Genomic DNA, 128,892 nt, shown 5'->3' with positions numbered 1-128,892 from the left:
TAAAAGTTTTCAGCCTCATTCTCAGTCTCAGGGCGGTTTGAAACATATATGTACTGAATATAAATGAATTGCTTATTCGTGCAAACGTGCATTAATAAACAATGCAAACTATTTTAATTTTTACAACAATAAGAAGAGCAGCACAGTGACTTGACCCTTTACTGTATTACCTCCACAGCTCTTAGGTCCCGAGTCTGACGCTGGGCGGGGCACCTTGTGTGTGGAGTTTGCATGTTTCCTTGTGTTTTCTCTAGGTGCTCTGGTTTCTTCTCACCTCCCCTAGAAATGCTGGTCAGGCTAGGTGGCGTCTCTTAATTGTCGATGCTTGTGCATGTTGCACAGCTTTTTGATAGTGGGTAGAATATGAAGATTCAATTTATTTTTTAGTTTTATATAACTACGTTTATATATAACGGTATATCTGTATGCATACAGTGTTTGTACATATACCGTATAAACGTAAGGATAAATGGCTCTTCATGTTTAATTGTATGTCATTTTAGTTTTATAGTGTCACATTGAAAGATAAAGAATTTAAAAGGCTGCATTTTTTGCACCCTGGCCAAGGATCTCCATCCCTGAAGGTCTGGCTATTCTTTTTCAAATAAAGCCGTGTATTGAGAGTATGAAAAATATTGCACTGTAGGAATTTAAATAGTTGCCATCAATAAACATCACCGGTTTAGATTAAATTTATCTTCTTCACTTAATGCGTTTCACAGATGCCTGTCCCTCGGCTGGTGACCTTTCCAGTGAAGCTCCTGAAACAGCAGATATTGCAAAATACTTTGTTTTGTAGGCAATTTATTTACAAACTGCAGACTGTAAAAGAGTTTATTAAAAGAGCTACTGAAATGTCAGATTACTCCTAACCATGAGAGCCTTCTGTTCCACTGCATGGGGTGACAAGCCAACAACGGCTCCCAATATAAAAATCTTTGCATATCAAATTCTGACTTTGATTCCATAACGCGTATTGAAGGGGTTTTGTCTGTTTGGATTAAAGGTCATTACCATGAGAACATTTACAAACGACAATCAGTCCTTCTAGCCTGTTTGGTGTCAGTAGCTAATTGATATGAAGATCTCATCCAGATGTTTCTTGAAAGAAGCCTGGGCATGGGTTCCAACAACATGGCTGAGCTTCTTGTTCCAGCCTCCCACCACTCTCTGTGTATTAGGCTGGTTATTGAAGTCTACGTTTTACTCCATGTGAGTGATATGCCTCTGCTGTGTATTGTACTGAGCTGTAGGTAAGTTTCACATGATTTTCTGTCCAGCAGTAAAGTCAGTTAGTGGCAGGATATGTCAACTCCACTTCGTGTATACAAAAGGAATTTTATAGTTTTTTTATGATCTGATTTTCTGCATTGCATGAAAGTGGTCAATGTACCATCAAAAAGTATAGTAAAATTTTGAGAAAACAAGTTTCCTGCCTGCCAGATATTAAAATTTGGATTATGAAACAAATAAATATTTTACTATATTAAATTCTGTAATAATGGCAAGGAGAAAAGATGCATCTGCAAAGGGTTTTAAAACACACACGTAACACTTTTCATCGTCTCCTACAAGCACAGGAAATTCCTTTGATATCAACACGACGGCATTCCCATGCAATTATAGTTGATCATGTTTCAGCTGTGTCACTCCCACGATCCCTGTCGTGTTCGTGTCCCTTCACTCCTTTGCACAGTTGGAAACCATTCTTAATCCCAGAGTTGTTTTTTTTTTAGTTCAAAAAGGACCTAGATTGGTAGAACTGAAACAGAAATCCTTCCTCATTTATCTGCGGGAGAGAGATAAGTGAGCTTCCTCACATCCCCGGGTGAGTGCGCATAAATCTTGCCTTGGAGGGACCAGAATCTTTAAGGCTGAGGGAGGGACTCCTCGCCCTTGCCAGTCCCGACTTCTCTTTGGAGAACGGACAGAAAAGGCATCCCGTGCTCTCGGTATTAAAACACAAAGCGTTAATTGCTGGAATGCCTGCTGGGTAAAATCCTCACGTCCCTTCATCCCCTCCTCACGCTCATAGCTCAGCGCAACTCCTCAATTTTTTCAAGAATTACTGCACTCAAATTCCACTAAATTTCTCTTTCACAGACCCAGGATTTTCAGTTTGCAGGATGTCACAAGATAGCCTTTGATCCGCATTGAAAGAATATCATCATCATTCCATCTATGCATTCTTGTTTTTAGGAAAATAAAGTATATGGATTTTGAACACATTTTGAACAATCTTGATATTGTTAAAATGTTTTTGGCATCATTCTGATTACTTGATGCAGCCGAGTGGCTCAGACTGCTGGGTTGTATGGACACCCAGTCACCTCATCAGCGAGAGAGCTGACAGGTCACGTGATGAGGGTATTTAGACTGCTGAATGTCAGGCCTGGTGAAAATCCAAAAAGAAACATATAGAAGGGAACTTGATATGCGCTGCTTGTCCTGAGAACAGTGCCTTTGTGCCATAATGTTGGAGGCCAGGCTGTCAGCACACAGCCACTCTCTGTCTGTGGGTGCTCACAGCCTGACAAGACCAATCAAACAGTTCATCAATATCAGGTCATGATCTGGGAGACCACAAGTTAAGACTCCACGCCAAGATCAATGGAGAGGTCCAAGTGCGATGGTCTGGGCAGGAGTGTTTAGTGGGTACAGGACACTACTTGCAGTGATTAATGGCAGCCTGACTGCCTAGCAATACATTGATCGAGTCATGACCGAGACCTGCTGGCTCATCCGAACAGGACAGTGGCCCGTGTAACAGTGGCTGTCCTGCATGGTGAGGACGTGACTGTTGTGCCATGTGTTTCCTGCTCACCAGACTTGAGCCTCGTTGATCATTCATGGGATGTGCTGGAATGATAAGTGCAGCCTAGGCCTGAGAGACCAGCAGGTGCAGAAAACATCTGCAACCTGGTACGAAGCCTGCGACAGATCTAAAACTTGTATTGCTTTGATGGGTGGCTGCACGCACCACCAGCCTTTCACACTTCTTGTGACTTTCACATCAAAACACCCTAGTGAGTCATAGTGATGACAAATGCTGACCAGCATAATGACTTTACCTGCATTATGTCCGTCTGGAAATGACACTGCATCCTTCACAGTTCTTTGAACGAAGGCAGTTATTCCAGTGCTCTGTGAGCTACAGTATATGATCCTTCCTTCAGCTTGAAGCAGGGTGGAGACCTCTCTGCCATCTCTCCAAGCCCTGGGCTCTGAGATGGCCGCTGCAGCCAAGAGCCTCTTTAGACATTTGCAACCCTGTGCACAGGGAGCTCAGCTGTTTTTTTTTAAGCGCAATGTTGGCCGTCTAAGGCGCAGTAGAATTAAGAGCTGTCTGTCACTCTCTGCCATGGACCTATCCGTTCCTATTCAGAGGTTTTCCGTCTTCTTCAAAAGTGGGTAGTAAAATAAAAAATGGGTCGACGTGTGATTTTCGATCAAGGCAGCTTCAAGAAAGCACTCCCCTGGCCAGCTCAGTTATCTCAATTGAATCATCTCGACCTCGCTTGCAAAAATAAAACGCAGCTCTCTGTGAACTGTTAATTATAAATACCAGTGACCACCTTTATCATTGGCAGCTTCAAAATCTCCATTAACCAAGAACCTGATCATGCTTAAACTGGCTTTTCCCCTCATGACTCAAGCATGCAAGGTCTTCAGAGCTGAGTCTCCTCATATAGGCACTGGCTCAAAGGGTTGATGGCCTATAGCTGTTCTTCCTTGTGATGTAAAACACATTGTGTAAATAATCAATAGGAAGATTCCTAAAAATTAGGAGGGAGCGCCACTAATGTCAACAATAAACACCAATACGCAATGTGTGCAACAAAAGAAACTATTTATTTGGAATATGCATTACCAGTACAAATTAAAAGACCATAAAACCTACACCTTGTTAGTTTTTTTTCCACAGAACACAAGATTTTTAAGTTGGAATCAAAAAGACACTAGTTTTGTGTTTTCATTTTTATATCTTTTTACATATGCAGAGATCTTAAAAGTTAAAACTGCGCCAGAGAAGGGCTCAGTGATTTCACACTCTGAAGTCGTTATAAAAAAGAAGGAACATTCAAAAAAACACTGCAGTATTTTTTTTAAAGAACAAAAGACATGCAACAAAGAAAACATTTGATGTTTTACAAATTGCTCAGCTTTTTTTTCTTTTTTCTTTTTCTTTTTTTGCAAAAACTAAAAGCATCATTACATGAAGCTTTTAATTATACTGTGGTAGAGGACAGGCAATGTGAAAAGTCCAGTTAAAAATGGGAATAACCAAGAGCCCTCTGTGTTTAAGCAGGCTCCTCATGCAAACTGAATGGTTAAAAATATACTGTAGTTTCACAACAGTGTGGCAGGGAACGGGAGTTTAATCTTCTACTGAGCAACACAAGATCGTCTTCATATCATAATTAGCTGCAACGAACTATCCCTTAACACACAGGATATAAACATGAAGGAACGCCAGGGAACAAGATGTATAACCTTATGTCTAATAATGCAGCTCAAATAAGCGTATTGGCATCCTATCTGTATCAAGTCCAATGTTTTAAATAACTGAAATATGGCTATTCTGAGCAAAAAAGCTTAAAAGTTAGAATTTGTGAGTTCATTGTAACATAACATTACACTCTAGGCCTACATAGAATGTTTTTTGAATACGTTTGTATTATGTTCTAAGGATATTGAGTGGCAGGTTAGGTTACTCTTAAACACATTATTGAAATCTCTTATCTATCTAAAGGTTTCCTGGAATTTTTAGCTGTACTTTTGCGACTCCATTCCAGCCAATCTAACTTGCCGCTAGTTTAGTGTTTTTTTTTCACGGGAGTTGCTGTTTTTTTTTTGCATGACATTGTTAAACAGGATTTGGTCTCGTTAACTACATCTTAAAAGGAATCTAAGTGTTAAAACTAACTTTTCACATCACCTTCACAAGACAGTATCCACTTTAAAAACAGGTTAATGTTTATTCTCTAGAATGTACAATGAAAATCTGCTGGATTACACCCCACATGTGCAAGGAATTACCCCATCCCACCCCCCCATCTTTATATAAAGGTTTTAGCTGCACTGGATTTGCAAAATGGATACTGTCCCTTTCAAAAGAGTGAAACAGAAACACAGGTGCACGTCTAGATATATAGAGCATTCTTGAGCTAATTCACAGATGAAGAACAAGAAAACAAATTATAGGTAGTCCTGTGCTGTAACAAATAAAAAAGGAGAAATAAATGTGCTCTCTCTCTGCAACATAAAGACACACAAAAATATACCTAAACAATTTCTGTACTTCTGTGTAATTAGGGTCTCCCTTTCCTTTTTACAAACATTTCTGAATTCTGACTGCGTTTTTGGTTTGGAGTATACAAGAACATTCACATCAAATGTTCAGCAGTACTACAAATAACAAGACACAATTTGCAAGAAACCATGAAACAATTGTTAATAAAGCTGACGGTGTCTAGAATTTAAACTTCTGCAGTTTTTGGTATCAAAGTCGTGATCTGGGCCGATATGTAAGATTGAGAAAGAGAAGGCAACCAGTAGAAAATTGTGTAAACTCGATAATATGTAAACGTAAATTAATAAGAATTAAAGTACTATATTTTCACATTTTGGATTAGTTTGCTAAAATGAGAGGGATTACTCCTGGTGGGTTTATTGCAGCGTGGAGTTAGCAGTATCTAATGTCATATTCTGCAGTCTCGGATTCCTCCCATAAACCAATAAGAACGCAGGTGCTTTCTGGTTCAATTTCAGTAAAGAAATCTCATGACCACTATGTTCTGTGGTCATGCCCTGATATTACCTGAATTAAAAACAGAGCTGTGACTGACTGGAGAAATGCTTAAATCCTATTAGCTTAATGACTTCCACATTTAAGTAGATTCTGCCTAGATGTGATTCAATGTGCTGAAAAAAACAAACTTAGTTACTGAAACCCTTGACAGACATAAATGTATTTCCAACAGAGATTAGTACTCTATTGCATTTTTAAAAAAACATTATTTTCAATTACCTATCACTGTGTGCCTGATATGCAGTTAGAAGATTGTAGCACCAGAAATAACAGCAGGAAAAAATGCAAAGTATAAGTGAAGCAAATTTTGAACAACGATGAAAAAGTCAGACAAGTTATGTATTTCATTTACCCTAACTGTGTAGGTTGTGATAAAAAAAAGAAAAACATGACTTTTTACAGGTCAGAATACTTGTAAATGTAATAAATGTATTCTTATGTACTTATTACATAAGTGTTTTGGTTAACCAGCAGCATTTGGCTATAGTGAGATCTCTTATGCAAAGATGTAATTTTCCCCTACACACAACTCAAATCAGATACTGTGCGATGATAATATGAAAATGTACTAAATTACAAAGTGAAGAAGATAGGTTTCTCATTACTCATATGACCGTAATTAAACACTGTTTATATGAGCCAAACTGATTTGAAACTGTAAACAAGTACTAATTGACTGAATTGGATCTTTCATACAGATGGATATATGTCTGCACTTATTACTGGGCAAAGTGTTGACGAACCATGTTGGAAATGTGGTAAGAAGATAAAGCCATCCTTTTACAAGGAACAAAGCACAATTGCAAGAAGACGCAAAGTGTTTTCTTTAGAGTAATAGCTTGGCAACAAGAGCACATGTTCTGCTGTAGACGTCACATTACAGGGAACAGTTTGCACATGCTTCGAGAGTAAAAGAAAATAAATTTAAGGACTTTTAGAATACACTGAGAGTATATGAATATATGCCTTTAAAAAAGGCAACCTTTGCAAATATATGCCAATTGCCAAATACCGTGTTTTCTGCCATGCAGTGGAATGGTAACAACTTCCATCCCTTTCTCAGACTGTAATTGATAGGCTGCCACAGTTAAGTACACCAAAATCAGAAGCACATCAGGACAGAAAATGAAAAGGCAATGCTGAACTGAAACCTCACACACAGTAAGGACTAAGGACAGAGAAGAGGGAAACAAGCATGTGTGCTTCAAACTGCTTCTCGTCGGACTTCAAGAGCACACAGATCAAACCACATAGTGCAGCACAGCCACATGCCCATTAAATTCATTTTCTGAACTGGGGAGCTGTGCCGAACTATTCCAGTACAGCTTTTCGCTTCCTGGTAACTAATTCCCTCTTGGAGAAAAAAAAAGTAAGTCTTGTGCTATTCAAAAACAAGAATTGAAATGTCCCTTGCATCTACACTATAGTAGTTTTAGAATTATATTATTAAGCCCGGGGGTTCAAACATTCAGAACAATAATCAGAATATTTGCCTAACAATGATATACACTGTATGCAGGATAACTTCTTTACTGTGAGCAGAAGCCTAAGAATGCCCTGTGTTCAGCTGCCTCTGCGTTAAAAGCCTATCACTGGAGAGGTGCGAACTGTATGACCTAGTAGTCACCAGCAGCACGGTTTAATTTTCTTACATCTCTCGTCCTCCTGGTGTCACTATGGACTTGCGCGGATATTTATCACTTTCAGTCTGGCCTTAGCAAACGCAGGCAGTGCCGACCTTAAACCAGACGGAAAAAAGCCAACGCTATTTTATTTTATTCATTTCCAACTTCAGGAGTGATAAAGGTAAATACTTTGACACCAAGGTTGCATTTGCAGTTCAAGAAAAAACACAGTCACAGATAAATACTGAATGAAGACATACAGTAAAAGTGTCCTTTAAAGTCTAACTTTCTGGACAGCAGAGGGTGATCTGGTGCTTTCTGCTAGTAGTAACAAAGTTTTAGAAAAAAAGTAGCTTTTTGTATGATTATTTTCTTTTTTTTTTGGCTGAGAGGTAGTGTGAAAGCATATAAACCTAAAGATAACGGTTGCCTGTAGGTATTTTACTAAGAGTGTAACCTGGGTCCTCTGGCTCCACTAAGAAAACTGTACAAACACAATTCTTTGCGTGTGAAATTTCTATACTGGTTTCTGAATGTTCTTCGGTGATACAGGTTTTCTACCCAGAGACAAAAGAAGGGGTATAAAGAACTGTCAGTATTGGTGTTAATTTTTAAAGCACTCCAAGCAGAAGGAAACCCTATGTTGTTATTGGTTGGTTGACCTCCGCTCTGATTGGTGGATGCTGTAAAGAAACCCATCTTCCGGCAGAGGGCCGTGGCGAAGAGATCAGTTGGAGGTATCGGAGTGAACACTTCCGGGTCCTTCTGTTGGCGACGTCACTGATGAGGGGGTAGTAGCATCCTGCCAGCCTCCGTTTGCCTGCAGAGAAGAGCAACAAAATGCCAAGTCTGGGAACATGTTCCGCGCACAACGGAGGTCCCTTCTGAATACTAGAAATACAAAAACAGAAGAATGTTTGTGCTTGTCCTGTGGGCATAATGGGCACTAGTCAAACAAGCAGAGACAGCCACACATTAGCAAAAGCCAAAGCCGAGACTCGTTTCTTAAGACACAGCAGCAGGGTGCTGTGATTTTCAGGGGAAAAAAAATCAGTTTTGTTCTCTCTTTGTATATTCCCATGGTTGGCAAAGGATATCATGTGATTTATTCTTATTAGAAATCCACTGCTGAAGCTGTTATGAAACACCTGCTGTTCAACTTTTTAAAATGCAGAGCATTTTTAGTCATGTCCAAATTAACATCATATTGATTTTTTCTAAATATTTTTTTCTTTAACGACAACGACTACCATTGTCTTGGATACTGTTCTATTGAACTCAACCATCCTTGCAGATTAAAACATTGGAACCAGCCCTGTCCCAAATTCTACACCTTCAACCACAGCCTGAGCACAGCAGAATTAAATATAGCATTTAGCCATCTTGACAGGGTGATTTACATGAAAGACAACAAACACAAATTACAATATTGAGAATGTATCAAGTCCCTTCCGAAACAAAACTCAAAAGACAAGCAATGGAAGAATCAATTATCGCAAATTATCATGTTCGAGATTGGAATGAGAATATAATGGGAAATGTGGAACCTATTTCAAATCCCTCAGACAGGCCTGCTAAAGAGCATTTGGGACATTAATAGCAATTTTCATGCCATCAGAAAAGCCTGAAAATGGTCTCTGGCAGCCCCTTATTTCAAAGCCTGTTATTTAAGGTAGAAGCAGTCTGTAATCAAAAAAACTTTCAAAATCTTCAGCTTTAGTGACACTCTACATCTATTTCAAAGCCATAATTACTGTTTCAAGATAGAGGAAGAAAGTCTACCACATAAATGCATTGTGTGTTAGCTTGGTCATTACCAGCAACTGAAAGGAGAAGGAATAATTTAGCAAAAAAGGACTCACTCTGCCACACTCAAAACCTTGCTCTCTCTCTGTAAATCGTTGTACGCAAATGAAGGTCATGCCAAACCATTTAAATGTGAGCAGTTTCATCATTGCCATGAATATTCTGTTTGGCATTACAAAAAAACAAGAATAAAGGCAATATGGTGTTGCTTTGTAAAGAGCCTGAAATGTTACACATGTGCACAATACTGTGCCAGGAATTGTATTACTGCATAGACCATCAAAGTGCTCTCTGAATTTGCAGAACAAAATGAAGAGACATCAAACAGAAAGATTTCTTCTATTTGGTGGCCAACATTTATTTCTTAAAACTGATATGAATAATTATTGCCAAAATAAATAATGCAATGCTATTTTTATGTTTGAAGTCTTGAGCACTTCAGATTGTGCACAGTTAAAATTTTAAGATTTGTTCAAATATTCTCTTCCTGAAACGGACCTCTGTGAACAGTGGGCAGATGTTTGAACTGTTTGCATCTATGGCCTGCACAAGCCCACGAATCGACTGTAGATAACATTCCCAACTGGAGCTCCCAATGACTAAAACCATGCCTTTTCTTTATGAGACCTCGGTCAATGGGAATTAGAGGTCTCCCTGTCTCTGTGGAGCAAATGCAACAAAGCTCTACAGACAAAACAGAAATTTCTTCCAGAAAAGCAAATCGTCTGTAATATTGTCGGAATGACTTTGACTCAACATTTTTGCAAAGACCTGTCTGTGTTTATAATTAATTTTACTGTTGCTACACAGACGTGCTTTTGGTCCATGCGGGGTTTTTTTTTTTTAAAGAAAAATGAATCGCAATTTCAATTGCAATCGTCCATTAGGAGATTCCCGAGTCGGCAAATGAGAACGACAATTTGAACGCTTTTTAAACACGTCTTAAATCGGCATCATTTTAAAAATGTGAAAGACAGAAAAGCGACTGCCTACACAAAGAAACTGCATATCCTGAGGTTCTTTATAGTTTGCCAAAGCTAGCCCCGCTCTTTGGAAAAGCACGTTCATTAAAAGACTGGGGGAGGATTCAAAATTATTCTATCTGGGAGCGAAAAAAACAGCTACCAAGCAGCCAGTGGAGGAGGCTGAAAATCCGCTAAGAACACGTCTATGTTTGCGACTGTCCTCCTATCCCAGCTTGCTGTCAGCGCCATTAAGATGGCAGACGCGTGATCCGAGCAATGCACTTGGATTGCTGTCCCAAATCTACACTCAGCTTTCCTTGTGTCTGTCTTATCGATTTTCCTCTCTCCGACACAGCTTGTCGCTGTGAATTTTCATGCTAGTCACAGCCGCCAGCGTACCCAAAAAAACAAGTGGAAGACGCTGTTCCCCCTTGTTCTCTTTCCACTGGCTAGCAGATTTATTTTTAGAGGGACCCGAAGCTCGTCCCGGCGGTTTTCAGCCATTGGCCCTCGGACGGGGAGCCGTGGTCCGGTCCTCGGTGACATTTGAAACTAGTGTCGCAGTAGGTGTCACCTGTTTCCCAGCTCCTCTCGGCTGAGCGCATGAGGCCGCAGGTGCCGTGCTTACACTGATTGCATTTGACAGGCTTAGACGCCAGCTGCCTGCGTGAAGCCTGCCCGATCACCACTTTTCGTGGGCAGCGCGCTGCCGATGGCGTGACCGATACAGAAGCAATCAACTAGGTGACCGTGAAGCTCAGACAAGTCCTACTAAGTGGCATTCTGAGCCCTATGGCTTTGAAATAATTGGTAGAGGGAACAAAACAAAAAACAAGCCTATTTTTCTTACATTGATGCCCTGCGGACTGTACATCTGGTTTGCTGTGAGCCCATCACTGTATCCGCCTGTCTGACTGATAACATGGCGAAGGGTATCCACCTGAAACAGGAAAAAAAAAACAAAAAAAACACAGGGTCATGCACCCCATCCAGGTTCGGCGCGGTCTTGTTTCCGGTACAGGTACAGGTCAGCGTGATTGCAAAAGGTCACCGGCGGTCAATGGCAGATCAGACAACTAAGTCACTGGAGGACACAAGCGGCTGTGCGGCTTCCAGCTCCAGGAGTGTTCTGCGAGTGTACAGATGGCCGGCATGGAATTACAGTTCCATACACATTCCACTCCGTACACCACAATGGTTTATTATACATTACTACAGTCCAGGCACAAAATAATTAAAACGCTCCCAATGCAGAAGCTTAGAGTTTATTCACTCTAGGAAATGCATCTTTTTTTTTTTTTACCACAACAGGCAAGACAACTACTCCTAATTTTCTCCGCTGCTTGATGTTTTTCAGAGGCGACAGTCGAAGGACACCCCTCGTCCGGTGCTGTTTGAACAGTGAATGCACCCCACCCACCCTTGGACGCACAGTGAGCTTCTCATGCTACAGTACTCTCTAGAGTCACAGTGACCTCAGCACGCAGGAGAGCACTGGGCCTACCAAGCCACGCTCCCAAAAGACCTTTCTGCTTCACCTCGGGTCCTCCGCGGGCAAGCCCTTTACCACTCAAAGCTTTTGGAACTGAAGCTTTTTGTTGACGGGGGGGGGGGATAAACAAGACAACAAGAGAAGCGTCGCTGTCGGGAGGGATTTAACTACCATCTTCTGAAGAGCAACTTGGAAGAATATCTTCCCCAACACGAAGGAGAGCAGCGTGCTTCCCCAGACCGTGCCCGTGGCATCGCCAACCGCACAGCACAATGCAGTCAATGCAGCAGGAGGAGTGTTGCTCCGGTTCCAGAAATGTCTGTGATCATTTATATTCCAAAGGTGACAAGACATACGGCAGAGATGCCAACAACACAATACGCTGAGAGCTAACAATGGACCCTGCTGGCCGACATTGCGAAAATGAAATTCCTGGAGCGAATACTGTTGAAAGAGGAAACCTGGAGGGCTACACGGGGACTCTTGGCATTCGGATGTTTCATGCCGATTTGGAAACAAATCCCGAGCTTCTTTTATCCTTAAATAATTTTGGGACTCTGATGGACTCTAATGTCATGTCATCATAGGAGGTTGTTTGTCCACAAGCTCAATAGCTTTATTTGTAATGGAAATCACACAAGGTGGAATTCAGAAACAGAAACTAAGAAACCCAATTTCCTTTACGGTCAATCAGTAGCATCAATCCCTGTGGGTGAGTGTATTTATATGTACAATAGCTATGAACAGAGCAAACTGTATCTCCTGCATTTTCCTATTAGCGCTGTTAGTGAGCCGAGTGCCAAACACTTCAATCAGGTGGACTTTTACTTCCTTTGCTTCTCCTTCAAGGCAGCTCTGTGGGTGAAGTGGACGATCCAAGTGCACACAAGCGTCAAAATGAGTGACGAGAGCAAGAAAAAAAAAGCTGTAAAAAAAATCAGTCCTTGGAACGGTCCTCCATAATCCTTTAAGGATTTTTTATCTTAACTTGTACGAAAAGTTGGGATTGTGTGGTACAACCTCCCGTGTCATCTTACAACACTAAAAGTTTAGCGAATTCAATTTAAAACATCCTAAAAGGCAGAAAATCCACCACATTTACCGTAACGCCGATGCAGTCAGCGACTGCTGCTGACGTTGCTTTCTGTAATTCTTTTGGCCAAAATCTTTTAATTGTGCTGCCAGACTTTGCCTCAGAAGCTGCAAGAAAGCTTTACAGATTCAGAAACTGGAACAAACAGTCAAGCCTTCTAAAACCCACATTCCTCTTCTGTTACATGTGAAGTGAAATTCTCCCTTGTTTATCATCCAGGACCCAAGAGAACTGCAATTTTGGAAGGGCCTTTCCTGGTGAAAGGCTTTGTTTATTGTAGAAATCTAAACCAGAAGAGAGGAGGAATTAGGAGGGTGTGTATGGTGGTGGGTGTGGGCAGGGAAGGGGGAGGCTTGAACTCTGAGAGACCTGCTTTGCTGTGAGGGTCCCTACCTGCGATTGCACGTTGGCTCCAACCTGGGCCCCTTGGTAAGAGTCCCCATTGAGTGACTGCACGTTCATGAACAAGTCTCCGGAATTTGACATGTTAAAAGAACCAGAAGAACCTGAAAGGAAAGAGTGAGCACCTGAATCACAGAGAGAAGGAGGAACGGCCCTGTGTTGGCCACAAGACCAGGTAGCCACCATGCAAAGCAGATGGTTTGTGGTGTTAGTCGGCTGTGAGTTTTGCAGAGCAGAGCAAAGCAAAGGGGGGAGAGTCAGGTCAGGAGCAGGCAAGGGGTGGGAGGGACTGAGAAGGCAGTGTCTGAGAGTAGGGAGACAAGTCCATGGTAAGTGGAACACATGGGATCTAGTCCTCTTGCAGCTCATAGAGTCAACACTGCAGCTGCAAGGCAGGATGTTCAAAGGCCACTCAGAGGGATGCTCACTTCTCGTTAAGCACAGAAGAGATCTCTGGGCAGGTCAGTGTCTCATTAGACAACTTTAGGAGTAAGGGACAATGCCATAGAAGGCTACAAGACAAGCTGGCGTTTCTGTCTTCTAAAACAGCCTTACCAACCACCTGTCAATCTTTAGTTTGCAGGGTTGTAATCAAACAAACCGGAAAATATATCTTTACACGCTAGCACTTTTGTAAACACGCTCATGTAATTAGGTGCTAATTCCACAGATTCAGCTATTTGCCTGCAATAATTTCCCCACACTGGAAAACCACAGCAAAGCTGTGGAGCGCTCCACATGTGTCAGAGGCACAGGCTTAGAGCAGGAGGATCTGAACTGAATAAATGAGTCTTGTTGCAACACAGTGGCTACAAGGGCTAAACTTTGTTTTAACAGTAAGTGATGCTTAATTAAGGAACAAGTTAAGGTAGAAAGATAAAATGAAGAAATGATTTGAGTGTCGTGCCTTCTTTAGGTGTCTAATTTCTAAGCAAGTTGTACGTGACTCAAGTGCCCTGTAATCATCTTGATCACATACTGAAGGCCTTATGGAAAACACGCTAAGAGACTCACGACCTAGTGGCCAAAACTAGATTTACCTTGCAGTTAGGTGCACGTTGATGCAGGGAAAGCATAATTTAAATCATGGAAGCTCAGCTAAGGTTAGAAAAGGGCAGTATTAGTGAACAGAGAGGATGGGGGTTTGATTAGTTAAGAGGTAAAGCAATGAAGGCCAGAGACTTGCTTTTTGGAATGGGGCCCAGGTTAGCTAATCTTTGGTCACTATAGGCTTTTTTCTTTAATACAAATATGCCATTAAGACATAAAGCACACGCATATTCCAGAGGCGGTGTATAACGGTGTAGGTTTTGCTGTGAAACGTGATCCCCTTTTATAAACTTCACTCTCAGCTTCAGATGACTTCGCACTGGTTTAACGAGAACCACATGTAGCGTGTTAATAAGGACACAATATATGCAGCCTCCACACAACCACGGCGAAGTGGCTGGTGCCCGGCAGTGCTCATGCTCTTGTCTAAACGGGAACGATTCCGAAACACACGTGCCATCCCTGAGGAACACCTATCCCTGCATTCCTGTCCTACGTGGACGAGATAATTACAATGTTCCTCGTCTGAAGTAGCAGTGACATCGGCGCGCCGGCGAAGATGTCAAAACAGGCGGCGGTGTTAACGCAGTGTGGGTGCGACTGGACTACCGCTGTGCAGGGCCGACCGCGAGCGGCTCAGAGCGGCCCTCGGCTACAAGGAGAGAGGCCGTGGCTCAGCCCTGCTCCCGCCAGGGGGTGCCGAAGAGGAGAGCTGCGCCGGGTTCGGGAGGCGGGTCGCACCGACCTGCCGAGTTCGGGGTGGACGGAGAGTTCGCTTGGCTCCCGTGTGCGGAGGCGTTGGTGGCGCTGACGGCGGTTTTGGCGGCGTACATGTTGGCTTCCTCTTGGAATTTACCGATGTTCTTCTTGTACCGGATCCGCTTGTTTCCAAACCAGTTTGACACCTTCGGATAGGGGGAAACAGAAAAACAAAGAAACGCACGCGAGCCGTTTAGCAGGTCAACGGGCCTTTGGTTCTGGTGCTCCTTTGAATCTTTGGTTCACTCACTGTGACCTATCTGTGACCTCCTGTCACCCAGCGAAAACTGCTTGCTATTAAATTGCAATCTAAATCAATTTAAAAACAAAACCAAAATATTTTCTCATTTTATTTAAAAAGAAAATAACGCGAGCCCCAGCCTTCTGGGTGCTGCGTTTGAATTACATCAAGGTTAACATCTGTACCCAGTGCCTCGTGAGCTGAGCTCGTCTTTAAGGGCACTGCGGGGAGATAGAAGCGCAGTCTCTCTCCTTTATCAACGGGCTGCCTAATATACACGCCTGAGGCTGGTCTTCCTTAGAGGCGGAGGCAAAACTGTACACTCACTCAGTGCAAGGCTTGGATGTCGTTTATCACATCTTAGGAAGCCTACACATGGATAAGCCTTCCGAACAAAACTGGGCATACTGAACACAACTCGCATGCAAGGAAACATGTTGCTCCTGCTTAAAAGAACCCTTATGCTGACAGATTTATTGGTATATTTGGGACAGTAACAAACATAATACACTAGGAAATATATAAGTGCTTAAACCATATATAAGCTCAACAGCAAAGAATAATAACTATAGTCTGTTTCTTCATTTTTTTAATACCCCATGAGACTCACTGTGCAAAATATAATCTTATTTATATTTATTATTGAGATCTACATCCTGATCTCGATGTTAATTTTCCAAGAGAAATAATAATACAAAATAAATCTACCGGGGCTTCAGCACATCCTCCTTTGGAAACGGAATCCAAATGAGAAACTTTCTTTCCACTCGATACAAATCTAATCTCACCCTGTGCATGAACCAGACGGAGCTGTACTTCAGGTCAGAATTTAATATAAGTGACAGGGGATGGTGTGAAATCGAGAACGAGGCCGTAGTCCACGAAGGGGGTCTCGTGACGTCACAGGGCCAGAGGGAAGGAGGCCGCAGGGGCCCCGCAAGATTGGCACAATGCGCGAGCCGACACAGCCCCAAAGTCCATTTCACGCGCCCGGCGTTATTAACGCACTCCCTGATGAGGCACGAGCCCCGTGCCGGAGGGGCTCTCCCTACGCGCAAGAGTAAAGGCGACTGGGTAAAAAAAAAAAAACACAACCAAGGATTGAAGCCTGAATAGACTGAAACAACAAAGGCTATTGTTTTTTGTTGCTTCTGGGGATGAAAACATGAACCAATTTGATTTAGAAATTTTCCCCCCTTGGCATATTTTTAAAAAATCCATCCCCCTTTTTTTTTTTATTTACCCACGCAGACACGTCCTGCAGTTAACGGATTGTTTCCGCGGGAACGGCCCGTTTCCGGGACACGGGGAGGCGGTGCGCCGGCGTGGGGTACCTGCGAAACGGTGATGGCACACTTCTTCGCCAGCTCCTCTTTGGCCTCCTCGCTGGGGTACGGGTTGCTGAGGTGCGAATAGAAGTACTCGTTGAGGATCTCCGTCGCCTGCTTGTTGAAGTTCCGCCTCTTCCGCCTGGGGAGAGCGCACGCACAGAAAGCAGGAGAACGCGGCAGGTGTGAGCACACGCTGGTTTGTGGGAGGAGCAGCCTGTGGCCTGACGAAATCACAGCCAGTCCAATAACACACCTGCCTCATCAACACATACAAATCTCTGCCACGGGGGCGCCCAACTCCAGTCCTCTAGGGCAGCTGTCCGGTAAGACTCAAAGGTCTCTCTTAATCTCCAGCTTCTTGGCAGCAAGGAAAGAATCCAACCTGTCCAGTTCAGCAAGTGCTGAGTTCAACTGACTACTGATTTAAGGGCTCAGACAGAAAGAAAACCCGAAACCTTCTGGCCCTCCAGGACTGGAGTTGTGCAGCTCTAACATCACAAATTTGGAGGCGTATCTTTAAACGGAGCCGTGCAGTGAGCTAAGCTTCGAAGAACCCCATTTCTATTTAATAAAACGACAGGAAAAAGGCTACATGTGATGGACACTGCACAGGTAATTTCTGAAGGGAAACTGATGCATCAGTGTTTTTTTTTTTACAACAATTTAATCCAAACAAATAATTTGGTTAAATAAAATTGTATAAATAAAAACAAAAAATACAGACACATTATTTTTTATGACAAAATCATCCAGAAGGCATTCTTGTTTATAATTCTTAAGCCATTTTATATTAAAGGAGTATATCTTATATCTACCCGGGCAGCAGAAACCATTTAGGCACAAAACATCTAGTAAGGGCCTTTTTTAAAAGCCAAAACACTGCCACGGGGATAAAAAAAATCTGGGAAATCATCCTCCCTGACCTGTAACACACACATCAAAAATGTAAATGTGCACAGCATGGGGTTTTAAAGATGAAAGATTAATTAGTCCACCTAAATGTGCTCTCATTAGGTAAGGCACACTGAGCCTCTTGGAAGCCATCTAGAACTGGAACAATAGAGATTGAACACGATGCCACTCCCTCTGGCTCAGGTTTTTTTTTCACAAAATACTTTCAAAATAGAGCAAAAAATAACAAAGCAAACCCAAAATGCCAGGCACAGTGCAGAAGGCTGGAGATTTTTGCACAGGCAGCAGTTTTGGGGCTCTCGTGATTGTTTAAATTGTCGTGGGGCCTTGCCTGTGCTAATTCACACAACTGGCAGGACGGAATAAAAAAAAGGATATTGGGAATTTAATTCTCCATATTGTGCCTGACACAAAAAAATGTGCACGTCACAAAACCCCAAACCATGTTAATCAAAAATCAAGGCACCAGACAGAACAAAACCCTACGATTTATTGAGCAGTACACTCTGCTTCTGGGGCCCATCCAGCTGAATCACATCCGAGCTTCTCTCTTCCACCTCTGCACACTTGCCTTGCATCAAGGAACCGGGAGCGCAGGATCATCACGGCCTCGCAGGTGCTCTGCTTCAGCTGCATCTGGATGGAGCTGAACTTGCGGTGGATGATGCTGACCATGCGCTCGATCTCTTTCGGGGAGATGGGGCGTGTCCTGCTCTGCTCGCGCAACAGGTTCATCACGTGGGTGGTGAATTCGTTGCAGGCCTGGAAGAAAAAAAAACAACAGCAAAGGAAGGCCATAAGCGAGGGGTGGGGGTCTGGAAGTCCTAGCACCCTGGAGGAGAAAGAAACTCTTTCACAGTCAACGCTGGGAAGAAACCACGTGCGGTATTCGCCAGCCGAGCGTGCAGATGTGCTGGACGGAACCGCTGGGCGTGACTGCAGCCGCCGATTCTAACGGCTCTCGTCACTTCGGACACTGTCGGGCGACAACATGTGAGACGCAGCAGCATTGGAGCGTGCGGGAAATAAAACGGTCAACGCATGCACAGAACTCAACCCACAACCAAACCAGGGCTACGCGTCACAAACAGACGAACTGCGGGGGAAATGCCCTCTTTCTCTTACTTGACTTGCGGAAAAGAAGCAAATACTAAAGACACTTAATCTCTGAAAGCGTCTGTGTAACCACAGACCCCCAGGAACTAGGGATTGTTTCTCTCCTGACAATTTGAGCTCAGTGTGGGCTCAGAGAGCTGATGTCTGAACCTGCCCTGATCTCACTGTCATTTCGTTTTTGCAGAAGGAGGGTCAGATGCTTTCAGACTGTAGGAGAGGGACTCCTGTTCAGCGTCACTGAGGAGGTTGGACTGTCTAACGCAGGATGGAGCGCAGTGACTGTGATGAGAATGCCAACTGAAATAAGTCTTAGCCTAAGAAGGTACAGTATAAATGCCTGTCTCCTACTGTCTCCTATTTTTAAATGAAAATAGGTGCACACTGAATTTGTGAAACACTCACATCCAGCACAGCACCAATATTAATAACCAGGGAAGGATAAACAGAAGTAAAATATAGCCAAGTCAAAGGCCTCATACACATTACTGTGAACAATTTTTCTTTTATTCTGTAAATACAATGAAGCAACACCACCTCAGATCAGAGGCAAAAGGCATTAATATGCAATAATCACAATGATCAGTCAGCAGCCAATGAATAAGTGACCACCGGTGAGCTGTTTTTTTTAAATATATTACATCAAACAAACCTGATTAATGCTTTTTTAAAGCAGCTGTTAATCGGAAGAAGCTAAAAACACTCAGGAGTATTTCTGATAAGGCAGATAATGTTCTTCTCAGCTGTGATCAGCTTAACGATCAGACACGGGAGAAGGTAATATTTCATTCTGCTGTGCTAAATGCCAATGGTGCAGGTGCCACCAGGAGAGAGGGAAAAAAACCTCTCGTGACATTTTAGGTGGAGAAGACAGGTCACGCGTGTCTATGCTTTACCATGCAGAGCTACTGAAAGAGTGCAGATCAGAGTCAGGGTTGCCATCTTCTGTCCCTTTACTTCTACCGACAGCGTGACAGTTCGCGAACATCGTCAAAGCCTCGCTACCGGACTGCGTACAGAAGAAATGTGGACTAAGAATTGTACCTGATTTCCGCTGGCAGCATTTCCTGAGAAACTCGGATTGCCACTCCTTCCGCACAGGGATACCATCTTAAACATACAAATTGTGAACATGTGATGGCGGGACCTTCATTCCATTGGATTATTCTTTCTTTCAAACTGGCCGTAGATGAACCAGTCGATGGCAACCCTGTTATCCGATGGGCCACCTCCTTCTGTGGGACCGCGATCTCAAACGCTCTCTCCACAGAACAAACAAATCCAGGGGACACTACACAAGAGTTACCATTGCAAACACCAGCACAGCCTGAGCTCCAGAACCCACATTTCCCGATTATACTGTTACAGCATCACAGACAGACAAAGCGATAGAAGTACAGGTACTCCCCGACTTATTTAAGGTTGCCACACAACCTTAATTAAGTTGAATTTTTTAAATTTAAAAAGCCCTTGTATATACAGTAACACATTCGCAATTACAACTGTTAACCATCCATTATCAAACCGCTTTATCCAATACAGGGCCACAGGGGAGCTGGAGCCTATCCCAGCAAGCAGTGGGCACAAGGCAGGGTACACCCTGGACAGGACACCAGTCCATCACAGGACACACAGACACACACACACACTCACACACCCTGGACAGGACACCAGTCCATCACAGGACACACAGACACACACACACACACACACACACACTCACACACCCTGGACAGGACACCAGTCCATCACAGGACACACAGACACACACACACACTCACACCAGGACCAGTTATCCCAGAAGCCAATTAACCCACCAGTATGTCTTTGGACTGTGGCAGGAAACCCATGTGAACAAGGGGTGAACACACAAACTCCACGCAGACAGCACCCCAGCAATCGAACCCAGGGCCCCTGTGCTGTGAGGCAGCAATGCTAACCACTGCGCCACTGTGCGGCTCACAACTGTTATCATCATCCTTATTATTATACTAAGGATGTACTAGGACTGTACTAATGCAAATTTACTTTAATACTAAGAGTGCACGCTTGTGGACTAACTGAATGGCTCTTTTTCATTGAGTTAGCACCCTTCACATCACTGGAATGACGTTCAGTCAAGCCTAAGAAGGTAAAACTGCAAACACGGGGAAGAGCAGAAACACAGACTGATTGATGCAAGTCCGGGAGTACCTGTATATCCAGACATCACGTGCTGCGAAATCCAGCTAATCACACAGATTTTTTCAAATCAAATGTTCTACCCATGCTGAGCAACCAAGGTGCACAGAATCTGCAGAGGAGTTAATTCAGTTTGCATTCATCAATTCAGTACTACAGCAGTGCTGAGGGAAAGTGGAAATGGCAGTGTGATCACCTGCAGTCGGACAGCTCTAGATGAGTGGTGATGAGGATCCACGCCTGTCGACCGATGCTGGGTCTGAGCTGCTACAGGCCCACCGCCACGGGTGACCGGGCGGGGCTCGGCAGGGAGAAATCAAGACGACGCTACCGGGAAGCCCTTGCGGACGAAGCATCATGCGAAAGCGCGAGACTACGGAGACGGAGGCGGTGGGGGCCCTCACCCTCCTACTGAAGAAGCTCCGCCCCGCCTGCACGCGATACAGCGTTTTTAAAAAACTATAATAATGACCACAGAGAGTCAGGACTTCGGTTTTACGTCTCATCCGAAGGACGGCACCTCTTTCTAGTCTAGTGTCCCCGTCACTATACTGGGGCATTAGGACCCACACAGACTGTAGGGTGAGCGCCCCCTACTGGGCCCACTACCACCTCTTCCAGCAGCAGCCTCGGCTTTCCCAGGAGGTCCCCCTCCAGGTACTGGCCGGGCTCGCACCTGCTGGGCTCCAGTGGCGAGTGGCAGAGTGATAGAGGTGCGTCAGTAGAACAGGGGATCCTCTATAACAGAGACTTACGGTAAAACTCATGTAAACCAGAGGAAGGACAGCGGAAAACAAACCAGGGAGCTTTACGGGAGTTCAGTGTCTCGAGAGCCCCTGGTCTGGCTAGAGCCGGCGGGGGGCGGGGCGATGCGGACAAGCGGACAGCGGTGCTGAAATGCGAACATGCCGTGATCGGATGGAAGCTCCAGGAGGGACGCGGTCCCGGGCGCGGGCAGGGAGGACCGGGGCGCTTACCTGCTCGTACTTCTCCAGCTCGGTGTGGTAGATCTGCCGGATCTGGGACAGCTTGGCCCTGTAGTCGGAGTGCTCGGCGGAGTTGTCGGACCCGGCCCCACCGGACGCGGCCGCCGCCGCCGCCGCCGCCGCCGAGCCGCCGCCCTTCTCCGGCCCCGACACGCCCTCGGCCAGCAGCATGTTGTCCAGGCGCATGAGCTGGGCGTCCGGGGGCTCCTCCTCCTGGGCGCCCCGAATGCTGAGCACTGCAAGACAAGAGATTGGGGGGGGGGGGGGGGGGGGGCGTGAGCAGGTGAGCCAGAGCCCCCGCAGACTCCTGAGAGAGGACTCGGGACAGGGCCTCTGGAAAAGCGAGAGGCGTGCAAGCGAAGGAGCGGTGCTGCTTCCTCACACAGAGGCAGGCCCGCTGCCAGAGGGGGGCAGGTACAGGGAGAGATCACTCTCCCCCCAGCACACACATGTGCCGGCTAATTAGGTGGTTCATTATATCTGGTTTCTCACCGGTACTGGAACTTGCTTTTGTTGAGTTCACTACAGCAGCTCTGCCTTCAGCCGCCTCACTTAGCACAGCTCCTCCGCTTGATAAATCACGAGCATTTTTACCGTGGCACGTTTCTGTGTCACACAGTAAGAGCCAGAGAGATGCATGCGGTACTGGGCGACGTACAAGGCAGTCTAATCATAATCTCGCAGCATCAGTTAAAAAAATTTCCAGAGACTTTGAAGGTTTATTTTGTGACGCAGACAGCCACAATCCCAAAGACTCGGAACGTTTGCAGGAACAAACACACACACATCAGTGCTTTCAGGGCCTGAAATTGAAATGCAATTCCAGTATTTTCAGGGAGAGCAGAAGAGAATGTGGGCCCAACAGTCCTGGTGGGCAAAATGTCCACCTAATTCATTATGCAGGAATGTGTGCAATTTGCCCACAGGGCAACTGAAAGACCTTAGTATGTGCAGCTTAGGAATTTCTTCCTGGCACCTAGAAGGTAGTATTAAAGTGCAGTAACACCTGAAAAAAAGGATTAAAATTTAAAAAGGCTGAACAATTATAAATGCCCAACAGAAATAACATTGGTAATTGCAAACCTAGAATAAACACATTAGATTCCAAAAGTGGTCGAATGTCAAGTACTTGAACGTTTCATGGGGCAACAATAATTAAGCAAATGGGAGTCTCTGCTACATTTAATACAGTGAGGAGGAGTTCATGTTTACTGTTTCTCTCCCGTATAAAGCCAGACGTTTTTTTTTTAAACCGGTGATTCATTTTTAAAGCCATTATCTGTACGTCCATGACCAGAGCCTCAGTTGTGGATGTTCACCTACACTAACAGCACAAGGACACAGTTACAGGCAAGAGGGCTGTCTGTTTTATATGCACTCGCTGAGTATTGAAATGCTTTCCCGCTGAACGTTACTGCCCTGTAACTGTAAATCTATCCCAAGCAGCCCACAGCAAAGTGTGCAGAGGGTTTGCTGCTGCCCTTGATTCCCACTAGAGGTCGCTCTTTCGCACTCAATCACAGAGAAAGGAAAGGCTGTCTTGGTTTCAGAGGTTACCTGCAACAAGCGGTGTTTTTTTGGTCATTAAAATTCTGAACTCCAGCAAAAGGGCTCTCAGAGTTAGGGCAACACCTCATTTTGGTCAGTCATAGGACTCATGTTGCAAAACATTTGGTCAGTCACACAAAGGTATGGTGAAAATGTACCCTGCCAGCCATCCCTCACCCACTAACCCACCCAGCATGTCTCTGGGAAACCAGACCGCACGCAGGAAGGACATGCAATCTCCACCAGAAGGTGTCCCAGGCCAGAATCCAGGCCAAGACAAAAGAGCTGTCAAGCACCCCACATTATGCTCCACTGTAGATTACTTTAGAATGATTTGCAATAACTGCAATTAAAAAATTATTCCCTTAACATTCTTGTGTGTAACAGCGCATAGTTTCAGAGGATTAAAAATTTAGATGTCTATATTAACACATCAAACTAAATTCTTCACACTATATAATCTGGAGCCTTCGTATGTTAAATGCTCAGCTTTTCATCTTTCATTAATTTTTTTTTCTCTAAAATCACAGAGAATGACTGAAGCTGCTTTATGAAGATGAAAAGAGCTCTAAGATCTCCCTTTATGTTTGTCGAAAGGAGTGAGAAAGCTGTTATGCACCCTGAGCTCTTGTATAACAGTCATATATTAATATATGATATTAATAATAATTGTATCAACAAATAGTCAGTCTCGCGGTCTTTCTTTTACTTTTTGTATGCGACCATAAATGTCAAGACTTCTTCTAACAGGGAGAGGTCAGGAGTTCAGGCAGCAGGCTCTTAGCTGGGAGAAGAAGTAGGAGGGGCCTGATTACTCCTGGGATCTGCAGACCGTACAAACATCCTGTTTCATTAGCACAAGTCCTTCAAACCATCTGACAAGGTAAAAAAAAAACCTTCAACTACCTACAGTAGGACAGCCACAAAACCCAAGTCCTCTACACACTGACCCCATCATCATCTGTTTCCAATAGGTCTGTGATACCACCAATTAAGTTTTAAACACAGAACGCTTGTCACTATAAACATTATTGGAACGTGATTTATGAAGAATCCGAAGATCCTGTTTTCTCTCGCTGAGCCTTCAGACCCAAAGGAACAACTCGATGGACAGGGCTCTGCCTCCAGGAAAAACAACAATGTGTCGTTTCACCTCTCTGAACCCGCCAGTACGTTTTGATGGGGGAAAACCATTTCAACCCCAGTGATGCACAGTCTGGAAGAAAAGCTCGAAAAACATGCCAGCACCCACGAACGCAGAAAACAAGCTCGTCGTTCAAAGCTTCACAACGTAATATGATAAGCATACTAACAGGAACATGCCGGATCTAAAAAAAAAATAAACATATCCTCGACTTTATTCTTGGATAAATAAACCCTTCACTTCAACAGACCGGGTAAAGATCCAGTCAGGCCCCTGACCCTAAAAGGTGAGCCCGGTCTAATGAGCCAGTACTTGAAGCTAATCTCCGCAGAAAACACAAGATTCTTATCTGCAGATTTTGGGTATATTCTCATAAGCCACCAAAACCATCTATTCAAACAATAAACAACAATGGGTAAATCAAGCTTCGGAATTTAAACTACTTATCTGAGCTGCAGAAAAACTCTACCTGCAACTTCAAGTAACGGAGAAAAATTAGTATTTGGGAAAAATACTTTCAGAGGTAACTTTTAACTTTCCTGCACATGAAGAACGGGATTTTTTCCCCCACACGTCTAGACTGTCATATGAAAACTGAACAGAAAAATTCACTCTGCTCATGCAACACTTCAATTTGTATCTGCCAGCCCTCGACTTTGCATTTAGAAATGTTTATTTTACTTGGTGTAGCGACTCCCACAATCAGTCTTTCACAGACTTGCTGCCTGCCATGTATGGCTGAGCAGTAGGCTCTACAAAAGGGTTTGTTCTCAGATAGCTGAGAGCACAGACTACAGGCATCAGCAATGCCTGACCTGGACTTTTTTTCCATTACACATGAAATCTGCGGTTCATATGCACTGCTCTTAAGGGACTTAAAAGGAAAGCAAAGAAATTACAAAATTAATTTATCCGTCGACGCTGTAGTACTGTATGTGCAACCAAACCACTGTAACCGAAACCTGGAAAAATTCCCAAAAAAGGCAAAGTATCCAATCCTGCTTATGGCTTTCGTGTTCCGCATGCAAATCCTTGTAAAACAAGAAAAAGAAAAAAATTGTCGAGAACACAGAAGTGCATGGGCCTAAATGAGAAAATAAAAACTGCAAAGTTAAAAACTGAAATTCCTGGTGATCCGAGTTTCAGTCACGAAGAAGCATCGGACAGGGGCAGGGGCAGCAGGAGACAGTGTGTCTCCACTCCAGCTCATCCACCTAAAGCGTGAGGTGACTCCTGCCTCCTCTCATATTACCAGCTGAAGGATTCAAGCCAGAGGAGCCTCTGTCAGCCTGCGGGGCTACCCTGGAGACCCTTAGCAGCTGAACTGAAACACTACATTTTTTTAGTGTGCTCTGATCTCTTTTTAAAAAAAAACCTTTCAAATTCACCCTTTGAAATACCTTAAAAAACCTAAAAGGAGACTCAGACTCAAGGTGCCAAGTGTTTTGCGGCAGCGTTTTGCTCTGCTGCTTCACTCTGATGCACACTTTGTCCTGCGTGTGTCTACAGCAGTGCTGGGCTGGACTCGTCCTCCAGGGACACAGAACTGAACCGAGCGAGCACGGCAACACTCAAGCGTCTCCCACCAGGTGATTCAGAGAGACCCCATGGGCCATCGGGACCACAGCACTTGGAGCCAGGACTGCACACCTCTTCATGCCTGCCCGAGGAACATGCCAGGGCTCCTGGGAAGGCTCTGCGCTGACAGGCTGAAGGAACTGAATCTCTTTAGCCTTGAACTGAGAAGACAGCAAGGGGAAAGGGGACTCAACTGACTCAAGTGTTCGTGATCCTTCAGGGGAATGACAAAATCAACCCGGTGGACTTCCTCAGGATCGACAGTGCAACACAGACCAGAGGTCACAAGTCGAAACTACATGGAAGCGCACTTAAATTGGAGAACAGGAAGCAGTTCCTGTTCCCTCAAAGGGTTGTAACATGCTACCCAGTGATGTGGTTGCACTCAACACCACCCACAGCCCTGCCAAGCCGTTCCATTACCCATTCTGCTACAACCAGCTCCTTCACTGTCAAACTGATGATAAGCAGAGCAGATCAATGAATAATAAAGGGTGTGAACCCTAAGATTAAAGCCTCATTATTTCAACTCCTTTACTGCTGCTTGATTACTACTACTACTAATAATAATATAGCTCGCCATTTAATACATCTCAACAAGCTGAAAACATGAATTAATTGCATGCATGTTTTAGAAAGACACAAATGCTAGCTAAACAGGCTAGTTGTTTATTTCATAATAATATTCTTCACCAATCCATGTTTCATGACCCGTGGAAGCCAGCGCTAAGACCTGTGTCTGATATGGAGGCTCTCTACTATTATATTACCATCTTCATAAACAGCTAGATTCACGTGTGACGTTTGCCAAAACTGCCACCAGCCACCAGGGTTTGGAAATAAATAAAACTGGTTGAGTACGAGATATCGTGAATGATCTGAAGTGTGACCAGTTCAACTGGAAACAAAGTTTAATGAAGCTAAATGATGATTTATTTATTCCAGTCTTATCCTACAGCACACCATTAAAAGCATGAAATGGATTATCTTAAATAAATACAATTAATAAAAACCCTGCTTCCTCAAAATTTACTTTGCTGTAGGTCATAATTACACTAACCATTTCAAGCCACTTTATTTCAATTCTTTAACACAAAGCTAATTGATTTGTCCTAATGCTGGCAGCCTTAGGTCTGTTGAGTTTTCCCAACTGGAGTGCTGTTGAACTTACTTAACCACCCGCAGACGCACATAAACATTCCTCCCAGGGATAAACAATTATCTCCTTTTTTTACTGTCCCTAATTCTGTGAAAATAGCACTTCTTGGAAATATTGAAGTCTCTAATGGATGTGTTTTCCCACTTGGAATGATTTCAAAGATGACTTGTTAGACAAGCCTTAATTCTACTCCCCGACCGCTGATGTGCGAATCCCACTTGGTATCTGTTGAGCCAACCTCTTCTCCCGACACTTGGATTCAGGGGGTCTGGTTACGATACCGGCAGGACCCAGTAGTTCCTTTCCAGTCAGCTGCATTGTGGATGAGAATTAAACTTGAAAGCCAACATCAGCCTCATAGACTGCTCTGTTGATTTTTTTTTTTGGTTGGTTTGCCATGTCTGCGCATAGACCAGTTTGTCCCCAAACCCCCCGCCGCCCCAGGCCATGCTACAGGGAGCATAACACCTCCCTGCCCTGGCAGCCAGCCCCCAGGACAGGAGCAGGAAGCTGCGAAAGGTCACCGCAGGTCAGCAAGGACACCCCCACACCCAGCTTCGCCCCACTTCCACAATCCCGGCTCGGACCACGGCTCTTCCTCCTACACAAAAGGCCGGGAGACCACAATCGCACAATATGATTTCACGCTTCTGGCGTCTGGCCTTTTATGGATCGAATCAATATTTAATAAAAGCCAGGGTGTAGGACTCTGAGAGTCACGTCAGATCACACTTTCAATTCAAGCCTGTTTGTTTAGATGGGGAAGGGGAGCTCAGGAAACACCTGTTTTTATTGTCATACGAAAAGGCATTACGCTCCAAAGAGGATTTTATTTACCCCCATGGAACAGCCCCCTCCTCACCCTGTTTGGATACAAAGTGTGACTTTCACTACTGTCCTTGTCTCCATTAACAAGCTGCTCTGGAGAGGCTGCCGACTCCAGCTAGGGGACCCTGATGTTAAAATATTTATCGTGCCGCGATAAACAGAGACCCGTGTCAGTGCAACTTAACCCCTCGTCTCTGCTGCCTTAATTGCACAGCGACAAAAGAAATCTGGGTTCTCTTTATTCATCTGTAATTGAACCCTGTCCAGCAGGATCAGGCAAGCACCATCTGCAGAGCACTGTGCATCCACAGCCGGCAGAATGAAATATTTAAATTACTTTAGGCCACCCTGCATTTTAATGACTAATTGAGAAAATAAGGGAATTCTGCTGCATTTGTGTATAAAGCAACAAGGATCTTTACAATCCACACGGCAAACCAGGTCATTATTTTCCAACAGTGCAATATCAAATCTTTAAGAAACTATATCATATTAATAGACAAACAAAAAATAAAAAAAACTGTAACCTCATGGAAGACATATCAGCCACTCCTTCTCTCTTGCTAAGCTGTTAAATTAAACCATGTTTAATTAATAATGTTGGAGTCTTCTGTCACAATTAGGAAGATGTATGGTCAAACAAGCAAGTTGTGATGTTTCTGACAGAAATGATAAAAGTTCTCCCATCTCAGACTGGCAGGTACTTGGCTGTTGGAACAGCTCCATTTCACATCAATACTGTAACGTGATCCACTCCTTACTAAGAAAAAAAAATCAAGAACGCACTAGCAGCACAGCACTGACGCCAGCCACTGGCCTGAGCAGGGCAGGCTGGGAACAGACAGACAGTAGGACAAGCCAGCGCTGAAATAACACTGCGTCCAAACCTATTTTAATCATTCCTGAACTTCCACATCCGCGATACCCACACAGACGGACAATTACATCCGGCCACTGCATTTTCCTTTGCAGTTCTGGGTTCCTGTAAAGACTTTTATTAAAGCAAAATACAAAAAACAATAAGCCACAAACAAGGAGTATACAGCTCATCTCTCTCTCTCTATTCTCACTCTGTTGGTCTGGTCTTTCACTCATGTTAAAATTAACAGGACTCTACTCCTCAAATACAGGTCTCAGGTCTACAGACGAAGGAACACAGGACAAAATAACTAAATCAATATCAAACTTGCAGGGACAGAACACGATGCTTGAACCGATGGCTAGTACAGTCCACAGGACCATGTCAGACCCGAACTCTTCCCTCCGACAGACCCATGTCGCACTGTAAATATCTAAGAGGACGCCATGCCCAGCAGCTGCACAGCCAAAACTCAAAACAGGCGGCTGTAGTTTCCCATTTGTGCAGATCTGGTGGGGGCACATGAAACCCACACTTTCTGTTTTTGAGGAACGGCAGCGCATTTTGATATTTAGGAGGTTTTGCTGGGGTGTAGAGTGGCTTATCCTGCTCCTTATGTTCCTCTGTGGTGTGCCCGTTTGCATTCATTAGCTCTGTGAGGTTCTTTCCAGTGCTCAGTACCTGCCAGGAGAGATTAAAGCTGCTTTTATTTCAGTACCATATTATTTATTATTAATTTGCTTAGCTGGGGCCCTTATCCGGGGCGACGTACAATACATACATGAAATTTAACCAGAGTTAACACACTGAAATTTATTTAAATTTAGGGCTGGCATTTTTCTTCAGCACTCATAGACCCTGAAAGGCATTAAAATGAAACAAATCAGTATTCGACCCTGTTTTTTATTAATCCCTCACACTATTTATTTAAAATAGCTGCCCGCCACACAGGCAGAAGACAAAAAACATGCATTTCTTTATTGTTAAGGTATGTTCCATAGGCAGATCTTCATATGACCAAAGATTTTTCCCTTAAACAGCACACATTGATACAAAAAAAAAGAAAAATTGAGCACAAATTTAAATGCACCTCAATTTTACTTTTTACTTTAAGGAGCCCGCTCCTGAAAAATTTACAAATATGACTAAATTAATTTATAAATGAATTTAAAATGATTAACAGTAGACTCCCAATCAAAACAGTTACTCAATACAGTAGATATTCAACACACTTAAATGACTATTTTTGAAGCTCAAATGATTTCTTAGGTACGCATTTCAGAAATGAGAGCATTGCAAGGGGCAGAACTCGTACTGCAGTAGGTGTGTCAATGACTTGCTGATTTTCAGCAAGTTCAATCAGAAGAGGAAGGCTGATAATCTATTAACCCTTGTGTGTGAGCGCTATAGCCTGCAATGCTTGTAGAATTTATGGTGACGAAGGAGTACAGCTTGTTTGCTTTGGGGATTCAGGAGGAGCACTTCATTGTGGCTTTAGCAGTTAATAAATCACTTTATGGCCTGTCACATACCAGAGACCAGAACAAAAGTGACAGCTACATGCTAATTCACCATCAGCATCATTCATTATAGTAATGCAATGTACTGGAAATACAGGATCCAAAAGACACACAGCATAAGATGACAGCCATCAGACTGCTAAAATCAGACACTTTCTTCTTTCTGCAGAACACATTCCAACTTTCCAAACTCAGTCTGCCTTTGAATTTTAATCTAAGCACTACATGTCTACTTGCGACGTGCACACACTGCTTACAGTCTATGAAAATGTTAGAATGTACAGTGCACATTGTACCCCAGTACACGCCAATATATTTAAGGTGCACACATCACACATGGGGAACCTAAACTATTTCAGCATGACAATAGTTTAAAGGAAGTCAGTTATTCAAAAATGCAAGGTTTTTTTTTCAGAAAAAAAGGGACACATTAATTTGGGAAGAAATATTTTCCAAATTTAACAAAATGGAAAGTATCCAGCGCCTAACGCAACGGCAATATTAATTCGTGGAAACAGATATTAAGCTTATAACTCAGTCTTGTGCAATTCGACGTACAAGTCTTCCCGATGAAACAAGTTAACGAAACACAATGACGCTGAATAAAAAAAAACGGGGGTATTTTATTTAAAAGGCTGATTTAGGCAGCTCTGACAGAAGCGAACGTTGAAGCGGATGATGAATTTGCGCACTAACTCCACGTTTCAATAAATGTCACAGACCGGGCTAATTTGTTAAGTTGTTTTTGAAAGCAGGGAAAATTGGTAGCAATTATAAACACAATATACCCACTGCAATTAAGCGGACTGCTTCCATCTTTTATTTCTTTAGCTCCTTCAGTATCTGTCCCAATGATGCCGTGACCTAAAATTCCATCTTGGAACACAGCACGACGGGGGGGGGGGGGACATTTTCTTGAAAAAAAGGATGATTATTAATGCATTAGCAGCTACGAAAACAATATAGCACGAAGGTAGTACGTAACGCGCCGGAGGACTGATAGCAGCCGAGCAAGACCGCCACGGCCAGATCACACGATGGAGCAAACGAAGTGAAGAGTAAAACGGTTAGGCCAACAACTTGGGCTGCTCTTTCGAAGCCACCGCGCCTCCTCGGGGGTGAGGCAGCCTCCTTCCTGCCCCGCTTGCAGCTTCAGACCCCGAGCAGCAAAGGGAGGCAGAGAGAACAATAGAGGAGCAGGGGGGAAGGAGGAGGAGGAGGAAGAGGAGGAGGAGGAGGAGGGGGAAGGGGCTGAAACGGAATAAGAAAGTAAGGTGTCAATTAAAAAAATGAACCCTGGCGAATTCTCCATCTGACAGCTGGCGTGAGTGGACCTGACAGCCATCACATTAGCCAGCTTTGGTGGCTTCTTGTCCTCGGCGGTCCCGAGAGCTTCCAACCAGTACTTCCAAGGCGAGCGGACAGGCACACACCCTGCTTGGTGTTCCAACACCTCCCCTGCAGCTATCTCTAATAATGGTAATTACAATCATCGGGAGTTTAAGCAGGGCAAACCTGGCCTAGGGGCAGGCTGTAATGAAGCAGTCAGCGCTACAGGAAAGAGATTTTTTACCCCATATTTTAAGTGAAAGGGGTTCATTAAAAGAATGGTATTCTTTATTCAAAATAGGCAATAGATTAGCCCTGGAGACATTTAAGGTTTTTTTTCCCCCTGTGAGTGTGTCTTAAAATATATAATGTATCCACTTGATCTAATCAGACTAATGTTCTACACATTCAGTAAATGGAGTCTGAATGTCCTAAGGCTTCAAATAAAATCTAAGTGCGCGAGTAGGCTTCTTTTAAAATTAACCAAGAAATGCATAATGGTGACGTAAAAAGATTTTTTGTATTCAAATCCAAACGACCTCAACAATGTTGTTAAACGATAGTAACTTATTGCACTGCAAGCATTCAACAACAAAAAAGCTGCAGAGCCATGTTTACGATTATGCAAATACCAAGCACATCAACATGTTCAAAAAGCTGTTTGTATACAGTAGCTTAAATGCGTTGCATTAGTGAGTGTTTGTGCATGAGATGCAAAGAGGTATTTTATAGAACCTGAAAGGGAGCTCTGGAAAGAATAACCCTCTACTCATTAACAGCACAGAGCACAATCAGACTGTGCACTCCTCCTATCTCAGCCTGTCTGCACTTGGAGCAGAGCTCTGTATCCCAGACTGGGATTCTGTGTCCTGAGGGGAAGTGCTGATGGGTCTGTCAAGTCCACAGTGCTCCCTCACCTCGAGTCCCTCTCCTTATTAAAGCCATTCATTCAAAAGGTCAAACGACTATGTCACAGTCTGAAACAGCAGTACACAGGAAAAGTGCTGTACTAATTCCTAATACCGAGGTGCTGCGCTCGTGTCTTTAGTCGGTTCTCCGGGCTTCGGTTCCAATCTCACGCGAGATGGTCTCGCACACGGTTGGGTCACATTTCCCAGCCACGCTGTCACAGGAGACACTGTACCTTGGTTTCTTCCAAGAAATGGCTGCATAAGATGTGGGGATCAGTCAGCTACCAGCTACCGAAAGGCCCCCTTGGGTCTGTAGCCCCTCTCTTATGTCCTTAATAAATAGCAGTGTTGGGCCTCTTACAGATACACTTCATTTCAATTCGAAAGCTCAGTTGTAATTTTAATTGTGATCTTTTTCCTCCCTCATCATAAATCCCAAACAGCTTCTGGGGATTCCTGAGGAGTATCGATTTGTCCTGAGACCTCCCCTGTGCGGGGCCGGTCGAGATCCCGTGAATTTAAGGGCCTTGCCGGTTGTTTTCCTGTCGTCTTCGGGATCCCCCTGTTCACAGCCTGTCACGTGCCGATGGGAGGATCTCTCACTGAACTCATCAACTATAAATGAAAGATTATCCCTTTTAGAGGCCGCAACGCTGATCCAAGTCAGAATTAATTATGCGTGTTTTTTGCCAAGTCTATTTTCCAAATCTAATATTGCCAGCCCAAAGTATATTTTTGTCATTTATCCCACATTTCTGGGGGATGTTTACCAAGGGAGGGGTCATTTCCACTTAATCTCTGCTCCTAAGGGTAATTAGCTAGGCTTTATTAATTATGTTCACAACAGTATGGCACTGCCTGTAGTATAGCCATCCTAAAATAATTTAAACAGACACTTATCGTTACTAGTTAAACCATTCTTTTTTTTTTTTTTGAGGTGATGACATACCGTCAGACAAACACACACATGACCACACTGGCACAGCTAGGTACCGCTGTGTGCAACTCATTTTCATTTAATTAGTCCCTGTTTTTCCTTTAACGACATGATCAATGTGACTCCCTCCTCCTGCATTGTTTATGCCAGGCGTGAGGTGCGATTTGGGATTTTATTTCTCGCCTTTAGGACTGCTTTGCGCGAAACCGTTTTTCCTTCTTTAATATTCTGGAAGCAGTGCATTGTGACCTGCACCACCAACATGCTCCACCTGTGTTTTTGTTTTGTTGTGGTACAGCACTTTATACGCAGTAAGCGACCGTGAGAGAAAACGCACAGCTTAATTGGCCGGGCTCGTCACCAGCAGCTCCCGCGTGAGACGCGGGCGAACGAGGCCGAGCGCCGCGGTTTATTGGCGTGCAAATCGCGGAGCCGCGCGACGCCGCTCAAGGCGACCGGGGAGCTGCCCCCTCGCTCCGACACGAGGCCAGGCCCTTCCGCGACCCTCCGCGCGGATAACGGGGGGCCGCCGCCGCCTCGCAGGCCGCCCCTGTTTGTGTTCCCTCGCGTGGCAGCTTTCATAAGGCGCCGCTCTTTGACTGGCGATGAGTTTATGTGAAAGTAATTAACAGTAATTAATCCTTAATTACTGTAATTAGCCAAGTCGCAGTAAATTAAACCACATCTGGAGCAGATGAGGGTTTCCGAACGCAGGCAGGCAGCAGTGACAATGAGAGACACTGAATTCATCTGACAGCATTTGTTTAAGTCTACCTGTTACACGCGCTCTGATCTGCATGAGCCTTATTTATCGGGGGGGGGGGGGTTAACCCCCAAAGAAAGCCCCCACACAAGCACACAAACACGTGGCAACCATGTGGCCTCCAAACGCCTGAACTACTGTGTGCTGATCCTGTCAGCACACACACACACACATTTTACCATCTTTTCACACCACACACATGCTATTGGACCAAACAAAACAAACGGGAGTCTTTTATTGTATTGTTTCTCTGTCATAAAAAAGGTGCTCCTCTATTCCTGCGCCACACTTCTTCGAGGCTATTCACTGATTCCGAAAAGGAACCTGAAAAACATTTTAATTGATTTTTTATTGTGATGAATAACAGAAGTGCCGAGACTTTTATTAACATGCTCCCTTGATGTTTCTACTGCGCACCTTTGAAACTCTGAAGTCCTGTCAATCCGTCGCAACTGGGGGGGAAAACATTTCATCGTCTGGTTTGCAAAATCACAAACACCCCACCAGGCTTCGGTTTGGTTATACCCTGAAGAGCAAAAGAAACCTTTTCTATTTTTAACACGGGTATTTTTCAGAGAAATCAACGGCTGAATACAGAATTTGGATGTTGGTTAAATGTTTTTGGTGTTGTTTTGACTCATTGTGTGCCGAGTCAGTCACCACACTGATAGACCTAAGTCACTGTTGCTTTTTCACAAAATCACCCCGCTAGTGGAAAAAAAATTAGGCCCACCCAGTGGCAAGCTGATTGAACCCACTCAAGGAGCCAAAATGCTCTGCTTATGAAGGACAATACACCTCTGTGCCACTGGCATGATGGTGGCCCAGCTCTGACCTGGATGAAGCTGGCGCACTGTCAATGTCTAACCTGGCAAGACGTCACAAACACCGGCCGCCGCCGATGGCCGAGACCTGGGAGACCGCAGCTCGCAACGCGCCGCCGGGAACACGAGACGGACTGGCGCCGGGGAAACCCGACTGCTAGGCGGATCGAGCAGGGGCTCTCTGTGGGGCCTCGCTGGCTGCTCCTCCTGCAAGCTCATCCCAACACAGCGACTTCCCAGAGAAGTGCGAGAGGGAGGGACGCTCAGCTCACCGGACCTGAGCCCCACTGAACACTGCAGGAGGAAGAGGGATGACGTGCAGCACCCAGGGAGCAGAGACTGTAAACAGACACATGCCTGTCCAGGCTCTGAGAGAGTAACATTGCACAATCCCCTAGGATGCTGTACTGCTTCCAGTGGTGGCCACACATGCTACAAGCCTATGACTTTCACAGCAGGTCCCCTGATGATCATCCCTGCAAATGACAACTGTTAATCCGCATAATGAATTTGCCTGTGTCATGCCTGTTCAATAAAATGGCAGTGCAACTGCTACAGAAAAGACGATCATTTTTCTGATCATTTCTTTGTGACTCTGCAGCGGATATAAGTGATAGGATTCGTCGGATGCTCAGTATATATACAAAAGAGATGTCTGTTCTCTGTAAGTTCAGCCTAAAATTGCTCATGCAGTGAAATAACTATTTTCTCTATACCAGTGAAGAAAGCTTGATCTTTTACCAAGAATTAAAGAGGCTCTTCCACATATGGAATTTAGGAATTTTGACAAAGATAAGACAAGGACACAATCACCGGTTGTACCTGTTGTATCAGGATTTCCAGAAAAAAAACCTGCCCTTGAATTTTGGTGTCCCAAGGAGTGCTTGAGTGTATGGATCATAAAGTTTGATAAGAGAAGCAATTAAAACCATTACACCTTTAAAATGTAAGCAAAAAAACTAGCAGACGTGTAGTTTCATAACATGGCGACCACTTGCTTTCTGATTTGTTTAAGTCCTGCACGATGTCCATCTGCTCTTTTTAAAGCAGGCTTATATTCCAACCTAAGAACTTATTTTCTAAGTTAAGCATATTGGATTTTTCTTAAGGTCTGTACTGTTCGTTGCAGGAGATATTTACTTTATTAGAGGCACAGTTACCTATAAATCACCCCCAGAGCCAGGTTAGAAGTATTACAATTTTGCAGCTAATTAAATAATGAGAACAGGTATGTAACTGAGAATGTAGTTAGAACAGGAATTGAGCCCAAGATCCCTGCTCAAAAATGCACAGTACAACTGGTCATTTAAAACCATTTTACTTCACGCTAAATGACAAAAGCTCCTTTTACAGACAGTAACAAATTCACAGCATCCCGTAATTATGTTTATATTCCAGCTGTTCCCCGTTCCAAATCTAATTGGTTTAACAACCTCGTTTTCACTAAAAGACCTTTTACAGTAGCACCAGACAGCAGAGTTCCCTGCGTTAGGTGTACATTATTAAATATACAGAGGTTTCAGGAATACGGCAGTGAACTATACGTTGTTACTGTATTAGCAGTAGGTGTTCAGCTGAGGTACCTCAGATGTAACTGTGTGTGCCAGCAGTCCTGCCCCCATTATTACAGCTTTTTACATTTTTACTGTAATAAATAATGGATTAGAAAAGATTAGAACCGCACTGTACTACCCTATAAGCGCTGATGCCATCACAGCTGGGCTCAAAGGTGTCTTCATAACACTCTCTGACGATTCCTGCAACAGCCTTCTGCTCAGGTCCCTCCCTATTATGCATCTCTGGATTAATTACACACTTTAATGAGATGAATTATTAATGTTACTCTTACTTGGCAGTTTAAGGAAATTCAGTGGAGCAGTCAATGGAGAGCAATGTCTTTCTCGTCCTCATTATAACATCACAAGCTGCCTGTGGGACTGATATTATATAGTGATAGAAATAATAGGATTTTGCATTTTACATAATGCATGTACAGTAAGTCTTTATGATTATAATATATTCCAAGTGAAGCACAGCACGTAGCACAGAAACGATTTTTCATGAAATTATGTCATCTTAATTGCAGTCCACAGGGAATTAGGAAGGAACTCTTGAGCACACAGAGCTGGATCATCCGCCGTTGTAACGGGGCTCAAGACCATTCCTCTCCAGCAGCCCAACACAGAGTCCGCGATCAAAGATTTTCAGACCGATCTGATCTACAGTAAACAAATTTAGAAGAAGAACCGGCAATGGGTCCTGCCCCTTTGAAGCTGATACATAGAAGAAAAGTACCGTCCTGCTTGTTTCAAAGACACAAAAGACTAAGCTCCATCACAGTCACCCTTCTGCCCTTCAGGGTCTCTTCCACTTAAATGGGGCCACAGAAGTAAGACTCTTTCACCGAGACCTTGAGATCTCCATTTTACCCATGAACCTGTTATTGGCATTAATTAGGCAGGTAAATTAGACTCTTTAGAAGGTTCCACTCTTACTACAGTCGTTAGTGAATCTCGAACTACCAAGAGGAAAGCCTCTGCTCACACAAAACGATCACCCCTATGCCCTTCCACACACATTATGTCCAAGGTCCCTGAAGGGTCACCATAAAGCAGCCTTTCCACACCAAAAACCACACCAACAACCTTCTAAGGAACTTACACTAATCCTCCCGGAAGAACTCGGCACATGGACGGGGCACGTTTTAAAAGTACTTCTACCATGCTGCCGACAAAAAAGTTTGAAAAGCTGTTACAGAGAGTTCCATGTTGTTGTAATGTGTTCTGACACTCCAATAATGCTTTAACGAAGGCATCCTGATGCTACACTGAATCACTTTCATAAAAAGTGTCATCTCGCCATTATTTATTCTTCTGCGTCTCGTTGTTCACAAGGAGAGCATAATAATTGTTTTCCATACTTATAAGATAACTTTCATGTGAAGACAGCAGTGCCGAAACACACCTCAAGTTTACTGTGTTGCATCTCGGATAAGTTTCATAACTGCCATTGTAGTCTACAGAGGGCTCTCATGGGAGCCTCCATTTGTGTTTCTGTGTATATAAAACGCTGCCAGTACTAACTTTGCTCTTGGCGTGCTTGAAAAACAATGGAAGCTATCAAAAAATATCAAACCTGATTATAGCTCCCTTACACATGACACCAGCTCAGAGAAGTCCAATACTCTGCGATACCTGTGAGAACACAGCACATCTGAAGAGCCAACAGTTCGTTAACTTTAAAAAAGTATTCCAAAGAACATCTTCACTTGTCTGCTGCATAAGGAATGCAACTATTAAAACACCTACCGGATCTCTGCATTAACACAAGCATGTGTTAATCTTAAAGGCATTATCACATACCAAATCAATTACCCTTCCAAAAGCTATAATCATTTATCAGTACCATCACTTGGAAGTCAAAGTGCAACAAAAAAGCTTTGAGCAGATTCTCTGCTTTATCCAAAAAGCAAAGCCCCTAGGGCCCTTCACCGAACTGTGCTCGAATGTACTGCCTTTTCTTTTTAGACTTGCTGTTTTAAAAACCGGATGGAAAAGCCTGGGCTATAATGACAGGCATCGGATGGTCCTGCAGATACAGCTCACATTCACACGTGTCATTTCCACTCCACACAGTTTCTCCCAAGTCATCAGCGAGACGGTGAGATTTTCACAGCTAATGGGGGGACTCCAGGAATTGGGTAGAGCGTGCCTACAGCGTCCATGTTTGCCAGTGAAATTCCGCTCTTTTTTACTTTGAAACTTCTCCCGGATGTTGAGAGGCTTTTTCCTCCTGCCTGTCCGGGCAACGAGAGCACCCAGCAGTGGAGCCCTCAGGACGGAGGGTCACGTGGGTGGAGAGAACTCCTCTGCTAGTGGGTGTCGCAGGCCCTGGGGATGCAGGTGATACTTGAGTGGCGATGGCGCTGTGTTCTGATTGATGAAAAGGACAGAGGAACTCGGGTTCCTTCAGGCTTTCCTGGCTCATGATTAGACCCCTATGTGGGTCAGAGAACAAATGCAAATGTAGGTCACCAGGATCCCCTTGTGTGGCAGTCGTGGGATGAAATAAAAAGCTGTATTTGGCTTGGAAACACTGCAAGAGTATCAGGCCTTCAGTGCCACAAGAAAGGGACAAAAGGTTCTTTTTACTGAAAGCCAACAAGACAAAGCGAGAGATTCTGGCAGAAGGTGTCGCAGATGAGAAAACAGGTCCAGAGGCAGTCAGCACCAGGACAGCGAGCGAGGGAGACAAAGCATGGATTTTCATCCTCTCCGGGCTGAATCTAGCTGCCTTACAATGTGCAGCTGTTTAGCATGAGTGTCGGGAATAAAATCATCCTCATGTCTGGGCTTACGGCAGACATTCCTGTAAATCTAGGCCCACATCAAACCAGCTCGACCCTTCTACCCCTTTGCAGGCTGGAAAAACGAGGGAAACTGAAATAACTTCTGTCCGAATGGATATGCAAATCCAGGTTTTATTTTTCCAATCCGGGGCTCGGCACTGCGATACTTCAACGTGTTTTGTGTTTGAATAAGAAAGGCTGATTTGAATGCTGCTTACGACAACCAGTTTGTGAGGTTCGCACTCGTAATCTTCTACACCTGCCACTAACACTGGGATCCAGCAGGCCCCCTGTCCCACTGCTCTGAATAACTCCCAGCTGCTGGACGTATTTTTAGCTTCTGTTTTAAACTGAACACCTGCTGGGAGTGGAGTGTTTTCACAGAGAAGTTTGGACACTTTCCACTGGAATATTCTAGTAAATAAAAACAAGGTGTAACTGACTCGCTAACTCTCTCACAGCTGCCCGTCTTGCTCGGGTTCTGATTTTTTTCAGAATTAACGCACTCCCCCTGCCCATTTCTTGAAGTCCATGGCCCTGAATAATTTATCATGCAAAAAGTCATTAGTCAACTACAGGCAGCGAAGAAGATCAGGGGTTTTTGCTCAACGACAGACGCCCTTAGCTGGTCTTTTATTTTTGGATTTTTGCCATTTTCTCTGAAGAAAGTTTGACATCGTTACAACACGCGCCGATCTCGTCTATGTTTTTGTCTGGGAGTAATGACCTTCGTTGCCACACAGTGTACACCACACACTGGGTCTGGAAGCACAGAAGAGCTCCTGTGGGGAAAAAAAAAACAAACCAACTCTTTTCCCCTTTTATCTGTCTGTGTAAGTTGTGGTTCTTGGTAACTCCTGGTCAATACATACGAACTGTATCCGCTAAACTGCATAAAATTTCAAATTAATATAAAGACGCAATACACGCTATACAACGGAACCCGACTTTAAACAAATCTTTTATTATTGCAATTTTATTTACTCATTGCTTGAGCTCTAGGTACTCTAGGTACTTGTAGACCCCTAATATTTAAATTAAAAACTCTATATGGTTTTTATATTTAGACACACTATACATTTCTTACAACCTATGAAGCTCTCAGATCGCTCTCTTGCAGAGCACTGTATAAATCATGAGAATATGGCCTTTCTTGTTCTAGTGAGATGAGGTATAAGGCTTTATTTTTTTTCCAGAATGTAGCTTCACAAGCTTTGCAACTGACGATCACTAAAGAAGCTTTTTTTTTTTGGCTTCTTGAGATAGTCATCGGATTACAATATCTGTCTGACCTACTTGCTTGCTACCTCCAGAGACTCCCGATTCAAGTTTCTCTATGGAACCCCCTGTGCCAGAACTTGCAGTCAGCATGTAACTTTAATTTATCGAGTCTCCTTGCAAAAAAAAAAGAAAAAAAAGTGATTGCTTGACAGTTTTCCTGACACTCTTACAATCTCCATGGTGAAGCAGCAATGTGGCTTGCTTAATGGCTTATTGTGGGCATGTGTCAAAATTGCTACTGCTAAGCATGACTGTCTGTACCTGAAGGCAAATGCAGCCAAATCAGCTATTTGGAGAGGATGCTTTACAAATGAAATTGCTACTCCCTTGTTACAAATTTAATTCACCTTAATCGGAATCACACATGTACAGCCTCACTAGGGTGGATAACATGGACGCGCCAGGTCTGTAAATTCACCGAGCACCATTACAACAAAATAAATAAAAAACAATTAACGCAACAAAACTGTCGTTAACACGGTAAGGCTGCAAGTCACCACATACGAACCATCGGCAGCAGATTCTCTGCCCTAGCTGTTTATCAAGACGCAGGACAACAAAAGCATTCTCATGCACAAATCACTGCGTGATATCTTTGCTGCAGCTGCACAGCTCAACGAACAAAAATCACAAGCAGAAAACCGAACCACATTTTCCTCCCATTTTACTATACAAGCTTTGTGCACCTGGCACGCTTTGTAGAAAAGGGTTAAAATGTTAGCTACCGAGAGGCTGACAGTCTTTGTGAGCAATCTCATACTAATGCTGTAGTCTACCTGTATTTACCCTTAAGTGCACACAGCACTCTATTGATTTCTGGGGAGCGATTTTAAAGAGAGGGATGCACAGGAGGTGGTGAATGGATGATCTTTTTTTTTTTTGCTGCAAGAAAAGTACAGGCAATTTGGAGAGCAATTGACAATTTTGTCATTCCCTTTTGAAAACAGCACTTTATAATTGGGCCAAGGAACGGGAACCATTAGGAAAGCGTATAAGCGTCTGTGAGATTCCGCCAGCCCGATCCCCACTCCCAATTTGTCATGATTCTGTTTGGGAACAAAAGAGTACATTCACAAAGGGCGAAGTGTCACACTGTCAAGTTCTCTTCTGAACTGTGGGTGTAGGGCAAGGCAAAAAACAAACAAAGACTTTGCAGAACGGGGGCTCAGCGTGGGTATCAGGAAGAACAAATGGACAAGTACCCCACCCTTCACACCAGCTGCTTATTTCAGCCCACTTGACCATTCAACCGATACATTTCTGTCTCGATTTCCTTTTTCTAATGCCTTTTCTTCTGTCTTGAGAACAGGAAAAACTTCAGATTATATTTTTAAAAAAAAGGACGAAAAAGTGTCTCGTTCATATATTCCTGGCACTTCTACGGCACTTCTTTTCCTGAAGGGAGCCCCTGTCGCTGGACGTTTGTAAAGGAGACTCACGTCCTTCTCCACAGAGGGACGGCCCCACAGGGGTAACAGAAGCAGCCCCACGAGGTGAAGAGAGAAACTGCTCCGCTAAATTACTTGGGAAGGAAATTCAGGTAGGCATGACAGAGCAAGGCTAGAGTGGACTTTAGCCAGGAACCAGAGTTGACACCCTTACTCTTATGAGCAGCACCACGGCATCCTTAATGACCGAGAGATCTGGATCGGCTTTAATGCCTCATCTGGGGCTTTGAGACTTGAAATGTGAAATTTTGATCCACAGCGCCTCCTACAGGTCCACCAAGGGCACTGAAAGCCATTTTCCTTGGAGTCCCCCATCCTAGTACTGACCTGCCTTGCACAAATCTGGAGCTGTGACAAGATGTGAAAGCAAGACAGGTTACAAATGAGAGGAAGCCATTTGACCCACCTAGTCCTTCTGGGTTTCTAGATGATGCTCACGAGAACAGACACCAAACGCACAGAGGAAGCTGTGAAAACAGTGTTGCACGGCGATGTTTTTCAAAACTAGCATAAACATAACTTTCTCTTTGCCTACTATGAAACTAACCATACTTTGACTTATTCCATTCAAAGTTTTTTTTAAGCTTTGTAGACCAGTTTTGCTATACAATATATGTTAAGAAAAGTCACAGGTCTGCTTAATTAAAAGAAACCTGCAACATTTTATTAAGATTCTGTGGTCTTATGTTCTTACTAGTGCTTACGATTGCTTTAAAAAACACTGATCATATAGTTGCCAAAAAATAATTCCAAAAGAATGATAAAAAAAACATCAGTTTTCAAGTTTTTCCATAGTTTTTGCACAACAAAATCTTGAAAAAATGCTACAACTAAGAATGTCTCCAAACAGCAAGGAGAGTTACATAATTTAAACGTTATAAATAATTATAACTTAATTAATACCAAGTTATGTGAAAGAACAAAAGCTGTATTCAAAATTAAAATCCTGGGGAATAATATTTACAACAAAGAACAAAGCACTAACAGTTGAATGGGCACAAAACACAACCAAAAACACATCTAAAAACATGAAAGCAGGGTAACATTGTGAAACAAAGGACTCTGAGTGTACACGGGGATTATAAACATGAACAGATCTGAACATGACGAATTAAGCAATTAACTAAAGGGCTGGAAGTGTGCAGAGACTGATGCTGAACGACACCACCTCACGGGTCCTTTGCTCAGACCGAGCTGGTCTGCTTGTCCAGCATGGTGACCCTTCAAGTCTCCTGTGGCCGCGGCCGTCTGTCTATTCTCCCAGCCCCTCCGCCGCCCAGCGGCTGCGCCGAGGAGCCGCATTCAGAAAAGGCTGGTCCGGAGGAGCCTCGTACAGCTGTGCATCATGACAACCCCGACGCCGGGCACGAATCGGGGTCCCCTAAATACTGACCTGTGTCATGAGCTGCCCAAACCCCCCCCCCACACACGCTGCACGAACGGACACATTTGAAAAAAGATGGAAAAGTCCATTTAAATGGCCAAACTCAAAACCACAGTCAGATGTCCAGACCCAGGGTGCCCTCAGAACACACAGCCATTCCCCGACGCTAAAGGCCTCTTCCTTGACATATTTATAGGAAGATCCGAAGGGGGCATTCAAGGAGACACAGCACTTCCCTATGTCTCCCACTGCTTTTCTGTATTAACCGTTTTACTGTCTCTGCCTCAAAACGAAGATTTTAAAAACTGATTGCTCTCCAGTTGGAAGGAGAAAACAGCTTCTAAAAATAAAACACCAGAACGCATTCACCTCCAGACTGAGTTTGGTGTTGCTGATCTGCTCATTTTGGCCTATCTCCCCCTGTGATAAAGCCGCTAACAGGCCGTTATCAGTGAGTCAGTGAAAATGTGCTCCTGCCAGATTAGACCTCAGTCTCTGCCAAGGTTATAAACAGCCGTTATCGGCTTCCCAAACAGAATAATCCGGACTGTATCAGCACAGAAACATATGGGCCACACAGAGAAGATAGCCTCTGATGGACACTTCATTTTAATTGCAATGAGTACCAGCAGAGCATCTAGAAAAATCACAAAGGAAAGCTGCTTCTTTTATTGTCGAGATACGTTTTTTAATTTTTTTTTTCCCGGGAACGGCTGAAAAACAGTTACTGAATGCATAAAGTCCCCCCTCACACACACAAACACCAATACACACAGACACACGCTCCATTCCTCCTCTTTTCCAAATTTATTTACGGCTGTGGTGTGTGATTATTTCCATTGAGCGTCTCACCCTTGGGATTTCTCCCTGTGCGTCTTTGTACTGTTCGTTCTCTCTGTAAGAGGGGGATATCTCCTCCGACTTTCAGAACATTGCTTTGGATTTTCTTCAACACCTTGTTAATTGGGCAGGACTATGACACCACCCATAAATTCAATTAAGCAGGACAGGGGAATAGAGCACCTCTCTTATAGGAAGCACTGCATCTGTGTACACTCTCCTGTTTCATAAAGCACCTTCTCTCTGCTCACAGTGAATGTGAACAGGCAGGTACTGTAGATCAGACGAGAATGGCCCTCAGACACATGAGGCGTTCTGTCCTTCTCTTTATCATTCACTCACAGGGACAAACAAGCAGTGCCCGTACACTACAGCTGATGTGAGAAAACATGCAGACAAGGTGATTTCCTTCAGCTGCATATAACGTAACACATGATAATGTTCTGCAGCTTTGCCTAAGGGAGGTGATTAAGACTATACGACTATAAAAAAAAATCACCTTTACAAAGCACAGTCTACATCTTGTGTGTCCATCACAATGTCTAATTACCTCCTGCTGCATTTCGGTAAATCAGTCAGAAATCCTCCACACTAAAACAGACTAAGAAAATACCACTTTAAACACCACGACGTTTACTGTGCTAATTCCTCAACACCAGAATATTAAACTGGTTCAGTGCACGTACAAGATGAAATGTATGCTTGAGACAGCGTGCAAGAACGCACAGTTCTTTTTTTCTAAGTATATCCCATCCATAGGATCCTCCCAACAAGAAAGCAAGCTCGCAACACAGTGATCTTGACCACCAAACAGATGCCTCACACCCAGCAGAAGCTGAACGTGGTGTTCAGACATTAATAAATAACATCTTCCCTGCAATAATAATACCCAAAACGTCACAGAGGCCTTGCATCTGTTTAGAATTATTAACTTAACCATCTTATGGGCATGCTTAGAAAACATCCTAATACTCCTAAGTAATAAGACATTACTATCAGAAAGCAATAGCAATCAAGCACACATATACATTACAGCTGATGAAATATGGGAATGTGGATTTGGATAAGTAATAAAAAAGCATAAGTAACAAAAAAAAATGTTAAAAAAATCCAAAACTGACTTTAAAAAGTATAGGCAAGACGTGAAAACACAAGACATGAAAATACACAAGACCCCATTGGAAACTGGACCAAACCAAATGAAGAGCCGAAAATTAAAAATTATATGAAGGCCAGCCGTATAAATGGTACTTATGGGAGAGAAAAAAAAACATTCATCAAATCTCTGTGTGCCAGTGCAAATTGCCCAAAATATCATGTTGTCTTCACAAGCTCTAAACAGATCGAAGACTAAAATATTGCAACAACAGCAGGGAGGAACACACTAAATCACCGAGAGATTTAGGCCTCAGTCATGCTCTGCACTGTCCTCTTATATAAGCAGCATCCCGCTCTCTCTGTCAGCTGGGCTGTGATCTGAATATCTATGGGTTCATAAAAGATTCAGGTCTTATTGACTTCCTAGTTCCATTTGCTTTTCACGTCTCCCTCTCGCTCTCTCTACACTACTTCCAAAGTGTAGGTGTCTCTCAAAACCTTTCTTATAAACACAGCGGATGATTAATAAGCTCGTCTCATTTCCAATTCAATTAAAAAACGTGTCGATAGACAGGCAGATAAGATACTCTAGCTAGATATGTAAATCAACAGTAGGTCCACTTCTCTTTCCTGTGCTAAATTCTTAATGTTTTCTAGCATTTGTGTTCATCTCAAAAAGACTAATTATTTGCTTGTCTGATCAGAGATTTATATTTTTGCAATCAACCATTGTGAATTAAAAAACATTCCCAGGTTTATACCTTTTATTTAAAAAACGGGGACACGTTTGAGCAGAAATTGATTTTAATTAATGGACAATTTAATAATTAATTTCTCAAGACTTGTCAGGCTTCCTATAGGAATCTCTTAAGGCTGTGTAGATGCTGTGGCACCCCCAGAATAAATAGGCTAACTCAACCAACACTAGAAAAAAAATAGGCATAAATTGTAATGCATCAAATTTCTTACATAGTTCTAACAGAATTACTGAGGTTATATTATCAGCGAGCGCAGCAGACATGCATGTTTGTTTGCAGTCCAGAGTTGCAGAACTGAATTGCCAGAGACACTTATCTGGACAAAAACTAATAAATTCCTCATTTTATATACTTCCTCCAGATTTAAAAGTCTTGTTCAATAAAGTTTAAAATGTCACAGAAGAGCAATAACACAGACAGTATAAACTTGGTCCTGGGAAAGCTGTGTAACAAGGCACTGTCCCCTTTTTCCACGTGTGCAATAAAGTTTTATACGTTTGAACTGACTGTAAAAAGGTTTGGAAGTTGTCATCAGGGGAATAATTGGTCTGCTTTATTGTTATTATCATATTTCCCACAAGGCTCTTTCCAATGTGTCAATCCGTCTTGAGCGTGACACCTTTGTACTGTCAGCAAAAGCGCTGCATTCTTTTTTTTTCTCCGTGATGCTAGGTCTGTTTTACATCAGGTTAGCTCTATCCACAGGATTATTTACAAGCCTTTCGCTGCACCCAGCAGCACATGAAGTGAAACGGCACTGGAGCGGCTTCCTGTTGGTTAGCTCCGCCACAGCGCAGCTTTCTGGACTGGGGAATCTTCTGTGCGAAGCTTACACGGTCTCCCCACGTCCACGGGAGAAATCTCCAGGGCTCTGGTTTGCTCCCAGAAAACATGTGGACTAAGTCTAGTGGTGGGTTAAGGCCGGGCTGCCTGGACCAGACTACTCTGCAATGGGCTGGCTGAAGTCAGCTGGCATCTCTGAGCTGTCTCTGTGCACTTGTGGACTACCGGGCGTCCACGCAAGGGGGCGGTCCCTTCCTAACCCCCTGTGTTTCCTGAATGGGCTCGGGGTCACTGTGACACTGGCGAGGTGTACACAGGCTCCTCAAAATGGAGGGAAGGGCATACATGAAACACAAGGTGCAAGAGTACCTACCCCCCCCAAAAAAAAATCGAACAGTTTTAGAAATCCGATTGTTATGGCCCCAGAGAACACAGTGCCACCTCTCTGTCCATGCACTATTTCATTGCATGAATCACAGACTAAAGCAAACCAGCTTCTCAAAGGTTCTGCATTTCACACTTGGATAGCGCGTTCTGCACAGGCCTTAATGACTCACAGTCCTCCCAGTCACCTACAATGAGCTCAGAAGGATGGAAACAACAATAACTTAAGGCACTACCCAAAACATTAACCCCCCGATCCTCCGCGCTTTCCTGACTCTCTCTTCTAGGATATTTTCATCAGCATGCACATATACATTCCTTCAAGGTCTGATCTCGTCATTGCCCCCGGCATAGAAAGCAAAGGGAACTATAGGAAGAAAACTGCTTCAGAAAGCAAAAAAAAAAATGAAAGCAGCAGGAAACAAAAAAAAAAAAAACAGATCCAGATCGGACGGAGACAGCAGCAAGAGGAAATCGAGAAACTACCACCGAAACAAACTCAACGACCGTCCGTGGCATCTGCTCGCTTAATTACTGGACACCTCGGGGGCTTCGAGAAACACCCGCTTCAGAATTTAAACACAGGGTCTGGGGACATGACCGAAAAAGCACGCAATTTAAAAAAAAAAAACCGGTGTTGCTTAAATATGCCTTCTGAGCTGCGGCCAGGATCAGTATTGGCTGCTTCTGTGAGTGCAGTGCTTGCAGTGTGCCTGCTCTCATCTGAATATTTGGGGGTTTCTGTGCAGATATTAGGCATCTTCTTCTAATGTCAGGGATGACAAAGGCAGCGCAGGACTTGCAGGGTTAAGCGGAGTCTCTAATGAGCTCTTCTGTTCCAGTATGTTGCCTAAACCCATTACCTCCTGCCACATTACCTCATTCATTTCTTATATGTGGATGGTTTATTCTCCCATGAGCACTCTGGCTCAGACACGGCTTGCAGTGAGTTCCCTCCCCCTCCTGTGATTCTATATATCACATTTAACACTTTGACAGTAACAGTCTATAATGTTTCTATTCTACAAAACCACTCTGTCAACTCTCAGATACCAGAGCAGCGACTGAAGAAAATAAATAACACTGTGGCCATCGGCAGTAAATTTATATTTCAAAAAAAGAGAAAAAAAAAAGCTACCCCTTTTTATATACATAATTTTCGACAAATGGCCTATGGCATTTTTAAATCTGTGAGGTTTTAAGATGTGTAACTTCTTTCAGCGTCTCTGACATTCATAAACCTGCAGGAGTTTTTCAATAAAGTCTGCTTATCCCTCACAAGATCATTACAGTCTCACTCCTTTTATTATTGTGAGTGCTTGTTTTCTCAATGTTACCCCATGGTGACGAAAAGGAAATATCCTTTTCTATAAAAACAAGCAGAGCAATACACTAAAAATCCCCTAAGGTTATTTATAGCAAATACAGTATATACATATACAGGTATAATACACCAAATAAACACCGTATATGGTGCAGTAAAGCATATTCAGCAACTATTTAGCTGCCAGGGATTCTTCTTAATTTATTAGTGAAAACAGTCCTATGTAAAAACTGCTTTATATACAGTGTGCCATGATTACCAATGAAAACATCCATGACAACCTGCACACAGAAATGTGATCTCTCATAAATCCATGCCTGAGGATAATGTGGCTATTTTTACTTTCTGACTCCAGAGGTAAAATATTTCACATAAACTACTGTATTTCAATAAAACCCTACTCTACCTCTAGCCTAACCAAATCCTGTAAAAATGCCAAATGAGGTTATAAAAATATAATACATGAGAAAGATTTTATGCCCATACACTCTAATCCAAGGTCTTTCATGAAAACCCTAATTTAGCATCTCAAGTACAAAAAAACGCCACAAATCTTTATTTATGAAGGATTACAACAGCATTTTAGATACACTAGCTTTCATTCCTTAAGATATTCAGTCACACAAAGCTAAATCCACACAATTACTGAATTTGTGGGGTTTAAACGGGTTAATTTGTACAATTGTTAGTTGTTAAAGAATGCTGATAATTGAAAATCATGACTCAAATGTTTTCTTTGATTGGGAAAAAAGAAATAGTTCACTAAGAACAAGCGTATGTTATTTAATAAATACCATGTGGGCTTCGTTCGGCATCAGCTTCCTAATGACTAGCTTATGTTTTTTTTTCTTTTCAGATTTACTAACAGAAGATTTACTTCTGCAAGATTCAATCAGTCCTCCATTTGTCGTGGTGAACAAGAGCTTCCTGTGTATTTCACACATATAAACAAACATTCGTTTTACTTTACTGTGGTATTAACTTTAATGTATTGTCAGCATGGCCAGCAATGAGGGAGCATTAATTTCAATTCACCGTTTAAACACTTTAGTTTGTCACTATCATTCATTGTAGCACGGCACAAGTCAAGAGAAACAATAGCCCTATTTTTCAATCTAATGGTAGCTTTTTCTTGGCATTAGCGAAAACGCCGTGCCTCTGAATAAGCTACTCAAAATGTGACTTGTATTTAAATGAATATTAATAATTAATAATAACATTTTAAGACGGCCACATTCCCAACAAACAGTCCTCGGTTTCAGTTTAAGAGATATTGTTGCCTGAGGGTGAAAGATTTCTAGTTGAAGAGTGCATGACCAGTCTTATGAGTGTAAATCTCCAGCATATTTTAATGAAACAGAGAAAAGGGTAATTTCGCACTTTATCAACACAAGTTAAGGGCAGGATCTGCAAATTCATAAACCCTTCGTATTGACTTTTTCAAATAGAAACATGTACTCTTTGTACTATTCGCCTGTGTTAAACTGCTCCAACCGGACGCGTAGCGGAGACCGGATCAGAACCCCAGACTTGACCAGAGAACTGGATCCAGTTCGCCTGTAGCTCAGCTCCTTGAACTTCTTGAATGCGATTCGAGAGTGGAATCGCAGTTTACTGACAGGATAAAACCCCTTTGAGACGCACCAGCTCCTTTCCAAGGGGGTCCTGTTAGAACACATATACCATATTTATTCCAAAAAACAGATGAAACACAAATATCACAACACGATAAAAGCAAAGACCGAAAGAAGAAGAAAAAAACTATACAACTGCCATGAAAGAGAGCCGGACACTCTTTTATTTTTGTTTTAAGAAGAGTGTTGAATATTATCCTTCCAATTATGCTAATATGGATCACAAACTGTATGGCAGGTCTCCAGTGCCTATCAGTTCATATTTCCCTTTTGCTCCGAACCTTTCACATACTAATTAAATATAGCGCATGAATGCCAAACATTTACAATAACCCTATTAATATGTCTAATATTACAAAGGCGGGCAGCTCTACAGCTTCCAATCATGTAGGAAAGCTGCGACCCCACCCCTTAAAGTTTGAAGCAAAAAATCCCGAAAAACAATATGGGTTTTCCCCGTCGTGCCTCACCGACCCACGCATGTAAGTTTTAAAAAACCCACAGCAGGCATAATAATATTATACTGCAGCCCCTTTTCTCCTTTCTCACCCCAGCTCTATTTGTGTAACCTTTTCTCATGGAATGTCAGAATGGAAACACAACACATAAACCAACGTGATAAGAGAAGCAGGCGTCTCGAAAAACAGCGTGAATCTCTCCTCGGCCCTTGGCGAGCTACGCTGGGGATCTGATCGGCAGTCAGCCTGACCAGAGGAACTTAATGCTAAATGTCTATTTTCCATTCCTGGTTTTAGAGAACAAATTAGATATAAGCTAATTTAGGAAGACTATAGAAAAGTACGTACACATATATATCTCCCTATTGATTTAATTATGAAAGCGTGACTTACAGGCACACTACACAACAACACAAAGTTTCTCATATGCCTCTACTGGATTCTGCTAACATGTATTATTAAATTGAACTTGGAAACCATCAGCTTTCTAATTCTGTCTTAAAATCCTGTAACAGAGTTGAAGGCAGGGGCCACGCAGTGAGACGTTGTGGTCCAGATCGTATTAAAAAATGCATGTATCTGTATCCCTGGGGGGTCCACTAGGACTGTGGAAAATGGAACTTGTTTCAAACAGTGTATCCACTCCTAAGGGAAGGTGACCTGAAAAATGCCAGAATCCTACTCTTCTCCAGAGTGAAACAGCTTGGATGGGCTTCAGGAGCAGTGAGATTTGAAAGGTAATATTCTGACATCGTATCCATAGATGAAAAAAAGCTGCACATGTGCACACACACACACACACACACACAAAGACAGAAAGACAACATATAAATGAAAGACAGCTGGTTCAAATCCCAGAATTTAATCTTACTAACTCACACATTCTGCTTGCCTGCGTTCGTCATTAATTAAGCAGGATGTTAAGACTTGGAATTTTCTTGTTGTATATGTGCATACAGTACTCGTAACTAACAAGAAAATTAGGAAAGCCATAAACATCTCAGAAAACAATCACACCTTCATGAGAAGAAAGGGACAAACTGAAATTAGGCTCTGTATTTAAACTCATACAGTTTGTTCATCTGTATAAAAACACACACATAAATATGTATTTCCCTATGAGCTACAGTATGGTTTTCTCCTCAAAATAGCAGGTGAAAACAAGCCACAAGGAGCTGGAGGTTAACTAAAACCTTGCTGTTTTATTTTATCTCTGCTATACCTTTAAAGGCTAATCTCAGACTCAGACATATAAGCTCTTAGCGCTACCATTAAGGCCAGGGCCTAAATTATTGATCTCCTGCCTTTATCAGCATAACAGTCACGTCTGAGTATCAAGATCTAACTACACTGCGGTCCCTTTGCTGTAGCCACTGAAATAATTAGGAGAAATTCTCATTAAGGGAAAGTGAAAGGTTCAGAGACTGAAGCAGGGCAAAGGCTCTGTGAGGTGTTTAATGTCTCCCACAGGGCCAGGAGATCGCTCTGATCAAATCCCCAGGCAGTGCCTAAAGATGACAGGTCTTATCCACAGAAAAATACACACAATAAGGAGGCAGTAAAAGAATAATACATGAAGACGAGAAAGAGGAGACATAAATAAAGATGTGGCGCAGCTACACAAAATTAATTATGAATTCTGAAGGCTAGATCAATAATATCAGCACCCTTGTTATAAATACGCAACAAAAACAAACCAGGAAGAAAAGACAACTCCGGTGGCCAGTCATAATGGATTATTGCCATCGGTAATCCTGGAGCTTCGCCACAGACTTGTGTGTCTCACCACCCCAGCCGTTTCGGGTTCAGTTGTGGGTTTTCTTCCCCCCAGTTTATTTGACTAATCCGGTCATGCGCAGGCATCCTTAAACCCTGGGAATAAACCGCATGACATGCTTTTTCCACCTCAGGCCAGCGCCGACCCGACTGGCGGCGAACAGCAACTCCACAAACGGTGTCGGTGGGGAGACACTGTGGCCTGCACGCTCGGACCGGGGGGGCCGGAGCGATGACATCACCACGGGGGCAGGACTGCCCCAGGTCAGCTCAGCACCTGGGCAGGTACGTCAGCTGCACAGAGGTTTCAAAACCCACGTGCATCACGCATGAGTTTAAAAACCACACTGTATCTGCGTCAAGGTGGGCAAAACAAAATTCACAGTGTGAAATAGCCCAGACTATTTTGTTATGCACATGACTATATTCTTTGAGAAAATGAAAACATGTGCAACTAATAAAGTAACAGCACTTTACTTTTTGGAGCTATTGAAAAATTCCTGATAATGCAGAAAAAATTAAAGTGCGACTGCTAGCCTGTATCCCACTGTTCCCACTCGACCAACTTTCTAAACCAACGCCCCTCTACAGTGGCTGGAGATACTGTTTTGCAGGAGGAGCTGCTGTTCAGGTGAGACTTTAAGCCAAGGTCCTGACCACTTGGCCATTAAAGATGACAGGGCACAGCTCATAAACACAGGGGTGCCAACCCCCTCATGTGCATTTTCCCATGGCCTGACCTGCTGAACTGCTTGAAATGCTGTATAGTGGGGATACTGGTGCAGAATGGCCTCTGTGTGTCTCCCAGGTGGGGATACTGGTGCAGAATGGCTGCTGTGTGTCTCCCAGGTGGGGATACTGGTGCAGAATGGCCGCTGTGTGTCTCCCAGGTGAGGATATTGGTGCAGAATGGCCACTGTGTGTCTCCCAGGTGGGGATACTGGTGCAGAATGGCCACTGTGTGTCTCCCAGGTGGGGATACTGGTGCAGAATGGCCCCTCTGTGTCTCCCAGGGGGGGCTGCACTCCAGTGGTGGAGTTATATTGCATACAAAGCGCTTTGGGATCGTTTTGAGGTGAAAAGTGCTACAGAATGCAATTAAATTATTCCCTAAACAAATTATTTTAACTTGTTAAATAATAGTTTAATTCTAATTTGTTTATACTTAATCTATGTATTTATTAATCATCGTAATAAATCAGTTAATGAAGCAGAATTGAATCATTATGATTCCTTAAACAGGCAAAACAAAACAAAAAACGAAGTGACACGCTTTGGCAGGATAGCAAATACAAAGAACCGAGCAGCGCCTGACGTCGAGACCCACACGAAGATCGGAATTCAGCCGCTAAAATCCGAGTCACTCCCGGCGAGAACCGACGCCCTCCGTGTCAATCACATCGCTTTTACTACGAGTTTACTCCTGCGCCCTGGAAATTAAGTTACACTTGTTTGCGGGGGTGGAGACGTTTGGGATATGAAACCCCATTTGCGTGCATTACTCTTAACCGATCCAAGCAGCCTTTATTAATATGTGATTTCATCACAACACGTTAACGGGGGCGGGGGGGGGAGGTAATGCATTATAAAAAAAACTTAAAAGAGCTGCTGGGAGTAGACCGCCCAACACCTGGCCACGCCAGAGCGGAGTGCGGGTGGTTTTGGAAACGTGACCATCTGCCCTGCCCTCTTAGCAAGACCCCTCGCCCTCTGCCCCTTCGCCCCGGCCGAGGAGTCACGCGTGGGTCTTCCCACTGCTGGTGGGCGGGTTTGATTATGCAAATGCGACTGCTGGAGCGGTATCAATGAGGCACAAGTCTGTTATCATTTTCTCTTGCCGAAGCGCTTCTTCTCCCCAATCGCTCATATAGAATCATAGCCTAATAGCATCCCATTAACATAATTGCCAACACAACTAGTGTTCCGTGTCTCTGAGCCATTCCCTTCCTTCATAAAGCAGGGAAAAAATAAAATTACACCAAACAGGGAACCCCTCCACCCCCAACACACACACACACACTTTTTTTTGCATGCGGTGCGTTTGTGTTGCGATTTTTTTTTTTGAAAAATCTTGCGTGCAGGTGACGTCGTAGCGCGTACAGGCTCCCGCGCTCCTCGTTTCTGGATGCTCAATATTCACATGATAAGCTGTGGCAGACGCATGCTAAAATTTAAACTGATTCTGCCAGGCGAAATGAAATTCCCATTATTTTTAATTAATCCTTAATTAAAATATATTACTCCACAGATTCTGCAAATCTCTCTTAATATGCAAATGTGGCCCATTCAAGGATATTTACATATCATTAATTAAAGCGGCACATTCTTCTAGTCTAACAAGCTGTGGGCTGTGTCTGCCAAGGTGATCCAGCCTGGACTGCTTCCTTGTGCTGCCGGATTCTCCTCGGCTCCAAGTCACTGAGCCACTGGCCCATTCAACACACAAATGGAAAAACACACACGAGGCCGCTCTTCATTGTATCGTATGAATTGGGCCGTGCAATACACCCGTCACCCCAAAAAAAACAACCCCAAAATGACACACGAGACCACGAGGCATACTGGAAGCAGGAGCTGCCCTCTCCTGTACTTACAGCCTGCACGACGCCTTTACCATCTCCCCCCCACAAACCACTCAAATACAGTAAAATAAAAACAAAACCCCAAGTCCGCAGACAACACATGAAATACCGTCTATGAAACCTGGATTTCATCTTCTATAAGCATGGCCTTTGGTTTTCCTCACCGCCATACAGTAAATGTTTTTTTTTTAAGACGGGACCTATATGGGGATATGGGGATCATTCCCTTCAATGCATTCCGTCTGTAGAATAAAACTCACTCTGTTTTTTTCTCCCCCCCCGCCTCTCTAAGCCGCCACCCCCCCCCCCTTGCTGGCGGCCCCCGGCTCCCTCTCGGCTCGCTCTCCTGCCGCCCGAGATTGATTCATCCATTGACTGATAAATTGATTGACACCATTTTCCATCTGCCTGTGCCGTCACTGAGGAGCCACGCACCTCTTCTGAGGAAGCGCCCCGTCTGCAGAATTAAGATCTTCTGCTTTCGGCACAGAGGGCCGGGAGATACTCTAGTCTGCACTGTCCTGGAACAATAGGGCGTAGATGATTTTATATGCATTTCAGCTACATTTCCCAACATGTATTTTACCTTGAAACACACGCACAAGTTCTGAATGCTTTATTTTATTGCAGCCCGTATCGGCCTATGGCCTTAGCTTAAAAACGGAGGGGGGGGGGGGAGGGATTTCTGCAGGTGGAGGTGAAGATCAAGGCTACTATCTCTCTGACAAAAAAAAAACTTGAAAATGGGCAAAAGACAATGATCCCAAAAGCGGACACGGAAGGGAAGTACTGCCGGGAAATGAAGACAGTGTGCGGCAGAGGTGCTGTGGTTTGGAGGTCTGGAGCACGTTGCATACAGTCACCTCAGCCAGTGAGCGTCCCCCTCCCATGACTGGACAGAAATCCAGGCCACTGTTGACCCCTGATGCTCTCGGAGTTATATCCATCCGAACAGCGTAACGTTTGTTTGGGTGTTTCACATAATGGCACAATACACAATAGCACTGCCACTGCAACAACAGCAGTAACAGGAAAACCGATTGGAAAAAGATACATTCTGTGGTGGGGGGGAATAAACCATGGACTACAACGTCGGTCTTGTAGTCTCTTACTTCTGTTCCAAGACGTGCTGTACCGTCCAGGTGATCTATAAAAACACACGGTGTTTGTTCTTTATCACACTCACTTCTCTGTGTTTCTGCATCTGTGGCAAAGCAAGGCTACTGCTTGCACAGCCGAGCTTGTACCCCTCATGGAGTGCCACAGCCAACTAACAGGTTTGCAGTAAACTTTGGAAATAAATCTCACAGAGAATTCTGGACTGTGGCCTTCTTCGCTTTTCTAAAACTGTAGTACAGTTTTGTTTACTGGCTGCTTAATGGCACGGAGTGCCTTCTGTCCTGTCACCTTGAGAAAAAAAAATGACATCCTAATAATACAGCACAAAAGATATGTCAGAGCCCGCATTTCGGGGTTTTTTTTTTATATATCTGTGGTGGGGAAAGACAAAGGATGGAAAAAAAAGAAAAAAAATGAAAATGCATTTTAAATGGCTGCTACCTTTTTACAATCCCTTCATAACAAAAAAAACACTGCCGCGTGGAAAAAGTCTCTTTAAAATGAGTAATACCGCCTTGCGCAAGCAACAGACCCATTTCAAATAAAGTCAAACGAAACCATTGGGTTCCTTATCAGTGCCATCACTATTATCTGATGCGGCGAACGGTGCCCTGGTCGGCGTGGTGCTGTACTGGTGGTCACTGCCCGTGTTGGTATAACAGCCATTGTTCATTCCCTTAACGCACGGCCAGGCAGCTGGAGCCCAGCCTCGGCGCTCTCTGGCTCTGCCACCCTCACAGCTGGCCACCCCCTGACTTCCATTTTTCCTCCCCCTTCCTCTCCTCTCCAAGCTGCTTTTAATTTGACACCTTGAGCTTTGGTAACGAGGTGGGGAGCGAGGAGCCGCAGCGGAATTCATTAAGCTCGGCACTGCAGGGTCCGCTCTCTGTGCGTTAATGACATCGGAGGATAGGGAAACGAGACAGCCGAAACGCAGGATGAAATAAACATGAGGACTGTCAGCGGTGACAGCCCAGGCGAAGGGACAGAATGATTTGGGTAAGGACCTTCAATCCTTAAGATCACACCAGACAGCTTGCAAAGCTAAACAATATTTCCCTTTTGCGCCGCATTTCAGAAAGAGGCGTAATTAATAAAGAACGAGGAGGAAAGAAGAGAGGGGGGGGGGGGGAAATGCTTATGCACTGTCATGCTATGGACAGCAGGACCGCAGCCCACTCTTCGTTAACATCAACATAAACAGTATCAAGCAGCAGAGCCCCGCTGGAATCCGAACACTCTTGCACAAAATTAAATTATTAATGGATTCGCAGGCACCTCGGAAATGTCTTCTGGTGGATGAAGAAAAAAACTACTTTACATGGCGCAAATTGTGCCTTTTATGGTACTGCGCGAGGGACATCAATAGTATTTAAAGTCTTTGCCACCTGGGCCTCGCACCCCATTGATCAATTCAAATCAAACCTCGGAAGAAAGGGTGGAAAAAGGAAGCTATACATCACAGAGAAGAATAAGAAGGTACGAGTGTACAGGGGGATTTGCATTAGTAATTTTGCTACAGCTATTTCACGTCACCAAGCAGGAGAGAAGTGTCACACGCTGGCAGGTAGAACAGCAGGGAACTGGAAGAAATTGCTTCTAAAATGAAGAGCCTGTGCTTTTTTTTCCAGGTGCTTTTACGAGCCCTATTTACAAAAATGCAAAATCTAACATGAACTGAAGAACAGCCAGGGCCATATCGATCAACCCTAATGGGGGGAAAAACGTTCCCCGGCTTCCAAAAGGGAGAGAACCTGCGTCTGTGTTTTGAATTGTACTTTCTTTAATGGCCTCAATGACTGATCGACGTTCTCCCGAAAGGCTGTGCTCTCAGGGTGCTCTCTCGTCTCTCAACACGGGGGGCTGACGCCTGAGGCCTCTCACACACTCGCTTAATGGGACCATCCTGGGTCACCTCAGGGCAGCCTTTCCCGACGTGAGCAGGACCACCCAGTTTTAAGTCCCGTTTCTATACGGACCACGACAGAACGAAGGTCAAAGAGAGCCCGCAGTCGAACCCGAGACCAGTGAGAACTCACAGGTAACAAGTAACATCCAGGCTGCCCAGCAGGGAAACAGGGGAACAAAGTCACTCTGGCATTTGGAAGACAAACAGCACCTTGACTTGACCTGTGCACGAGTGTCTGTCCTTAACAATAAAGAAACAGCTGTTTAATATCGTTGTGAGCAACGACAGTAATTAACTAGCCTTTAAGGATGTACAGATAATCAACGGATTGGTTTATATAGGAATTGTGCAGTTGAAAACTGGAATGACTGATAAACAGCATAGGGTATGCTGACTTTCTATGATGTACTATATTGTATCCAAAAGAATTAGACCTAAAAAAAATCACATTTACTCAATAACATTTGTGGGGACTGTTTGAATCACAGTAAAAATGAATAAAAAGCTTTCGCGCATGAATGTTTTCTAGTGAAAACAAGAGGGTGGTTCTCTGGCTATCCCAGCACATGTGGAGACATCCATGGCTTCACAGAACCTTATCCAGAGTGAATCTGGGATTCATACAGAGGAACAGGTGTAAATAAAACATAGGGCTCTTTAAAACACAATACACAGATGACAAAGCTGACAAAATTCACATACTGTATAATATAAGAAGGCAGACCTACATAATAACGTAACAGAGACTCTGTAGTCAAATGTCATTTATTTTAGCATTGCGCAGAGAAAAATATGTAAAATAGACACAGATGAGATTGCATTCATTTTGTCACAGGACAGTTTGCTACTGGCTACGGTTATACACCATGACCTGAAAAAGAAATGCCCTGCCAAAAAAGCATTTCATCTCACCTGCACTTTTTTTTTTATTTTAATAGGATCTAAGTGATACCTGTCAGCACGAAACATTTTAAAGGGGAAATTCAGAAAATAACAGTAAATGTCACAAATCAGCCGGAGTTAACGACTGGGCTGCTCGTGTGGAAATCAAAATGGAAATCGAAAAATAGGATCCTAAAGTTGACATGACTGAGGCCCGACGTAATAAATGTGAAGAGCTGATGAAACTACACCCCTCTGCAACAGGGCAGAGAATGAGACCCAGAAAAGCAGGCCAGGAGACGTCTCTCAGGTGCACACCGTCTCTGAAACTCCGTCGCAACCGGCACTTGTCTTACAGAGACAAACGCCATTCGGCCTTTCAGTGCTACATACCTCTGTCACCACCGGCAACGGCTCTCCTCTGATCCCTGCTCGGCTTCAGGACGACTTCACCATCAAAGCAGACATCACCCGAAACACAATGACACCTGTCTCTCCGAGCCTCTGCTCTGTTGTGACACTAGTGTTGTCTCTGGAATGCCAGGTGTGTGACAAATACTAGAGGACTTCTGACAAGCCTGGGACCACATGGTAGGAGGGGGACACCATGTTACACTCTGCTGGGATATCAGGTTCAATATGTTAGGTCTTCCATCAGCTATTCACAGAGTACTGTCTCGTCCAGGCCTTGCCTTCATTCGCCGAACTCCGGGCCTGTGTTTTTCAGCACTCTCACTCATTCGAGAACTCGGCTAATCTCCAGTTCCATTTGCTGCTGTCCCGACCTGAACGCGCTGGAGTCGGCCTCTCTCTGGGCCCTACATACGGTGCTCGAGTCGTCGACATCAAACCCGAAACACCCTTGGCACGTCCTCACCGCAGCGCAATCGGCTGACATTTTTGTTTCCGTTTTTTTTTTTTTAACGGCCTCGCGGTGATTAATCAAACTCCATCAAGCCTACAACCCCTTCCACTCCCTCTTCTGTAAACACACCACAGCTTCTTTATCGGTCCTAACCTCTGTGAGCCGCAGTCCTTTCCCCAAGCAGCACAAGCCAGGCAGACTTCTTACATTCACTGCACAGGCATGTGGGCACAAGCGATTATTTAAAGAATACCAACGCGTGGAGGAACACAACACTATTTCGGATCTCTTTGATTTTTCTCCGGAATTCGGTTTGCTAAGAAGGAGGCTTAGGTATCTAAGATGACTTCTTTGACACACCTGCCTGATCACACTGTTGGGGTCTTTAAAATTGTCTTTTTTAGCATGTTCTTTAACAAGCAGGAGTCATCACTGATTAAAACCAAAGATGAAAAGATTAACAGGCAGTCTATCAAAAAGAAGTTTTCAGGACAAAGGATCTGAAGTCATCGTTGATAATTATGTTTGTCACTGATCAGTGCCGACAATGGTGGACAAATCTGACCACAGCTAGGATTTCCATTCCTGGTGTCACCACAGCTATCAGAACCCTTTAAAAGGCACAAGATGGTGTTTAACGGTCTGGGAGGGATGGTCTGATTAACAGCAATTAGTAGCTGTTGATTTGACTCATGTTCTGCAAAAACATTTATTTTATCCTCCTGGCCACGCTCAGTGTGGGCTCGGCTAGGTGAGACACACACAGCTCAGACTGAAACCAGAGGACTCTGGGCTCTTGAAAGAGCCTAATTAGGAAAGAAAGGTCTAATTTGCATATTGAAAACTCCTGATGCTTCTCAGTGCGATTTCAATGAAGAATCAGCAGAGAGTCACTAAACCTACCCCTGTGCTATGGCCATAGCCAGGAAAATCTTGACAAATTGCTTCGGGTTCTCTCTTTAATTAATCACTCAATCCGACAGGTACCTGAACACATATCATCATTAACCAAAGAGTAAGGAATAAGAAGGAGAAAAACACGCATCCTGACTTGATAAAAGAGGTGGGTACAGCTCGTAAACTAATTTTCTCCATGACAATATATTCAGAGACCTCCAGGAGAGAAGGACAATAGGGTTTTGACAATACAGCTGGTATTGGCAGAAGAAGATGCTGTGTAAATTGTAAAATGTGCAATTTATCTTTGTTGAATTTTATTCAGAACTCCCCCTTTTTTTACAAAGGCTGGACTTCCATAAACTTCAAATGCACTTCAGTGCAGTGGATAGCTGCTGCAATGCTAATTTTTAGCTCTAACACCTTGGAAAAGAAGTTGTTCATTCCACCTCTCCCGCCGGTATGTCATCTAATAACTGACATATCTGAGTAAGACTAAATAAATCATAACGTTTTATGGCAGACATCGGCCTCATAAAGTTTCATTCGGTGCTGCTCCATGAGAATTTTTAACCATCCTTCATTAACGCTAATATTTTTAGTGGCAGACAGTGGTGAGGAATATATGGCCAGTCTCCCAGTCTTGTAGTGTGTCCTGAACGCGCACGAATGAGGCTCTCTGCCCAATTGGCTCCAGCTGCTATCAATTTCATCCAGACCCACCCAAGATCTATACTGGAAAGGGAAGAGGCACAGAAGGAACTGACTGACAGCTATATCGTCACAGGGACTCTCCAGAGAAAAAATAGACACTATTCCCGTCCCTGCCCTTCCTGGCTGATGGACTTTAAAATAGGCTGTGAACTGGGAAAAAAAAAAGGCAAGATAAAAATCAAACGTCTTAACAGGAGAAGATAAATCAGAGAACTTAAATGATTTGTAACCAGGTACTCTGCTTCCTAAAGCATGGGGAGATTAATTTAATACAAGAGGCTGTAAATTTCACTCAGGGAAGGACTAAACAATTATCTTAGGATTAAACAGAATGGCTGCATTGAGTGTTTTTTCTTTTATAACACCACTCCAGATAGGGATAAATTCAACGCCAAAATTGTCTGAAGGGTCGCAGTAACGGAGTTCTAAACAACATATAAGTAATCTAAACAGGCTGTTTAAAAAAAAAAGTGTTTTTGTTTAGAAGAAAAATTAAAACAAACTGTCACCACACAAATTATGGTCTTGTACCGTATTTATTAAAGGGGGAGAGAAGGAAAATAAAGTCAAATCACATCAGCAGGATCATTAGGCTGACACTGTAAACATGTGGTCACTCCCTGGCAGCGCAAAGTGCAGGAACTGGGACCATAAAAAGGTCAAGAAATTCGGGTTTTTAAGAATCGGCAATTATCTCAACAAACAGCTAAACAGACAGGAGGAGCCGTTCGGTGGCCCAGAGGAGGGAGAGATGGGGCAGAGACGTCCCGCTTCAGAATAATGGTCAAATTCACAGGGGAGGAGCAGAGGTACCATCCTGTCCCGCAGCGCAGTCTTCCTTAGGAGCTCACCCGGGTCACCTCTACTGGCAGGGCGCAGGGGACCGCAGTGACGGCTGTTTCATGCCAACGGGGGTCGGTAACCCAGGCAGCAGAAGACAGAGGAATAATATACATTCCAAAGGGCAGAACCCAAAAGCACTGAACCACTGTTGTGAAATAAACAATCGGGGGGAGGGGGGGGCAGGTTAGGGGAAACATCTTTCCCCACAGCCGGGAGAATGCTGGAGGAAACCTGATGGAAAAAATAAAAGCCCAAGCCAATTTCTCTGCTTCCAGGTGAATCCTGACGAGCAAGACAACTACACCTTCAGCCACTGGTCTCCCACATGGTTCCACAGCCCAAGATTCCTCCCCTCAAGGAAGCTTAAAGCCAGGGTCTCCACAGGGGCCCGGACCTCCATAAGGTCTCTCTGCTGCCAACATTAGCACCTAGGAGCGAGGGCAAGTCGAGACTCACTTATTACCTGACTGCCCACAACCTGCTACAACAACAGAGGTGTTTCCAAATGGCATCTGGAATACTTTTCGGGGGAAGCTGGCGGTCCACAGCGGGGATGGAAATGAACATCTATGAATTTATACAGCGTACCATCTCAGTCTGTGCTGCCGTACCGTCTGATGAAGAAAAGCACAGCAATAGGGAAAAGAGCTCCTCACACTATTAATATTGTATGAGTCACTATATTTCAGTGCTACACTGTATATCTTTAAAGCAAAGCATAAAAAAAAAACACTCACAGAAGATGCACTAAATTTGGGCAGTAAGTAGTATCACCCTGTCAGCGTGGTACACAGAACATTTGAAACGCCCCATTTAACTGCACTGTACTCCTATCAGTTAGCTTCATTTGCATACTTCAGCAGTGCCATGATGGATGAAGATAGATGAGAGAAAATCAGTCTCATTGAAACAACTGTTTTATCAAGGTTAAACCATCCCAGAAGCTCTTAACCCCTTTTTATCTCTCGTCTGGAGTCAGAATATTAATTTATCAATACAATCTTATCAGGATTTTTTCCCCCATGTTGCGCAGTACAGGAAGTGAAAATAACTCACAACACATCCACATCCACACGCACGGATTCAAGAGCCGTGAAGCGAGATTTTTAACCAGGTTCAGGACCGAACTGCAGAACACTGAACACTTACAACTGCTCTGGAACAAGCAGGAAGGGTTAAACGATGCCTGCTGATGCAGACACCGAACTGCGCCGAAGGCTCCAGATGAGAACTGTCCCAACGCTGGCCCAAGGTCAGTCGCTTTTTGGGGCCCACATTGCTTTGCCTATCAGCCCGACACTCTGGGCCTCTGGGCCCATTACAGAATTCCAGAGATTTAAATAAATGCAAATAAATCTTTTTTCTTGAAATGCCTCTGTTACGTGTGGTGCTTGGGATCAAAAGATATAAAAAATTAAGGGCTATAAAACGAAAATGGCCTCTTCACTGAAAACAGGCCCTTCACGTGGGTCAACAAGAGAAACCCCCAGTGCTCTCCGGTCATCATCGGCCTGGTGCTGGCTAAATACTGGGGCTCGACTTCGTGACGGGACACTATACTGTAAATAAGGCGCCAACCTTCAGATGAGACATAAAACTGAGTTCCAACTCTTTAGACTCATTGAAAATCCCAGGGGCTTTCTCAAAAAGAGTAGGCATGTCACCCCAGTGTCCCGGCCAAATTTCCCATTGACCTTTACCAATCACGGCCTCCTAATAATCCCCATCTCTGAACTGGCTTCATCACTCTGCTCTCCTCCCCACTGAGAGCTGGGGTGTGGGGAGAGTACTGGTGCATCATCCGGGTGGGGCTGCACACTGGTGGTGGCAGTGGGATTCCCCATGACCTGGAAAGCGCTTTGAGTAGAGTGCCCAGAAAAGTGCTATAGTGTAAGTGTAAGGATTATTTATTTTTTATTTTGTTATCACTAATTTGGGACTGATAGGACTGATAACTACAGATTATTGCAGAATTACAATATTTTTAGTGTTTGTTTATGGGGATTCCAATCCTGGCACGGCAAACAAAAACCGAGCATCTTCGTCGTCCTATAAACAGCTCAGGGATTCGCGCCGTCATTTTCACCAAAGCCAAGCTCAGCTCCGACACTCCATGAATAAAACAAACGTGTTTCAGTTTCCTGCAATGTGTATGCTCAATTAGTATTGGAGGCCAGTTTAGTGCAGAAATATCAAGCCAGTGCAGGGCCTCCTCTGCGTAGTCATACTGCCTCTCGGGAGGATGTCTAGTCACAGCAATTTTCACAGACCTTCTCCCGCCCCACAGCCCTGAGCACGACACCAAAAACCTCATCTGATCTCATCGGCATCTACGCCCTTTCCTAGTCTCGGTCGGAGAGAAACTCACCAACACAACCCCACAACAAACACGTGTTCCTGTACCAAACACGCTCCTGATCTTAAAAGCAAATAGATGAACAGGTGAAAGACGGCACATATCAGAACAAAAACAAGAGCGCACTGCAGGGAGAGTGGATTTGTGAAACGCAAGGAAAAGGCTTTAAATTAGGACAGCCACTGCACTCTCACTCTCTGGACACGCAGGGGGAGAGTAAAACAGCTTAAGGCCACGTGGCATGTGACTGCACTGGTCTTATCAGCTTCCCCCTCTGCAAGGGAGTCCAGATGCGAGTTCATACACCTTCTCCCCAGGACTGCACATGAGAGAGGAGGCCCAGGAGCCCACCGTGTGCAAGGACAAAGCCCCGTGTATGACAATGCTGATTATGCAAAAGAAGGAAACAGGAAGCAGCAAAGAGTCATTTGCTGAATGGCAGGAGGAGTTAACTGAGCATAACAAGCAGGCGAAAGCAATCTGGAGACAGAAGGGGGGTAGACTGTATTTAGGCCTACAGGTACACCAAATGACACAGGGAGGCGGGGGGCTGATATAAAATATTAAATAAAGTTTTAACAGATCCATGGACAATCTGTCAAAGTAGAAAGCGTGGAGGCATCCGTAAACATTTCCAGTCTGTGAGGTGTGCTTTCACGTTTAACGTGCAGATTAAACGTGAGACAGCTCACAGATAGTCAAAGTCTTCACCTTATCAATCGCCTTACTACCAGTGGGGACAAGCTTAGTGCCAGCAGGAGATGTTCCCCCTTGTCCATCTGTACACCCCACGAGCGTGCACTCCAGAGAGGAGGTGTGGATTCTGGAAGCAATTACTTGCAGATTTCCGAATGTTTCGCGGGAAAAACAGAGGAACTGGTGGTAACCACACAGCTTCAGCCTTTAAAAAGTGGACTTTTAATATCTGAAAATAGTTAATAACTATTTGAGTAATAATCTACAGTAATATACAGTAATATAAAATCTAAATTTGCTCTAAAAAATGTCACCTTGAGAGAACAAGGCTATTTGTCAAACACTCGATGCACCAGTGCCGTAGTATTTTAGCAGCAATTGCTTCCTGATTAAATTCCCTCTCGTTTTTTAAGTGCTCTTCAGCTGGTACTCTTTGTTGGCTTAGCAACACAACTTTCATGTGCTTTTGCTGCCAAATGACCGTGCCAAGCACTGACCCTTGCGAAAGATTCCGTATTTCACCCTGCTCGGATAGGAGCTACCTGCCATGTCACTCATGTCTTATCTGGGATGCGAGCCAAACTCTCAACATCCTGCTTTGCAACAGATTTATTTATCGCAGAATAAAGCCCAGTATGGTTATTCTAATTTCCCCCTAGGTGTGCTGTACTGTATCAGCCTATTTAAAGATCCAAGGAGCCCATCTCGCACGCCCACCCCTCTGTACCCACAAGTGGCCGGCTGGTGCTGGGGTCCCTGCATGGTGGTCGAATTGGGGGCTCAGAAATGCAGAACAGCCCCGCAGTGGGGAGACGCCACAGCAATGTGCATATTGAAAGGTGTCTCTGATTCCATCACTGTTCAGATCATCTAAACCGATCTGTCTTTGTCCTTTTTTAAAGTCATATGAGAGCTCGTATATAAATCTGTATTAGCAGACATAAATGACGTTTCAAAGCAATAAGAAATCTGAAGCAGTTTTTTTTTAAAAAAAACATAAAACGTATACACCTACTGCTACCACTCTTAGATAAAGTTCACTGTAAAAACGACAAAGTTAAGTGATAGAAGGGCAGGAATCAACATTAATGCCATCGAATAATTGTGCGCAAATGCAGAGTTCAGATCACATTCCATTCACCTGTTTCAGAAGCCCCTACTTAAATAAAAATATCCCACTATTCTTTTAAGAAAAGCTACAAACGTAATAGGCTCTTCAGCCCAAGATCCAGCCATTTCTGAAAGAAAGTCAGGGTAGCAGCTTCAGTTACATGGCTGGGTAGCTTGTTGCACACTCCCACAACCCTTTATGTAAAGAAGTGTCTCCTGTGATCAGTTTCGAATGCACTTCCGTGTCATTTCCACTGGTGGCCCGTGGCTCGTGTGGCACCGCTCTGTTCCTCTTGAAATCTTTTTTTCCCCTCTCAAAATGTGGAACAAATGCAGTTATGTTTTCAGTAAGAGTCAGGGGTCCCGTTACCCATCCACTTCTTTTCCAAACTCCCTATCCAATGCAGGGTCCCAGCAAGCAACAGGCACAAGACAGGACACCCCCTGGACCGGACACCAGACCACTACAGGGCACACACAGGCAGTCATGGGACCACAGCTGGTTACAGATATCAGCAGCTGAGTCGCTACTGCTCAGGGAGCTCGAACCCGGTGCCGACTGGGGGAAAGTTTACGATCCTGACAGCGCGCCGCGAGGATGCACCGAAGACCTGACCGGGAGCCCGCGGTCCGCGCCTTCGATATAGTTCGATTGGCGATTGGGGAGCGTGATCCAGTCCACTAGACCGTGAGGGATACCGCCCGGGCGAGTCCTGTGAGCAGCTGCTCGGACGTCCCTCTTGAAATAGCGAGAGCCTGCCAGTAGGACGCCCCTGTTACACCCTTTGCGAGTAAGGCCACAGCGTGGAGCGCAGGCAGAAGAGGAGGAAAGCTCTGTTGGTCTGGCGTGCCGATATACTGTCCACTCGTGTCATCCCCCACACTTTAAATGAGGGAAAGGCAAAGCTTTTTTATCTGCCCCTGTATTCCCACCTCCCCCATTCTACGATCTCCTCTCAGTGCAAATTTGATTTTGTTCTGGAAAGGGCTTGGAGAGGCCACTTATAAAGGCGCTATATAAACTAAAGTTAACTGCTGCTGTTGTTTACTCGTTCGCTCCTCTCTTGACCCGCGGCTCGAGGGTCAAGGGAATGCGAGTTTGCGTGTTGCGATCTGACGCGCTCGCGGCTCGAGCAGGTTTCAAGTGGGAACAGCCCCCGAATAAGAAGCTGGCTTACGATGTGATTTGATCTTCCTGTATATTACTGTCCCTCGGCCCATCCAATCCACACTACAGGCACCAGGGAAGATAACAGGAGCGGTTTTTCATTTTATTGGATTATGAATAATGTATGGTCCAGTGCAAATATGGGAAACAGTGTGTTCACCCCCCCCCCCCCCCCACTGTTCTCACCTCCTCATCACCTGCTCGTTCAATATAGTGTTTGACAAATATTCTATTAGGATTAACACCTAATTAAAACTTCCCTAAGTAAGAGGGGTTTTCTATAAAATTGCTCCTGAGTTGCATACCATAAGCACCACGGCATCATAGTAAAAATATTAGAAAATGTATTCGATTCTAGCTTGCCTTTCCCTCTTGCTGATGTGGTTTTTGCGTTGATATGCCCTTATTGAAATTCCATTTTGTCAAGACGAGCCCATTGAAATGTTTCTGCCGTGTCTCCGCGGGGACTTTCTCTACCGGTCCGCACACAACCCTGGCTTTTCAAGTTTGTGCACCACGGGGAGGTTACAGAATATAATGAGAACCAGCGGTTTATCGCTGCTATACATTAGCATGTGTAATTAAGAGCGATTTGCATATAAAGGCTATATTAACAAGCGTAAAGCAAAGCGACAGTTCGTGTCCGGTTCTGCAGCGGATCTGCTACATGAAAGCGAGCTAAGCGGTGCACCGGAGCAGCCCGGGACTCTGTAGGGGGGGGGGGGGGGTAGGGGTAGGGTTTTAATTCATCATGCTCCCGGTTTATGCCGAGATCCCATCCGGCCTCCCCCAAAAGGATCCCTGTGTATCGGCTTGGCAGTGTGCTACAGCCCCCTGTGCAAAACATTTTAACAAAAAAAAGCGCCTCGCTGCCAGTCCCAAACACGCACGGAGAGGGGGGACAGAGGCAGGCACGGAATTTGGGAAAGGCGTGGGTCCAACCGAAAGTTCAGAGGCGGACCATCGCAGCGTTATCAACCGCTCCATTAAACGCGCTGCCTGTCCCCCTGGCACAGCCTTTGTCTCTCGCCGTGCTCGAAAGGGAATATAACAACTGTGTTTTATTAACATAAATTAGCATAAAACACAGCGAGGCACGCCTCATCGCCAGGCACGGCTTTCAAAGACACCATCCGCCCCTCCCTCAGCGCGCCGGCATCTGAATTTCACAGGCTGCACCTTCGCCACCAGCACACGCAGGCGGGCAGAGGTGTGTGTGTGGGGGGGGGGGTTAACAAGCCACGACACTGCACTGCCGATCGAGTAAAACAGCCATCGACGGTGTTCTCTTTCGATACCCTTTCGACGCGGGGAGGCGAGGAAATCGATAGGTGAACCCCCACATCTCGTCTTTTCCTCCCTTAACGCCCCTCCAGATGTGGCCCCGGAGCACGGAGACGCACACGCTGTACGATACTCCTCAATAATGCCGTGAAACGTGTGTGTCAAGTACCGGGAGTGGGGAAAATAAGGCCGCACCGTGCAACTCTTTAAACGTTTTACTCGGAGAGGGGGGAGGCCACCTACTTAACCTGATGTAAACTCAATATAACCCCCCCCCCCCAAACAGAGGCATCTTTCTCTTTCACTACATTGCATTACATCCCCGTTACAATGTTACAGCGCATTTGCAAGCCAGCATAAAAAAAAAAGGGTCGCAGCCCTGCGAGGAGACATCGCATGGATACAGCCCAGGAAACAACCGTGAAGCTGGGGAGTGAGACTAAAGGGGCAGGGAATCCAGCGTGTTTCTCTGTGCTCCGCGCAACACCTAGTGCAAAAAAATAAAATCGCGTTTTGCAGCCTCTTGCTTGGTGTGTTTAATACAGGGGGGGGGGAGATGGCAACTCAGCCAGGTCTCGGGGAAAAGATCTGTTGAGAATCGGCACCACAGACTGCAATATGGAAGTCGAAGGCAGCAATTCAACCAACACACACACACACACACGGGCAAATACTCCCACCCCGGGCTGGTTTTTCAAGACGCGCACGAAGGTGGCGGACAGACACGGACAGACGCACGGCGAGGAAAGGAGAGCGCGTCAAATCCCTCGCATGCAAATGAAAAGAGAAAAATCCATCACATCCCTAATGCGGCCTGATGGCGGGGAGCAGCGCGCTGCTAGCGAGGAGCGGCTTGCGGCCGTGATGTATGGCCGCGCCGGATCGGGGGTGAAAAGCGTGGCGGGGCGGGCGGGCGGGGAACCGCGCCGCCCGGCTTCTCCCTCCTCCGAGCCCAGGGCAAAAGACGAATAAATGTTGATTAGTGTTGATTCTGTCCAACGAGCGCCCGGCGACTGACAGTTGGACTAAGCCGCTGTGAAAGGGAACCATTAATCTTGGTCTGGTTTAAGTAGCGTATATTAATTTGTGTCATTTTTACTAAGTCGCGCCGAGAGGAAGGGGGCCCCTCCCGGGCCGCGGCGGTTAGGAGCTCCGTCGTCCTTAACGGCTCCCGCGCTCGCGAGGGGTGGGGGGGGGGGGTCGGGGAACGAGACTCCAAACCCTGAATTAACGGAAACGAACTCCCGGGGTGTTGGTATGGCAACCGCGTTTGAAACTGGCGCTAGCCGGCTGTTAAATTTAAACGTACATAAAAAAATGTGGTGGGATTTTAATACATTTACAGCATTTCCCAAAGATTAAATGCGGGGCGGGGGAGGTGGTGGGAGAAGGTAGTTCCTTTTTTTTGTTTTTGTTTTTATTTTTTTTTACAAATGTTACTTCTGACGTTTCCGGCCCCGGATAGTTGTCTCCCACAAGCACACCGGAGATCTCACGGCGCAAACGAGAGAAAATAAAACCAAATAAGACTTTTAGCTTTTGGGTTTCCACACTTACTGGGAGAGACGCGATCCTTAAGGGTTTTGAGACTGTATCCTGCGCTGACGGATGAAAACACCTAGTGAACATTTAAGTGGGTGGGGGGGTAGATAAAAATCTACAATATCTAGTGTAAGGCAAATTTCTTGACAAAACAACGTCTAATACAATAAGTAGCAGTCCATTAGTTTGTAATGGATTTCTTGTGTGATATCTGTCAAACATTTTTTAAGTACAGCAGCAACTGTCAAATCAAGCGGAGTTCTCTAAAATAACCAGCATTATTTTATTAGATAGCGAGAAAGATAACGTTGCTGGGAGGGGAAAAAAAATACCGCAGGGTTTTCAAGTCGCAGAAACACAAAACAAAGAGAACCTTTGAAAGACATATCCCGAAAGCTGGTATAGTGTAGGATTTAATATTAGCTTTTCCATTTCTGACTTTGTGTAGTACTGTAAACCCTAACCCATGTGCAGGAGTCAAACTACTGGCAGGCCTCCGCGGCTGTATACTTGCAGTAACGTCTTTAAAAACTTTTATACAACATTTAAAGGTATAAATAACTCCCCCAGTAAATACAATTAGTAGTATCTGACTTGCATCTAGTTAATACAACATGCATTCATCACAAGGGGGAAACGAGCAGTTTCCTGTACATTGCTTCACCTGCCTGGCCTATTTTTTTTAAAAAGATAAAAGGATTTGTTTTCGGTTTTATATTTTTCCACTGGCCAACAAAGCCACACACACATTCAGAGCTGAAGATGACATGGCACAGCCATCGTAATTACCAAGGCATTAAACAGATGAAGTAGGAAGTATTGTCTACTGAATCCTACAGTCATGATTAGCCATTTCAGCTCAAAACCACCTGTCTCGTTTCTGCTGGTTACCTCAGGCCACAGCCTGGTTTCTCATGAGACAGATGTTAAGTGAAGGATAAGAGAAATAATTAAGCAAATGTCCAGGATACATCCACATAAACATACAATAAAGGACAAAACCTGGCTTTGGAGTTACTTCTGACCTTTAAGGCATATGTTGAGTGTCTGAAAATACAAAGCAAAACAAAAAAAATCACCGACACAACAGTGCTGCCACAATCATTTTACTGCAAACTTGTTGTCACAGTTAATTACCAAATCACACCACAGTTATATATTTCCGCAATTAAGCTCTTAAAATATGATTAACATGTCTCAATTACGCCAGTGATAATTTGCATAATTTATAAGGAGCCCTAATTGCGCGTGAGTTCAGATTTTAAGCTTGGTAATAACAGAACACAAAATGCATTATGCCATTAGTGAAGCATGTCCGTGTGACTGCCAATATATGGATTAATAATTACACTTCAGATAAAAGAAGGGAAAACCCTCAAATGTATTCTTCTAGACACTCTCACAAAATAATTATTTTTGCTATTGTATACAACCTTTTCGTTTTTCCTGGAACACAAATACATTCGGACATTGATGAAGGAATGTTATTTCAGAACAGCTGTTCTTTTCTTACATTAAAACCATCAGCATGCAGGATACAAGAGAAACCAAGACAGAGCTGTACTCACACAACTGCCCAGAGAAACCGAAATCCAGTTTCCAATCTTTAGTCATCGGAACGAAGCTGAAGACAACAGGAAGGATTTTTTTTTTCTACCCTACCTTTTCATGCAGGGAAGATGAAAATAACTCCTTGGTAGCTTGAAGCAGTGCAAAGCCTTTGGTTTACACTCATTATTTCTCAAGTTGCTTTCATACATTTTAAATTGTGACAATTGCTCAATTAGTGCGTGTCAGGTCCTGTACTACGTACAATGTAAAAAAAAGGTCTACCTAGTCGATTCAGTGTCCTTGTGAAACAAAGGAGAGGAACGGTAAGAGGATATCACCAACTCCACTCTCGCAAAAACAGACAGGTGCTGTATAGCTGATGGGGTTGGAACTAGTCTAACAATGCATCCAGTTATATAAATTAGATCTTTGGCTCATTTCACCAACATCAGCCATTATTCTGCTGACCTCTGTAAAATACTCGCTTTTCACTCATGAAAAATAACATTACATCATGCTGCTAGTCATATTTATAAATGGGTCATCCCCGAGGCTTGAAACTTAATACTATTTAAACACAGGCTACAGCAAAAGTGGGCATTGTGTTGAAGTTCAAGAGAAAGCAGCACAGAACTGGAGGAATGATTCTATTTGAAAACATCGTAAATTTGCTTCTTTAGTGTTTTTAAGATGTCCACGTCATTTATGACAAGTAAGCCTAAATGAAAAATAAAAAAAACTCCTGTATGCTTACAGGAGCTACTACAGTATCTCCTGATTTTTCTGTCTTTGAAGAAAGCAATCTGAAAAATAAACCCATCAACTACTCGGTTAGGATGTTTTTTAAAAATCTCATATGAAAATACTTCCAAGGTCAAAATGATTTCATACAATGAAAGAAAGAACACACATGAAAAAACAGGATTATAAAGAAATGCAATCACTATAGGTTTGAGCAGAATTTGTTTTTCCACCTGAACTACAACAAAAGTTCAACCTACGTTTCTGGTACAAATACCATAAGAACCTCAGCATGTTATGGAAAAAAAAATCTCCTTGTTAAATTAATAATACATACTCAAAGTTGTAACCATTTCGTTGTGCATGCTTTACAACAAACTAATAGAAATAAAATTGCTGCTTTCCAGATCATTTGTCTGATGTCTCAGGTTTTTAGTTCACATTAAGTAAAAAATATTTCATCAGCCTTAAAAGTCAGGCTCCAGATGGTTTAAATTTTGGGCCTGACATTTTCTACATTTTTTTCAAAAACCATCAAAGAGCCTTAATAATGCCGGGAAAAAAAATCCATCAGGCACCCTTAATTCAAGGCTTTTTTTCCCTTAGTTTTTCACGAAACCAATTAACCAGACTTTTACTTACTATAAATAGCTGTATTAATACAGAAGAAAACCAAAAGACTCATCTCCCCGCCTCTCACTGTTCTAGTGCTGAATATGAAAACAATGCAGAACGATTCCATGCCTCTGAACGACATTGCTAATTAGAAATGGCTCTCTACTTACACTCCACAGCCCTTTGTCAAACTGCAGCTAATTGTTCTTGTGGAAAAAAGGATTAATCACCTTGCTCCTGACCTACCAACAACAATTCCCAGGAACTGACAATTTTTTTCATGCTTTAAAAGAAAAAATCTTTTTTTAAAGCAGTGCTGATAATGTTATTTTGGCGGGGAGCTGTTCGGATTTTGATTCTTTTCACTGACAGCATGACCACATGCACATTTAAAAACACAACCGGGCTTTTTCACGAGTTCCGTTGTTATAATAGGCCGTATTACACACATCAAGGCAGTGTCGGCTTTCATGTAGCTGCCCTGAAATAGGTATGGGTTCAAAAAGCAAGACGCACTGTGAAGAAGGTGATAATCGTCTAAATGTTTGTGCGAGTCGCAGATGGGAGCTTTTCGCAGCTCTCGGATTTCAAGTTTAAAGGGTGCCGAAGAGAAATTTAGCACTTGGGGGCTTCCCACCCAGAGAGAAGGTGAGCTTCGTCAGGCTTGCCCTGCAGAGACAAACAAGCCGCACGTTCAAAAAGCTAGCAAAACGTCTTCTTATGAAATATTGCAGCTGCTTTATGAAAAGGTCTATTGTTCTTCAAGTGAGCTTTTCAGTCCGAAGCGCTCCTCTTAATTATATAACTGAGAATAGGTAAAAACGTGGATATTTCAAGTTGGAAAAGAGCTTTTGCAGGGGCAGCTAGCGAAGAGACAGTTAGGATCAGGGGACACAAGTTCAACCAGCTCTCCTGCCTGTCCCCTCCTCCTCCATCTCATCACTGGTAGCCAGTGCTCTCATTTTTTACACACAACATCACAGAAAGGAACAGCAGTCCTTCCCCCGAAAACAAAATGAAAATGAAACAGGGCATCTTGTGTCACAGGGAGAGCATGATCTCCACACCCTATTCATTTTCGATCTGTAGCAGGCAACTGACATTTCATGTCCAAACAGGCAGAACTGTAGTAACAGTGATCCAAAAGAACCATGCAAACTGCAGTTGAAGGAGAAACATGGTGTCCCAATCCCTTCATCGAGGCAAAACCCAAAAGAAGTGGGACAATCTTTTTAATGTAAAGTGAAAAATAATGTCTCTGAAACAGAGCCAACAAAGCCATTATAGCTATGCTGGATTCACAGTATGGTCAGAATAAAATATTGCATACTTGTGCACACTTGTCTCGCCAGTTTTTCGATTCATATCAAACAGGTTGTTGCGAACAACCCCAGCTTGCAGATATGCCATTGAAAACGCCTAAAACTTATAATTAATTAAATGAATAACTATAAGAAAACTGATAATAACTGAAGGAGCAGCTTCACTACATACAATCAGGAAAACGCAGGACGGAGGGATGGAAGGCCTTTAAGACAACAATGGCTTTTTACCTCCTGTGAGACACGGGACATTAAAAGAGAAGTCAACCATTAGAAAGCTTAAACTGATTATTGAAAAAAAAATTCACTACCCAAATTCAGGACATACTGAATCCACAGCAACAGCCCTGTCGAGTGGAGAGGGAGAACACAGGAAGGGAAATTTGGGAAATCCGGTCAACTTTATTCTACATTAAGGCGAAGATGCATCAAGCTGGCAAAATGACCTGCCAATTCACTGCCTTAAGGAGTCATAACGCCAAGTCAGGCAGTCAGGAAACTTGCCACAGACACCAACATCAGCCTCTCCAAAAGAAAAGATTTTGGCAAAAGATCCACCCCCAGCTGATCACGACACACAAAACCCACTGTGGTGACCCATCTAAAAGACTCGCAAACCAGGGAGATGAGCCTGACTTTAAGCAAAAAGAAGCCGAAGTCTTCTGTCAGATGATCCGAGTAGAAGACCGATGCCCAAAGATCCAGCGCCAATCTAAAAGGCTCCCCGAGATGCTTACATGCAGAAACAGGAATTTTTTTTTTTAAACTGTTCCCCATCAGTGAAACTAAAGAGCACGACATGGCTCATCACGGGCTCTCTGCTCTGAACACAAGCATGTTCCTGAACCATGTCCAACATTTATGGGGAATCCCAAGAGGCTGATGGGTCTCTGGAAGACTCATGATTTAGAACCTGCCTGAGGAGATGATTTTACACACATCCAATTATGAAGTTTTACTTTCAACAACACAAGCGATTTTATTTTGATACCACTTAATCTCATGCGACAAATATCTGTTATTTCTTAATAATGATGTTTTTAATTACGTGACGTGCCTGAAACGTTGTTGGGTAAAATATTTTTCCTGCCTATCTGAGGTTTAATCAATGCACATATGCATTCTCTTCGTACGAAATACAAACTTTAACTGGAAATGAAATACCTCTTTAATTAAAGCATGAAGCTGCAAAGACAAGCAATAAAAGATTCAGTTGATCTATACTGAACAGAGAGCTAATGAAAAACATGATTAGGAAGCATACAGGATTGAAGTAAGGAAAATCACTGTTTAAAGTAATGCGAAATTAGCTAAATGTAGAAAGAAGGACCTGTAATAATTAAAACAGAATATTGCTTCAGAATAGCTGCTGAGCATTTTACACCTATAAGGTGAAGTAGACTTTCGTTTGTTCAGACAAAAGAAGCCTGAAATTAGGCCAACAACCTTCAGCGTACTTGTTAATCGAGGAAAGAGAATTAAAACCTCAACAAAAACTTCAGATTTTCAGAAATTCATGTAGCATACTCCAAATGACTTTTTTCAACAATTGAACAATTTAACCTACTAATGAGAAAGACGATGAATACTGTGCTGCTCTTAGCTCACATAGGAGTATTTGAGCTAAAAAAGCAGCACAACAGGCGATGTACATGCGTTGTCTCTGGATTCTTAAAACGAGGGCATTTTGAAATAAGAGCACAAGAAAATATTGTCTCCGACCTTTGAAGAATCAGCGGAAGAAAGATAAAGAACTGGCTCTTGAGGCCATAACGACGAAATTTCATGTAACAAACGTATGTAGCAAAAACAGTATTCTCGACAATTGGTGGCCCATCTGCCTTTCAGGCAATGACTGTACATTTATAGCTTTTATAGTCTCAAAGTGAACTATTCCACGTTCAAAGCGTTATATGAAACAACATTCTGACTTCGGAAAGGTAGGACGTAGTTTGATTGTATTTGCAATATGCCTGATTTTCTGGATTATTCTGGTTTTATTCCAGAAGACAATCTAATTATTGCTTTAACATTTCTAAGGCCTTCAGTACAGCAGAGGATTATATTATGTTGAAAAGCCTTACTATTTGACTTCAGGAATGTTTTCTTCTAGGTCTGAGTGAGTTTATAGAAATGTCAATTGTTCCTTTCTAGTACAGAACGAATGTAACGTCTCAAAAGATTTAATGTTAGTCATGTTATTCAGCAGGGTTACCATATATGCCTCGCAAGGTGCTATATCAAAAAAATACAAGACAGATTTCAAATTACCTTTTTACTGACCCTGCCATTAGCAACATGCATTAAGAAAAAAGCTAAAGATAAGTAGTCACTAGGGTTTCTATAAATAAATAGAGAGCTGCTGTTCTCTAAAAATAATACACACAATTAGATTAAGTATGCAAAATGGACATAAAATGTGAATTGTTCAAAAGTTATTAACAACAAAGACCACAGATAAATAGTTTTGTTAAGCTTTCCCCTTCTTAATATCAATGCACACTCAAGACTTCATTTAAAGCTTCAAAGACAATTTTCTTAAGTTGGAGAACTCCAGCAGAAAAAGCTGACTGGTTATCTAAAATAATTTATGCTACATTACTTCCCATGATCCCAAATGAAATTTACAATCCAGTTTATAGTACAGCTTAATTTAGTGGGAGAAAATAAGACCTCATACGGGTGGTAAAATGTGTTTTAATGAATCATACCAAATTTTACAAAAAGTTTCAGAAATGACCTTTTTCAACACTAAATTTCACTCCTGTCCCTGTTTTTAGAAACCGAGGTACTTTAAAAGTTTGGACAATTATGCCAACACAGCCAACTTAAACCAAAACTTAAGTCCAACAGCTTACTACAAATGACAAAACTAGCTCTTGAAGGTAACGTAGTAGACCCAAGTAACCTCTGGCAAAGTGACATGTCTTGAATTTATAATTGGCAACTGGATTAACATTTTAATTTAATCCAGGCCAATGACATTAGAGCCCCTGTCAAAGATTCATAAACAGGGCCGAATTTATCTCTTATCTATAAACACAAACTCTCCCCTCATAAATATTTTAATTGAAACAATGAGGATATTCGTTACCAAAATAAGTCATGTTTTTCCCCCCAGATGTTTTGATAAGGACATACTGTTGGTCAGGTTCGGGGTTTTCGTGGCCAGCTGTTTACACAGGGTACCAGTCAGGATTAGCTTTGATCACATACCCAGCAGTGCACAGCTGCAAGGCCAAAATGTTATCAAAGCTGCGCCTACCCTTTCACCTCTTAGAACCAGATGATGCTATTGGACAAAATCAGTTCACAATAAACACAACAATAACGTGATCAGATTTCTTTTTCAAAAGCACACAGTTCCAAACCCGTGTCACAGCTCACCGTTACAATTGAGAATCTTAACAAAAAAAAGTCAACAAATACCTTTCCAGCAATAAAAGAAGATGTATATCTTAGAAGATAATCCGCTCTTCTGTTAAATATAACATCTGTTTTGTAACTGTTTTGGCATATAAATATTTTTCAATAACTAACTTATTAAAATGATACATGGTGGAGTATTTATTCAAACAAATGTTTGTTGATTTAATATAAGAATCTGTTTTAAAAACTGATAAACTAATTCAATATGAAGTCAAGAAGCAATAAATAAAAGTTTCATCTCTGCGTCTTGATCTTGGTTCTTTTACTTATATGATCTGGAGCAACATTTACATCTGATTTAATAAAAAAAAATATAAAAAAAGGCAGCTAAAAAGCTATTTAATAACCAGAGTTTAATAGCTGTATAAACTGAGAAGTACCAACAGCCTGATTCTATTTGCATAACAACAGATGCAGACAATGTGTATGGATGATTTTCTTCTTTTTAAAAAAAATCTGGAAGGGAACAACATTGGAAGGGAATTGCCTGATGAACCCTCTCTGAAAAAAAAAACTCGGTTGTAATAGATGTTGGAAATTCTCCCAGAGGCATTTCATAATGTTCGCCCATGACATTGGCCTATAAAGTCACAGATCACAAACTGAAAAAGCAAACTACCAGAGTCACAAGTTACCGCCTCTGATAACCACTGAGAACAGTCTGAACATTTAACATGTCCTGGGTAGGTACTGTCTCACACGTTCATGTTCCTTACTTCATGAAGCTTCTCTTTGCCTAAACATTCACATATAAACATTAATAATAATTAAAGTAATAAAAAAAGTGCTCACTAAAGTTGTTACAGTCATTAGGTGACAGTCTTTAAATAAAACAGGAGTCACTTTGAAACAAACTTGCGAGTCATGGAAAACAGAAAGCAGCTCTCATTTAATTTAACCTTTAGTTTGTTTATGTCATAAAAGACTGGAACTGTGGAACTAATGGGAACTTCACATCACGTACTGTACATAAGCGTTACGACCCGCGCTGCATACTTCAACGGCTAAATGATTTAGATGCGATACTTTTTTTTCCCCACGAGTTATCTTAGAAGGTTTCTGTTAAAATAAGCGAGGGGAAAAAAAAACCCGGAACAGAAAACTTGCATTCCTAAACATCCGTACTTCTTTTATTGCAACATGCGCCGTTAATTTCCTTAATTCAGAGAGTTAATAAAATAAAACAGCACTTTTTTAACAAAAAAGAGAAAGTGGAGGAGGGCAGTAGTGGTCTATTATCCTGCGACTGAAATTCAAAGGAAGGACACGCCGCTTTCTCCGGGTACAGGAGTGCTGGGATGGGGGGGGCCTCTCTCACAACGGCCAAGGACCAAGGCAGGCCTCTCTCGACGGGAGCAGGGCTGGAGAGCACCGGCCTGAGGCCCGACACCCCCAAAAAACGGCTCACGTCGACGCGCCCGGCTCCCCTTACCAGCCCGGTACGTGCCAGCTCCCCGGCCTCGGCTCCGGGCGCAGGAATGGGGAACCCGGCATTCCTCGTTTCACAGAGGAACACAAAAAGCAGGTTTGGGACGAAAAGGAGCGGCTCGGGCGGGGGATAGAAAAAGTTTGCGCTGGGGCACAAAGGGGAAGAAAAAAAAGAAAGAACGGCTTTGGTAGAAATCAGGAGCTGTTTCCTTGCGGCCGGCAAAAGGTTCCTTGTCAAGTGTTTATACTGCGCTACCTTCTGTGCAGTAGTGCTCCAGAGCGCCTCTAGACACACTCACAGAGGGGGTCAAGCAGTGAGAGGCGGCCGGGCCTGAGGCTGGCCCTCGATCCCGTTAAAAGCGACAGCGGCGCAGGGCCCGCGGATCTACCGTATAAACCGTGCGCAGAAGATTCCTGCAGCAAATGCAACGTAAATCACCTCGGCTTGAGGAAGGAAAAGAAAAAGGCAGTGGGTTCGCGCAGTCACAAGTCACTGTACCTGCTTGCATTGGCTGGGGATTACACCCAAGATCCCCGTGAGGCGCAGACGAGACCCGACGCAGCTCATGAAGACAATAAAAATAAATGTATTTATTTAAATAGTAGTCCATGAGCCCCCCCCCTCGCGAGGTGCTTTTGCTGGTGACCCCTGCTATGCTTTCTAAAACTTTGCCCTTGTTGTTGCATTTTGTTTTTGAAGTTTTATGAATAGCAGCTAACACATAAAAGCAAAAGGACTTCAATCCTCGTGTCCTCTTTCTCCAGACACTCTCATATTCCCCCCCTTCATCTGTGGTCATTTAAAGAGCACACAGTGAGTTTGCATAGTCTGTCATCAGGGATCTATATGTGCCAGCCCCAAAACAGAAGAGAGAGAAGCTAAATCTGTCAAATATAAAAATAACTGGCATATCATCACAGGGTGCTGGTCAGCATGTTCACAGACAACACTACACAAAACAGCCATGTCTTAAATGTTACAGGATATTACTACTGTCTTAACACAGGAGTACACTGCATGGGAGTTAGGCTTCAGAAACAGACCTGTAACTAGTGTGGTTAAGCAAAAAAAGAAAAGAGTCAGTAACTGAAAATTCCCTTTCTGGGACCGGGCTGCACTTGAGAAGATAAGGCAGTGCGTTTATATAGGATCTTCATCGTACAGGTGTGTTACAGAGGGAGCGCGCACCACTGAGGCTGCACAGTGACTCTTCTGCCCCAGCTGCTTCTCTGCACCAGCCAGATTAAGAGGCAGCTCTAGGAAGACCACAACGAGCAGCCCAGCGCCTTCCACCTTTAAGACCAGAGCTCAGCAGAGGTAGCAATAAGTAGCCAACTGGCTTCGAAAGGTGAATACCTAAAACACGTAAACTGCATCACATACAACAAATGTTGTATATAAAAAATGAAAACTGCACGCATATATATATATATTACCCAGCATGAAAGCATTCAGCAGTGAAGAAATGTAAAAAAAAAGAACAAACCAGCCCCATGTGTCTTGTGCTTTTGTAAATATTTTAGGTTTTAAAACAATTTATTCCAAAGCCGAATCCAACTTTTTAGCCACCCAGCCACGGTAACGCAATGTTAGCATGACATATTTACATTACACTGATTTAGAAACTGGTGGCTTTCGAAAATCCAACTTAATCCGAACTCCCCGGCTCAGGCTCCGGGGGCTTTGGGAAGCAAAGCTTTCAGAGAACTATGCAGAGAAAACTCGGCATTTGGCAGTTTCGGACTGCGATGGTCAGGAGCCAAGAAAAATGGGGACACTGCCTCCTTTTAAAGGGAACTTGTCTTGACTTTTTTAGCAAGCTTGGCAGCCAGCCTAGAAAGACAAGTCATAGTTTATTCGACAAAAGAGATTTTTTCCAGACATCGGTAGCATACAATGAACTTTAAAAAGTATTTAAAAAAAAAAACACAAGATTTGCATTGCTTTTAGTTCACCTTCATTAACTACTTTATAGTCTCGTAAATCTGTTCCATTCAGAATCTTGGCAGGTGGGAGTATTTTCTGTTTCTTGTTCTCAGGTAACGCAAAAAAAACCCCTGACAACATTCTATTCTGCGTTTGTGAAGGAGAACAATCTTTGGGAAAAAAAAACCTTGCAGAGATTCTATAATGTGCGGTCTTATGTAATTCCCAGCAATTTAAGGATGCATTGCAACAGTGATGGATTCTGGTGGATGGTAGGTGGGGAAAAAGGCACAGGGGGAAGACCTTCATTTTCCAAAATGAATGTCATCGCTTTTCACGATGTCTCATAAAACAAAAACACAGTGGGGGGGGGGGGGGGGGAGGAGGGTTGTAGCTCGCAAGTCAAAGGGATTCCCCCTACAGGGGCTCATCATTAAAAGCCAACGGCCCTGCCTGTCCATGACAGAAAAGCAAGCTATCATACACCGCGGACTCCCAAACAAAACAGCCTTTGTGCTCTGCGTCCAGAAGCATTCCTAGTAATTAAAACTTCCTTGAGATGAATAAACACGAATATGCATCTATCTCTTTGTCGAGCGTGCATGCATTAAAGTCAAGTTATGTTGGATCAAAAAGCAAACTCCTTGCAAAAAAAAACCAAACAGTTGCAAAATACAGAGTGAAAGCAACGCTGCAATGCAGGTGTTCACGCAACAACAAAACACAACAACAACAACACAACAGGAAACCCTGTCTGCAAAGCCTCCGTTCCCAGTTGCCAGCAGCAGGGAGAAGTCAGGGCAAGCCTTCAGGAAAAGGTCCCAGTCACTTTGTTCTCCATCTGGATACGAACTCTGGATGAACCCAGCAAAGCACCAGGGAGTGAAACACTCCGCATAACTCTTTCACTCCTCCGAAAACCTCGCTGAACAACAAAAAAAGCCGAAGAAAGCCACAGGCCAAAAGGCTCCCTGCTCTCCTGAGACAGTGCTCGATTCACACTGAGTTACGGGCAGGGGGGGTTCTTCAATAAAACTGCATGCCAGTACAGCATCTTTAAACAAAACTGTTAGCAGTGGGCTGGGTTCCAGCCTTCACTTCACAGCACTGAAGTCTCAATAAATTCAGCTCTGGGGCTAATTAGGAGGGAAATACAGGGCCGCTTCTTAAAAACAGCACCTAGGCTCCCTTTTGCCCCAAATTTTGGTGAGACTTGACCAACCGCACAACCAGCGCTTTCATTGCAGGCCCCGAGACAGCTGCGGTTGTCTCAGTAAATATGATCCCAGAGCATTTCTTTGTATGATGCTCTGCGAAAAAAATTAAGAAAAAAATGAGGCCAAAAGACCGTCTATATCGGTCTGTAGAGCGCAACATCTCGGTTGTATCAATTTCAAAAGTGTCAACATAAAATTATTTAGAAATACGACTTACATATTCCTCACAATGTCAGCATGTCTGCTCTTAGTGTCATTATACCAGCTACTTGTGCCTTCATAACACACAAATGGAGGAAAAACAGATGTAAATGAAACACACTGAGCAGAATCCACAGCCTACATGTACAGTAAACATTTTCATATTGTACACGGTAATTTGGGCCCACACATTTCATCATCTTCAGCTCTGAAAGTCTTACACTTTGCATTTAATAACGTAATTTAATAAAACTTTGAATAAAGCATTAGGTCCCCTCTGGCGTACATGGAACCAAACAAAAAGCTCAGCTAAACGGGGGAAATAAAAAATAAAAAGAAGCTGCGCGCACACACAATCCAGGGAGCTGATCCTTAAGCCTCTGTCAAGCTGAGGGAAGGCAGCTGAGACTCCAAGGTAAATTTCACACGTTCTGTTTCCCGGCAATGCAGGTGAACAAATGTCACCAAATCCCCTCTCCCCACAGCGCTCGCCGAACAGCCAACCCCAAAACAAATGGCACCAAATCCTTCAAAAATATTAATCAGCCACTGAGCACCCACACCAATAAAGGAGTACATCACTCATGAAGGGCGCGTGGGGTTGGGATTTGGGAATTCCACAGATCGTTAAACAATAAATGCCAAAGTTGTGAAAAGGGAAACCGACAGCGGCTCTCTCCAGCCATCCGAGACTTTTATCAATCGTCAAAGGTCGTTTAAACTCTTGCAAAAAAGGGCGACAGGTACTGCTTCTTTTTTTTTACAAAGCTCATTAGACTGCGTAATCAGCAGCTGCAAAAAAAAACTACCATTGATTTTCACTTAAACAGTGGATGAACATGGTCTTATAATAGAGTATACCCACAGAGCACGTGAAATAAAAATATTACCCACGCAAATACACGGAGGGCCTCGTACAAAGTGAAAGCTTTGAATTCTCACCATCATGGAAAACGGAAGATTATGCCTCTTGATTCTCTTGGATGTAGTGAGGGGCTGAAGGCCCTTGTCTGTTGTGTCAGCTGCAAACCTCACTACCACGCTAATGGATCGTGACACCTCGGTGCCCTGTTTTAATCTGGAGCTGCCAAGCAAATGCTATACCCCGCTGTATTGCTTATATACTGTATTTAAAGATCTGGTGTTTTTTCGCTCGCTTATTGTTTATAATGCTGTAGTCCCCACAGAGCGAAATACCACTCATTTTTTTCCATTCACGTCAAGCTCTTAAAATGGTATTTTTGCACGGATTTTGCACGAGTTCTGTCCTATTTACTAAAAAACAAAAACAAATCCAGCCTGTAATATTAAAGAAAAATCTGCTCTCTGTCTCTGTGAATAGTAAACACAGTCACAGGCCTTTTAAAAAAATAATTCCAAGTAGCAGGGCGCACCTAAATCTAACCTAAACTCTCGCCACGTCGACCTTCCAAACTTATCGAGTGGACATTCAAGATCTTTCTGGGATGGGGAAAAAAGTCAACAAAGCCTCCACATGCATCGCCATACTGTAAACACCGGACAATGCGCACAGCCGCAGCAGTTACTGTCCAAAACGTCAAAGAAAGCCTTTTGTTCGCTTGCTTTTTACCTGTTTTCTCCTTGATCTCGCACAAGACGTTGAAAAGTGCGGGTTTCATCCTGTGGCAGTTCAGCGCGTGCTTCCTGCAACGAGAACAGAGGGAGGCTCACGCGAGTCCGCGAGCCCACGGGACACGCTCGTCCGTAGGGTCCGTCCGGAAGACACGGACGGCTTGATCATAATATATATATATTAATATGTCACATTGTTGATGGAAGACGTTTCAAAAACGGTTTACACAGCAACAACAAATACACCGGAATATGCACGGAATATTTCACAAAGCACATTAACTGGTAATAATAATAATAATAATAAAAAAATAATAATAATAAAGCTGACTATTATTGTTATTTTGTTTCACTCAATTTAAGGTACTTTTGCACAGATACTATATAACTAAACTAGATTCTTCAAACATAATCCATTTTTATTAATACTCATCCTTTTTACAGAAAAACTGACTTCTCCACAGACAACAACTGGACGCACCGATTGAAGGCCATTCAACAGCTAACGCAAATCCACACTAACCATTTTATTTTTATTTGCTTTTTATTACATTAAAAAAATATTTTTTTAATTTACCTTTGAAAACACAGCTTAAAAGCACGGGCATTATTTTTCAGTTTAAAAGCTAAAGAAATGTATTTCTTTATTCTAATAATTGTTATTAAAATAATATTAGTAAAAAAACTGAAAGAATACAGTTATGTTTATTTTGATTTGTAATTTAAAATGATTTTACGCCCCTCATAACCTTTCATGCGTTAGGGAAATAATATTTATCCTTATTATTATTCACTTAACTGTGGCATTTACCTTTTTAACCTTTAGTTTCACAATGTTTTACTGTTGCATATTTTTAATAATTTATATTTATAGGGCAGCTTTAAATAACCATGGCTCAACCCGAGTGTTTACAGAAAGCATTTCTGCGTGTAACAGAGTCGCTAAACACTTCGCTACAATTTATGTTTCCATGAGTGTGTGTTGATAGCATATTTTTACTGTCCGCTACAGACTGTTTCTATAAACAATACAGAGGGATTAAACACGTGTACGAGTTTCCGTTTCCACTCTCTTCCTACATTAAAAACCTACTGTGCCGTGCTCTGTTTTTGTTGCTGTTTTTCATTCTTCAAGTGTTTTTTGTCCTAAATGAAGCACAGAAGTTGCGATTGCGTTATTTATTCCGTATCTGCACGGGTAGTCCATCTGCGATCTGTGGCATAGGTTACGTATTTTTTTGAAGTGCAGGAAAAGCACGATTACTTTTGCAGATCGTTAGTAAAGGGACTGCTTTCGAGACATTTTTACATATCGTTTTAGCTTATGTCCGTCCCCACCGCACTGCAAAACCCCCCAACGTGTTACAGACGCACGTTTCTGCGTCTGCATTTATGCCCGACGCAGTAAGAAATTATAAACTGTTAAAGGGATTTAGACTTGTAATCTCCCTAAACACCCCCCCGCACAAACCAGGGCAATGCGGCGCCTTGCTGATTTATACTTAAGGAAAATAAAATACGAAAACGGAATGACAGCTATCAATTCCGTGATGGACTGCTCGCTGCTGTCCCGCTACAGCCGCACAAAACACGACAGACAGCTAGGTGTTCTGGAAAAGTTTAAATTTTAACTACACGACAATCGGGATTGAAAAACCCCCCCGTCGCTGAAAGCGCAGTCGGGTATCTTTTTCGTGCGCTGCTGGGGGGTGTACGGTACAGTAATTGCAAGTGTTTTAGGATCCATGATTTAGCTGTAATTGTCCCTGTTGGGCATCCTAGGGGAAATGTCAGTTTTCCTGCATCTTTTATTATTTTTTTGTAACGCGTCCCCGGATACGCACGCTGGAGGTAAAGGCGAGCACGGTACCTGGCCTGCGCCTCGTCCAGACTTTGGTCTGTGATGGTCATGATTTGCTGTAAAATGTCACCAATGTCCTGTTTCCTTCCTCCCTCCCCGTCCGCGCCTCCCGATCCGTCCTGCATGTGCTGGGACAGGCCGGGGTGCCCCGCCATCCCTACTCCGGCGTGAGAGTGCATCAGCCGCGGCTGATCGTCCATCTCCAGCCAGTCCTCGCCTCTCCGCCGCGCTTGGGCTCCAGGCAACACGCACTTATCCCGAAAGGCAGGAGGAGAAGCCTTTACAAATTCCTCCGGATCTCCCTCTCTCTCTCAATCTCTCTCTCTCTTTCTGGGAGAAAAGCAGAATACGCAAGCCCCTATCTCCCTCTCTCTCTCTCTCTTCCTCTCTCTATCTTTCTCCCCAGCTGGTCTGAGTGAAATCTGATCTGAATTGCAGGTTTTAGCCACTCCTGCTCTGCTCTGCTCTCTCACCCCCCCCCCACCACCACCAACACCAACACCTCCCCCCCCCCCTACAAAAAAAAAGAAAGGTTCAACTTTAACTTTAAAAAAAACCCTGCGTGCCGATTCCTGATTAATACCGGCTCCCGGGAAAAAAAAGCGCAAACTTTTTTTTTTCTGGTTTTCTTATCCTCCAAGAGCCGCCGTTCGCAGTTGCGATGCAAAAAAAAAAACAACGGAAAACCCGATCCCCTCCAACCACCACCACCACCACCACCCCCTTTTCCGCGACCAGGCTCAGAGCCGCCGTGCGTTTCTGCTCGCCTTTGCTTTTGTTTCGCTCCGGACTGGCAACTGGCACATAGCAGGAGTATGGAGCCCCGGCCCCGCCCTCCCCGCAGCCTCATTGGCCAAGGAGAAGGCATGGGCCCCGCCCTCCCCGCACCCCCCCACCCCCCCGACGGGAGACGTCAGGCCGGAGGCAGGCAAGGTGGGGAACAGGAGCGCAAGGACGGGGTGGCGACGATCCGAGAGGTGCTGGACCTGAACCTGGAAATGAAGCGCAGCCCCCGGACGCCAGAGGCCGGCCCTTTTCGCACCTGTGGCCCTCTTCTTAGCAATCCCACCCCCCCCCACCCCCAGCCCGTCCGCCCCCCAGCCCATATTCACCACACAAAAGCGCTCTCTCGTTTTTAGTTTTATGGTTCCCGGCCAAGGAGTTCACAAGGAGCGATGCTTCAGTCCCCGATTTCTTTTAAATGTGCACATGAAACAAACATGAAAGAAAAAAAAAGCTCCCCATTGTTTCATTTTTATTTTTTTTTTAAGTTATATTTTATTACACAGCGGTGGCACAATTCCACTCCCAGGTACAGGAGAATGGGGGGCCCTTCACCGGGGCCCCCCGGGGTCTCTGTGATTCGTGCTCCGCCGTCGGGAGGCCTCACTGAAAGGATTTGTTCTTTAAAAAACAGCTCCCTCAGGATCCGCTCCTATCAGTCTGCTCCTCAGTGCTCCTGTCTGTAACCGTCCTCCTCTCCTTCCTCCAGATCCCGTCTCCATGCTCAGGTCTCCTCTCTCCTCGGCCTCTCACGCTGCCCCCGCGGCGGAGCCAGTCTCCCGGGGGCATCAGAGCTGCAGCACCTGCAGACACCCCTGCTCTGCCCTCACCCGCTGGAGCTGCAGCAGCCCGCGTCGCTTCACCGAGCCCCGGACACGTCACTATGCCGGCCGTCAAGCCTCTGTTAAATAACTGTTTTGCATCGGTGGATAAGTAGATAAGTAAATTAATAAGTAAATTAGATGTCAGATAAGTAAATTAACGAGGGCGGAAAAACGAGCAACTTTCTGGTGCAGTGCTTTTTGTGATGTACTGTAGACTTTGCTTGAATAGGGCGCCTGACAAAAAACAGGGGGTACCCAATACTATTCCATCAAGTGAACCCCCCCGTATTAAGCCAGTCCTTGTAATGGGGGTCTCTCTGCAAGAAAGTGTAAATGGGTGGAGTAGCAAAATGAGCAAACTGCCGTTATGAAGTAACTATAATACAACAGGAAGAGAGTCTAATGATAAGGAGCACAGGTAAGAACAAAGTGTATTTAAAAATGACAACACATGCACTTTATACAAAGGGTTGTGGGAGTATAGAACAAGCTGCCCAGGCATGTTGTTGAAGCTGATACCCCGCCTTCCTTCAGAAAATGGCTGGATGAGATCTGGGGATCAATTAACTCCTGACTGGGCTACCAAAATGGCCTTGTCTCATCCTCAAACCTTATTCTCGTCATTGTAGTGGTTATGATAACCAACCACAAGCAACAGAGAGCGAGAGTGGCTTATAGCTCATGATTCTGACACCTTGTGGCCTATTTGCTGGCTTGTTGAAACTCAGTATACAAATGCACAATATGTTTTCAGCACAATGCGCTAACATGCAATAAAGGAAACCTCTGATTATGTATTGGCTAATGACATCAGTCAACTAAGCCGGACTCTATTTGGAACAGACTGAGAGCCCACTCACGAGGGACATGACATTATGTACATTTATTCTAATAAAACATAAGGGCCTTCATTTGAAATGTATATCCACATAGAAACAAATGATCTAGGAGCAACCAGTTTTGCATCAATGAGCTAAGTATACAGAGAGTCCAAATTACAGTGACTCATGCTCCAACAACCACGTATGTAGCTACAACCCATTAGATATTCAATACAATTTATTTTAATCTTCTACACTATTGGACAAATGGGTCTTCATTTACAAGGATATAATGCTGAAGATGGTAGGAACACAGAACACATTGTAGTCTTTGCGCTGGTAAATACAATTGTATTATTAGTAATATCATTAAATTATGATTTGCTGTTTTATGTTCAAAGGCACGTTTGGTTTTGAACTGAGGACACAGCTCAACCAACCAACCAAACAAACGCAAAATGGAAAATGAAAAAATGCTAGCAATAATCCAACTCATCACGAATCAAGTTCAACCACATGACAAAACCGCTTTTCCATAGTGTGCGTATTCAGTTCTAGTGAGTGCTGTGTTAGTCTTTGGCATTCCGGTTTTAAAATCACTTAGGGCTGTATCTCAGGCGATGGTCAACCCATCCTTGACTCCACAGAGCCACTGAAGACACATCAGTGGAATTCTGCATCCACATCTCTCCAATTCCAAAACACCTCGCTCACCCATGTGAAGAACCAGGTCCAAATACGACAGCCTGCAACAGTGGTAGTGGTCAATTAAAAACATGCATGGCTGATGAAAGCCGTTTCAAGAAGAAAACTAAATTATTTATCAGAGTCTTTATTTGCATACAAAGATCAAGTGTCTGTCAGTTGGGTACTCTGTCATGGGGTCAGATGGCTCTTCATCTACCGAATCTGGGATCAGATTTGCTCGAGATCTATTCACATAGAGATGTGTCTGTCAAAGTGTTCTGAAATGCACATTTACAGTACCTGTGGTTTTGTTGTATAGACCAGGGGCAGTTATCTGCACTCCCTTTTGCATTTATTCAATGCTGAATTCACTACATTGAAGTCAATTGTTTGTTTCTATGAATGACAACGTCTGCGGATCTGAAAACGGGTATCGAGTAACCACCCCTGGTTTTAGCCATCCCCTCACAATACACACTGTTTCTTTAAATCTAACAGGAGGCTGCAAGAGCTGCACCAGCAACAGTCAATACCAATTGCCACAAACAAATCAATATTCTCTGATGACTTTGTAGTGCGAAAAAAATACCCACAATTTAAGGAAAAGATTGCTTGAAATGATTTAATGGCTAGCTTTTACAGGAAAAAAAGAAAAACTAATAACATATATTTTTTTTTCCAGTAGCAACTTGCAATTACAAATATAATACGGAATACTTTCAGCGGTGTAGCTGTTATATTTGATCCTGAACTGTATTGTCCATTGCGCTGTAATGTACTAGAATTGCCCAATGTCCCGAGAGACCTGCTGCTTGGACTGGCTCTGTTGAGCAGAACACCAGTGCGGAGTACAGTCCTGGCACGTCCACCTGTTCGCTTTCAAGAAAGGACTTATCATTTTATCTCACATACAAGTTTGCAACACCTTAAAAATATTTTCATCGAAAACTGAGCATACAAGACCCGGAGTAGTTTTTTTCATGCAAAACAAATGCGTTTTACACGAAACCTTCCTCCAGTTTGAGACCCTGTGCCAATCAGGCTCTGAAGTTCAGTTTATTTGCGACCAGCTGTCCTTCTATAGCTCTTGTTTCAAGCTACAGATATTTTGCCTTTCAGAATATTAATCTCTACCTAAGGCAGCCTTGCAGAAATAAATTCCCAATGGTTCAGATCCAGAAACCTGGGTACCCACTGGGTCTTTTGTTGTGGGATCTCCTATACTACCAACAGGAGCTGTTGACTGTGTTAGACTTCTCCATTACAAATAATGACTACAGCCTCCTGCAGTGTTTCTTGTGGTTTTGTGTTCCATATGGTCTTTTTGTACTGATACCAATCCATTTCATTTCATTCTGTACTGGCATTGTTGTCCTTTTCGTAGTTAATATACCTGCAGTTTCTTCCTTACACATAAAACAGCTATTGCACCAGTACGTGTATAATGTTATATAGACATAATGAAGATATTATTATCTTTTGATTTCTGGTTCATTAATCTGGCTAGTAAATGAATTTGAATGCCATCCCTGCAATGACTTGTTAAAAGTCCAGACTAGGTCTTCCGGTTCATACAGCAGAACACAAACAATGTCCCATTATCTCCCTTCAGACCAAAGTGGGGGAGTGCTTGTCTTCCTCCCACTGGAGATTCTGTTTTACTGTACACAAAAGACAGCTCAGATGACCGCGGCATCAAGAAGAGTCTTGAACACCTGTTCATTTCCTGCACTAGAAAGCTGCACATACAGGCATGATATTCTCCACTGAAGGTCGTCTTGTAGCCCAGCTCTGATCAAATCTAAGCTGACAATGTTGCAGTTGGTAGTGGATCAGTTGACATTCTTCGGTGCTTCAGACAGGATTCCACCCTGGAGGCCTCAGGTCATTTTCATAGTGCAGTGTGTGTCTGTGCATCGGTACTTTCCTCTTGATTTGACTGTCTCATTTTCTGCAGTGAGTGCTCAGGGTTACAGAGTTCTCTTCTTCAGGGTTGTAGAGAAGGTTGTACTGTAAGTACATTAGAAACGAGGAGTGTATAGTTTTCCCTGTAGCTGGACAGGGATGAGACAATAGGCAGTCACACCTATTACATTCGTGATGATCTAATATTGTACCAGTAAGGGGGGGGCAGATCTATAACATTCCTTGGACTTATTCAGTTTGATGGGGCCTAATAACATGAGAATATTCACACGTGTTTACCTTATGTCAGGGAAATACGGTGCTGCCCTCTCATTCTGCAGCAGAACTGTGGAAAAGTACAGCGGAGTATTGTTGGTATTAAAAATTGCTTCTATGAATTTTTAAAGAATTACACTGAAGGCTGTTTCAAATCATTAGGATGTCACCACGCATTTGTCAGGCTTCTAAGCAAACAAATACCCCTCCGACATCAAAAACTCATTAATCACGATTAAATAGGATGGGGGAGATTGAACAAAGAAGTTCAGATTTGAATATTCTGAATGTAAAACTTTAGCGCCGTGCTTCAGAATGGGTTAACTCCTCATGTAGATTATTTCTGACACGATCTGGTACCTAACATACTTTTATTTGCACATATAAAAATGTGCACATAAGGACAGCATGATGGAAAAGTATGCTAATGCTTATATTGGACAGGAAGGAGGCCTGTTATTAAGGAAATGCTTGTCTCTGTTGCCTAAATTCGAATGCAAGCTGATTTAATGTGTATGATAATGATTTCAGCCTAAAGGCAGTCTAGGCTATGGAACTGTGAAGCTGTGTCTTTCTGTTATTATCATTATCATCATCATCATCAGCAACAACAGCAGCAGCAGCATCATTTTGTCTGTTGACATTTCAATAATTAAACAGAAAAAACAGAAACTGAAGAAAAATACACAAATCTATAATCTGCAAATTACTGTGTAAAGAAAGGTCTTTGGTTACATATGGTCCACTGTGTTTCAGCCCCCTGTTCACCATGATACAAGCGTTTCACAGAGCAATTGTGAAAAATGAAGAAACATTGTATTTTGAAATGAAAGCATATGGGAACCATTGTTTGCATTCTTTCTGAGGGTTATGTGAAGCAGCTGACTTTTCACTTGCTTTGAAATGAGCATAAAGAAAATAATTAAAATAGTAAGATATCGTAATAGCTTGCAGAACTACTGAAATAACAGTGCGTATTTCGTTCATATCAAGTGTTCTAATACAGTTGACTGTTTTTTAATATTTAAATGATGTTTTAAAGCAGGGGTCTCCTCCAGCCCTGCCTCCTAGGCAGTTCCACTGCAGCAAGATTTACAGGATGACATTAAATCATCCATTTTTAAAGACTTGAAACAATTGCATTGCGGCCAGTTGCAGGTGATTTGTTAAACGGAGTAATTAAGGTATTTTTTAAACAGATACTGTCAGTTCCTAAGGGTCAGAGATACATTAATTGAACATACTAGCTGCATAATTCATCAGTATCTTCGAAGTGTTCCCCATCTTTAAAAATGTAATTTCGGGTGACAAACGAATTACTGGATTGATGCTCTCCTGGAATAGGGCTGCTTCCATCGAGCGTAGTGAGCAAACACTTTTTGTGCTCTGTATATATCTGAGTCTGCCCTCTATTAAGCAAAAAGAAGACGCTCTTAAAACCGAACATAACTGAACTGTGAACATAACATTCAGTCCACATGGGATTACTTGATTAAGAGGCGCTCGATGAGCCTGTGCACAGTGTAGGGCAGGAAGTAAATCAGAAGTGAATTTAGATTGATGGGACAGTGGCTGTTGGAGAGGTTAACTGACAATTGGAACAAAATGAGAAGAAAGACTCTTGATGTAGAGTGCGGGCACTGGGCAGTACCAGGGGAGCAGTATGTGTTAACCTCAGATATACTCAGCTGTGGTCTTGAAGGGAGCGGGAGGAAGCAGAATGTCTTCCCAGATGTCTCCTTCAGACGGCCATGAGGAGGCTTCGGTGATCGCGAAGCGTCAAGTCTTCTATGCAGATCATAGCCAGGCGAAATGAGTCTTTCATTCTATCTCAAATACCCGCGGCCTAACCAACTGTAGGTGGCAGACTTACAAAGCATAATAGCATTAGTCATTGGATGCCTAAATGGCCTTGTTCCACACAAACACTGAACACTGCAGAGAGGGGCCCACCAAAGTGCTGAACTAAAGCTCCCTGGTAGAAATGAAAAGGGAGACAAGCGCAGATATAAGTTTTGCTACAGACACTTCCTGAGGGGAGTGAGCAGCTGAATTGCTCAGCTGGTTATTTCCTATCGCCTGTACAAGGAATGCTGGAGCCCAGAGCACCTCCCTGAGCACTAATTTCTAATAGAAACACCTGCTGAGAGAAAGCAGACTGGAGCAGGTGTGAGCCTCCTTGCCTCCACAGCCGGCTGGTGTCTGCAGCTCCAGCTACTCTTTGAACCACGTACGTCTTCTCCTTTAAAACAAAGTGGAGCCAATTGCTCGTCAATCACCAGAGTTACACGGTTCTACGGCTGAGCTGTCCAGTGAACCTGCAATGCCTTCCTGGCCACTCAGACTTTGTGGAGAGTCAGCAGGCAGCCCTCACTGCTGTGGGCTTCCTTTGCCCGGACTGTTTTAGATATCGGCTGTTGTAGAATCTGGCTCTTGGGCAAAAAATCACAGCAGCTTTGCACAGCTGGAGACGTTCTATGAGTATGGACACAGACAGGGTAACCTTTTTATCATTACAGCTCCAGAAGGAGACACACACAAAAAAAAGACAAAACCATGATCCAGGCCCTCACCTGTCCTTCACCCCAATGTCATGATGAACACAATAGCATTTCCCCCCTCAGGTTCTGGAAAGGGTCAACAGAAGACGCAGGTTAAATGGTCACAAAGGGACAATTAGCAGTACTGAAGCATGCCGGCTTTATTTAATCAGTAAACTAGAACTCTGTATAGAAATTCTTTTAGCATTCACCGTGAAACACTGAGAGAACTACACGGCATTGTGTGGGGTAATGGAAAATAGCTGAAGAAAAAGAATGTCAAAACCATTTAATTAATCAAATATGCTGAAATGCTCTGGGAGCTTTATTGAATTGTGTAAATCAGCCCTAGAAAAACATTTTATAAATAGCACAATAAGCCTAGGAACACTGTACTTACTACATCCAACTATCCATCTAAACTCTTTATCCACTTCAGGGTCAGGGGAACCAGAGCCTATCCCAGCATGCAACGTGCACAAGGAGGGATACACCCTGAATGGGACAACAGTCCATCACAGGGCACACAGACACAGACACAGACGTGCACACGCTCACACCAGGGCCAGTTTTCCCAGAAGCCATTTAATCTACCAGTACGTCTTTTGACTTTGGGAGGAAACTGGTGCACTTGAACACAGGGAGAACATACAAACTCCACACAGACAGATCCCCAGGAATTGAACTCCGGGTCCCAGCACTGTAAGATAGCAATGTTAACCACTACTTCTGTAAGATAATATGTTTTAATATTTATAATAACATATAAGAAATCCTTATGTTCCAAATGATGGTACAAGCAGTTCACAAAGGGAAAAACTGGACATTATAGTCAAATATCCACTGAAGCAGGTCTGGATACGTTCTGAGAGGGGACTGTTGTTCAGAAATAGGGCATTAGAAGATCAACAAGTGCCACACTGAACAGTAAGGAATACACAATTGCGCTGTACCATGTATATTTATAGTAAAAAGCACACCGTAAGGACTGTCATGCTGATTGTAGCTTTCACTCAAACACCCCAACCCCCAAGACCTTAGCAGAAATATTTTCTCTCACTGTTAATGTCAGTGTTGATGTTTCAAAACCAGGGCCATTGATAATCCACAGGACTGTGACATCAACGAATAAAGAACTTGCATCGTTTGAAGAAACTACTCAGGCTCTTCAAATCCCTTTCCTTCAAATGTTAATCCTTTCCTTTTCCCCAGATCTTCTGCTGTATTAACTCCGCGAGTCTAGTAAGAAAAATATTTATACTTTTGCTTTAAATATTCTTGCTCTCGGGAGATTCGTTTCACATTTATTTAGCCTTACACTTGTAAGCAAATATTTATAACCTGAAAATCCAAAGCAGTGAGTTTTATCTTGTTGGTGAAGATAAGAAGACCCCAGACTTGGGAAAGACATGGTCTGGCACTTTAACACAAAGATCTGGAAGGATTTCTGTGACCAGACAATACGAAATACCTCCCTATTGTCTCAATCAGTTTTGCTGCAGTTTTCAAACCAACCAAAACATTTTCATGGCATCAAGGAACTACTAATCACTTTTTTAAGTACAGGCTTGCAGCTGCATTGAGTTTGTTGTGTGTCTCCCAGTTCACCAGTTAAAGGAATGATCATTTCAATGAAAACATCTTGGGTTTTTTTCATAAGTGACAGATTACAGGGAAGGATCATATTTTAGAGAACCTTATTGATTTCAAAAGGCAATGATTCTAAGCTCTAAGCAGATAGAGTGTCTCTTTTCAAATGCATTGGTTTCCCAAACCATTTAAGGTGCTATTTTCTGAATCATGGTCTCCCGATACAACAGCTGGGCAAAACCCAATCCATCAGTCAATACTGGAAATGATCCATCAATCCCAATAAGAAGTCTCTGTTGTTCAGTGGGACGGAGTTTACCAATTCAAGGCTCGCTCGAACAGATTCGTTTAATGGGCAGTTGTGTACTTCAAGCATTCCATTGTTTGTAAATATCAGAGAGGGCAGAAAATAAAATGTATATTAATGTGTCTATATTTATGTATATAAATGAATGCATCAGAACATATGTTGGATAGTATGGTTGAAGTGTTAAAAAGGATTTTAGAAATGTATTCTAAGTAAAATGTAATTCCAACAAGAACCAGTAAAAGCTGGTAATGAATAATGATAATGAAAAAGATAATGAATTTTGCTATGGCTTTGATCGATGATTTTAATATTTGTAGAAACTCCTTATTTCACACCAGTCTAGGTCTTTTTCAACGAAAACACAGTTCTTTATTTTTTTACAGGAATACACTGGAATACATTATTTTCTGTTCATGAAAAGTGTTTTGAGCCTGACCCCATGAGTTTTTCTTAATCACAACTCTGTTCCAAATTGCATAACATGTTGAAGCCTAGAGTGAACAGGAGGTCATTGTTAAAGAGCCTTCCAGGTTTAGCAGAGCGTCTCCAAGCCCTTGTGGGGACAGCGTTTTCAAACACAGATTACAAGACTGGGATCACTGGTAAATGAAAGTCAGAGGTCAAATTCTTACTTCTCCTCTTATATTTCAATAATAATCACTCAATGTCATTCAAACATGCAAACTTAAATATCCTTGATGGTAAAATAAAGCAATTATGCTGAGAAACTGTGACCCCTGATCTGAGTAATTTAAATCCACATTTAGATTATTTTTTTCCACTATTCCCTGATGACTGTTTGCCAGAAAGATCAGGTTTTCCCTGATTAGGTGTGTTAACGGAGTCAAGCATTGTAAGTCTGCAGGCAGAGAAGTCCAATATGTAATACCAGAGCCAAGAAAGTAAACCTAAATGAAAGTTTTGTGCTTTTGCCTTACTACCACGTTCATAATGTTTTACTTTGTTATACCTGTAATCGCACTTGTGTGCTGCTTTTCCCCTTGTATAATACAGAAAATATTCGTGTGTCCCAATAGTGTGTTGAATAGTGTTTTTCGGATTATAGTCTACTACACTTACACAATGTTTACAGTAGAATGGCGGCCGTTTTTAAAGACGCATCTGTCCAGTGTTTTTTTAAATTACACTCCACTGTTAAAACCATCAAGTGGAATAAACCCAAACACAGTTGTTACCGGGGTGGAATTCAAGACTGCTGCCTCACAGCTCTTGGGTCCCGGGTTCAATTCCAGCCCGGGGTGAAGTTCTGGAGTTTGCATTTATTTCCCTGTGTAAGCAAGGAGTGTCCAGGTCCAGGTGACATGTTCCAGGTTAATTAGCGTCCCTAAATTGCACCTAAATTAAGTGTGCATGTGCCCTGTGAGGGACTAGTGTCTCGTTCAGGCTGTAGTGGCCTGTGCCTCCCAGGTGGTCAAGCACCACCCGACTGTGACCCTCTACGTACAAAGCCTTTAACGAAAATGACTGGATGGATGAATCACAGCGGTCATGATGATTACCACACAATTATCATATGGACTTTAAAATACCAATTCGGGCACCCACGGTATATATTTATTTGTATGTGTGTGCAGCATTCGGAACAGTTTTTCTACTGTCAATAAAGCCAGCTCCATGCTTTCTGAAAGTCTCCCTATTCCTAGTTAGACACAGACTTGGAGAATCAGATGAAGTTTATGTGGAGTGAAAGCAAAACACTTCAGCAAAGTCCAGCAAAGTGTTATTATTTTCCATGCAGAAAATAAAGAGTCCTCTGTTCCAGCCACATTGCTTAATGCTAACTTTTTCCTGGTTTTCTTGTTTTAAAGAGGCCAAGATATAGAGAACTTGTACAATGTTATATACCTTACAATGAGAGTAATCATTTCACCTAGGACATCAACTTTGACTGGAACTTTCTTTTCAGTTGAGGAATTCGGTGAGAACTTCAAACTATGCTGAAGTTTTGTGTGTGTGTGTGCGTCTCTTTATCCCTTTTATTTCTGCCTTTGGCAGTGTTCCAGAGTGAAGAGTAGAAAAAAAATTGAGCTCCAAGGTTGTACAGTCTTGTGAAGGCTCTGCCGGCTGCCAGGAAGGAGAAATAAAAAAAGCCATGTTACAGACAGGCTTAAACAGAGCTAGCATGACTCAACCTCACTGGGCGGGAGCTCTGAATGGATCAATACATTGCAGAACAAAGCAGAAACTGTACTTCAGGAAAGTTCAGGAAAGACAAGCCAATTGCTCCACTGCTGTCACAACAAATTTCACATTGTATTTCTTTTTCCTCCAATTTGTATTGATGAAATAAACATGCACCCCCACCCCCCCCAAATCCTTTTCAAAGGAACCAGAGTTTTCAAATACTATGAAAGCCACTTCTTTTATTAAAGTCCCACAAGAGACTCTCCTCGTAATAAAATTCAACTAGTCACTTGACCAGGAGGAAACATTCTGGGGAAAAAACAGATTCCAACAGGGCTACGCACACACACGTAATGTAATTTGCCGTTAGGTCTTATCCGAATTAGCTGCTGGGGAGAAGAGGAACAAATCAGCCCGGAGATATTGCTTGACAGCGAGAAGGCGCACCAGACAGCCAGAGGAGGAAGAAGAGGCAGGAAAGCACTTCTTGGAGATTGCAGATCCTCATGCACAGGGAACGTTAGAGCAGACATTGTGCTCTTGGAGCACAGGCACCTTCACATCACTCACGGCTGAGTTTGAGCGTGGCAGGGATTATCTTCGTGGGACGGGTCTCTTCCTCTCTCTCTGTGTGTGTGTGTGCGTGCGTGCGTGCGTGCGCTCTTCAAACAGAGGTTCTAATGCCTGCAGTGAGAAAGAGTCAGTGCATTAATGGACAAGACCACAAGCTACGGCAGGAGATTTAAACATCAACAGTCCTACCAAAGAACGGGTGACAAAACGTTAACTATACGTACCGGACAGTTTGCGGAATGACTCCTCCATATTTTGTGCTTCACCAGAATCTCCCGCTGACCTGTATTGGCGTGTGCAGGGGGACGCCGTTCCCCGTCAGAGAACAGAGAGCTTTCCAAGACTGCTAAAAAAATATCTGAAAGGGGTTCACTCTCACCTATCTTCATGTACGTTAGAGAGCTAGACAGTCTTGGCCCCAGAAAGGTTCCTTGTTCCATCCGTCTGGTTTCTAACCACTTAATCCACAGCACGTGGGAGCTCGAGCCTATCCCAGCAAGCAACAGGTGCAAGCAGTGTACATCCAAGGCACACACACTCTCAGAGCAGGGCCAGTCTTCCCAGGAGCCTCCCCTGGTCCAAATTCAAATTCATTGTTGTACATTGTTCTATCCTTCTTCCTGTTGTATATATAAAAAAAAGGGGTTTTGGGGATTTTCAGTGTCCCATCTCAACACACCAGGCTAGGCAGCGTGTGTGTGGGGCATCAGAACTGCTGGGCTTGGCTGAGGACTCACCAGCAACAAAGAAAAAAAAAACCTGGCATCTTTCTTCATTCCCCGAGGTTTCCAGACAGTGGAGTTGGCTTGAAAGGACTCTCCACACCACAACACTGAGAGCCCAGCCCAGAAAGTGCCAGGAATGGAAATCTGCTGAGTTCAGAGTGGCTTTCTGCTGCTCAGGACCTCAGGAAGATCTCCTGCTGCTTGTTGTGCCTGGTGGATAGCCCCGCCTTACCTGGCTGGGGCCAGAGGTCCTGAAGAGAGTGTTTCTCATTGTTGTCCGCCCCTTCGGAAACGAGAGAAGCTCGAGAAAGAGCGAACTGTTAAAGGCTGTTTTTTTTTGCCAGCAGCACCCATTTTCAGCCTTCCAAAACAAAAAGTAAATACAATATGTGACGTGTGTTTTATTTTCCATACTATTTTGGATCTTGCGAGTATATAACTCCGGGGCGGAGAAGTAATTTTCCTAGTGTTCCTTGGGATATTGCTTTCGGGCTCCTGATCTCATTCAGTTCAGGAAGAATAATAGACTCCTCTTAGCCAATCGCGTTGAGGGGTTTTGGGGCACTGACACATAATTCCATTGCCACCCCCAGGGGGAGTTCAAGCAGGCAATAGAGTGGGGTTGAGATGAATGTCTCCCAGCAGTGCAGTAAGGACCAGACTTTAGACTGATTGTTAACCCATTGACAAACAGCAGCAGACACCCCGGTATACAGCATGGAGAAGAAAAGTCGGAAGACCGGGACTTTTGTCCTCAGCAGTGTAGCAAATAGATCAATAATTCCCTAGCAGAGGGAGGAAAAATAATCATAGGAGTCCCAGCGTCTTGGCTAAATTTCACACCGGGCCCGTGCAATCCCAAAACCTGAGCCGGAATTTGAGTGGTGGTGGTGGTGTGGGGGGGGGCTGGTCGGAATAATAACTTAATCATTCTGGGATCCTTTGTGATGAAAAGCACTACATAAGAACAATAGGCAGATATTTCTTTCAATTTATTATTATATGATTCAGAGAGATTGCAAGACGGCTCCCACATGCCAAAGCCTTTTCACAGCGATTCTAGTAATAAATGCAATCGCTTACGTTTATACTATAAGGCAGCACATTCCTAGAACAAGGAACGAATAAATGAATCAATTGCAATACTCGGACAACTCGAAACTCTGCCTGTAGCGTGAACTGCACAGAGTCAGTGGTGTGAGTCTGGACTCAGAATTAAGCTTTAATCAAACCAGAGATAAATTAAGAGGCAAAGTTGACTCAGCATTTCACTGCCCCAATGATCCATTGACCCTGAGTGTGGTGCTGAGAAATTGAGAAATGTTCTTTTTAATGTCTATTCAATATATACAGCATCTAACTCAAGATGGGCTGAGCAATCAACTACCAATCCATTAGACTGAGATGTTCCCCCAGATTGACATGTCATTCGCAGTGCTGCTCTGGCTCACATTCAAGGTTAACCTTTTAAAGGCGGGCGATTGTTGCGAGAAGGTTAAACAACACATTAACATGCATTAAAATATTAAGTTATGGCTCCGTTCGCTATATGAAAGAACAACAACAACAACAACAACAACATAAAAAGAGGCTTTTAAAATTAGGAAAGGGGCTGAGGGTGTGGATGTGGTAGGAGAGCTCGCACTGGGGCCGAATTCACAACTACTGTTTCCTCCTAAAGACGGGGAAACGGGGAGCCGGATGAATCTCGGGAGAGCCTACAATGAGGCCGAGGTTAACACACACACGGCCCTACAGATGGACTGTAAATGGAGGGAAATCCATTTCCTGTATAAAGAGGGAGGCAGGACAGGGGGTGCAAGGCAGTATTTAAAGGGAGGAAAAGTTAAAGCTCTGGACAATCGTGACCCTTCTTTCCACAGCAGTCACGGCTTCATTAGATGCCCTTACCTCTACCTCACATGTCAAGAAGCTCACTCCCCATAATTTTCCATCCTTTATTTCATTCTGTCGATGGATGACTTTTGCACATCTGATGTTGTTCTGCACACTGCCTGTTGTCTCCGTCTTTCTTTTCTTATAAAATCGTATTGTTGTTTTTTGTACTACTTATCGTCTGAGAGCTAGCTAAGTAGCATTTCATTATGCCATGAAAGATACCTGTATGCGAGTATAATGACAAGAAACTTGAACTTGAACTTGAAGGTGCCTGCAGAATGACTCGGCCTGTCTCACTCGGGGCTCCTTCCTGAACTCCTTACCCACTGCAGCCCGGATTCCACTCCCCCGCCAAAACCGCAAGAAGGCGGCGGAGAGGAAGAAGCCGGAGGAGCACGGCCCCGAGGCTCATCCGGGATGTGGGCAGGAGCCGGTGCCCATTCCAAGGACTGCCGGCTCAAGCCCCCGCCCTCCTGGTCTGGGGGGAGAACTGAAGGACCAGCAAAAGCGAGGCCCCTCGAGACGGCCTGTAGGGGAGCAGGCCCTCGGCACAGCTGGGTTGCGCTCGCTGCTGCATTACTGTCGAACCTCACACAGCTGGCCGCCGCCACCCCCTTTCAGGCAAGAGTAGGTAAAGCATTCAAGGAGCATCCACCTGTCCTCACACCCTGCAGCCCGGCCTGCTGACAGCCCAGCTGGGGCTCGGGGCTGTGCCCTCCCGGGCCGCGCCGAGGCTGAAGCTGAGGCCCTTCACCGTGTGGACAGTCATGCTATTAATGTCACACAGGAAAGCTGGCCGGCCGGCAGAAAGATGTCAGCTGAGCACAGGCCCTTGATGGACCGGGGGAGAAGGGAGCGCTTGTCACGCTTAATTTAATATCTGTGGATAGCAGGTGAGGCGAGTTAAATGTCAAAGGACACAGCAGGGAACACAGAACTGAAATAATAACACACCGCAATGTTTCATTTCACCCAGTTTCTCCAAGCTAAAGCAAAGCAACCGTGGAAAAAAAAAACAAAGGCAGGTGCAGTTGTTCCCTTTTCTGTGCATTGAGCACATTAGCTACCGTCATCAACCGGCAAAACATTTTAAAATCTGCATTAAAATCGGCACGAAGCACCCCGGAACACGAAACCCGCACGCTACAGATCGCGTCTGCATTCATATAATAGAGAAAATGAAAAAAAAATAAACTAAAGAACATGGAAGTATTTAAAGGCATCATCACAATGACTTCCCAAATGTGATGTTATCCATACAGATTACATGCGAAACGATTTGCATAAATGAGAGTTTCCGGCGAGTCTCCAGCTGAGAAGGCATTCCCAGAGACTGGTTGGGCACGACGGCTTCTCCAGTTCAGATCCATCAGCCCCCGGCCTCGCCGCGGCACAGTTCGACCCCCGATGAATCATATCTGATTCACCTCAGACTAGCAATTAGGATGCGCTGGGAGAGCGGAAACGGTAGGTTTCAGGGCCAGAATCACGGCCACGCCGGATGCCATCACACCCACCAGTAACTGCCCGCTGCCACACGTACAGGACGCACAACCATGTGCATACATGTATAAGCGCTCAACGACAAGCGCTTCATTTATTGTTCGGGAGGCGCTTTTAACACGACATCTTTAATATTTCCAAGGAAGAACGCAGCCTTCCAATACGAAATATTTACTCTTTCTAGATCCACTATACAGATACAGCACCCTGACGAAGATGTTAAATAATTCAGCACACTGCAGTTATCGTCTTCACTTAATGCGGAATGTTTACTGCACGCAGTGTGTACCAGCTACAGTAGACGGGGCTTGTTTGGTAAAAGATGACCTCTTCCTGCGATCTGTCTGCGTGATCGGCTTTGGGAATGAGGGAGTAATGGAAAATGGCACTGGCATGCCGTCCTGCACAACTGTTTGTTTTAACTAAGAGATGTTTACTGTGTCGCTGCTTTGGAGTGACATTATTCCTGTAAAACTACAGGATCCATATATGTAACAGCACTCGGGGCTTTTATTAAAACTGAAAAATGTGACTGATGCAGAAATCAGGAGCCAGTAGCTGTTGCTAGCATTTTTCTCTGGTAATTTGCATTAATAAAGAGGCTGTTCCTTGTCGGAATGTGTTTTATCCAGTTTAAAATCCCAGGGCGATCCCTCGCGGAAGAGCTCTGGGAAAATCCGACTGTCAGAGCCGACAAGACAAATGAATCCCAATGTCAGCCGCGTGTGGTTCAACGATGACAGATTGAGAAGAACTGTCCCTCTGTCGACAGGCATGCTTCATTTTCAAATTAATAAATCTGAATAAAATATTTTTCCTTTCATTATGAGTACTGCCTGTTTGACAGGTCTTCTGACAGGAGGGAGTGGGGATGCTGACGAGAACAGCTTGCTCAAATTCCACCTGGGCTTCAGCTGCTGTATTTTTATCTCGCTTTTCCTTTTGTTATTCCCCTCTTTTCTTGCTGCATTCACCTGCAAATACTCTCCCTGGCAGTTTTTTTTTTTTAAAAAGGAAGTGTCATTGTGCGGGCAGCAGCAGCAGCAGCTGCGGCGGATGCTTCGCCCCGTGTCTTTTCGGTGCCACACATCTGCTCCGCGGGAAACGCGAACTCGGCGATGGAGAAGAGGGGGGAAAAAAAAAAAAAAAAAAGAGTCGCGCAGAAATAGCTCGGGCGGCCTCGCTCGTAATAAGGTCGGAAATGAACACGCATTTTCTGGTCAATTAATCATCGTTAAAAATAATGATCAGCCAATTAAACACCCAATAATTATGGGCACCAATTCAGGCTGAAATGTGAAAACTTTATCTGGAGCCCTTGCTCAGGCGCGGACCCGTCTCCTTTCGGGTTGTTTGTTTGTTTGTTTGACTCCTGACTGAATAAATGGGACTGCTGGCAGTTTCTGATGCTACGCCGGAAAGCGTGGGAAATGAAATTGACAGACGTGCCCCAGTAAAACTGGTGCCAATTAACAGGAGCTCTCCTAAAGGCCTTGCAGGGGAGTAGGTCTTTCCTGGGTATCGTTTTAGGAAACGACCCACGTTTTGCCCTCGAAAGATACAGTACGTCATGACTGTTGCCGGAGACCCGGGCAACTCAGGAGACGCTAAACTGTGCGGTGTACATTTTACCAGTCTCTGGGGGCAACTATAGCTAAAACGGGGCAATATTATGGCGTATTACACTCATCATCGTGGAAGAAAGCTACATAGCTTATCTGCATTCATCTCTTAGAGGTCGTGATGTAGTGAGGGAGGACAAAAGATGGAAGAGTTTCTTTTCTCAGAGTGGTCGCAGAGTGGTCGTGTTTCTTTTCTCATCAGGTTTATATCTCCATAAAATTTTAGTAGCCAATAAAAATAAAGCTTCCCCAGTACACTCTTCCCCATATCTCTGCGTGTATGCAATAACAAGGGAAAGTGGTATCGCCACTTACTGAATGAACAGTTTAAGTGAAAATAAATAATGTAAATAACATATATATTCAGGCGCTGAAAAAAAAATAAGACCTGCAGGCTTTTTGAACAGATTATATTAAATGCGTCAATGAACAGAAAGAAGGTTTTAATTTTGGCTCTGTGCAACCTGTCAAAGTAGTTTTTATTTTAATGTAAAAAAAAAATCACACAGACACCTTTAAAACCCACATTGTATTGCACTTGCTTTTGGCAACTGACTAACAGTTGCATAAAATAAAGAGAATGTTTTGTTAATGAACTGCATTCTGCGATGAAATGTTTAGAATCGTCTCTTTCTCATTGAAATTACTTAAGAAAGCTTCTCTCGAAGAGGTTTTGTAAACCTAAACCTACGTTGCTTTTACTTGTGAAGTTATCATGTGCTTAAAATCCCTTCCTCTTTCTATAAGTTGATGAATTCCTTTGCGGGAGTGGAGTTCGATTGCGTTTTTAGTTTTCATGGGGCAGGTTTCGTTTGGGGAGCGCAAAAGACACTTTCAGTTACGAAGGGTAAGAAAAATGATTTTGCTTACTGCGTCACCGGTGTCCAGCAGACGCCTGCCGTCCACGCCGAGGCCGCTGTTCAGACGAAGGCGGCGTGTCCGAGCTGGAGCCTCAGATCCCGACCTGGACGGGAGAGGTCTGGACGCCCGGTCTGTGGAAAATCACCGATTGTAAGCAGCAGCGGCCCATTGCGAGACCCAGCTCCCCCCCCCCCACCCCCACAGAACACGTGGCACAGTAAAAGTATGATAATGTATGTGAACATCTGGCACTCGGGATTGTGCCAGGATGAAAGACGAAGCCTCACGTTCAGGGAGGGAGTAGCACAGATCCCTGGTGACGGTCACACCAGGCTCACCTGGCTGGGAGGCAGGCTAGGAGCAGATGAGGCCAGCATCCCCACTGAAAAAAAAAATGTATATATTCATTACATACTGTATATGGAAAACGAGTGCAGATATGATACTTATGCCTACAGGTCCAACCGGGTGGGTCATTATCCAGTCAAGCACATTGTGGAAACTCCCAGGCTGACTGCATGAATATGCAACAGCAGCACCAAGCGAGCACCCCCTCCAGGGGCAGCCAGCATGGGCTCAGTGCATTCCCACCGGCCCCAAGGCAGGCTGGCTGGAAGCAGGAGAGAAAAGTGCGTGAAGACTGCCCCGAGCTGGCCCGGCCTGTGTGGAGCTGTACAGCAGGACTGCCGCTTGCCAGGGTGCGCTGCGAGAGACGCACCGTGACCAGCCGTACTACACCGGGAACGTGAAACAAACTTTTTTTTTTTGCCTTAACTTTCGACACCCGCTGGGTGGAAACTGCCAGTGATATACACACACACACACAGAGCCTGGATCCAGCCTGCGAGCAGCGTCACGGCGGGAGGAGAGTCGGGGGGGGGGTGCATGCATCTTTCCGCGTCTTTTAATTTAATTTATTACGAGCTTACAGAGACCAATTAAGTAATTAAGACCCATTTGCGAAAATAAAACGCAGCTGAGAGGGACCCATCGGCCCCTTCCCTTGCAGTCACGTGTGTTTATCGGGGTTTATGTGATTAGAAGTGAGCCGAGCAGGTCGCGTCGCTGTGAGTGACGGTAAATGAGCCGGCAGGCCGGGTTACTCTTATTAATGCCGAAGCAGACGACAGAAGTGGATAGTCTTGCGGCACTCACCTCTCATACGAGGAAGCCATTCACAAATTACAAATTGTGTTCAGAGCATTTTAATAAGAAATTATTTTTCTCATTAGTTTTATTCCCATCTGCCTGTGATTTAATTACAAGGGGATTTTGAGATTTGATCAATTAATTAACGTTACACAACAAGAGCGGCACAATAGCCTCTATTGTTATCAGTACACGACGTTAGGTGTTGCTCCTTGTTTATCTCGTGTACCTTAAATATTTAAACAAGAAACATTTTTTTTTGGCGGGGGGTATGGGAGTGGATGTCGGTAAAAAATCAACAATAAAGCTTTTGCTGTCAAAGAAACACATTCCATCCCAAAGGGAAATCAATGCTTTGTCAACAAATGCCAATTAATAATAGAACACAGGTACGTGAACAGTGTGACATATTTTCTCCAAACAGAACTTCTGATTTGAATCCTTGTAACTTGTTCAACCCACTATAAATTAGTCAGCGAGGATTTTTTAATTGTACAGGATTTAATTGATGACGGAGAGAAAGAGGACCTAATCATCTTGCCAAAGCAGATTCCCATAGGGAATAAAATGAGATTCACTCGTGGAAATTTAAATATCCACGAAAGTGCACAGCATAGCAACTCTGCACGGAAACACTTCAGGTGTCTCAACAGCACGGTTCGGGCTATTATTTAATAAATTGCTTTCAAAGTCACTTGACAAGAGTTTATGGGAAAAATGACACAACTGAATAAGGCTGAAGCATAAGCTCAATATTTTTGTTATAATTGAGCCAATACATAACAGTAAGAAAATGTAATAAGGCTGTCTACATGGTCTCCTCAGAACGAGAAGAGGTGCCTCAGGAGGGATTTAGGCACCACACATTTAAGCAAAAACGTGGAATTCTATTGCTTTTCAGTTGATTTTAATAAGTTCTTACCTTAGTCTTCATCTTTACTCTGTGTAATGTCAATTACGTGATACACAACACTTTATCTGTGTGCCTCGGTTATATTCCAAAAAAGACACCACTCGTAGTTTTAAGCCTTCTTGTATATAAGCAAATTAAAAAGTATTTGTGCCTCGTTAGCCTGTAGAGCCGTTAATTTGGTGACCACTTCCAGAATCGGATGACCGATCTGCGTTGCTCCAATAACCTCAGAAACCGAGACAGCTGCGTGTGGTTTCCAGTGGCACATGATTGTAGCAAAGCCAGCATTAAATCAGACTCTTACTCCAACATATTTAATAATAATAATAATAAACTTTATTTGATATAGCGCCTTTAAAGGTGGCTTCTCAAAGCGCTTTACAGGATGACAACAACAATAAATAAAAAGAATACACAAGATAAAACACAATTACAATACACAGAAGATACCGTGGATAAAAAGAAAAGCAGTGGGGTGAAGAATGGAACCAGTTCAGTAAAGGCTTTTCTAAAGAAGAAAGTTCTGAGTCTGGATTTGAAGGAGTTTAGAGAAGGTGACTCTCTGATATCCTTGGGAAGAGAGTTCCAGAGCTTGGGGGCATAACAGGAGAAGGCCCTGTCACCCATACGATGTAGACGGGCTTGGGGGACAGTAAGGAGAGCAGAATTAGAAGAGCGAAGGTTGCGAGGTGGGGAGTAGGGCGATAATAGCTCAGACAGGTACTGAGGTGCCAAGCCATGCAGAGCCTTATAGGTGAACATGAGGATTTTAAAGTCCACACGGAATTTAAAGTCCAGTGCAAGGACTCCAGGATAGGAGTAATGTCATCATTTGCACTAGACCTGGTCAGGATTCTGGCTACTGAATTTTGGACATACAGTACTGCAGTTTGTTCAAAGTAGGTTTAGCTACCCCAGTGAGTAGAGCATTACAGTAGTCAATTCGAGAGAACACAAATGTGTTGATCAGCTTTTCAGCCACAGTTAGTGATGGCATAGGGCGTAGTCTAGCAATATTCCTGAAGTGAAAAAAAGATGTTTTGACAATATGCTGCACATGTGGGTCGAATGTTAAGCCAGAATCAAATATAACCCCAAGGTTTTTCAATTTAGATTGAAGCTCAAGTACAGAACCATCTACAGATAGGGTTACAAGATTGGCTTTACAAAGTTGATGGGAGGTGCCAATAAGCATGACCTCAGTCTTGTCACAGTTAAGATGAAGGAAACTTTGAGTCATCCAAATTTTTATGTCAGAGATGCAATTAGATAGAATAGAGACAGCCACATCAGTGTCAGGTTTGGTATGGATGTATATTTGAGTATCGTCAGCGTAGAAATGATGCTGAAGAGCAAGGGGCCCAGTATTGAGCCCTGAGGAACACCAGACTTAACAAGTTTCAGACCTATACCCATTAAGAGAGACAAAGTGACAGCGATCAGTGAGGTAAGATTTGAACCATTTGAGAGCAGTGTCAGAAACTCCAAACAGTGTCTCAAGACGATAAAGTAAGATGTTATGGTCAACAGTGTCAAAAGCAGCACTGAGATCAAGAAGGATGAGTATAGAAAGAGAACCAGAATCGGTATTTACCGGTGATAGCTTAAAAGGCTGCTGCCAGGCTGCTGTCTTCAGAATCCATGACGAAACTAAAACAGAGCTATGCAATATGGATGATTGCAGCTGGATCAATTGTTTTTCAGCTGCATCTCCAGCCCACTTTACTATGAAAGCCCAATTCAACTCACTGCTGCAGCTGCAGATTCGCTCTGATATTTCTGTGCACTGCGGAAATCGCACAGCTTGATGTGCCTGGCCCCCGACTCCAGGAGTCCACATTATAGACTGATTGAGATCACCCGGGCTGGGCTTCACTGTAAATCTGTAAATTGACACAAAGACAATATCACAGACATCTGTAAACACACGCACGCTGTTTTAACTATTCTGTGATACAACATGGCAAATGAAAATGAGCAAGGATGTATCTGAAGAAGATGCAAGCTGCTTACTGGAGGCTTTTTAAAAGCCCGTTGGAATGGCACAGCAGCCCGTGAATCAGACGCCTCGATGTGAAAATTTCCATTTAAATTCTCCCTGAGCCACCCCACCTGCCGAGGTTTTAACCAAACCTAAGGGAAGAGTGTCATTCGTGAAGTCGGCTTCTCAGCTGGGAGTGGAGTCCGTTCCGCCAGAGTGAACTGGCCTGGAAAGTGCAGCCTGCTCTTGGAGAGGACATGACAGCGGCGCGCTGCCGGGGATGCGGACGGAGGCTGGCAGGCAAGACCTGGGCGCTCAGCGGCAGAGGAAGAGCTCTCACTCCACGGGGGGCAGAGACACGAAGACAGGAGACGGGCGAGCGTGCCACACGAACTCCAGGTACACTCATGGAGGAGACGGGGCACCATGGCACCGCGCCCTCAGACGGGCTGGGGTAGGGACGGTACGGCCCAAAACCCGCAGGAGGACACTTCGCCGTCCAGAACTCTGATGCGCCATGAGAGACACAAGGGCGGAGTCTATCAGGAGGAGATGAGGCCCGCGTTCGACATCTCAGCCTCAGCAGCAGGACAGGCTGGCGCTGTGGTGCTCTTCTGAACTTTTAACCTTACTTCGAAAGAGATTTTTTAAAAAGGGTCTCCACTGTAACACTTCTCAAAGCCTGCCCGCGTTAAACAGCTGGAAATAGATTATACCCATGTAGACTGCTTTCATTCACTGTGACAAGCTCCGAAAGACCACGAACGCAAGCGATCGTTAAAGAATCAATAAGGAACTGGTAAGCTGTGGGAAAAGAGCTATGAGCTTTGTGACACCTGAAGCTTCATAGCCCAAACAATGTGTTTCACTCTCATTCCTCTGCAGCTTAGCACTGACCCAACCGTTCAACATTCGACATTCAGGCCTCTCCGAGCTAGAATTCGATCTTTTTAAAGTCCCGTGCGGAAACAGGCAGAAATAAAATATTATAATGTAGCAGGACAGTATGGCAGAGATAAGGCGACTCTTTTACTAATTTATTTGGCCCTTTTATGATATATTTTGCTTTGCTCCTTTTCGTACTGCATTGATGTGGGCTTATCTAAGGAAGACGGTTGTAGGTTGTTTTTATCAGCAGCCCTTAAGCTGGATTGGTTTCATTAAAACAACCCGATATACAGAGATAACCAGCACTGAGAACACTCAGTCTTCATTTGGCATCAGTGTACAAATAGGGCTTATACAATCTGAGAGCACATTAGACAAACAAACACAGCCATAATTGTCTTCTGTCCCACTCAGGGATTTCCATTCTCTCTGTAATGCGGGGAGATGCGAGAGGATTGTTTCAGAAGAGAAACAGTTAAAGCCATAAAGACATACCTCAGCCCTGACCCCTCACACACTAAGGTATCCCCTGTGCAGAATTCTTATTCAACTCCAAACTGACAAAGTGTTTTTAATCTTTTCTTTCCTTCTCTCTTGGAGATTGGGAAACAAAAATCAATACTTGCTGGCAGGCGATCTAGCAGGCTGTGAATTACTGGGCTGCATTTTAGAAAAGGCGCTTTCGGTAGCCTTGAGCAGGGAACCCTGGGAGTGCCATTTGAGATGGGAGGTCATGAGTTCAGCCCAGGACCACAGTCTGAAGAGCAAGGTATTTACTGCCAGTGCGCTGTAATGAAAAATAACTTCCTCCACTGTACCAGGAGAGAAGGGCTCCCTGATTCTTCCACATTTCTGTCCTTTTGTTTCCTTCGGGTCCTTGGCACTGTGCTTGTGGTGTATCAGGAAGTGGACTGGTGATCATGCCCCCACTCCAGGTCCCAGGGGACAATGTCTTGACACCCAGCCTGTCACGATCTGTTCATCTCCTGCCATTCGCCCCAGTCCAGGGCGTTCTGGTGGCCTTCCAAGCAGCATAAAGATCCCCGGATAAATTCCCTGGGATGGAAGGCTTGTTATTTTTCAGACTCTTTTTTACTAAAAAACAAGAAAAAGAATCCCTGACTGTTGTAATTATAGTGATTCATTTTTACTTTCAACAGCCGCTCCAGAAAGAAAACCATTTAGCATCTTACCGTGCCAGTCTCTTTTTTTAAAAGAGCCACACAGCGTACGAAATGGACCAAATTAAGGCCAGATTAAATTAAGAAAAACCCGGGAGGTCACTGAAACAAAAATGTATAAAAATAGGGGTAATTTACATCGGGCCAACTCAATTGTGCAGACTGGTGCTCTCTGGTTCGTGATTCACTGTTCATAACCCGCTTGCAACTCGTGCTTAAACAACATTCTGCACTCGTTATCCTCCCAGATTTGGTAAAACATTGATACCTAGGGAAGTAAAGGATATTGGTGACATCAGTTTCTGGCCACTTGCTATGCAAACCTTCTTTTCTCCAGTTGTGTCTGAACCGTGATGAAAAAAACAGTGGTGAGGCCGTGGACATGGTGTTTTTGCAGGAACTGTGCAGTGATCAGCTCCATGAACAGGGCTCTTGCAAAGCTCGGTAAACTTAATTTTGCCCATCGAGCCTAATTTAGTGGCTTTAGCTGTAACCTGGAACTTCCTGGATTTCTCATCTTTTCTCCCTGGGTTTCCACAATCAGAATTCAAGATGTCTAATGGCGATGACAAACTTCCTACTCTAACGTTGATGCTGGGCATTCGCTTCAAAACCCATTGCCTTCACCTGGAGAGGAAGTGTGGTGGGGAAGGAACTCAGCGCTGCACAGTCATCTGAAGCCCAGTGGTTAAGCCTGTGGGTGGTGTGTCCAGCTTGTGTCCAGATGGGATCCAGCAGCCGTTTCTCCAGCCCTGATCCAAACAGTGTCCAGCTCCTGAGCGCTCCTGAACGCCGTCAGGTTCATGTGCAGCTCTGTTCCTCAGCTCCTCTCTGCTGAGTGAGCGTGCGAAAAGCTTAATACAATACAACTAAGCTCGAGCGACAGCAGGGAAATGTTGAGAAAGAAGCATTATATTTTGTTCTTCTTTACAATCTGCTAAACTAAAAAGATGTTTTTTTATATTTGGAGCAGGACTACTGCAGCCTTTTGAATAATTATATGATTTGTGAGGAAGGCAGATGTGGTAAAATATCCCCTTTTCCTCTGAGTGCACAGACCAGTAGGCGTTACATCCCTAGCCCTAGCCTGGTTTAATTTTTTGCTAACCCAGACTGACCCCTTAGTGTCATCAGCCATGATTTCTCCATTGAATTTCTTTTTCCAAGGAGCAACAGTGTTTTTTTTTTTCCAAACAATCTTCTCACCAGGGACCCTATTTGCACCACTCTGGCCTCCTGTCAGTTAAGAGTTATGAAATGCATCCCACAGACATTGTTCTGAACCAGACCAGCTTTTCATCATTCCTGTTCTACGACGGCGTGCCCTCTTCGGTTTCATCCCAGCAGAGAAGACGGTTGAACTGCTCTACCTGCATGCACCGAGCGCTCAATCTTTCCTCATGAATCACTCAAGCTGCTGCACCTCTGCGTCCACACAGAGGGCTCCTGCCTCACGCCAATGCTGATGCAATGCCCTGCGTCTGTCATTCTCTTAGAAAAGGAGAAGATGCTTTTCTGTGAAAGTCCAATTTAAATGTGCAAGCGGCAGAGAGTTGGGGTTGGGGTGCCAGTTAAGGTAACAAAGGATTACATGCTTATACTGGAGCCTCAGTGGAGGCCGGCACTGTGGCATTTAGTGCTCTTCCTGACAAAGGATCCAGGGGCAGAAAAAACAATAACCTCTCAGTCTCAGCGCCGGCAGGTCTCCACAGCTGAGCACAGCAAGATGCTGCTGTATTCTGAGACCAGCAGCTCGGTTAGAGCCTAATGAATGTGAAAGCAAATGAGGGAGCTGTGATAGCTGAGTGAGCGGCAGTCTAGCCATGAGGACAAAGCTGCACAAACCCTCCTCACTACTGTAAGGAATGAGCCAGGGAGCTGCTCCAGGGGTGTAGATGGGGAGGTGGGAGGGGTTATGTGAAGGGAAGTCCAAGGTGCGAGTCTTATATATGCAGGCAAGCGAAAGTGTGCGAGATAAGGAGCTAACTTTGCTCAAGAAAATCTGTTATAAACTCTCTGTCCTTGGTGCATTGTCTGCACGTCAAAAAAACTGTATTTTCTTTGGTAAGGATATTCCAGATTTGTGCCACAAAAATAACTGGGCTGCCTGCATCATGCCAAGCTGGGATGAGAATCCTCCCAATTCCCAGTCCTTTGCATCTTTCTCTTACTTGTGAATCATTCTGGGGTTACAGCCATCGTCAACGTGATCAGACGTGCCTTTGATCACTTAGCATCAATTATTACAGTTGAAAGGAGCTAGGATACGTATTTAAAAACAATCAGCACCGACACTCTCAAAACTATTATTATTTTTTTTCTTTTTAGGATTATGTTGTTGGGCACATTAGGAATGGTTCTCAGAGCAGAGATAATTGCTATATTCAGGGACAGTGCCAAAAGAGGAGATAGCTTCTCAGAAAATCATTTTCTTTAATGAGGGTAAGCTGCATGATAGTTGCCCTTAATAAACCTGGCTCCTTAATTAGATCATTAGCTTTCCTTTTTAAAAGCATAAGCACATTTTTTAACCGAAATAGGCACATGCTAACGATTTAGCATTGGAGAGTACAGTCAAAGACTAACTCAAGACTGCTCTATAACATAGCCTTCATCACATTTAGCAATCCAACACTGGTGCTAACCAAGCCCTTGTCAGCTCACAGCTATAGATCTACAGTTTCAATGCTTTTCCCATGTGGTCATGGAAGCAGAAACAGGGCGATTAAGTCCTTTTTTTAAAAGGTACAAAGACATTGTAAATACAAGGATCTTCATGTTTAGCATTTTCCACCGTTACAGCATTTGCGGTCTTACTGACTAAAAGAGAGTAGCCGGGATTAAAGTTTCCGTCTATTGCATCAAAGCCACAGATACCTTTATTCCTAATTCTGTATCTTTTCCTTATAACAGCCTCAGATGGATTAGTTTGTCGGGAAGGGGAAGACCAGGGAATTAGGGAGGAGACATGAGTCAACGCTCTTCACAGAAATAAGCAGCAGATCAACCGGAATGGTCGTGTCAAGCTTCACAGAGATAGAAGGGAATGAACAGAATGCAGGAAGTCATTTTTCACAGCTTCGGGAGAGACCGAATCGAGCCCGCGGCCCCCAGGGAAACTGTGAGGGACTGGGCGTGGTCTGGCCCAGTCCGCGTGTGGCTGGTTCCTGCCGTCTCAGTCTGCAGTCCAGCCCTGCGCGGTGCAGTCAAGGTCAGCCCCATCCCTGAGGTTCTCGCAAGAACACTGCACACTGGGCCTTCCTCCATTTTAAAGCTTTCGCAGCCACTGTCTTCCCTGCCTGCCACAGCACTCAGACTCAAACACTGCAGGAATCCCACTCACATCCAGCTACATTCAGGGCTCCTCACTGTTACAGATGCCAGCACTGAAATCGCGATGCACTTGCAGTGGAGTCCGTAACACACTGACTTAATCCTGGCAGTCAGCAGCACACTCATATCCTACATCGCAGTGGGTTTAAATTTCTCACGTGAGCTCATCCAACAAACAGGATGTGGTCTTGCTTTGCTCAGTGTTGGCGATATTCTAGGCAATCAGTGTTCAACGGAGGGCATTGACTTGCAGCAGATCTCAGACCTGGGGATGACTGTCTCACAGACAGGTGATGATGGTGATGATCCTCCGTGGGCAGCTAATATCTGCACTTTATTTTCAGTCTGCGGCACCATGATTTCCTCCAGCTTTACAGCTTTTGAATTGTTTTTCATTTGGTTTGGACAAAATGGCCATTTTGCTTCCTTCTTAGAAAACTGATAAGCAAGGCAGCTAGAGTGGATCAGATATTCCAGATGAAATTTAGGGTTTTTAGAATGCAGAGATGTCAGTGGTTTTTTAGTGATGGAATTTACAGTCATATAGGTAACAAAAAAGAAAAGGCAATTTATTCACCCCTGAAGGTCCTTGATCAACACCCACAAAGTCATGAGCCCCATCAGATTCCCAGTCACATTTTCCAAAGCAATATCTGTAAGACACTTCAGACCTAAAAACAGCAGACATTTAAAATTAACTACACAAATTAAAAAAAAATCATTCACATTATGCAGTTGCATTTGCAAATGCAAATTAATTAATGTAATCATCGCACCCCCTTGCCTGACATCTACACTTTAAGGGACAGTAACTTGGCACTAATATTTAAGAAATGTTACACAGCCAATAGCTCCAGATTTTTTTTTTGTGAAAAAACTTAGAACATGCCTTTGTGTTTATTAATAAGCACCAGGCAATCAATCTCGAGCAGAAAGCTTCAGTTCCTCTCCGAATTACTGTATCACATATCAACCGGAATTGTCAAACAAACAAGCATTCGCTTATGATGGGGAGATCGTTTCGGGATGCTGTCTCACAATGTCATATTACTCAATTATCACAACTCTCAACAGCTGGCTGCCAAACAATTAGGACTGTGACGATCATAATGATGGTGATGATGAACGGAATACATAATCGTTTTTTAAATAAACAAGATATGTCTCTTCTTTTACAAAAGCAAACATATTCAGCTTTGTCTGTCTCATCCTCTTAAACAGGTCATGCAAAGGTGCAGGGGCGAAGAAGAGCTGGCAGTTCGTCAGTGGGTCTCAAAATACTCCTCATCAACTGAGAACGAGGAGCTTCAAAGATTATGAGAGGAGGCCATTAGGCATTCTCGGTTTGTCCCTCTTCAAGGGTCCTCACTTTAGTTTTTTGTGACTGTGGATGTAGAAATTCCCCAAATTTATGTCCAAAGGATAAAAACTGCACCCTAAAAAAATAGGGTCCAGAGTGTTAAGAATGGCACATTTCTAGTAAATGTCTGGCAAAATCATGCCAGAAAAATCAAGTGCCAAACAGGTTTATATTGTAGAAAATCATTCTAAACATATTATTGAAGCACTGTATCATGAGATGTTTCAATGTCCTGACTTTACATCCTATGAACACAAAGCGTGCTGACGAAGATGTTCGGAGCGAGGGCTCGGCCTGATGACCCGATGGCTCGTTACAGTGCTTACACACAGAACGAGGAGGCACTGTTCACTGCTGCAGACCTGCGTCCTCAGGCCCTGGCCGCTGTTACTGTTGAAATACACAGATTCTTACAGGGGACCAGTCCCCAGGGGGTATTTACAGCCTGGTTCCCACTGACCCCTGTGTTATTTCCTGTGGGAAACAATTGCTCATTTAACGTTGTTTCACTTGCCGTCGTTTTAACGTTCCCGGTTCACGGTCCCCGTCAAGGACGTTAAAGGGGAACCCCAGAGTAGCTGATTGATCCCAGGGGCTCATCCGAACATTTCTCGACTGAAGCCAGGGTTTCGGCTTCAGCCACTCGGCTGGGCAGCTCGTCCTACAGCTCTTTGCTGCTGTATGGCCTCCTCGTTCAGCTCGGAGACTCCCTCCGAGAAGAAGCTTTGATACGGCGCAGTCTGCCGCCATGCCAATCTGAAGTCTTAATGGAAGAAACAACAGAGCACGCTGGACACACACCACAGCAGAAGCACAAACACACAGGAAAACAAAAATGGAAATTGAGCAAATAGACTACATTAGCATTTAGGTCAACAGCTGCTTAGGACATACAAATGGACTCCATTGTTATTCTATTTCACTTTAAAAGGTTTACGTAAACTGCACATTTATAACCTACCTCCAGGTGTATCAGGACCGATATGAATACATTGCACACTTAATTTATAACCTACCGTAAGAAACGGGGAGAATGGTGGTAATAGAAAAGAAAAACAGAATCTGACGTGTATAAAAAAAGGCTAAAAACGACCTGTGAAAAAGATCTAAAAAGAGTTAAAAAAAACATCCAAATCCCTTTGTCTGTCATTAAGTACTGAGGGAAAGGAAAATACAGATTCTCCCTTCTCCTGACAGGGACAGTCGAATGCCTGGAGTTCAGACAGAGGAGACGAGTTCCTGTATTGGTCTGGTCTGTCTGTTACACTGGGCTGCACTGCTGTACAATTCATTGTTGCCTCTAATTTCATCCACAAAGACCTAATTGAAACTTTCTTGAGATGTTTTGCTGCTTGATTTGACACTGGCTTTTCCCATTGTCATAAAATCGATCCCCCTGCCTGTCTCTGCTCTAACTGGTTGGGCTCCTCTTTTCATTGCCCATTCGCAGGAGATCAATGGGGTTAAATGATCTGTTTATAATGCCCGGCCAGCCTGTCAGCGGACACGTGAGGCTCAGGGTGTGTGCCACGGACCATCAGGGTCTGGCCACCTTTTGTCACATTAACTCTTAATGGGCTTGGAAAGGGCTGGGTGGCTGCAAGTCTAATTAACAACACCGGGCTTCCATTGGTACGCTAAGGGAAGTGAATTCAGCACAATCCCTTATGAAAATGTGTCACAGCAAATTCGTACAAGAGTTTTTACCAGGAATCTACCATATGTTACCATGGTTTCCTGCACTTTGCATAAAAACCTTACTGTACCTCCAGGCTTTACTATGATTTCACTGTAATTTCAAGTCTCTCCCACCTGTCAAATTGTCTTCAAGGCTTCAATCAGAGCCTGTGCATCTATGTATTCCTTCTTGCAGAGCCACAGCAGGGCTACACTCTCTGAAGATTTGCTACTAAAGGATGAAACCAAACTGACATAGAACGTGTGAAATGGGCTCATCCAGATCAGCTCAACCAGACAGGAAATCTAACTCGCTGGGTTTTAACTGATCAGAAGACCTCATCATCCATTTCTTGACAGAAGTCAGGCTATCAATTTTAATGATGTGGCTGAGTAGCTTGTTCCATCCTCCCACTACCCACTGTGTAAAGAAGTACCGTGCTTTTAAATTCCTTGTTTAAATTCTGCTTAAATGTTTGAATTTGCTTTGCATCTTCATCCATGCTTACCAATGTACTATAATTAACTACAATAACATAAGCATACTGTACCAAAAATCTACATTATTTATGTACTTGAGAAAGACTATTTTTCCTAATGGTCATTTGTGTGATACTCCGTTAATTACATCACCCAGTATGATATGTATTGACAAAGTGCATTGACTTTGTTCCAGATTCCCTTAACTCATTGTGTTAAGACCTGCCTCTTGTTCTCAGTTTTTAATGCACTAAGCTCCCTAACTAACTTTGTATCTTATTTCTCTGTTGGGTGGGGTGGAACTTAGGATATCATAGCAAAAGCCTCTTCTTTACCTCTTGTAACAATATTATTCATTTTATCAGCTTTCTCTTAGTGCTCCACTTATAGCTAACAGAAGGAGTTTTGGACAAAGACTTTTTTTGTTACTCGTGTTCCTTTTGTTATTTCAGCACCAAGCAAGACTCTCCGCCATCTCTCCGCTGCTGCTGTCTCAAGTCCTCCTGTGTCCCCGAAGCGCATGCAATCAAGGAGACATTTTTTCTAAATTTGGTGCTCATTGAGAGTAACGAGCGAGGAATTTCGAAAGTCCCGCCCAGTTCATTATTGAACAAAATCGCACTTAAAAACCCAAGAACATGCATAGACATCATTTCCTACACTCTTGTGCAAAACATATCGGCACCAGTCTTAATGTGGGAGGGGAAAAAAACAGTTTGTGGGAGTAGGAAGTTTCACATCAGAAGTGCTCAGCTTGTCCCTCCAGGAAGAAGCTGCTCTAGGAGAGAAAGGTAAATGAGCGCGTGGCGCAGCAGCAGGGGAGCACACGAGACCGGGGCTTAGAGGTTTTCAGACTGAAGTAGAAACATAGCGATCGGAGACTCTTGGACGAGCGGTGAAGATGATTTGGGAGAGGGTGGGCAGGGCCTCTCGGGACGAGATTCCTCTCATAGCGGAGAGAGAGGACTGTGGGGCCCCTTTGGGCTGGGGGCCACTGCCTCTCGGCCTCCCCTTCACAGCGAAAAGGGGGAAGGAGCCAGGGCTTCTTCGGGACTCGACTTTAGGACAGGTGGGAAGGATCGGAATGTTATCTGGAGGAACATGAACACTCCAGGATAAAATGTGTCTGGCGGGGGGGGGGGGGTCTGTTGAGGGGTTAAGGCATAGTCAGAAAGTCAGAACCCACACAGGACCAGGAGGCTGGGACCCCCATGTATGGGGTCACCACAGGGTGCTGGAGGGTTGCAGGGGATGAATACGGATAGAGAGGCAGGGAAATGGCACAAGGAATTATGGCTCAGCATCCCTGGCTGTCATCAGCCCCCCCACCTTTCATTGAGAGCTAAGAATCTATTACACTTTCCATTGTTTTGCAACTTACCAGAACAGTATTTTGTTTTGTTTTTTAGTTTTAACCCATTGGTGTTCATGCAATCCTTGTAGGTACATCACGCATTTCTAAACTGGAGCAGATCACAGCCGCCGTTATTAATTCTTGCCTTAAGCAGGATACAATACGTTAATAACAGCCACAGGACATCATCCCGTTACAGTCTGTAGCTTGTCAGCTCAGCAATGTCACAGGCCTTAATGAAGGTTAACAACTACTGCGCGGCGTACACACTGAACTATAACCGGAGTACCCAAAGTGGGTGAGCGGATAATGTCTGCTGCTGCAGAAATTAGACCGTCATCAGTGTTAATGCAATTTCTCAGCACACACTGTGTTTTCAGATCCCATCTTGCGAGAGTGCGACTTCTTGTGCATAGCCAAGTCGCGTCTAGATGTGCATTTCCAGAGTGGGACTTTTTCTCATGAAAATTCCCCCACTCTGCATTTGAAGAGTAATCCTTTCGCCATTTCATTTGGCTTCCAGTCACAGGCTTGACTGTGTTTTTCCTCAAGTCGGTGCTTAAAAGTCACTCAGGTTTTAAATGACAATCACAGAATACACCAGTAGGAAGGACATGGACAAAAGAGTGTGAGGCTTATTTTTAATTTTAATAATATTAATAGTAAGATTTTTCACACATCTGCACAACACAGCCTGCATGTGGCTTCGATGCTTTTAACAACTGTGGGATTTATTCAAAGTTTTGGTTAAATTCCTTTACTTCTGCGTTAATAATGACTGATCAGTGGAGAAGACAGGAACCACGCGGTGCAGAGCGGAGGCAGAGCGCACTGATCTCTGGCATGCAGAATTACAGGTTGAGCAAGTGTGCAGTAGCACGGTGGTGATATGAGCACATTCAAATGCTTTTTTTTTTCTTTTTTTCTGGCCAATCTATTAGCCTCTGTGTACACCAGACGCAGATGAAAATAAAATGATTTGAACTCTGGCATTCAACTGCAGGCTTAGCTTCCCATTTGCATTTGCATATTAGAGTGTTTTCTTGAAATGAGCTATTGAAATTAATTCAGGATTAATTGGTGTCTTTATCTCATTAGGACAATCTAATTTGGGGATGATGAAATTGTTTAGATTCCCGTTTGCATAATTGGATTGCTCTGAATTGCTGTCATTATTGGCTCTTTAGCATCATCTGTAGGCCTCTCTCTGAGCATCAGCCTCATAAAGCCCAGTCATGTGTTGCAGTAGTGTTTGGTTAACCCTTACAATAAATTGTATTCAAAGAACGGAGCATGTGGCTAACAACACCGCAGTCATTTTCTCTTGTATTAAAGCCTTCGCAGTCCCTGCAGCTGCGTTTGTGCTCACCCTCAATTGCAATGAGTTACTCTGACATGAAAACTTTTAAAGGCTCTCTGAGGAAACAGAGTCCTCCCACACCCCTGGGTGCTGAGGTCCCCTTTTTATAAATGATGTGACTCTGTCACAACAGATCTGATAAATATCAGTAAAGCAACTGATTGCTCAAAGGAATGTTTGGAATAGGAGTGGTTGGGAGAGTCTCACTCTTGCCCATGCTGGGAGAACTGGGGAGCAGCAAGTGGTCATATTCAGCATCGTGTGCCCCAGCTGTCCACCAGGAGCTCTTGAAGGGCTGAGACCACATTTTTCATGCCAGAACAGGGGCTCAGAAGCTCAGTTGATGCTCTTAGCAGTGTTGTGCTGGAATGGGCATCACCTAAGGACACGGCAGTATTACCCCTGGAGTGTCCTTTCTCCCAGGCAATGATATATGGACCTCTGTCTGCAGACTGAGGCACAATGAGGTTTTTTTTCTGAATGCATTGGGGTCCACAACCCTAAATTTCAACTTTCAACTTCCTCGTTGTTCCTGTCGTGGTTATTAGCTCATCCATTTTCTCTTCTTTCTTTTATTAGACTATGCAAACGACTTAATTGGCAATTAGGTACCTCCTAATAACAAAGCCCTGCGATTAAAATTAGAAATGACTGAAGGTTCAAAGCTTTTGGAGCTGTGCCTTTCATCAGCGTAACTATTAAATGGCAAATATGTGCCATCTGAGAAAAGAACTGAAGAACGCTGACTGAAATTGTTATAATAAGTTGCTTAGCTAGAAAGGTCTGTATTCAAGATTACAGAGTTTGACACTGTGAAAGAAAAAAAAATGTAAAGTCAAACATCAATCTGGCAGATGTAAAAAAGTAAAACATCCTGAAATTACCATTGCGATCACAAATGCACTCATTTACGTTTTTTCCCTGGTTTCTCCCACAATCCTCAGCGCAGTAGTTTCTTTCACTGCAGTATTTCAGGGTGATGACAGGGGAGGTACCTAGAGTATTAATTATAACTGCCTGTCAGTGCCCAGAATTCTCTTATACCAGTACACCTTTGTAACTATGGAAACAAGTTAACAAGGCCTGCAGTGCCCCAGGTGTGTAGGAATTTCTGTATCATGAGTTGGGAAGATGTATGAGAAACATGAGAGAGAGGAAGAGACACAGAGGGAGAGAGGGAAAGAGGGGAGAGGGGGGAGACAGAGGGATGGGGAGAAAGAACGAGGGAGAGAAACAGAAAGATGGATATAAGCAGGCAGCAACAGACACAGACGGGCAGAAAACAGCGAGAGAATGAGAGGCAGAACTTTAAGTGAGCCAGTAACTTTGTAAAGGGGCACATAAAGTTTAATGGGAATGTAATGATGTCACTGAGGATTGATGGTCAGAACTGAGCCTTCAGACAAAGCAACGTCGGCTCCTGACGATGTCTTTCAACAAGAGCCATGAAGGTAAACAAACTGGATCTGAACTTCCCCCCTTTCGCAATATAACAACATAATAACATATTCTTCTGAAAAACAGATTCTAATCTTGTTACCCTGACAGCAAATCTCTTAAGTAAACAACAGATAGAGGAATGAAATTTATAGTGCTAATACCTAGACTCTGCAAGTCAATGAAATTAGTCCCTAAAGGAGCCATTTTAAACATGAAGACTGCAACACATTTAGCTGCATATGCAGGAAACACCATCAACATAAAGGTGCACAGGAGGTCATCCAAAACACATTTTTCTCTACTGTTTATTCGAAATGGCCTTTTTCCTCCGTGAACGGTAAACCTACAAGTTGTGGGAGGTTTTGGTTTTTTTTAAGTGACTGGTTAGAATACTGGTATCTTTCATGATACTGATATCTTTCTGTAACTGGAAAGAAACGGCAAATTTTAAAACTAAGTTACAATGTGTGTCACTTGCAGGCATGATCTGTTATGACAGAGTTACCATGAATAGTTCCCAGTTCTGGCCAGGGGACACCTGCCCGTTTTCTAGGGCTTCGTAGAGAAGCAGCAGCTGAAAAACGGGAGAAGCTGTGAAATTGACCCAATTTAACCAATTACAGGCTCATTCAGGCCATTATAAGACCAGCTGGACCGGAGACCTGAGGCCACACGGGTCTTCCTGGACCAGCATGGGGAATCCCTGAGTTACAACATTTCAGCACCTCCACAAGAGAGCCTCTTATCAGGTGGTGGGTTCTTTCAGCCGGATGTGTGAAACACGTGGAAAGGTATTTATTTAGCTATTTTTTTAGCTCTGTATAAGGAAACTGCGAATGATTCAGATTCTTTACACGTCTCTTAAAATAGCCCTTCGCCTGGCAATGTCTAGTCGGCTCTGCTGTTGATGAATCCCTGTGCTTTGGAGTTACTGCACATTCAGTTCTGCAAGTCGCGCTGTACCATTTACTGGTTTGCCACTCAGCCAGCATTGGATTATGACACGAAAGCTGAATAAGGTTTGGGATGGGCTGCGGCATGTTTGAAACGTTATTCAGCTTTTCAACGTTTCATAATCCGACACGTCCTGAATTACCGTCATCTCAGTCATCCCTGAGAAAGGCTTACCTCAGTGTACCGGTGCACAGAGTGTATTTTGCCTCACTTCTCCTTTTCCCTTGCAAGGGTAGATTCCCCATGGTGTGCCTTGGGCTTTCTCACACATAAGAAGGTAAGGAGGGCTGCAAACACACAAACGAGAGGAGCCTTTTGGCGCATGGAGCTCTTGTGGTAGTCGGTAGCGAACTGATCTGAGGGTCTCGTTCAGCCGGGTCTCGAAAGTAACAGGGGTATCGTCTTCAACCTACACGGCTGGGTAGGTTGCTCCAGCTCTCACAACCACACGCATCTGTGTTGCTCCACACTTTGCCAAAGGTGTTGCTGGGCTGTAGTGTCGCACTGCGATTACCACGGTAAACCACGGCAGAGCTCTAGAGGTGACGTTGCCATTGCCCTGCGGTTTGGGGAAGCGCTGGTGTGCACAGGCTGTACAGAGTAAGTGATGGCAAACTATACCAGCTAGACTCCACATCAATTTCCTGAAACACGTTTTACCTTCATTTGTCATTGACCCCCCCCCTCTCCAAGCCCCGGTTATGATGTCATAATGCCCCAGTTCTCCCGGTCTCCACATGTGCTCTACAGATCGGGCTGCGTCAAAAAAAAAAAATCAAAGTGGAACAAGCTGTGTTTCGCTTTTAGCAATCTTATTCCCTATTCCAGCCCAAGAGCTTCCATGCTTATTTAGTTATTCATGATTCTGCTACAGATAATGCATGCAGTTTAGGCCACTTTCAGAGAAGCTCGCATTCCAAAGAAAAGCAAGCAAACTGCTCTCAGGAGTAGGAAACATTAGAAGCCATCAAACTGACAGACGAATCATTCTTACATGTAAACATAAATATGGGAGTATGTTTTTTAAATTTCGCAATATCTGTTGCTAGGCTACATTGCGTTGTGAAGTAGCTGTCTTTGTTCATTTATCACTAGGGATTTCATAGATACCATAAAGAATATGTTATCTTTTATTAAATTTTTCCCTGTATTGCAGTACTTAACCTTGCTCATTGCTGTAGCACTATACTTCATTCTTTCCTCCAATCCATACAAAAAAGGCTATTTTTTCCTTTACATTGTTTTCAAGTTAGAATGTTATAAAAACATACACTATTTATTCTGCAGTAAGCACATATATATTTTTATTTTTAACAGTAATCTCCAGGCATTCTCCACAGTTATCTACAGGTTTCAGGTGGTTGATTAGAAAACAAAGACTTGCTTCCTGGTGTGTACAGTACAAGTGTCTTGGTACAAGAACAGACTTCTCGAGAGGTTAGAGACAAACCGTGCCTGGTGTGGAAATGAAACAAAGTTGTTTATCAGCGTGATCACTTCATGATTGAAATGATTCTAAAATCATCAGGTTGCCCATGTAACCCTTGTATCCTGACAGAGAAGAGCATCTTACCACCCAATGGTCCCAATGGGACACCAATGGGATGTCCCAATGGGACATCAGTGGGACACACACACCCAAGATACGCCTCAATTTCCCTTCGGGATCAATAGAGTCTTATCTTATCTATAAGACTGAGCTCAGTCACATACTGTACCTGTATGAGGGAAACAAGGGGGGGGGGGGGAAAAACAAGAGCTGTTCTTGCCCTACATCTCCAAAGACTATGGAGGCACAGGACATCACTATTCTAGCTGGCCTTGGGCCACTCTGGTCTAAAGACTCAGGCCTGTCCTAACTGTAGGTGGCGATGTGATTGCTGAGTCCTCTTCGATGGGAAAGGAAAATTATACTCCTACGATATAGCTGTGCATGATGTGCTTTAGAGAGACTGTATTGTTCTCCATCACAGTGCCGAATCAAACCACAACACTCCTAATTTTTCTCAATCAAGATGGCTTTGGAAGTATAAGCTGGTTCTACAGGCTATTTAGCTGAAAGCACTGACTCGCTCGGACATTATCGCCGAAGACGCAGGTGATACATTCAGCCATTACACACAGCTGGTCCAACAACGTTGTACAGCTGTGCAGCCTCTTTATTTGCAAAAGCTGGCCTGGCAGCAAACCGACAAAAAGGACCAATGAAATTAAACTCTCTATTTAAAAACACAGTTTAATGAGCGACAAAGCTGTCAGTCTTCTGTAAAAAAAACTCATCAGTGCTAAGTTTAAAAATAAAAAGAGTGTGGGAGATTAATTGTAGTGAATTGCAAATACTGATTTTTTAAATTAAATCAAAACTAGCATTGCAACATATTCATCCACTTCCCAGAATGTTCTCTGAATCAGCCAGAACCTGGATTTAGTTTAGTTTTCACACACCTAAGACACACAGTGAAATGTGGAGAAAGCAGCCGTCTGTCCCCTCCAGAAGACACGTGTACTTAAAGATGAATGTGAACACGCCAGGCCTGCTCTGGACCGCAGGAAAGCCCCGCTGTGAGGCGCAGGAGAGGTACAGAGGCAGTCAGGGGCAAGACCAGAACAGGCGAGCACCCCGAAGACACATGGCCAGCGCCCCGTCCGCACGAGAAAAACAGCTGGGAAACTCCACCGACACCACAGTCGAGACGAGACGTGTGCCAACCGCTACTTCGCACTTGGGAAGGAAGAGGAATTCTTTTACAATATCCGTGAGGAAACGGTACTTGAATTGGGAGATGTAAGAGGCGCCCTTATGGACGTGTGCCAGAGCTACAGTAAATCTGCACTGCATTTTTGCAGCATTTCCATGACTTTACCAAGCCTGCATTGTTCAATTCCTTTCATCTGCCCTGGTCTTCCACAGCTTGATCAAACCTCTCCGTGCTTTACAGCAGCTTCGGTAAAGCTATCACTTCTCCTCTCCCCTTGGTTCACAGTGCACCTACAGTGTGTGATGCAATCAGTCAAGACATAAATTGAATGTAACATTTGCTACTTGTGTCTGGGCATATGCAGTTTTTTTAGTTTTTAATTGGTAAGCATTGGTAGAAAGCCCATTGCCTTCTGCAGGTAAGGTTTTGAGCTATTAGTTCTACAGTATTACCTCATCACCATGTCTGGTAGTGCAGAAAGGCCAAAATCTCTCACATTCCACAAGAAAGACAGTTTCCTCTTCTGGCAGTGTAACTTGGATTCATAGTTACAGTACCGTGTTTCTAACACATACAAGGTTTTTCAATGAAAAACAGGCTTTTTATTAACATTACCATTGCCCCACATCACAACATCGTGTGACCATTGAGCACACAAACTGTGGAAATATATTACAAAATAAGATGCCAGAGAATAGTGTTCTTAATGTTTTGTAGTTCATTCTGATTTTGTGTCATAGCACACATAATCATGTCACTGGTGCACTCTTGGAAAACTGTTGTAGGAATTTCATACCAAATGTTGTGTAAAGCATGGAACAAGTGTATTGGAATCCTCACTGAGTCTGGGTGATCCCATATGGACACCAGCAGATTCATGCTTGGACACTGTAGTGGCTCTGTTAGCACACCTGAGTCCTGCTTGGGCAGAAATACCTTCTCATTGCACTAGCTGGGCGTTTAGGATCATTGCAATCATTGAAATCGAACAATCACTTCTGCACACTCCTTCTTATGTGTATATATAATGACTGACATCTACAGCATGTTCTGTCAATAGTCTGATATGGGGAATGGGAAATCAGACTGCTGTTACAATATTTCTTTAGTGACCATTGTGTAAAATGGCGTGAATTCTGTTGCATTCTCCTCAAGAACTAGAGCATTCAGCAAGGAGGAAAATATCAACTCAAACAGAAGATGCGTTCTCAGCTTCCCCAACTGCAAGACCAATCTACAGTACAAAGTGTGCATTTACCGAAGGCTCCTGCAGCAGAAATACTTATTCAAGCCCCCCGAAACACATCCTGCCTTCCTGCCTTCGAGGAGAGACACCTTCACAAGGAGAATTAGCAAAAACGGAAAGCAGAGCTGTCTAAACTCTCAGCCTGGCAGAGAGTTTCCTTTGAAGTGCTTCTCTCTCACTCAGGGTGAACTCTTTCATGTTGTAAACTGTGCTTCATCTCTGCCTTTCCCTTGCACTGCTGGCTTCAGGGATGCCCTTTCTCTCCAGCTTATCTCAGCATCTCAGCTCAGGCCTGTGAGAGCATTTTAATTGCATGGTTTAGGGGGCAGCACAGCATAGTGGGTAAGTCTCTGGACTCAAGGCTGAACACGAGGCAGGTTAGAAATGACCCGTTTGGTAGTGAGCAGCTCTTTGATTCTCAAAGGAAGCCAGGGTGTCGGCTTCAACCACACGGGTGGGTACCTTGTTCCCCACCCCCACCACCCTCTGGTACAGAGGTGAACCTTGGTTCTTGGTTCTAAAAGCACTTCCTCATTAGTGTCTTCCCCACCGGTGCTTTTCCTAGGTGGCCGATTGTGGGTTCGAGTCCCTGCTGCAGACTCTGCAGATCGAGGGGCTGTGCTTTACTCCGGTGGCTCCCCTGCACACCCATAATGATAATGTTTCTTTATTAGCCCTATACAATTTCTTGCAATAGGAATTCGTCTTTTCGCATAACCCAGCTTTTCTCCATGAGACACAGACAGGGAGAGAAGCTTGGGGTCAGAGCGCAGGGTCAGCCATTGTACGGCGCCCCTGGAGCAGTTGGGGTGAAGGGCCTTGCTCCGGTGCCCAACGGAGTAGGATTCCTCTGCCGGCCACTGGATTTGAACCGGCAACCTTCCAGCCACAGGCGCCTCAGCCACAGAGCCACCCCTCTGCCCAGCTGTTTACCTGGGGAGTAACCTTTGTGATCTACTGCTGTCTCATGTCTGCTTAGCTCTATGGCTCTGGGGCAGACTTCACTTTTTTTGTGTGGTTCATGTTTTCTTTCGTACACATTTTCACGTTATGTTAACACATACTGATGTATGTCTTAAATTACTGCTCACAACACTGAAGTTCACATCGATGGAAAATGTTGAAGTCCATTCTGCATACGGTAAACGTACTAATATTTACAATACAAAACACAATGCTGAAAATAATTATTTTTTAAAGGCCTTTCTTTTATCAAGAACAGGGGTCATAGAATGGATCTGGAATTACTTATTAAAATCATGTCTGGAGCTCCAGTT

The 128,892-nt window shown here is 43.8% G+C and overlaps 1 protein-coding gene across 4 annotated transcripts; it reads right to left on the bottom strand.

Moving 5' to 3' along the window:
- Positions 1-7,805: 7,805 nt before the first annotated feature.
- On the bottom strand, positions 7,806-87,323 carry pbx1b (pre-B-cell leukemia homeobox 1b). 4 transcript variants are annotated; one of them, XM_088926737.1, is made up of 10 exons: positions 86,546-87,323; positions 84,674-84,747; positions 21,760-22,004; positions 19,646-19,711; positions 18,060-18,250; positions 16,580-16,715; positions 14,991-15,150; positions 13,187-13,299; positions 11,059-11,148; positions 7,806-8,257 (listed from the first exon to the last, which is right to left on the bottom strand). In XM_088926737.1, the coding sequence occupies exons 1-10, from the start codon at positions 86,734-86,736 to the stop codon at positions 8,165-8,167; spliced, it is 1,359 nt and encodes a 452-aa protein (XP_088782863.1). In that variant the 5' UTR covers positions 86,737-87,323; the 3' UTR covers positions 7,806-8,164. The 4 variants fall into 4 exon arrangements, with proteins under 4 accessions (XP_088782863.1, XP_088782865.1, XP_088782864.1 ...); XM_088926739.1 differs by lacking the exon at positions 13,187-13,299; XM_088926738.1 differs by lacking the exon at positions 19,646-19,711.
- Between the last annotated feature and the right edge of the window lie 41,569 nt (positions 87,324-128,892).

This window comes from Atractosteus spatula, chromosome 11 (genome assembly GCF_055471065.1).
Source record: "Atractosteus spatula isolate fAtrSpa1 chromosome 11, fAtrSpa1.hap1, whole genome shotgun sequence".
In the NCBI taxonomy this organism is placed as follows: domain Eukaryota; kingdom Metazoa; phylum Chordata; class Actinopteri; order Semionotiformes; family Lepisosteidae; genus Atractosteus; species Atractosteus spatula.
Note: the sequence above shows the minus strand (reverse complement) of the source record. Positions and strands in the feature narration are given on the sequence as shown.

What these genes read in the sequence shown, in the direction of transcription:
- pbx1b (XM_088926737.1), bottom strand. Translation starts at nt 86,736, where the DNA reads ATGGACGATCAGCCGCGGCTGATGCACTCTCACGCCGGAGTAGGGATG. An exon ending in CTGGACGAGGCGCAGGCCAG is followed by an intron (nt 84,748 to 86,545) that starts GTACCGTGCTCG and finishes TTCTCGTTGCAG; the next exon opens with GAAGCACGCGCTGAACTGCC. An exon ending in TCCCGGTTCCTTGATGCAAG is followed by an intron (nt 16,716 to 18,059) that starts GCAAGTGTGCAG and finishes CGCTCTCCCCAG; the next exon opens with GCGGAAGAGGCGGAACTTCA.